Source organism: Felis catus, chromosome B4 (assembly GCF_018350175.1).
Source record: "Felis catus isolate Fca126 chromosome B4, F.catus_Fca126_mat1.0, whole genome shotgun sequence".
Taxonomy (NCBI): Eukaryota; Metazoa; Chordata; class Mammalia; order Carnivora; family Felidae; genus Felis; species Felis catus.
Window position 1 is genome coordinate 141,119,439 of NC_058374.1, and position 121,896 is coordinate 141,241,334.

At 59.1% G+C, this 121,896-nt stretch overlaps 1 protein-coding gene and 3 long non-coding RNA genes across 11 annotated transcripts; 1 reads left to right on the forward strand and 3 right to left on the reverse strand.

Moving 5' to 3' along the window:
* Positions 1 to 46,602: 46,602 nt before the first annotated feature.
* LOC123386784 lies at positions 46,603 to 50,419 on the reverse strand. Its single transcript, XR_006601216.1, has 3 exons — positions 48,973 to 50,419; positions 48,186 to 48,269; positions 46,603 to 47,908 (listed from the first exon to the last, which is right to left on the reverse strand). It is a non-coding gene; the product is annotated as an uncharacterized LOC123386784 (long non-coding RNA).
* Positions 50,420 to 58,680: 8,261 nt separating this feature from the next.
* On the reverse strand, positions 58,681 to 61,716 carry LOC123386785. The gene is made up of 3 exons (XR_006601217.1): positions 60,513 to 61,716; positions 60,336 to 60,423; positions 58,681 to 58,994 (listed from the first exon to the last, which is right to left on the reverse strand). It is a non-coding gene; the product is annotated as an uncharacterized LOC123386785 (long non-coding RNA).
* Positions 61,717 to 72,996: 11,280 nt separating this feature from the next.
* Positions 72,997 to 115,756, reverse strand: BRD1 (bromodomain containing 1). Of its 8 annotated transcripts, none has more exons than XM_023257641.2 (13): positions 115,609 to 115,755; positions 111,008 to 112,388; positions 98,121 to 98,277; positions 92,150 to 92,281; positions 91,789 to 91,917; positions 91,026 to 91,338; positions 89,071 to 89,274; positions 83,280 to 83,384; positions 76,816 to 76,951; positions 76,345 to 76,472; positions 75,799 to 75,908; positions 75,357 to 75,511; positions 72,997 to 74,182 (listed from the first exon to the last, which is right to left on the reverse strand). In XM_023257641.2, the coding sequence occupies exons 2-13, from the start codon at positions 112,372 to 112,374 to the stop codon at positions 73,999 to 74,001; spliced, it is 3,120 nt and encodes a 1,039-aa protein (XP_023113409.1). In that variant the 5' UTR covers positions 112,375 to 112,388; positions 115,609 to 115,755; the 3' UTR covers positions 72,997 to 73,998. The 8 variants fall into 8 exon arrangements, 7 of the variants coding, with proteins under 7 accessions (XP_023113409.1, XP_023113407.1, XP_023113408.1 ...); XM_023257639.2 differs by having other exon boundaries at positions 83,280 to 83,777; XM_023257640.2 differs by having other exon boundaries at positions 89,014 to 89,274.
* Positions 115,757 to 116,992: 1,236 nt separating this feature from the next.
* On the forward strand, positions 116,993 to 121,469 carry LOC123386786. Its single transcript, XR_006601218.1, has 2 exons — positions 116,993 to 119,855; positions 121,335 to 121,469. It is a non-coding gene; the product is annotated as an uncharacterized LOC123386786 (long non-coding RNA).
* Positions 121,470 to 121,896: the final 427 nt, after the last annotated feature.

Sequence of the window (121,896 nt, forward strand, 5' to 3'; positions counted from 1 at the left end):
TGCAGACTCCCCTCCGCCCACCGGCTGAGGGGGACCCTCCTCCCGGAGAAGGGGTGCCTCTCCCGCCACCCCCCTGGCCGCACTCCACCCCGGACCTGCAGCACACAAGCCACCGGGGCCTCCAGGAGAGCGGCCACGGGAGAGGGTGCTGGGCCTGCCTTTCCCATCCGGCCCCGCCTTCCCCAAGGTTGTCCGCCGACGTCCCTGCCTGTGAGCCCCGCACACGCGTTTGCTCTCCGCCACCCGCCCCCCCCAGCCACACGCAGCGGGCCGTCCCCTCCCCCACCCCCACGCTCTGCTCCCGCCGACGCAGCCTGGCAGCGCCCGCTCTCCACGGGCAGTGACGGCGCCCTTCAGCTCACAGTCAGACAGCGGCTCAGCCTCGGTCCGTGTTCGGGGACCTAAGGGCTGTGCCCCGCGCGCTGTCTTTATCAAGGGCCCGCTTCTCACAGGGACTCGAGAGCTGTCGTTTCAGAATGTCGGCACGGCGTCCCCGCATGTTTCAGCGGAGTCGCTCCTGGGCCGGTGCCCGCCGCAGCCCTCAGCAGGTGACACGGGGAGCAGGGCGGAGAGCAGACTCCCGCCACCCGCCACGGTCGTCCGACCTCGCCTCGGTCCAGCCCCCAGCAGCAGGCGTGGACTCCTGACCTGATACAGGCCGTTTATTTCATGTCCCGGTGCCTCGGTTTCCCCATCCGAAAGTAGGAGAGCGAAAGCTCTTACCGTCAGAGTTGTGAGAATTCGTGAGTTACTGCGCAGAAAGCACCTGTCGTCCCCACCCCTGCCCCACTCCCGTTCCTCCCAGTTTTCCAGGTTTCCCGCAAAGCCCCAGGCAAGGCCACCACGCCCCGCCCCCCGGGGGGAGATCCAGTGCCCAGTCTCCCCCCAAATGGCAGGGGCTCATCGGGCCCCCCCTTATGCATCCACAAACCGCGGTCTGCAGCACATTCTAGAACACTGAGGGGTCTCCGGGGGGCCCCCAGGCCAGTCGGGCGCAGCCAGGGGGCGGCGAGAGGCGCGTGCAGAGGCGCAGGGACCCCGCCCGGCCCGACCCCGCGCCCACGATGCCCGCCCGCGTCCCCGCGCTGCCGGCCCCGGGGCGCACGCACCGTGAGTGGTTCGTATGCGACATCCCGGGCATCGCGTGCGCCGCCGGCACGTGGGTGCTGGTGCCGGGCGCGGGGGACGGGCTGCTCCGAGCGCTGTCGCTCCCCGCCCGGGGCCCCGCCTACTTCCTGGCTCACGACGCGCTCTTCCAGCTGCTGGCGCTGGCGGCGCACGCGCGGACCGCGCTCACCGACGCGGGCGCCGTGCCGCTGGGCGCAGCGCGGGGCGGTCCCCGCTGTAGCCTCTGCGGCAGTGCCCGGCCCGCGCGCGCGCACCACTACACGGTGTGCGCACGCCGCACCCGCAAGGTGGACCTCCGCTGCCCCTGGGTCGACAACCGCGTGGGCGAAGACGACCGGAAGTACTTCGTGCTTCTCGCGCTCTACACCGCGCTGGGCTCGCTGCACCTGCCGGGCGGCTCGGAGGCCCCGCCCTGCGCCGCTACGCGCGCGGGGACGGGGACGCGCTCAGCTCGCCGACGCCGCGCGCCCCCGTGGTCTTCCTCCTCCCGGTGGCCCTGAAGGGCTTCGTCTTCGCCTCGGCGATGTTCGCCTCCCAGATGCGCGCCATCTGCACCGACCGCGCCAGAACCGAGCGGCTGCGAAGCGAGAGGCCGGGGACGGGCCGCACGTCTGCGTGGATGAACTTGAAGGCCGTCTTCGGCCACCGCCTCTCCCTGGCCTGGATCAGCCCCTTTGCGTCCCCGCAGCCTCGGGCGGCAAGTGGGCTCCCGCGCAAACTCGGCCACCATCCGCTCAGTCTCCGACAGGGGTTTGGGGGAGAGGCAGCGGCACTTTAAACAAGAAGCCACCTTGTCTCCGGTCCACGGACAAGACCAGCACGACCGAGATAATAAAGCCCCAGGTGCTCGTGTGAGCAGAAAGTGGGGCCTGGACCGCCAGGCTCCCCGGAAAGTTCCTAAGGCCAGACCTTTGCCCGGCAGGGAAGTGAAGTATGCTAGTGCTTTCCCGTGGAAAACAATTAAATCCACACCTACGAGTTGGTGTCACTGGGGTGCCTGCAGACTGCCCTGCCCTGCCCTGCCCTGCCCTGCCCTGTCCTGGCTGCTGTGGGGAGCCGCGTGTGCGTTATGCGATGCTGAAGCTTCCTTGGGCCCCTGACAAACTGTTTTCTATTACCTCTTGGATTTGGTCAGCCAATATTTTACTTAGGATTGTTGTGTTTAGGCTCGTCAATGAGATGCGCCTATAAGTTTTTATTCCTTTATTAGCCTCGTCTGTTTGTAACTTACTCTAGATCCCCTAGCCATATAAAACGAGTAGAGTATGGCCCCTTTCCGATCTCCTGATCGACACGGGCACGAACCGTTGCTTGAACGTTCGGTGGATCTCGCTAGTCAAACCATCGAGGTTTGGTTTCTTCTCTAACTTTTTATGTTGAGATAATAGTAGATTCACACGCAGTTGTAAGAAATAGCGAGAGAGTCCGTGTACCCTTCACGGGTTTCCCCCGTGGTAACATCTTGCATAACCACAGTGCAAGATCACAACCAGGAAACCCACATTGATACAACCCACTACCTTGATTCCGATTCCGTTCTCCAAGTTCTCCATGTATTCACAGGGGTGGGGGCGGGAGACGGGGGGGACTCTCTGTGATTTTGTCACGTGTGCAGGTCAGTGCAGACATCACCAGAGCCAACACACAGATACATCCAACTCCCTTCCTCCCCGCTTTTCGTCCCCTCAGCAATGACAGATCTGTTCTACATCTGCGATTTTGTCATTGCAAAAGCTCTTTGGAAGTGGGACCACACGATTGTATCAATATATCACCCTTGGAGATTGCCTGTTTGTTGCTGAGCAATATTCCGTGGCACCCACTTTTAGCTATTGTAGGTACTGAATCTTCCCGTACAAATTCTAGAATAAGTTTGTCTGTGTCTACAAAGAAAACCTTGTTGGGATTTAGGGAGGAATAGCATTAAACCTGTAGGTCAGTTTGGGGAACAGTTGACATCTCCCTCTGGAGCCTTTCCATCCATGAACATGGTATGTCTCTCCATTCATTTCAGTCTTTGTTTCCTTCAGGAGCATTTTGTAATTTTTAGCATGTAGATCCTGGACGCGTTTGATGGATTTATACCCAAGTATTTCATTTTCTTTGGGTCAGCTGTAAATGGCATTGTGCGTTTCATTTCGGTTTCCTCATGTTGGTGTCTAGTGTGTAGAAATAGAGCTGCTTTTTGTATGTTCGTGTCGTATCCTGCCACTTGCTGAGCTCATTTATCTGTTCTAGTTTGGTTTCTGTTTTGTTTCTGTAGATTTCTTGGGGTTTTCTGTATAGACAATCACATCATCTGAAAATAGTGGCAGCTTTATATTTTTATTTCCAATAAATACGTCTTTGATCTCTTTCTCTTGCCCTGTCGTATCATCAGGACGTTCAGTGCCACATCGGATAAGAGGGTGGAGGCTTTCTGCAGGGAGAGGTCTTTGCCCACCATTTCAGGTCTCACCCTCCCATGACTCTTTGATTTCTCCTTGCCTGAACTGACACATCTTTTTCTAGAAGCGTTTTCCTCTAGATTTTCAAATTTATCACCAGGCCTTCCTCCTAAAACCCTTTTATTATTTTGTAATTGCTAGTTGCCCTTTAGTAATTCCACTTAATTTCACTGTGTGTTTTATTTACACTTTGCTTTTCTGTGGCTTTGACAGCATCAGTCTACTGATTGGCTTTTCCGTAAATAGCTTTGAGCTTGTTCTTTCTTCATTGTTGGTCCAAGAGATGTTGTCAGGCTCCCTATTTCACTGAGCTCTGCCCTTTTCTTTATTAATTTCTTCTTGCTTGTTTCCTTGGTGGAAACAAGACAAAACAAGGCGGAGAGAGGGGGTAACTTGGTCAGCCGGGGGTTTCCTTTAGCTGGACCTGGTGACAGATTGTGTGTGCAGAGGGAGGGGGCAGCATGGGGGGCGGGAGAGGCTAGGACCCTCGCCGGAGCCATCAGAGAGCTTGGCGGAAGGTGACACAGTTCCTTCAGCCCTCTCGTGCTGCAGGAGGAAGGAGGCGCTGGGCTTTGGCCGAACAACATGTGATGCGATGACCCAGGAGGCAGCGGGCAGACCCAGCCAACGTCACTGAGCTTTCCCGACCCCCTCCCCGCGCAGGTGCCCACACCCAAGCAGAAAGCGACAGCAGTGCCGGACATCGCAGGACAGGACGGCAGCCACCCCCAAGGGAGAGGGCTTCTCCCAGCCCCCCGGGCCTGTCTGGGGGAGTGCCCGCCTCCACCAGGGGACCCAAACCCGGGGAAGGGGAGGTGACTGCCTGCCAGGAGCAGGTGGGGATTGGAGCTGCCAGCCTTCCAACCTTCCGTCCAAGGGCCCCAGGGCACAGGAAACATCATCTCTGACTTGTTTCTGCTGGCTCTCTGGGGAGCTCTCAGCTCTGCAGAAGGTGTTTATGAGCCTGAGACTAGACTCCCTGAATCCTCTGGGGAGCCCTAACACCTCGCTGCCCGGGTCGAGGCCCCAGGAGCTCTCCCGGTGTCCGCATGCCCCACTGGCCGCCCGTCTGGCTGGAATTAGTCCTGGCGGTGGCCGCTTGCCCGTCACCCGGCCCACGACCTTCATCTTAACAGCAACATCCATGTCCTCCTTGGAGAACTGTGGAGGACACAGGACAGAGGGGGGACTCGCCCCCCAAAGGCACGTCTGGCCCCCAGGTCCCGCCACGGACCCCCGCTGCCCCCCAGACGGCACCCTCACAGAGAGGCAGCAGCGTGTGGCTGATCCCGCAAACACGCCGGGCGGGGCCTCGCGGAGCGTCCCTCCCGTAGTCCTGCCGGCTCCGAAACGTAGCCGCTCAGGCCGAGCCCTGGGACATCACGGGGTCTCTCCTCTGCCCCCTTCATCCGCTCACTCCTCCAGAGAAGTGTTGCAGTGTCACCCTTTCCCACGGGCCCTGCCAGCCGGGTGGGGTCCACGCCCCGTCTCCGAGGCAGCCCCTGGGCACAGAGCCTGCAGCAGGCACGACTGAACCCAAGCCCTTCCCCGACGAGGCGACTGGCTGCCCGTCCTCCCTGGACCTCGTGCCCTGTCCCCCGCTTCCTTCAGGCCCCGGCTGAGATGTCCCCTCGCCCCCCGCCCAGGTCATCCCAGCCGCTGTCCATCAGCTTTAGCCTGCTTGCACCTTGTCTGCGGGGCCAACGAGCCTCAATTCATCAGACTCTTACTTGATTTTGTCCCCCCTCCCCCCGGAAGCAGAAGGAAAACTCCAGGGGACAGGAGTTCGCATCCATGGGAAAGGGGCTGCTGCTACAGCTGGTCAGTGCGGGGGACAGCCGGCCACTTTGTCACTCTGTCCCCTCCCAGGACAGCCTGGTCTGCCGTGACCCGGAGCCCGGCCTCCTCCCCCTCCACTGCTGCGTCCCCTCCACGGACCGCAGCACAGCGCCACTGGGACCTGCCTCTCTGCTTGGCAAACGCACACCGTGGCAGCTGATGACAGCCTGGCCGGGCTTGTGAGAGGCAGTCGCCCCCGCGATGGTGAGGCGTGTCACCCACCCCGCTGTCCTGCTTCTGGGTCCCCCGCCTGTGGGGAGGTTTGCTTCCCACTTGCCAGGATGCTCCTTCCCTGGGGACCCGGGAGCGCTTCCCCCTGAGGTGGGCGGCGGCCGGGCCTACTAAGGCCGAGAAGGCCCCGGCAGCTTCCCTGGGACGCCTGGCGGGCAGAAGGGGCTGGTGCAGGTCAGACAGCGGCTCCCTGATGATGGGCGGACACAGGCAAGGGGCGCCGGGGGCCCAGGGAGCCAGAGGGCCCAACGACGGGTCAGCAAAGTTGCCACATGCCCACCTCCCCTGCCCCCCAAAAGCTGTCCCCAGAGCCCAGCCCCCACCCGTGACCTGTCATCCCCCGCGTGGGGTCCCACGTGAGCAAAGACACCCGCAGTGAGGAGATGAGCCTGGTCTGGGGCCAGATTTTGCCACGTGAGACAGCCCGTCTCTGGGAGGATTTCCAGCCAACCCGCCCAGGGGGACCAGGAAAGGAGGCCGGGGCCTTACTGGTGGCGAGAACGTTCCTTCATTTCTCGCGGGACGCACAGTTGGAAAGTGCCCCAGCGGCTTCTTACCATCAACCCAGAAATCACTCTCCTCACATTTGCCCAAGAAAACAGAAAACGTGTCCACACAAAACCGGGCGGCAGATGCTCACAGCGCCCCCTTCTGATGCCCCGACGCGGGTGCACCAGATCAGCTACCGCAGGAGAAGGCCGGCAGCCCGTGGTCCCTCCACGCGGCGGCCCCCTCTCACCAGGGCAGGGGCGAGCCACGACCGCCGGCCCTGCGACCCCCCCCATCCCCCCGCGCGGACCACCGGCCCGGTGCCATCTGGGTGGAGACCCAGGAAAGACAGATGCCGGAGGCGCACGGACTCCCGGCATTGCTTTGTGATGATCCGAGTTTTGGCGCTTTGAGGAGAGGATCCTGAACGGCTCCCCTCTCCTCCTGCCTTCTGAATCCGCTCCCAGGAGGCAGTGGAGGCCAGACAGGTCTTCTCTGAGCAGCGGCCTTCAGACCAAGCCTGTGACCTTGCCCTTGTGAGGCCACGGAAGCCACAGAAGTGTCCGGAGGCTGGCGAGCCTGTGGTCGACAAGGGCCATGGCACCTTCTCTCATCCGTGTCTCGGGTCTCCACGTGTCCCCACGACGGGTCTGCCCTTTTCCTCTCCGCCACCCCGCACGACTTCGGGAGTCTCAAAGTGCCCAACAGCCCCAGGGTTTAAAAAAAGGAAAACTTAAAAAAAAAATTTTTTTTTTTAAAAGGAAAACTTTCCCCAAGTTATTCTCTTAAAGGGCCAATTTCCCTTACGCAGCACATTGTGAGAAAAATTTAAATGAGGTTTTTGAGTATAGATTCAAACTGGTTACAAGATAATTGCTAACTCTAATTTTATATGAGAATTAGCTCACAAATATATAATTCCAACCAGCATATGGTGTCACTTTTATGTCTGTACAATTTAGACTTTTACCCCCAACGTTATTTTAAATCTGTCTTGGGAGAATATTTAATATGAGTTTGGCAAATGACATTTCTGTGGACTCCTCTAGAGGTGACATTTGTCAAGCTGCCATTCGAGAGGTAATTTGTGTAATTTTCTGGGGTTCGTTATAGCAGATATCAGCAACCAATACGTCTTCCCTCAAAAAGGACATCAGTGGGTTCTCCAGAATCCACAGAAACCTTTCTCCTCTGCTTTAAACTGGGGTGTCTGCGCATGGGCAGCTGATCGGGGGAGCAAGGGACAGTCAGCTCTCTGAGACCCTGGGGGCCACGGGCATGAGGGCACTTCAGGGAGAGAGACAGAGAAGGAGACAGAGACAGAGAGACATGGAGAGAGACAGAGCAGCACGGTGGAAGCCGGGGGTGGGGGGGGGGGAGACAAACATGAAGGTTAATCTGGGTCCTCACTACTGAGGCCACCTGAATGGGATGGGGACACATTGAAGAGGGAAGGGTTCCCCCCCCCCACCGTCCCCACCCAGCTGGAAGCTCAATGAATCAGAGCAGGCAGGCCTCAGTGGAGGGCACCGTGTCCAGAACCTTGTAAAGGCAAGTACCTAACAGGCCAATGGAGGCAGCTGCCATCCCTGGGGAGCTCAGAGAAGGGCACAGTGGGGGCCTCCGGGCCGACCCAGAGGATACCCCTGAGTCCTGTGGGGGGAGCTGGTCGTGAGGATGTCCCTGGGGCCTGACGACCCACATGGACCCAGCAGTGAGCAGGAAAGGCCGGGGCTCACTTTCCAGAAAGTCCGTGAGCCACAAACACAGGGAGACCCAGACGCCTCCTGCCCGCCCCTGGCTCCAGGCATGCGGGAGAGTGACAAATGGTCATAACTCTTTGCAGCTGTCCCCAAAAAGAAGTGGGCCCCATAAGCCAGGATTGGCTCATGACTGCATGGCCGATGGAAGCACTGTGGTGAGTTCCCAGCCTGGGCCCCCAGCCTAGCCCAACCCCCAGCCAACTGACCACTGACCAGCGACACATGAGCACATCCCGCTGAGATCAGAAGAACCTCCCCACTGAGTCCAGCTAAAGGTTCTGGTGCAGTGCATCGTGGGCCAGATAAATGGCCGTTTAAGCCACTAAGCTCTGGGAATGACTCGTTACGCAGCAACAGCTAACTGATACAAGGTCTATGAGACTCAGGTTCATATCATCCTTTTTACTCAATAGATAAAAAGACTGTTTCGATTATAAATGAGATACAGAGAGTAACTATAAACAAACACTTGAATACCTACCACCCAGCCTTAAAAAAAAAAATGAATTTCTGAAGCACCCTGTATGGCCCTCCCCAGTCCTCTTCCACCCCGGGTGAAACGCCATCTTGAATTTTGTGTTTCCCGTCCCCTGGCTTTTTAAGTCATTTTTGCACACCTGCAAGGACCCCTGGGTGATATGCTGCTTGGATTGGCCACCAGCTCGGTGTAAACGGACCTCGTTGGCACACTGGGCCACACCGGGCCACACCGCTTTGCGCTGTCAACCTGAGGTCCCAGGGAGCACTCACGCTGATGCACGTGTCTGGGTCACTCACTTTCATGACTGTATGGCATCCCGCTGTCTTGGGTTATTTTCATTTTTTGCAAAATTTCAAAACATGCCATGAGGTAGATTCCTGCACAGGTCCCATGGGCCCCACCCCCAGTGTGGAAGCTTCTCTAGGGCTCCCACAGGTGCCGCAGGTGTCCAGGTGATGCACACGGACAGGCATGGAGGACCACCACCGTGCAACACGTGCACATTCTCTCCTTTTCCGTGTGGGCCGCGGTGGAAGATGCCAGAACTGCTTTCAGGGACACGCATCTCCAGCGTGGCTCATCCCACACAGGGGCTCGCGGAGCGACCACTCCAGACCAGCTTCCCAACATCCTCGCCGATACCTGACATTGTCAGGCCGTGCACAGGAGGGTGACACGTTGCTAATGCGTCTAGTTAGGGTTTTACTCGGCACTCGGAGGAACGCCGGCAGCTTCTCCCTTGGCCAGGCCTGTTCCTCTCACAGGTCCGAATCCTCCACTCATTCTTATCTTAATATGGTTTCATTTTTGTCTTATTTGTCTGTTTCTTATTGATTTTCAGAAGTTAGTTACACATTCTGAACACTGATCTTTTGGTATCGGAACGCACTGCGAATATCTTCTCTCAGCGGCTGGCCTCTGTGTTCCATCTATTTATGCGGTCTTTGATGAATCTTAATGGAGCAGAATTTGTCAATTTTTTCCTTTTTGTTTGTACTTCTGGGGGGTCGTGTAAGAAATTATTCCTTAGGGGGCGCCTGGGAGGCTCAGTCAGTTAAGCGCCCAATTTCTGATTTCGGCTCAGGTCATGATCTCATAGTTCATGGGATCGAGCCCCACGTTGGGCTCTGTGCTGACAGCGTAGAGTCTGCTTGGGATTCTCTCCCTCCCTCTCTCTCTCTCTCAAAATAAATAAATAAACATTTTTTTAATTATTTTTTAGTCCATGGTCATACTATGTTCTCTTATGTCGTCTTATGAAAACTTTATAAATGTTTAGACTACTACTAAGCCCTAATCCACCTGCAACTGATTTTTATGTGTGGAGTGAGGTAAGAATTCTTTTTCTTTCTCCTTCTAGATTTTAACCAATTTCTCCAGCTTCAACTATTGAACAACCTCTTCCTTACCCATTGATTTACGATGCCAGCTATATTAAAAATCGCACACAGCGGGGGCGCCTGGGTGGCTCAGTCAGTTAAGCGTCCGAATCCCTATGTCGGGCTCTGTGCTGCCAGCTCAGAGCCTAGAGGCTGTTTCAGATTCTGTCTCCCCCCTTCTCTCTCTCTGCCCCTCCCCCCTCTCAAAAATAAACATTTTTTTTTTTTAATTCACACACGGGAGTGGTGCCTGGATGGCTCAGTCAATTGAGCATCCGACCCTTGATATCGGCTCAGGTCATAATCCTGGGGTCATGGGATCGAGTCCCACATCAGGCTCCATGCTGATTGTGGAGCCTACCTGGGTCTCTCTCTCTCTCTCTCTCTCTCTCTCTCTCTCTCTCTCTCAAAAATAAATTTTTTTTAAATGTTATTAAAAAATCACACATAGGGGCAGCTGGATGACTCAGTCAGATAAGTGTCCAGGTCTTGATCTCAGGTTCATGAGTTCGAGCCCCACATTGGGCCCCATGCTGGACGTGAAGCCTACTTAAAAAAAAATCACAGGCACATTTCCATATAAACCCTTCCATCACACATTTCTTGCTGGGTTCTCTCCCCTCACCAGCACCTGCACTCTAGCCACCAGAGCCCAGTGTGTGCTCAGTGTACCCTCCCCCAGCATCCACTTCCCTGGGGCCGTGGCCTCTGAGGACTCCTTACTGCCCTGGTAGTTCGGTGACGAGTTGAAAAGATCTTGTAAATGTATGGTACCCAGCAATTTATAGCCGTTTTTGGCTGGATCATACTAGGCGCTTCATCTGCCACGCTGCCAGATACAGAAGTCCTGCTTCGTGCATTGCGGGAAGCCGCGCTCTCCCAGCCTGAGTGGCAGGGCCCGGGCTGTGGACGGATCGGTGACTGCAAGGCGGCCCGCCGACAGGGGAGCTTCTTGTACTCCCGCTTTTAGGTACTTTGGCCTTAAAACTACCTGGGGTGTTGTCTGTTGGGGAATGGCCCTCGACGGGCCCCCTGGGAAAAGAACCATTAGGAAAGAAAGTAAGGTTCCGCAAGAAATTGTGCGGCCTTACCTTTAGCCCTTGCCATCCCCCATGGAGACTCCTCTACTTACAGGAAGGATGGCCTCATGCATTTGCCAGCAAAGGCGGCCGACAAAGGAGAGACATAGAGATTTGAAAGCCCCTCTCCGGTAACTTAGGAGCGTATCTATGGACACAGGTCACTCTAACCCCTGGGCCCACTCGGCCCCCAGGAGGCATTCCAGATGATGATTGAACCTAGTCGGTTAAAGTACAGAATGGTTCATTGGTTCCTAGGTGCATTGTCTCTCTGAGAATGTATAAGGCGTGGGTTTCTAAGGCCCTCTTGGCCCCCTTCCTGGCACCTCGGACCCAGGCGAACACTTTTGTTCTTCAAAACTGTGAATGGTTCAGAGAAACAACTAAGAGGTCACGTCCCTGTAACTGTTCCACTTGAGGTGTTGAGAGATAAATGACCTTTCATGAAAACAGCAAAGCAAATACTTTATAGATTATAGATAAACATAGATACATAATAAAAATAATAAAAGAAATTAATCAATAAGCAAAGGGCAGGAGGGAACGTTATGAGAGAACAATCATGTTATTTCTTATTGGGTGACGACACAAAGGAACAATTTTAGAATTGGCAATGCCAGAAAACATAGATGCTGTATGCTACAGGGAAATCACTAGCAAATGTAATGCCACATTTGCTACGATAAATCGGCCAGATCAACACACTGCAGTTGTCTGCGTCCATTTTATTTTTGTTTTAGTTTTGTTTTATTTTCACTTTTTCGCCAATGCCATTCATCCTTCGGGAACCCTTGGACCTGCTGGAGCTGGACTCCGGCAGCGCATAAACCCCTCCACCATTCTGCTTGCTGTCCACAATTACGGAGACTTACTATCACCGTTATCGATTCATTCCATTGTGATGATTTCTGGCATTTCATTCTAAAACACAACCTGTCAAGCTCTTTCAGTGAAAGCAGACTCCTGGTCTTAGTCTGAAACTGCCTTTGCTTGTCCCTCATTCTTGAGTATTTTAGCTGGGTATAGAATTCCTGGTTGACAGTTTCTTCCCATCAGCACTTTGAGGATATCCCTCCCCCTCTGCAACCATGGATGTTGATGAGAAGTTGTTTTTAATCTAATTACCTTTTGATACTCTGCTTCTGGTAAAGTGTAATATTTTTATGTATTTATGTATTTGTGTGTGTGTGTGTGTGTGTGTGTGTGTGTGTGTGTTTTAATAATATCATTGGCAGGGCACCTGGGTAGCTCAGTCGGTTAAACATCCAACTTTGGCTCAGATCATCATCTTATGGTTCATGAGTTCAAGCCCCGCATCGGGCTCTGTGCTGATAGCTTGGAGCTTGGAGCCTGCTTTGACGCTGTGTCTCCCTTTCTGCCCCCTTCTCTCAAAAATAAACAAAACATTTTTAAAAATTAATTATATCATTGTCGACATTTCTGTGTGTGGGGCAAGAGAGGAGTTGAAAGGCAGTCAGGTAAGAGGTATATTTATATATGTGGGAATTAGAACCCATGAGGCTCATCCTGATGACCTGAGCCCTTAAAAATGAGATCGCCCTTTCACTGGGCAGCATTCTTTCCCCTCAAGAACCCACCTCTCTCCTGAAGGAGCTGCCACCTTGAGTCAGTTACTCGGTCTCACAAATGACCTGACAGTTTTCCACCCGGGCTTCCAATTAGAATCCTTGTGGAGATTTTTTTTAATGTTTATTTATGTTTGAGAGAGAAACAGAGCACAAGTGGGGGAGAGGCAGAGAGAGAGGGAGGCACAGAATCCGAAGCAGGCTTCAGGCTCCAAGCTGTCAGCACAGAGCCCGATGTGGGGCTCAAACCCACAAACCGTGAGATCATGACCTGAGCCAAAGTTGGACATTCAACTGACTGAGCCCCCCAGGCACCCTTAGATTTTTTTTTAGTAGTAGAGTATATATAACGTAAAATTTACCATTTCAAATGTACAATTCAGTGACATTAATTACATTCACAATGTTGTGCAACAGCACTAATTCCTAAACTTCTTCATGACCAAATGGAAGCTCCAGGCATCCCATAACCTCGATCCTACGCGCTAAGAATTTGACCAATCGAGGGACCCATGTCGGTGGAACCACACAGTATTGGTCCCGTGGTGTCTGTTTTATTCAGACATACGTATGCTTATATTGCTCTCGCGCTCCATCATTTCATTTCAACAGGATCAAGATGTGTATTTGTTCTCAACTATTTTGCTTAGTAGCAGATGTTTTCCTCAGTCCTGGAAACCCTACCTGGTACCTGTCCGAGCACAGCCTATGCACCACCCTCCCGCCCCCGTTCTGTCTTCGTAGATGTGGCTAGACTTTCTTATTCCGCCTCCCTTCCTGTGTCTCTTCTTTGCGAGGAAGTGACTTCCTCAGATCTACCCTTAGACTCACTCATTTTCTCACCTGCACGTTGACCATTCGCCTGTCCGCTTTCACGTTCAATGACTGTTTCTACCTCTACGACCTGTTTCCCATCATCTGTTCACAACCTACCTCCTCTGTGCGTAGCGTCCTAAGTTTGCCTTGTGGCTCCTGCATTATTTTTTCTCTTTAAATATGTTAAACATCCCTGCTTTAAGGGATCTCTTCGAATGTCCTGTCATCTCTCGCTTTGGGGGCACACGCTCCGGTTTCTGTCTTCAGCTCCTGGCCCGCCCTCAGGGCAACCCATCCCCGGAGGACTTTTCTCCACGGCAGCCTCTTGTGCCCTAATGTGTGAAAACGTCTCCCTCCCGGGACATGGGACTTGAACTAAATCTGGATAATATTTCTATTTTTACTTCTTAAACGGTCTTCCCGCAGGACAGGGGGTATACAGCCCCCCTCACACACGCGCGTGATTCGGGTAAGGGTTTCCGCGTTCTTTCCAGCGACAAACACTTACCGAGCGCCTGTTCCGTGCCAGGCCCCTCTTAGCCCACTCCCGAGCCACCTCAAGTCCGGCACTTGGCTCACTGCCTTGCCACTACCCCAGCCTGCCTGTGGGTTTTTTAGTCCCCTTTTCATAAGGAAGGGGCCTCCGAGACTCCCCTCAGGCCTGTCCCCTCGCCCCTCTGAGGTGCCCGTGGGCCTTACTCCCGAGTCTTCAGCTGCCCGCCCCCAGCGTGGGGCTCCTTCTTCATTCTGGATCATGCGGATTCCCGTCCCCTTCATCTCCTCTGTGCGTTTCTTGAACCATCAGTCTCTGGGCTTGCAGATGGGGTTGGGGAGGGGGCAGCTGAAGGGAGTGGGGGGAGGCGGGGGCGGAGCTCAGGTGGGGGGAGGGGAAGGGGCTTGTGGCCCAGCAGCATCTGAGCTGACACGGAAGCCCGGCCCTGAGGGAGGGACAGTCATACAGCAGGCGCAGGTGGGTTGAGACAGGAGTACGCCTGGGGCTGCCAGGACCTAGGAACCAACCTGAGTGGGGCAGGGAGGCTACACGTCCCCAGTCACGAGAGCTCGGGGACCTGCACACCCCACCCGGGGGCCGCTGCTCCCAGCCCCTGCCTCTCTCTGCCCCTGTTCCAGCGACCCTACCCCGCCCGGGGCTCCTGGCCCTGAGACACTGGCCAGGTCCCCCCTGACTGCTGCCCCACAGGGGGGAGGGGAGGGGCTCTCGGGCTCCAGCGGGGGGTGGGATGGTGCGTCCAGGGAGGAGGCCGAGGTCACCGCTGAATCGATGTGTTGCGGGAGGTCGACGAAACCTCTGCCAGCCCCTTGCTCACTTGCACCGTGGGGACCCCCACCCCGTCCGGGGGCCTGAGCCGCAGCCTGTCCTTCCCCATGAGCCACAGAAGGCAGGACCAGGGTGGAGGTGGGGATAGACTGTACCTGGACGTCTCCCAGGATCGCCGCGCCCCGCCACCCTGGGGGAGAGAGATCTGCCCCGGGGTTCTCCCCCGTGCCAGGAAGGGGGTGGCAGGGTGGGCTTGGTGGTCAGTGCCCCAGGCATCTCCCCAGGGGTACCTCTGAGGCCTCTGCCCAGCTGGGATGGGGACCCCCAAGCCCCCGCCAGGCCACCCGTGCCCCTCTGCCCACCACCCCACACCTGTCCAGCTCCTGTCCCTCCACGTGGAGGTGCCATAAGGTCAGAGCAGAGCCAGGACCCTCATCAGCATCCCCACCTGGGAACGGATGGGACTGGCCTCGCCCCAAGGCTCCTGGCCTGTGCGGGTGAGCACGTGGTGTCACCGGACACCCTCGGCTCCGAGGCCTCTCTCGCTGACCGTCTTCTCCCAGCCAGAGCGCGAGCCCCCGCCTTCTGCAGCCGTCTCCTTGCCTCCTCCGTGCACTGGGGAGACTCTTGTCTTTAGCAGGCCTTGGGGGTCGGTGGTGCTGGGTCACCTGCCTCGGTGGCAGGGCAAGTGGCTCTAGCTGCCGAAGGGAAGGACTCAGGAGGGGTGGGGACGCAGGCGGCTGCGGGAAAAGGAAGAGCAGGCCCACCCTCCCCCCACACACCCCCCTCCGGGCTTGGTCCCGGCCACTCCTCTGCAACACTGGGCTCAAACGAGCCTCCGCCTCCTCCCACCAAAAAAAGGAAAAAACACAGCTAAAAACCGGGAAAGTTTTCTAAACGAGCATCTGTCGGAAGCACAGGGCCAGCAAACTCAATTATAAGCATCTCCGGAAGCTGCGGAAAAATCAATCTCCTTTCATCGTGGACATAATGAATTCTCCATATTCCTGCCCAGAGAGGGTGGCTCCCGGAGCTGTCCGGAGCCTGGCAGCTTTCCCACTCCCCACAGGGTCCCAGAGGGTGCAGGTGCCCCGGGGCGGGGGGTGCTCTGTTCAGGGCCTGGCGGTTCTCCTGCTCCCGATAAGGTCCCAGGAGGGTGCAGGTGCCCCAGTCGGTGCTCCGTCCGGGGCCTGAGGGACACAGGCTGGAAGGCCAGGCGGTGCCACCACCTGAGGAGTCAGCAAAGCGCACGTCCACCAGGGACCGCGGTCCTCCTCGCTCAGAACCCACCCCCTCACCTGAGCGAGCCCCCAGGCGGTCCTGCCCATGGGCTGCGCTGGGGCCGCTTCGTTAAGGGGAGCACGTGGCTGGTCGGAGCACGGCTCACCCCTACCCTGGCGTGGCCGAGGGAGGAGGGCAGGCTTGAGTTCCACGGGTTGGTCCTTCCGCATAGACGTTCTTCCTGACCGGCCGATCAGTGGGGAAATGCGGACACGGACAGGATCGGGCAGATGATAAAGCTGTGCCCTGTCCCCACCCAGAAGGCTCTGCCCACTTGCTCGGGGACAAGGACGCACAGCAGGGGGCAAAGCCCTCCCTGGCCCACGGGGCTGGGGAGCTGCCCTGGGCCTCCCGGCCCGTCCCCCCTCACCGTGGACACTGGGAGGTGAGAGCCCCTGACCCTGGGGAAGGAGCAATGCTAGCAGCAGCATTCCTGAGCCCCCAGGACCCCCGCTGCCCCCGCGCGACTCCAGACGACCCAGGCCGGGTGTGTCACCACCTTGTGCAGCCGGAGCTCGGAGCTCAGCACCGTGCGCCCTTGCCAAGCCCCACGGCGACAGGGGACGGCCAAGGTCGTGGGGCTCCACTGGCTGGCCTGTGCCCACGGGGATGGGCCGGGCCGCCCACCGTCTGTGGGGTCTGGACTTGACCATCCACGGGCCTGCCCTCCCCCACCCTCCAGGATGACCCGGCCCCACCTGGCTGAGCCGGACGGCCAGAGCGGACCCTCGGTCGGGGTGGGTCCCCAAGCATCAGACCTGCGTGGTCAGTGGCCTGCTGACCAGGCGGGCACCTTTGAAGTCACACGGTGCACGAGGGACGGCCCAGGGGGCCTGGGAATTCGGCAAGAAGGTGACAGGTGGGTCCCTGTGCTCCTGGAGCTGGTGGCACACAGGGAGGACACTGCCCGGGGCTAGTGCCACAAAGGACTTCGCTGAGCAAAGGGACAAGGCCGTGGTGGGGGACGATTCCGGCAGCCTGGGGTCACTCAGGGCAGGCCTGGGGCCCGGCCGCCGCCAGGACGATCTTACCGGGACCCCTTAGTCACCACCGTCCCCTCTGGTCCCCCTGTGCCTCCCAGTGACTCCATCCCACCACCGCCCAGGCCCTGGGCCTCCAGGCCCCCTCAGACCGCCCTCCCGCCTGAGCCCCCAGCCAGGCCAGGAGCCGCTGGCAGGGCCCCATTGTTCTCTCTCAGACACGGGGGACTGTAGGAACTCAGCAGCAACAGGACGGAATCCGAGGCGGACTTCCGGAAGATGTTTCATTAGAGAACACAGTTAAAGGAGAAATTGATTTCTGGGCAGGAAATGATAACAAAAGAATTAGCCCACGTGGGTGGAAAGGAGCACGGTGAAAAGCCAGAAGGTTGGCTTTGAGATGCTAATGCGCGGGGAGTGCAGAGGGGAGGGGGGCCTGGAGGGGGGGGCCTGGAGGGGGGACCTGGAGGGGGGGGCCTGGAGGGGAGGCCGGGGGGGGGGCAGGAAGGGGGCCAGGAGGGGGGCCAGGAGTGGGGCCAGGAGGGGGGGCCAGGAAGGGGGCCAGGACGGGGGCTGGAGGGGAGGCCTGGAGGGGGGCCAGGAGAGGGGGCCAGGAGGGGGGACTGGGGGGGGGGCCTGGAGGGGAGGCCTGGAGGGGGGCCTTGGAGGGGGGCCAGGAGGGGAGGCCTGGAGGGGGGCCTTGGAGGGGGGCCAGGAGGGGAGGCCAGGAGGGGGGCCTTGGAGGGGAGGCCTGGAGGGGTGCCTGGAGGGGATACCTGGGGGGGACCTGCCCAGCAAGTCCCAGGCCTGGAAACCCTGTGCTCAGGCCCTGTGGCCCTGGGCCTTCGGCACCTTGCCGTCTTCCATCTGTGCTCAGCCATCCTGGGACCTGGGAGGGGCCACTCACCAGCTCTGCAGTCAGCAAGCCCACGCTCTCTGGGACCGCAGGCCACAGGTCAGGGGGGCGCACGGAGGCCTCACTGTGGGCAAAGCTGTCTGGGAATCAGGGGTCATGAGCGAAGTTCCACGGAGCAGGCGGCTTCCGTGTCTTGTGGTCAGCAGTCAAAAATCCCCGGTCCCCGGGGATCACAGCCATGCCCTGTCCCACCCTTTCCCCCTACCTGGCCATGGGACTGATGCCCATGGCGCCCTCAGGGACCATGGACATCCTGGCCCAGAGGAGCCCAGAGTCACCCAGACCACTGTTAAAAAAAAATTCAACCCAGTACATTTAAAGATCTATCTGATTTTATTAAATCATTCACCAACCAGCAGCACCCCATCCAGGAGGTGGAGGGGACCCCCCCTCACCCCGACCCAGGAAAGGAAGGGTTTTTAAAGGCAGGAAAAAGGCTTTGAAGAAGAAACGTCTTAGCAAGAACAGACCGGGAGCCACCTGCACGCGCCTACGGACCCGGAGCCAAGCAAACACACGTGCGGGCACACAGGTGCGTGCACGCACACACGCACGCACGCACGCGTCTCTGCCGCGCACCTGGAGGTCGATGAGGTTCCCTGGTTGGCGCACCTGACGGGACATCCAGGCAGCTGGTGCGCTGGCGGGGGGAGCGCATACCCTTCCACCTGGGGGAAGGACATCTGAGTTTTCTAGTTTTCCTGAAAGGACTGTTGACCTGAGGAATGTCACACGCCCTCCTCCCTCTGCCCAGCATCCTTCCTCCTGCTACGTCCACAAGGGCCCGGAGCCGCCGCCCAAATCCAGGACATCGTTGCAGGGCAGGTGCGCACCTCCACCTGCCCCCGCCCCCCCCCCCCCAGCTCAGGGGAGGTGCCGTCTGGTCACACCTGTGGCGCGTCCACGGAGCTGAAGATGAGAGCGAATCCTTCCGCCAGAGCCTGGCGCTGCGGGGTCGGGACACGGTGGGTGCTCCATAATTGGGCAACTCCATCCCGGTTTGTCCTTGTGTCCCCAAAACAACTAAGAGGGCCTCACTCTCCAAAGGGTCCCCGTTGGCCAATAAGTCATATGCTTATCCTGTCAATCAATAAGCGTTGTTGGGTCTGAGCGGCCACCCTGTGATCGCGGGAAAGGCTCTGTCCCCACACACCGTCGGGGGTGAGCGATGAGCGATGTGTGAGGGGTGATGCCCACTGAGGCAGCACCCAGGCAGTCGGCATCATGAGCCAGCGCGAGGGTGGCACCTTTGACGGAACAGCCACCTCCTGAGGGTTCGTCCCCCTTGGTTTCTTTTCTCTGTGGAACTTGCTTCCGTTTATCTCCAGAACGTTGGCAGTCTGTCCAAAAACACCTCTGCCTTGATTTCGAGCGACAGATTCCAACCTGCTGATTTGACGATGAGGACATTCGGGAGGGACGAAACGTTCAGGAAAGAGGGGCCCGGGCCACGTGGATGGCCGTGGCCTCGGGGCCCTCAAGGACCAGTGGCCCAAGAGAGTGAAAACCACAGAACATCGGAGCTCGTGGAAGAGAGCTCGCTCTCAGCTGAGACAGGTTAGGAGGAGGACCCTCAGTGAGACGGAGAAAGAAGAAACCAGGTTCAAGGGTCGCAGACGACACCCGCGCCCACACCCGGAAGGTTCCCAGAGCCGCGGCTCAGGGTGTCCCGCGGGGGCACGCACGTGCCTGCCCGGAGCAGGAGGGGTGCCGTCCCTGGGAACCTCACTCGACAATACAAATGAAATCCATCCATAAGCCCCTTAGCCCACTTTCTAAAATAAATAATCCGAAATATGGCGGGAAGGGACAACCCTTGGGCTCAAAGATATTTATTGCACTATTATTTATGAAATGAAAATGCAGAACAGCTTCGGTGTCTGCAATAAGGAAATAGGTACATTACTGTACACCCATCCGCTCGGCCACATACGTGCAATGTTGTCTGGTAGAATTCCATAGACATGCTAATGACAAAACGTTAAATTAAAAATAACAAAATGCCTTCAGGATACAATTAAATCTATGTATTAAAAAATGTTTCTAGAGGAAAATATCAGAAGTGTAACAGAAGTTATCTTTGGCCAGTGGATCTTCAGATGACTTTAATTTTATGTATTTTTCAAATGATTTTAAATACACCACACTTCACTTTCATAATGTAATGACATATTATACATTTTTTTTATTTTTTTAACTTTTCTTTATTTTTGAGACAGAGAGAGACAGAGCATGAACGGGGGAGGGTCAGAGAGAGAAGGAGACACAGAATCCGAAACAGGCTCCAGGGTCCGAGCCGTCAGCACAGAGCCCGACGTGGGGCTCGAACTCACGGACCACGAGATCATGACCTGAGCCGAAGTCGGACGCTCAACCGACTGAGCCTCCCAGGCGCCCCTATTATACATATTTTTAACTTAAGCAAAACAAATTTGTATTGATAAGCATTACAAGATCATAAGATTTCATCATTTAGGCATCGCCTCCTGCTCCCATCAGCTCCCAGGGCTCTGAGGGCGTGAGCCCTGCCTGGTCTGTCCCCAGGGTCCCATAAACACCAGGGAATGGATGAATGTTTCCTCCAGCACCTGTGGCGGCTGGGGTCTGTTAAATGACTAAATCCTATTAAAGCAAGAAAACTTCTGAACCGGAGTGGCCACTGGACGCAGAAGTTACATGAGTTTGTTATCTTGCTCACTGACTATCTCCCCACAAGGAGGGCAGGGACCCCATCTGGGTGTCCACTGCCGGGTCCCCAGGGCCTAGGCCCAAAGGGTGCCCTGATCCACGTTGAATGGACTAATCCATCATTGCTGTGGTCCAGGAAGGCGGGGGGCAGGGGATGGGCTCCTGGAGGAGGTGTCCGACCTTCCCCTGATAGGCACCACCAGGCGAGCGTTCCCCCGGGAGCTGCCCAGCCAGCCCTCGTCAGGGGCGACACCACCCTCCACACCCCACCTTACTTCCGGGGCCCAGGCCCCGAGGCCGAGCCTTCTCCAGGAGTGAGGTCACCTCCCCCAGCACTTGGACCCCAGTCCAGACCACGTGCATTCCCTTTTCTCCCTGGGGCTTTTGGGGAGAAGGACTTGCCCCACCACCTGCCACTGAATTGTGCTCAGCACCCTGAAAGAGGGGCGCCTGTCCCCAGAAGAACCCCTTTTACCCCTGAGGATGGACCATCTCAGCGGGAATGGGGGTCTGCCTGTCCTTGCCCTTGATCTGTGCTCACTCCTGCTGCCACCACCTCCTGAGGGCAGCCAGGAAGGGGCTGGGCAGACCCCATATCCACACGGTTCTCTGTCTGGGTTGGATGGACAGGCTGCCTTCACTCAGAGCCACATCCTTTCTGTTGATGAAGCCAGATGGTGAGACTGCCGTTCCTCCAATCAGGGGTGAGCTAGGCAGAGGTCAGCAACAGGAGCCCTCCTGAGAGTCAGCTGGGTGGCTCAGTCGGTTAAGCATCCAACTTTGGCTCAGGTCATGATCTGGCAGTTCATGGGTTCAAGTCCCGTGTCAGGCTCTGTGCTGACAGCTCAGAGCCTGGAGCCTGCTTCCGATTCTGTGTCTGCCTCTCTCTCTCTCTCTCTCTCTCTCTCTCTCTCTCTCTGCCCCCCACCCCCCGCTTGCTTTCTGTCTTTCAAAAATAAATATAAAGATTACAAATTTTTTGTACAAATAGACACAGCTGGTAAGGAACTTAGGACAACAGATCTCACTGATGTATCACCAGCACACCCCAGACCAAGACCGGGGCCATTTTCCTGGTTCCAAACCTATTATGTTAAAAATGCCATGCCAATGAATTTGAAAATTTACATACAACAGAAAATGTCCAAGGTAACTCACTAGAGCTGACATAAGAAGAAAAAGAAAATGTAAGTGGTCATATATATAGCTATAGCTATAGCTATAGCTATAGATATAGATATAGATATATAGATATATAGATATCTCCACAATTCAAAACTTTTCCTCGAAGAAATTTTTTGCAGGGGGCTTCACTAATGAATTCTGCTAAATATTTAGTGAAGAAATAATGTTGACCTCACACAAACTCCTCCAGAGAATAAAGAAAGAATAAAAGCTTCCCGACTCACTAACAGAGGAAGCATATCTTTAATACTTAAATATGACCCAGATATTATTTTAAATTGAAACTGCAGGTCATTTGTACTTAACTGGAAACTTGGAAACAAGATACAAGCAAGCCTGACCCCGCAACACGTAGGAGGACGGCATGGGCTCAGTCCGGGAGGCGGTTGGTTTCACGTGTGAGAATCGGTCAGTAATGTGCCACATTGCTACTGAGCCGGAGAGAGTTGACAGGGGACGTTTCCTGGAACAGCAAACACCCCTCCATCCCACCCCAGGACAGGTGTTGGTGTCAGGGGACCAGCCCAACACCCGGAGGAGAAGAGGTGGAACCCGGTGGGCATGGCTGATGGAAATTGTTAGAGAGACTAGGGAGCTGGGCAGGCAGGTTGTCCAAGTCTCCGGGGAGCCCGCCAAGGCCACCTGAGCCAAATAGCCCGAGTCCACACCTGTCCGGTCCCAGGGCGGCTATCAGGTAGCAAGCCTTGCTGGTTTGATGTGCAGGGACATGGCTCCCGTCACACGGGCTTCCCTCGGTCTGTGTCTTCTCACCTCTGGGCCCCCCAAGCCCCACTGCCCCATCAGTGTCATTCCCAGTGCAGACGGGGTGAGGCGACTGCCCACCAGAACAAAACCATAATTAGCCCAAACCCTACAGGGCCTCCAAGGTGCTTGGCCAAGTGGCCCAAACTACCCTCCAGAGCCGCCACGGCCTGTGCCCTGTGGCCCCAGACCACACAGGCCCTCTTGTCCTTTGGAATGCAGTCACGCTGTGCCCTTCATGACACCCACCCCTCCCTCCTGTCTTGTCCTGACTCCTCCTGGCCCAGCCCCTCTGTGCGCCCCCCCGCCACGTCCACTCCTCTGTGCCGGCCCTGCAGAGTCCCCAGGGGGGACTGTTCCCAGTCCCACCTGTTCCCAGGCCGACACCGCGTCTCGGTTTGGGCACACGCAGGGTCTCCGGGAAACATCTAAAGGAGCAGCGGAGGACAAGGACAGGGCGCGGGGCAGGGCTGACGGCAGGGGACAGGCGGCATGCTCTGCGGCCGTCCAAGAAAGCGGCATTAAATGACCAGGCCTCAGTAGTGACCTGGTGTGCCCGGCCCAGCTAAAGCAGCAATTGCAAATGACTGTGAGGCCTGCCGGCAAGCACCTGTGTGCTCCCCGAGTGCCGGGCGCTGCGAGGCGCTCTTTCCCTGACGAGGGAGGGTGGCGAACGCTGATCGCACAACAGTGACGGACGCTTCCCGAGGGCCTCCTGGACGGGCGCTCCTGCCGGCTGGGTCCGCACGCTGACTCACCGAGGAGGGACGCCACACCACCCTACCAAACGCTCCAGCGAAACAAAACACTGTTGAAAGAGTGCTTTCAGCGTGGCCGCTGGGGACCCAGACAGCGCGAACCGGCGTGTGTGGCTAACGGTCCCCCTCTGACGGCGCTCCGTCCTCCCTGAGGCCCACGCGGATTCCCCGGGCGGACACTTCGGTTCCCCGCAGCTCCGTGCTCCGCCCCGGGCCCGGCCAGCAGGAGAGTCTGGTCACCCCCACCCGGCTCTGCGCGTGAGGACCCCGTGGGGAGGCCCTTGGAGAAACGGCTGATGCCAGGCCTGGCGCAGGACACGGACACGACGTGCCTTTGGGGTCTTTACAGCAGAGAAGCCGTCGAAGGCAGCGGGGGTCACACCAAACCGACCCTGGCTGGGCACAGAGGAGAGAGAGTACGGCGTGCTGGCACGTAAAGGGTGTTCCATCTGTGAGCTCAAACAGCCCCGCTCCGGAGCGTTAGACTTCCCGCCATTATCTGAAAACGCAAGTAAAAGGAAGACTCAAAAGGAAGACGGGCCTGACTCTCCTGCACAAACGTGTCTTGACGTAACTGGGGAGCTGATGAGGACAGGTGTCTCCTGAGGGAAGAATCCGGCCCAGGAGAGTTGCAGCCAGAGCCCCCCGTGCACATCCCAATGCCCTCACAGTGCTGGACGCTAGGTGCTGGGTGCCAGGCTCTGGGCACTGGGTGCTGGGCGTTGGGAGCTGGATGCTGGGAGCTGCACGCTGGGAGCTGGGTGCTGGGCGCTGGGTGCTGAGATTTGGGTGCTAGGCGCTGGGAGCTGGGTGCTGAGTGAGGGTGGTGGGAGCTGGGCACTGGGTGCTGGGAATTGGGTGCTGGGTGCTGGGAGTTGGGTGCTGGGAGTTGGGAGCTGGGTGCTGGGAGTTGGGTTCTGGGTGCTGGGAGCTGTGTACTGGGTGCTGGAAGCTGGGTACTGGGTGCTGGGAGCTGGGTGCTAGGCACTGGGTGCTGGGTGCTGAGAGTTGGGTGCTGGGCGCTGAGAGCTGGGAGCTGGGTGCTGAGCGCTGGGTGCTGAGTTGGGTGCTGGGCGCTGGGGGTTGGGTGCTGGGAGTTGGGTGCTGGGAGCTGGGTGTTGAGAGTTGGGTGCTGGGCGCTGGAAGCTGGGCGCTGGGAGCTGGGTGCTGGGCGCTGGGTGCTGAGTTGGGTGCTGGGCACTGGGAGTTGGGTGCTGGGAATTGGGCATTGGGTGCTGGGAGCTAGGTGCTGAGAGTTGGGTGCTGGGCGCTGGGAGCTGGGCGCTGGGAGCTGGGTGCTGGGCGCTGGGTGCTGAGCTGGGTGCTGGGTGCTGGGCGCTGGGGGTTGGGTGCTGGGAGTTGGGTGCTGGATGCTGGGAGCTGGGTGTTGAGAGTTGGGTGCTGGGCGCTGGAAGCTGGGCGCTGGGAGCTGGGTGCTGGGCTCTGGGTGCTGAGTTGGGTGCTGGGCGCTGGGAGTTGGGTGCTGGGTGCTGGGAGCTGGGTGCTGGGTCCTGGGCACTGGGTGCCGGGCACTGGGAACTGGGCACTGGGCGCTGGGTGCTGAGAGTTGGGTGCTGGGAATCGGGCGCTGGGTGCTGGGCTCTGGGCGCTGGGCGTGAGGTAAAGGGGCGCCAGCAAAACCCGCCGTGTGGGGACGTCCGCAAGACAGGCGGCTCCGCCTGCTGAACGGCTGGCCTCCAGGAGAGCGAGGGCCTGGGGGACGGGCGGGGATCCCGGCCGCAAAGCCCACCTCCCGCCGCCCAGAGTCTGCTGCCCGTAAGGAGGTGCGGCCGGTCCAAAGTGTGGGAACGACGAGCTGGTCGTCAACGGGCTCTCGCCTCGCAGCCTCGCGCGGAATGCGCTCTGCGTGAAGCCGTCTGAGGTCTGCCGCCAAGCTCGGCGGCGAGGGGCACGGGGGCTTTGCCCAGGAGGGGCGGGGGCGCCGCTCTGTGCACTTGGGCCCCCGAGCCCCCGGTGAGTCGCCTCCCGGCTCAACCGAGCCACGGGCTCCGCCACGAGGGAGAGTCCGCGGCCCGGCCGGGTCCGGGGCAGAGGCGGCGCTGCGTGACCGCGACCGTGGACCGTGGACCGTGGACCGTGGCCCCCGGTCCACGCCGAGACGCCCCTTCCCTCGGAGGGCCTGGCTCTCCTCCGCCCCCCGGAGCCGCGAACGCCAGGGCCGGGGCCCTGGGACCAGGAGCGAAGTCTCTGGAGAGGCGAGCGTGTCAGGAACGTCTAAATTAAGGGCCGGAGGCTTGCCACAATATTTGATTACGCCTCGTTGTCGCATGAAATCCAATTCCCTCAGAGTCTAAGTCACCGGGAAAGGCGGCAGGGTCCACGTGAGACACTCACACGCCTCCGTCTGCCGCGCAGAATTTTCGATCGTGTGTGTTTACTTGGCCAAGGCTGGAGCGGCTTGCGGCACTTTGCCCGACAATCTGAAAGGTATCAGCCGTTTAAATGACACTCTCACCGTCAGCAAACAGATCTCCGCCTGCGCCGAACGGCGACCCCTTCCTGTCCCCGGCCGCCTGCCACTCGCTCTTGTCAGAAATAGGTGTCAGCCCTCGTTACGCTCCTGAGGATAAGTCCCACTTAGCGGGCCCTGCGGGGGCCCAGGATGCTGACCCCCGTTTGAGACTCAGACCCCGCCAGTCCCCCTGCCTCCTCCCTGCCGTGGCTCCGAGACGCTGCCCGGCTGCCGCTGCCGGGTCCCCGGGGCATCCGAGGAGACCGCGGAGGCAGAGACCTGGGCTTCGTGAACGGAATGGCCTGTGCTGGTGCCACGGAAGGGGTCAAGCACCCCGTCTGCGCTCCTCTGCCGGGACGGGACTCGCTCCCGAAGCACATGCTCCACGCACGACTCAGCTACGGAAGGGGGTCCTCGCCCGTCACAGAGGGCGACACGAGGGCCACGTGCCAGGGCCTGGGCGGGAAGGCCAGCATGAGCTGCTCTGACCTGGGCTGTAGGACACTCCCCCGGGTTCCCTGGAGATTCTTTCCAACGTGGACACCACCACCCACCACGGCCCAGGGGAGGACGGGAGGAAAACACTCCCCAGGTCCCACCTGCCAGCCAAGCGGCTGTTTGCTGGGGTCGGGGACAAGGACACCGAACGGGTCTCGGCCACACCCTCGCACGACGCTCGCGTGTCAGACCCAGGGCCCTAGAAACCGCCTTCGCGGACCTGCCGCCCCCCACACCTTGCTGTCCCCCTCAGGGGCCCCCGGGAGCCCGCTGCCCCGGTCAGATGACAGACCGGCTTCCGCAGGAGCTCCCAGGCAGCTCCGAGGAGGGGCGGGGGGTGCGAGTGAAGGTTCTGACAGAGCCTGCGGGGTCCTACCTGGCTGCCCCGTCGGCTCGCACACCTGGGCGCAGCCTGGCCCTCTGGGAAGGACAGGGCCCTGTGAAGAAGGAGGCGTGGCCCACCCGAAACCTGGCTGCCACGCAGACAGGTGCCCCTCGGTGTCTGCAGTGGTGCCCTGTGGGGGACAAGAGCCCTCTGGCCACGCGCTGGCCCGGCCGCCCGGCCTGGTTCACGGCGGCTTCCCAGCTGTGCCACGGTGGCTCCCCGAGGCCGTCTGACGGTCACACGGAAGACAGGGAGGGTTCTGAGGCCGAGGAAGCTCGGCCCCTCGCTCCGGTCAAAGCCGGGGCCGGGGTGGCCAGGGGCTGTCACTTCTGAGCCCCCAGCCCAGCTCTCAGCCCTGCTCTCCGTCCGCTGACAAGGCTCGGGCCCCAGGGGCCGAGGGGACGAGAACCCGGCCGGGCTGCCCTGGGGGTGCGCCGACTCTGGCTGCGTGCTCCGGAGGACACGCCTAGTCACCTGTCCAGAGCCTCTGCCCAGCTCTGCCGCGGTCTCCCCTCTCCCCACTCCTGAATGGCCTGAAAGGCTTCTCCACAGACCAGCCAGGAGCCCCTGCTGGGGCCCTGTCCGTGTCCTACTGGGCTCCGATCACAGTCGGCCCTCCGAGAAGGACCGTGGTCCCGCTCGGAGCCCACGAGGCATCCTGGACGAGTCCCGTGGCCCGAGGGACGGCCACTGTGCAGGCCAGCCTGGGTCAGGAGGCGCTCCCAGGGGGGCGGGAGGCTGCAGTAGCCCCTGAGGGCCACGTAGGGTGGAGGGTGAGACCCCCAGAGGGACAGATGCCTAACGTGGCCCCAACAGCGCCCCTCAACCACGTCCACGTGGGCCCCCCCTCCGGCAGCCCCCTGCCCGGACCCACCCTCGGCTCACGGCGCGAAGAACGGGAACTTTGGAATCAGGCGCACCCGGGTCCACGTCCTGACCGCCACTGCTCTCTGGGAAGTCGGGTAACGTGACTAAGCCACGGCCCCCTCGGGGTAAGATGGGGATAACTCCCCGAGGGCTGGTGGGGTTCCTGGCCCGGGCTCCCTCCGCCGCGGCCCTGGGGCGGCCTGAGAGCCACGCTGGCCACAGACGGCCCCCTGAGCCGATCTGATCACACTCAAGCGTGCTCTCGGGGGGGACACGGCAGGGGACACAGAGCCCACGACCGGCTGCTGGGACCAGGTAGCGGGAGATGGGCCACAAAGCCCCTTGGCCGGGTCCCTCCAAAACCGGACACGCCTCTGTGAGGGCCCTGCTCATGGCGCACAGAGGCTCCCGGGCCGGCTTCTCCGCATCCACCCGGTTAGCCGGCGTGACGAGAAGTCGCGCCTCGCCGTGCAGTGTCCACACCCCCTGCACACACACGGCTTCTCTTCAAGCTCGCGGTCGTCTCGTGAGACACAGCGGAGTCACCGTCACCGCCTCCTGACGAAGAAACCAAAGCTCAGAGCACGGAGGGGACACGTCGGGCCTTCCCCGAGACGTCTAGTCAGGGCAGCGAGGGACCCGGTGCCGGCCTCCTCAGGCCACGGCTGGTGCGTGCACGGACCGGACGGTCAGCCACCCGGGGACCGTTGCAAATGCTGTTCGCGTGCTCACCCGACGCTTTCCTCTGTGGTCCTCGTACACTTGGAGATGTCACTACAGCCGGAACCCGAGGACAGGTGTGGCCGCGAGCAGATGACCCTCGGGTCTGGACTGCTTGCCGTCTGCGGCCCGGCCCCCGCCCCCGCCCCTGCCACGGGTGGCCTTGCCCCGGGCGGACGTGGGGTCCTGCAGGGCCCTCCTGCCCACGACAGCGTGAGGAGCCGCGGGTCAGAGACCTTGTGTTAGGACGGGCTCTGTCTGCAGCCCCTCGCGACCTCAGGCGAGCCTCACCCCCCAAATCTAGTGTCCTCCTCTGCAAAGCGGGGACAGTGGAACAGGAAGAGGGTCACTGCTCGGCCAGAGAGAGTTTGCGCCTGAAGCAAAACCTGATACAATCTCAAACCTAAACGGATAAATTCACAATGACGGTCAGTGTCGACGCCACGCTCGCAGTAAGCGAAACCCAGTAAAGACAGAAGCATGCACGACACAAACACCTTGACCGGATAACCTTCCTAGAGCAGGACCCACACGCCCTCCGGCGAGGTGGAACATCCTGGGCCGTACGCCGAACCCCGACCCACTAGGACTGGGATCCCAAGTGGGTTCCGCGACCACAGCGAGCTCGGTAGCCCAAGGTGACCCAGAAAATCCTCCCGTCTCTGGAAACGTAAGTACCTCGCTCGTCGGTGATTCGTGGGCCAGAGCGAGCGCTCGGCGGACGGAGCCTGAGGGCCACCACAGCGCACCTGCCCAGGAGCCCAAGGCGCCGAGAACTGACGCCCCGGGAGCAGAAACCCCCAGTCAGGACCCCAGCCTTTTCCGCCAGGAAGTAGCAGAAAGACCAGCGCATTGAATTAAAATATCCCGTAGGAAAGAAAAATAAAAATCAGAGGGGAAATCGATAAAACCAAAAGCTGGCTCTTAATTTGGCAAAGATTCTCAGATGTGACATGAAAACCAAAACCCTTTTTCTCAGAGACCCTTAAGAAACCGACGAAGAGACTCCAGAAGCCCATTGTGCCTCCAGGACCCGGAGAGTCAGGCGGCCTCACCCGCTGCTCGGAGGATGCCGGGGTCGCCTGGCCGGTGGGGCCACGCCTCTGCGACCCGGGTTGCGGGGCAGCTGTGCCACCCTGGGCCGTCCTGCTCCCCCCGCCCCCGCCCGCCCTCCACCCCGGCCCCACCCGCACTCCGTCCTCACCCCCCACACCCCTCCCACGCACCCCCCACCGCACCCCCTGCGCGACCCTCACCCCCTAAATCCCCACCATGCAGCCGTACCCACCACGCCCCCCACGCCTCCCAAGCCCCCCACACCGCTCCCCCCGTGCCCCCCAGGCCCCCCACGGCTGCAGGCCAGGAGAGGTGAGCCAGCCCACAGATGCCACCCGGCTTCTCGAGGAAAAGGCTCGGTGGACCCACGGTGCTTGGTTTTCCCTGGCGGGTCAGTAGAACCCCGTCTCAAATTCCAGGTTTTATAAAATGATTTGTGTACGAAGGGAAAGATTCGGCATCCGGGGTGCAAAGAGGCGGGAGTGTGATGTCGACGTGAGGTCGCCGCATCGCGTGACCCCCTGTCCCCCGAGTGACCCAGCCCGTGCGCCCGCCCTGACCTACGGACTGCACCCCGAGCTCTGGGGCCTCTCGCGGCCGAGTCCCGGCCCCCTTCTCTCCCTGACGTAGTTTCGCGCCCTCCACCCCCGCGGCCGCGAGCCTGGGGGCCGTCGAGCCCCTGCTGGGTCTGCGTGTCTCCCGCTGGTCAGGCAGCCTCGCCCAGGACAGCGGAGGAGAGGAGTGAGCTCCCAGTGGGCAGGCCCCCTTCCCCCGATTCCTCCGGCGCCTGAGCTCCAGCCCCAGGGCCCAGGCTCAAGGAGGTGGCCCCCTGTCGTGGCCTCTAAAGAGCGGACGCAGGATTCAAATGGGAGATGGCTAATGTCCGGGGAAAAGACAAGAGCCCCGAATGAGGGTCTCTGCCCCGTATGTATTCAGATCAGAAGGCTGGCAAACGCGATGGGCGTGTGCAAAGACACAGAGAAAGTAGGAACGTTAACTTGTGGACGTGAGGGGGAAAGAAAGGGGGATTTTGAAGATGTACAGTGTTTGGGGTTTGGGTCAATATAACACAAAGTCCAGGCGCCGGGCAGATGGGTAGATGGTTGTTAACAGCGGCCAGGAGGCGCCCTGCCTGTTTATCTTTGGCAGCCCAGGGGATGAGACAGATGGGGGGATGGGGGGGGTAACAAGACACCTTTTCTTTTGTTAACCATCTCCTCTCCACTCCGGGCTGCTTTGCCTGCAGCTCAGGGGTCCCAGGTCCAATTCACCAATGTACCTGCCCTAGCCCTGTTCTCCTCTGAAAGCGGCTTCCTGCTATGGTACTAAATTTGGGGTGCTTTCGCCCTGACTCTCTAATCTCGTTATTCCTGTGTACTGGGCACCCTTTGTGCCGTTTCTATTTCAGGCCTTTGCGTCTCTCTGTTTTGGGGGGCTCAGCACCCCCTCCCTATTGCGGGGTGCCTTTGCACCTCCCTATTCCTGGCACCGTTGTGCCTCCGTATTCTCGGGGTGTCTTTGCACTGCCCTATTCTTGGAGTGCCAATCTGGTTTACCCCAACTCGGGTGTGAGCATTATATTGACTTTGTATTTCTTTGTGCCTTGTTAACCGGTTGGTGTAGGCCCCGGGGGATTCCTAAGCTTACCCCCCACAGCCCCCATCCCCAGGCGGGTCCTCAGGGGCATCGGCACCCAGGGAAGCCAAGGCCATGGGGCAGGGGGGGGCGGGGCTTGGAGACAGATGGGGCCCCGCAGCCGGGACGACGGTGGGGCTGGGGAGAGGAAGACCCCAGGGTCAGGGTCAGGAGGGCAGGACCCCTGGAGGACACCAAGTGGGTGGGATGCTGGTGCCCAGATGCACACGCTGACTCGGCCACATGCAGACACGGGCAGTACACACGTGCACATAAACTGACACGCAACACACGTGTGTGCACGCAACAGATCACACGCACACACACCCCCAGAGACAAACCAGGACGACGATACGCGCCTCACAAACACATGTCCACACGCGTGTGCGTGCACCTACACTTACACACACGCACACTCCATACGATGCACACGCACACACACAAGTCGGCAGCCTCGGGGACTTGGGGACTCCCTCCTGCTCATCCAGCCGTCACACGCCCCCGTGTTCACCGCTTCGGAAGCGCTAACGCGAGCCTGCTGTGCAGGGGGAGACGCGGCTGAGCAGCCTTAACCGGAGGCGAGGATCGTCCAACGCCCGAGGCCGAGGGCTGAGTCGCCCTCATTCACAGTTGTATTTACAGCCTGACTTCATCAGCGCTGGGCCACCAGCCCCCAGTGCGCAGCCGGCCCCAGGGACCACGGCCATCCCCCTCCCCATTGAGCCCGAGGGTCTGGGACCCACCAGATCGGCAATTTGATTAGAAGATGAAGTAATACTGCGATGATCGGGTACGTAACTTATTTAAATGGAACGAAATGGGACACGCTGTCTCTGGAACCCGGCGCTGTACCTGTACGAGCTTCTGTGGCACAAATCGAGATTTCAAGGTTGACAGATACTGCAAATGAAAACTCCCCGGAGGGTGTCGGTAAGGGTTCACTGGTTCCCTTCATTTGGTTTGAATTAATCGCGAGATAGGAAAAAATAGGTTCTATTTTTTTGAGGCCTTTTAAATAAAATCATTCTAAGAAGCATACATTTGCTTCCAGAGATGTAATTAAATTTCCGAACCGCGGTTTCCTCTCTCCCCCTCTGCTGTCACTGTGTGAGCGGAATCCGCTGATGTTCGAGCACCAGAAAAGGTTTTGCTCTCTTCTCAGCCCTGCAAGTCTACACCCGTGGGGCCAGAGCGGCCCCCGGGAGCCACCCTCACAGAGGGAGCAGGGAGCCCAGCTCCGCAACCCACAACCAGACCCCCCTTCTCCCCTTTCTTCCTCCTGGCGAACCGTTAAAGTATTTTGCCGCTAGCCAGACCTGCACTTTGATCTGTGCGGCCAGTCGCGATAGGTTGTCGTAACCGTTAGCTATCGCCACGTAACAAACGTTCCGAACTCGGTGGTTGGAAGTAACAAACGTGTATAATGGCCCACAGGTCCGTCGGTCAGCTGGGTGTTCTGGTCCCGTGTGTCTGCAGTCAGCTGTGTGGTGGGACGAGACAGCTCGGCCGACCGCGGCCAGGCTGTCCCCCGGGTCTGGGGCTCAGCTGGCTGGTGGCTGGTCTAGGATGACCTTGACGGGGACCCCTGTTGGCCCTCATCCTGCAGCAGCCCAGCCCAGCCTGTTCCATGAGACGTGCGTGAGGCCTCTTGAGGCCTGGCCTGGGGACTGGCACCCTGCCCCTCCACGACAATGGTGATTCCGGGTTACAGAGTGGGGGCGTGGACTCCATATCTCTCAGGGCAGCGGCAAAGTGATGGCACGAAGAAAGGGACTCTGGGAGGGCTTTCCCCGGGGTCCTCGGTGCAGCCGGTGCCCCACGGCGCATAGCTGCGGTGAGCTGCAGACCCCCGCCACCTGCCTGCGAGATCAAGACGGCCATCGCTGCCCCTCTCCCTGCCCACGTGCCTCTTCCTCCCCAGAACCTGTGTCGGACCTGATCCGCACCCCCCCCCCCCGCCTGCGAGGCCACTGGCACCTGCAGTGACACCTGTGGCTGGTCGAGCCTGCCCCACCGCTTGGGAAAGCTGGCTATTCAAAAGCATCTCAGGTAAACCTTGAGCGCGGGGAGGCCGCCTGCTGGGAAACAAAGACTGTGTCTTTACAAATGTCCTACTTGCCAAAAGCAAGGGCCCGTCATGCTTTCAGCACCTTGTGTCAGCACCTGTCCCCACGGAAGGCGCACGGCGCTCTAAGTCGGTGTTAGATGCGCGCACAGCGATACCCTCTGAGCCCCTGGCTGCAAGACTTCAGTAGTCTCAGAGTGAGTTCCTCCTTGCTGTCGGGGAATCAGAAATCCACACTTCAGTTAATTTCTGAACTCGCGCGCGGTCGGCAGGCCCCAGACGCTCTTTTATCAGCGCTTCCTCAGACGCCCCTCCCACGCCTCACCCTGAGCAAACCGCTCCTGCAGGCGTATTTCTCGTGGGTGCCTTTTGGGAGGGACACGCGCTACATTAATTCACAAAATTACCTCAGCTTCACAGTTGAGGGCTTTGCTGGTCAACGTCAGTGAACATACTTCCTGGGCGTCTATAACCTGTGGGCTTGGAAACGAGTGTGAGAAGGACACACTTCGCGGGAAACAGCATCGGGGGGGCACCCCTTCCGTCAGGGGCTTCCCAGGAGGGAGGAGGAGGTCTTCTTGTTTGAAGCACGAAGCTACTTGGAGAAGCTGCCGAGTAAGTTCTGGGAGGACGGCAGCGGGGGCCCGTCGTGTGCGGCGGGGAGGGTCGCCCATAACCCCTGACCTCACAGAGCCTCGATTCCAGCTTCCGGACCCCCTGGGGGGCGAAACCCCAGGGAACCGGCCTCAGGGGCCTCCGCTGCCAGCACCCCCGGGCCGGACACGAGGGCCCCAGGCCCCCTCCTCTCCCCGGGGGGAATCGCAGCATCTGGCACGGACCCCAGGCCACCCCCTTGTCCGGGGCCTGATCCTGTCCCCGCGGCCCGAGGAGGCAGGAAGCAAAGGGTGCACACCGGGAGGGGGGCGGCCGTCCCAACGGAGGGATCCGTGCGGCTGCGGTGGGAACAGGAGGAGGGGGTTCGCAGCCAGAAACTAAGCGCTCTGGTGGGCCAAGGGGGAGAGCGGGAAGGAGTGAAGCGGGAAGGGTCCCGGCCACACGGAGCTTCGGTTCTGTGAGATGGGAGAGGGATGGGGGGGCACACACCTGTGCGAATGTGCTTAGTCCCCCAAACTGTGCTCTGAGAAACGGGTAGGATGGTAAATTTTATGTTACGTCTATTTTACCACAATTAAAAACAAAATAAAGCCTTAAAAACCCCAATCTTTGTGGAAGGGGCAGCCCAACGGATACATTTTCCTAAGTCCCTTCTGGTGGTCACCCTCTTGGGTGAGGGCCGGGCAGGAAAACAGCCAATCACAAAATACAATGTAGCAATAAAACCCACTCGCATCACAAAGGGAGTAAATGGAGAGCGCGTAAAATTTTACGCCACTTTAGGGAGACAGTAAACCAGGCCGTGCGCTTTTCAGCTTCCTCCGCTGCCCCCCCTCCTGCCCACCCGTTCAGGACCCGAGCTCTGGGGCCCCAGGCCTTGCAGGTGACTCTGCCGACAGCCACGGGCGGGCGGAGCGGTGTGGGGAGTGGTTTCCAAACACATTTCGTGTCCCCCTGGAACCTCAGAACGTGACCTCGTTTGGCAGTTATAAAAAAGAGTTACAGCCTAGCTTGCCATTGTTCAGACACCAAAAAAGCCAGTGACGGTTGAGTGTTTTTACAAGGACTCTTTTTTTTTAATGTCTATTTATTTATTTTGAGAGAGAGAGAGAGAGAGAGAGAGAGAAGCCCAAGCAGCCTCCACGCTGTCAGCACAGAGCCCAACGTGGGCTCGATCCCACGAACCGTGAGATCATGACCTGAGCTGAAGTCGAGAGTCCGACACTTAACCACCTGAGCCACCCAGGTGCCTCTAAAGTGGAGTGTTTTGAAATTAAACAAAACTAGCAACATGTAGGTGACTCTACAGCTGCTGGAGGCGATTAAATATAGAAGCAAGGGAATGAGTATAAAACATGAGTGACTACTTTTCAAAATATCGGTGAGTATTTTATAAAATCAACATGTCGTGAGCAAAATTTGCACAGACAACGGCCAGCAGCGACCCTGGGCCAGGCGGGCTCAGCTCATCCCCCGGCTGCCCCCAGGCAGGACCATGGTCACCCTGTCGGGGACAGAGGCCCAGCAAGCCCGATGGGGTCTCCCTCTGGCGGCCGATGGAGGAAGACGCACCAGGACAGACGGCGACTGTGCTCTGGGCCAAGAGACCAAACAGCTCCGGACGGGCAAACACCCGTGCCCGTGTCCGCGAGCGGGCCACGGCTCCTAACGCCGTGGAAGGGACTCCAGCAGAGACCTTCACACCGATGTATTTCCTCCAGTGTCTGTCTCACATCCACACGTTTATGTTTTCGCTTATAACAGAGACCGTATGCGTGTCATTTTGGCCGTAAGTTTTCCACCTACACTGTGCTGTGATCGTTCGCGTCCCATGTCAGTAGAACTTCTGCCAACACACACATTTAATTCTGTGGAAAATGCCGTCTTACAGATGTTCCACGAGCTATACAAAAATGGCTCTTGGAACGTTCTCCTCTTTTTGGATGTCTACTTTGCTTCCAGATTTTGTTATCGTGACCCCCGCATCTCATGTGGAAAAGCACATTTCTGCACCCGCTGGTCATGGCCGGGATGGACAGCCAGGAGTGTGCTCCCCGTCCGATCCCGGGACCGGAAACGCGCACGCCTCGGGCTCTCGAGACGTGCGACATCCCACCGGGGTGATGACACCTGCTCCACACAGGCTTAAACAGCATCAGCCCTCTGCTTCAACATTGCATTGGAAGGGCAAATGTTTCCATTTTGTTCAGTGCTGTCACGGCCAAACTTCCCAACAGAGAAGGCGACTCAGAGCGCAGAGACTGTGGTGGTGAGCCTCCCATCCATGGGAGCATTCAACTGAGCTGGGAAGGAAGCTTCACAGAGGAGCTTGCTCTCTGCTTTGGGGAGGTGAACGCTTCTGCCCTTGGCGTCCATCAGTGTGTGCCCGAGGGAGCAGCTTAACCCCTCTGGGCCTCAGTTTCCCCATTGAGACAAGGGACGGGAGCAGATCAGGTCAGTGAGTGCAGCCAAGCAGCAGAGCGCCCTCCAGGGAGGCGGGATCGCACCACGAAGCGCCACCAGGCACGGCGGTCACGACCGTCGCGCTCCCCTGGTCAGGAGGCGCTGGAGACCAAGCGTCGTACTGGAAATCATTGGTTTCTTTTTTAAACAACAAACCGGGTGCAAAGTCCAGTTTTCAGTCGCGACCTTGCAGCTTCTGGGCTGGGGGTCTCAGGTGCCGCCGCTTCAGCTCGCAGGGAATGTGCGTCCCTGACCTGTCTGCTCAGATTCGCGGCCGGGATTTGGGTGCAGAGGAAACGGGCGTGTCAGTCGGGCCGTGCACCCCACGATAGCGTGACCCAGAGGAGGAGAAATGGGGAAGCTGGACCCCGTCAAGATTAAAATCTGCCGAGAAAACACCATCCGGCTGAGGACGAGTGTCTGGAATCCGGCCAGGGTTCTCAAGACGCCGCAGGGAGCAAACAGTGCAGCCAGGGAAAGGGCACAAGACCCGGGCCTCTCGCCGAGGACGCACAGGCGGCAGGGGGGCGTCACTAGTCTTGGGGGATGAGAACTGAAGCCGCCATGAGCTGTCACTTCACCCGGGTCAGGATGGCCAGCACGGAGAGCAGCGGCCACGGCAAGCGCTTGGCGAGGACGCAGCAACCGCGTCCCCCCAGCACGCCGGTGGGCGTGCGACACGGTGCGGCCGCTCTGACGTTTCCTCGTAGAACAGAACCTCCGTCCCCCCGGCGACCCCACCCCTGAGCGTCCATCGCAGAGAAAGGGAAACACGGTCTCCCGAAAGCAGACACCTGAGTGTTCACAGCGGCTTGGTCCATAAGGGCTGGAAACTGGAAACTGCCCAGACGTCCCCCCTCAGGCGACCGGGTAACTCACCGCGGCCCTCCGCCCCGTGGAGTCCCGCTGCCGCACGGAGCGAGCCGCCTGTGCCCACGGCCACCTGGACCACCTCCCGAGAAGCCCCTGATCCCGCGTGTGCGACACGGATGTGACCGGCATATGGAGTCACTGGACTGGCATATGTGACCCTCACTGGAGGTGAGGGCAGATGTGGCTGCGGGGTGGAGGGCAGGATGGGGGAGGGACGGGCTGGGCCTGGCGGCAGGTGGTTGCGGGGCAGGGGGCGGGGGGGGGGGACAGGCCCTCCCTGAGGGATGCGACGTCCCGTATCCACGGCAACATGCTCTGCAGGATGCTGCCTTCGGGGCCGCGGCAGGGCCCGCGGATCTCCGCGGCGGTTCCCACAGTGGCAGGGGTGAGCCCACAGGTATCCTCAAGTGCAGCTAAATTTCCAAAGTCCGCCTGAGCTCGGCCCTCGGCCGAAGCCTGGGCGCCGCCGACAGCCCGATCTCCTTGCTGGAGCTGTGACCTGTGTGTGTCGAGTTCTAGGCTTCACCTCCCTAGAGATCTGACACCGAGGGGGTTTTCCAGCGAGAAAAGTCCAGCTGCGGCAATAAATGTTCACACGCACAGTCGACAGGGAGGCGTCACGCTTCACATCCACAAACCGAGAAAGGGAAAGGGAAGGACACGCCAGGTGGGTCCGGGTCCCGGCCAGGTTCGCTGTTTCCACAGGGTCTCCTTCAGAAAGTTCTAGAGCCTGAGGGCCCGGCGTCCTCATGGTGGGAGGGGGCCCGGAGATCCCTCAGGGGTCTGGGCATTTCTCCGTGCGGCCGGACACCGTCTGTCATGGGTGACGCCTCCCTCGTGGACAAGGGCCACGGGAGGCCAGGGGGCAGGACCAGACCCCGGTCGTGCCCCGGGCAGCCCGCGACGGCCGCCAGAGAAGGGGACAGTGTCCCCCCGGGGGCCCCGGGGAGGCCGGCCAGAGGCTGTCGCTGCCCCCACACGGTCCGTGCGGCAGAGACCGACAGCGGTGGGCCCGCCCGTTGGCGGTGTTTTCGAGGATCCTGGCCTGGTGACCACAAGGTCGCGGCCGTCACCCCACCCAGCAGAGTGCCTGCAGCCACACACATCACGTGAGGCACAGACACCCCCGTCCGCTGGACCCCAAACAGCTCGAGGAAGAAAAGCTGTGCGTTTCCCCGGAATGGGACGCACCGTGCACGTTTTGAAGGACCAGAAGCAAAAGGCCCGGGCGGCGCGGCCAGTCCTCAGACTGTCACGTGGACGGAGGCACACGCCGTCACCGGGCAGCCGTGGGCGAGCGACGGCCGGGAAGCGGGGGGTGAGCAGCGTTCTCCAGGGGCGACGTGGGCGAGGCCGTGTCCCGGTGGAAAGCGACACAGCCAAGATCTCCCCCAGCCTGTGGCCGCCAGGGGAGCGCACGGAGGAGCGGCCGGGCCAGGTCGCCGGGCCCGCACAGCCGGAGGGACGGACGGGGTGGAGGGCAGGGGCGCGGACACCGGCCGGGCCGCGCTGTCCCCCGGGGCTCCACGGGGACGGAGGAGGCGGGCTCCAGCCGAAACCTGCGGCAACCTCAGGCTTTGCCTGGCGAGCCCCCCGGGGAAGCCGCCCTCCCCACGCTGGGCCGGGTGCCCGTCCATTTCCGCACCAGGGGCTGCTGCCCGGGGCTCAGGCACCACGTCCAGGGGCCTCTGTGGGGGCCTCGCTGAGCCACCCTCTCCCCTGACTCAGTCACTCGCAGCCACTCTGCCTGGCCCAGCCTCCAGCTCAGAAAGAGACAGAAGCCTCTTTTCGCGGTCCTCGGCCATGGGACAACTCCCACGTCCTCCCTGGGGGTCGCCGGCCCCCGCGCCGGCCTCGGACCCAGCCACCCGCACACACGGGAACGCGATGTGCACCATCGGGGACCGCTTCCAGAGATCCCGGCCCGAGAACGCTGCTTCCAGCAGGAAACGGGAAGAGGGAAAACCAGCTCCCGTTGTCCCGCTGGTCCTGAGACTCGCCCCGAGCCAGAGATGACAGGCCAAGGCGACCGCGGAGGCGGGAGGGGAGGGACGTCTGGCTCGGCCAGCCGCTCCCTCCGCCCAGGGAATTTGCACCGCACCCGTGGGCCAGACCCGTCATTCCGCCGCGGCTTTCTGCCCGCCCCCGGCCCTCCTCGGCCAGACACGGGTGATTCCCTCGGGGTGACAGAATGGCAGCCCCACCCACAGGCTCTTCACGGACCCCACTCCTGAACGCGGATTGCGTCAGCGCGGGCGCAGAAAACAGGTGGAGTTCAGAAGCTGTTGATTCACGCTGTGTCTGGATTTGCTGGAGAGCACGTCACATGCACTCTGGTGCCAAACGGCCTTGAAAAAAGGGGACACACAAAACCTACAGGGCGCCGCCCTCTTCCTCCGGATCCACGGGTATGAGTCCGGGCTCTCCACGGGGACAGAGATGTGGAGACCGAGGCAGACACGTACGGCGTTCGTGGCAAGGAGCGGACTCACGTGCCCACGGAGCCCAGCGAGCCCCCGGACCTGGGGTCAGCAGGCTGGAGCCCCGGGGGCCCCTGGTCCTCCCAAGCCCAGAGCAGAGCCGGCTCCAGAGACTCAGCTTTTCCTCCTGCTCCCGCCTCCCGGGGACGGGCCGAGACCCGCCCACGTCAGCGGGCGCCCGAGCCGCCAGCCGCTTCGGCCCCGGAAAAGCGTCGCGCCTGATACGCGCCTGACGGGCACAGGCTCTCGTGATTCCGACGAGGGCATCCGGCAGGTGTCTTCTCAAACAGGATAAAGCGAGTCGAGGTGAACTACTGACGGACTCGTGGTCAAGGATAAAATCTGAGCTTTGGAGCAAAAGCTAGAAGTTTGGAAAGCTCGCCTCTGCCGCCGTGAGCCTCACAGCTTCTCGGTGCCGTAAGCCCTTTGCGACAAAACGGGTGGGCGCAGACGAATGTGGGTCTTCCGCACCTTTCATGAGCCGCGTCAACATGGGGGAGATCCGCGCGGCTCGGCGGGGCAGTGTCTCCTCGGTACCCGTGCCCGACGCCCCAGGGTCACGCACCGGTGAGGGACCCGTCCGGATGCGAAACACGCACCGTGGGGCTCAGTTGCAACGCGCTGTGGCTTCAGCTCCTGCGTCCCAACTGACCTTTAAGAAACCATCGGTCTGGGGGCGCCTGGGGGGCTCAGTCGGCTGAGCGTCCGACTTTGGCCCGGGTCACGGTCTCGCGGTTCGTGGGTTCGGGCCCCACGTCGGGCTCTGTGCTGACAGCGCGGAGCCTGGAGCCCGCTTGGGATTCTGTGTCTCCTTCTCTCTCCCCCTCCCCTGCTTGTGCTCTGTCTTTCTCTCTCAAAATAAACACTTAGAAAAATTAAAGAAAAAAAAAAAGAAAGAAACCATCGGTTATCAAGTCTTGATGTAGTGCTCGAGAAGGTTCTCTGTGGTTAGAAAGGCTCTTTCGATGGCCGTGTTTTCCTACCACCCCTGTTGAGCGAGGCCAGGGTTTCTTCATGTGCTTCAATCAAAAACACCCACCCTGAGGGTCTGACTGCAGGAGACTCCTGGGCAAGACAGGGGTTAGCAGACCGGTAAACCAACAGCACTCTTCTCGATTATTTCTTTCAGAAAACACGGTTCTTTTCCCAAAAATATGCTGCTCGTATTGCAAACTATTGGGTTTACAAAACGCTCCTCCCGCGTGGACACGAGGCCAGGGCTGGGGTCCCCCGTACGCGTCTCCACGGCCGGAGCCAGACGCTCTCTAGTACCGAATGCCCGTGCTGGCAAGAGTGATGGCATCATTTTCGTGCTAGAAACTTCCGTGGAAGCCACAAACCATCGCTTCCCAGAGTGCCTCGAGGTTCTTGACCTCAGCGGGGGGCGTCGAGGGAGGACGGACATTTGCTGGAGGTGCCCACACCCTTTGTCGAATTAAAGATGTTTCCTCTCTGCTCATCATGCAAATTGGTTCTCATCAGGGACGGAATTTAAAATCGTCCTGAATGATTCATGAACCTCTGTTTCTGTGTTTTCATTCAGTGTGTTACACCAATGTTATCAATTGATTTACAAGCATTAAATGTTATAATAGCCTGCTAGATTTGATGTATTAATATTTTTTTTTTTAGGATTTTGCTTCTGTGCTTTCAATGAGATTGGACCCTACATTTTTTTTTTTCCCATTTGTGCCGTTTATTTTCTGATCTGGGTATCAGCCAGATAGATATTTTTAAAAATAGGTTACCTAGATTTTTAAAATAGTTCATGCCTGTTGTAAAAATTCAAGGCAATACAAACTAAAAGGAAAGCGTGAACACTCAGAATCTCGCCATGCGAAAGTTCCTATCTGCTAACACCGGGCGAGCAGCTCCCGCTGGAGTCGGAGAACAACGAGTTTTGTAAAAGTAACATCACATAAATGTGTGTTAACTCCCACCAAGAAGTTTACATTTCCCTTGAGATGAGCTATTCCTTCACCAAGTCTCCTTTATTTTTTTATTCATTTGTTTTGAGAGAGAGAGAGAGAGAGAAAGAGAATCCCAAGCAGGCTCCACACTGTCAGCACAGAACCTGACGCGGGGCTCGATCTCAGGACTGGGACATCACCACCTGAGCCAAAACCAAGAGTCGGACACATCACCGACTGAGCCCCCCAGGGGCCCCAACAAGGCTCCTGTAAAATCCGTCCAAACTGAGGTAGGGAGTCGAAATTACAAAAACATGTTGAAAGTCCGGAGGACTTTGGAATTCCCCATTTTCAACTCTACGCGGCTATATATTTACCCTTGACGCTGAGTCTGAGGACAGTCCGTGCCTCTCCCCTCCCCGCCCGCGTCTCACCAAGAACACCGCCGCTCACGTGGCTCGGGTTTTCGCCATCAGCGCCCGCTCCACCGAGACCTCCCCAAGGTGGCCACGTTTTGCTGTCGTGCTGACTTGATGTTCGTCATTCCGGGCTCTTCCAGTGTTTTAATTCAACCAACGTTTTCCTTCCGTTATGTTTTCTTTACTGTGGTAAAACAGACACAGGGCAGAATTTACCGCCGTAACCAGTAAGTGTGCGGTTCGCGGGCACCAAGCCCATTCATGTGGTTGTGCAGCCATCACCCCATGCGTCCCAGAACTTTTCCATTTCCCTATAGTGACACCCAGTGAACTCTCACCCCCGTCTGCCTCCCCAGCCCCTGGCGCCCCCATTCTGCCTTCTGTCTGTGGATCTGACTCCACCAGGGACCTCACGTGAAAGGGGTCCACACGGGATTCGTCCTCGTGTGCTGGCTTCCTCCACGGAGCAGTGTCCTCAAGGCTCATCCGTGGGGCAGTATCTGTCCGGGTCCCCGCATTCAGTCTTTTGGGCATATACCCACCCACACACCCTGGGTCACGTGGTGATTCTGTGTTTAGTGTTTTGGGGAACCGCGTGCTGTTCTCCACTGAGACCCCACCGGCAGCGCACGAGGGTTCCCGCATCTCACGCCCTCACCGGCACTCGTTACATCCTGGGGCGACCGTCGGAGCGGGAGTGACGCTGTGTCGCTCGTGGCTTTGATCTGCTTTCCCGTAAGGATTACGTCTTCTTTGCAGAAATCGCCATTCACATATTTTCCCCTTTTCAAATCAGCTCGTTTGGTTGTTTTTGGACTTGTAGGAGTTCTTTATATATTCTGGATATTAAGCCCTCATCAGATACGCGATTTGCAAATGTCCTCTCACATTCCATGGGTTGCCCGCTCGCTCTGTTGACAGTTGTGCATGTCCTCTGACGCACAAAGAACATTATTTACGTCTCGACAAAGCCCGGCGTGCGTATTTTCCACTTTCATTGCCTGTGCTTTTGGTGTCATAACCAAGAAATCGTCGCCAGCCCAACGTCGTGAAGCTTTTCCCCAGGTTTTCTCCTCCGCGTTTTATGGCTTAAGCTCTAATGTTTAGGTCTGGGTCCACTGTGAGGGCATCTTCAGGTGCAGCGTCGGGTGAGAGTCCGACTTCCCTGCTCTGCACACGGACCCTCCTGTTTCCCCGGCACCGTCTGGTGGAGACCGTCCTTTCCCCATCGAACGGTCTTGGCGAAGATTACGTGGCCACATACTTGTGGGTGTGTTTCTGGGACTTTGATTCTGGTCCATCAGTCCACACCCTGCCTTCACGCCAGCACCGCGGTTTGATGACCTGTGTGTGTGTGCGTGTGTATGTATGTGTGTGCGTGTTTTCTATGTGTGTGCACATGTGCGTGTGCGTGTTTTCTATGCGTTGTGTGCACATTGTGTTTTCTATGTGTTCACGTGTATCTGTGTGTGCATGTGTGTGTGCGTGTGTGCGTGTTTTCTATGTGTGTGTGCGTGCTTTCTGTGTGTGTGTGTGCATGTGTGTGTGCATGTTTTCTGTGTGTGTGTGTGTGTGTGTGTGTGTGCATGTGTGTGTACGGTAAGTTTTGAAATCAGGAAAAGTGAGCCCTCCAACTTTGTTTTTTTTTTTCAAGATTGCTTCTTTAGGATGGAATTTTCCATTTCTGCAGAAGGAAAGTGTCACCGGGATCTCCATAGGGATCTCTTTGAACCTGTAGATCGCTTCGGGCAGTTCTGACACCCTAACGATAGTAAGCCTTCCAATCCACGGGCACAGGTGCCTTTCCGTCTATTTGGGTCGCTAACTCCCTCTGCCACGCCGGTAGCTTTCACGTCCAAGCCCTCCACCTCCTTGGTTAAGTTAATTCCCAAGTCTTTACTCTTTCTGATGCGAGTGTCAGTGCAATTGCTGATTTGCTGTTGGATGGTTCGTTATCGGTGTAGACAGAGCCAGCTGATTTTTGTGTGTTCATTTTATCTCCTGTGACTTTGCTGACTTTATTTATTAATTCGAATCAGGCTTTTTTGCGGAATCTTTAGGGTTTTCTACATAAAAGGTCATGTCACCTGCAAACAGAGATGACCTTACTTCTTCGTTGACAGCTGCTCTGGCTAAAACCCCCAGTACCATGTTGAATGGAAGCAGTGGACGCGGCCGTCCTTGCCACGCTGCTGGTCTTGGGGGAAAGTTCTCGGCCCCTCACCGCCGACTGCGATGTTAGCGGTGGGTTTTTGCGTATCTGGCCTTCGTTACGTTGAGAGAGTTTCCTTCTGTTTTTAGCGTGTTGACTGTTTTTATCATGAAAGTGTGTTGAACTTTGGGAAATGCTTTTACTGTATCAGTTGAGACGATTGTGTGCTTAAGGTTTCCTTCATCCCGTTAATCTGTGTGACGTTGGATCGTCAGAGGTGGATCTCTCCCTGCGTCCCAGGAGCAACTCCCACGTGGTCGTGGTGCGGGATCCTTTAAATGAGCTGTTGACTTCGGTGCTTTGTTGAACCTCCCGTTACATTTTATTTATTTTATTTTGTTTTGTTTTGTTTTGTTTTGTTTTATGTGTTCATTTATTTTGAGAGACAGAGACAGAGCATGAGCGGAGGAGGGGCAGAGAGAGAGGGAGAGAGAATCCCAAGCAGTCTCCGTGCTGTCAGTGCAGAGCCCAATGCGGGGCTCGAACTCAGGAACTGTGAGATCATGACCTGAGCGGAGATCAGACGCTTAACTGACTGAGCCACCCAGGTGCCCCAAGCTTTCCCTTACATTTTTAAATACATTTGTCTGTTTAGTTTAGTTACATTCATATTCAGAAATACCAAATACATATTTCTGGATTCCTTTCGTATGTCTTGTGTATCTCTGTGCCTCCGGAAGATATAGATAGTTCCAGTCTGCCCAGGTGTCAGGACAGCACAGACGAGGGTCCGTCCGGGCTGAGTGTCCCCAGGGTCCAGGGCAGGAGCTGGAGGGAGACCCTCACAGCAGCTCCGACCCCAGTGGGCTTCTCCACCCCCCCACACACACCCCTGCACCTGCCTCCCCCTCCTCCCTCCACCTGAACGAGACACGGAAACAGGGCTCTCCCCTCACACCCCCAGGACCCTCCTGTCTACCTTCCGGCTGGGTCCGTGCACGTGGTCCCCTGGAGCCGGTCCTGGCCTCTCTGTCAGCGGGAGCCCCCAGCTGCCACCTGCCCCAGAGTTAACTGCCGGGGTCTGGGATGGGAGACCCGGGGAGTTGGGAGACGTTCCTCCGGACCCCACACCCTAGAGACCCCCCAGGAGACGTCAGATCTGGCTGGAATGGAGGTGACCGGACGGGGACACCACCCCCTGCCGTGCTATGCCCCAGGGGGCAGAGGGAGGGAAGGGGGAGCCTCGGCATCCGAGGTGAGGACAGAGTGGGGGGCGGCCTCACGCCGGGTGCAGGCGGGTGAGGTGGTGCGCCTGCCACGGGTGTGCCTTCAGGAGGTGCTGCCGTCTCCACGGGGGGCGGGGGGGTCACAGCTCTCAGCGGGAAGCCGCAACCCACAAGGAAGGTCTGCTTCTGGAAGGAGCTTGCACATCCCCCCCCAAATGACGCTGTGCTGTCCTTGACATTGGGCGTAACCCATGCTGACCTCGATCCCCCATAGCGGGGCGGGGGGAGGTGGGGGGCATCCTCGTCTTTATCCACAGGTGACAAACGGAAGGGAGACGCCCCCGTGAGGTTCGCTGGCATCTCGCACCCCTGCTCTGCTCTGCTGACCCCGGAGCGGCCGCCCCAGCGACCATCCTCAAGCGCTCGGCTTGGGGCCCAGGTGGGCATCTGCCCATTTTCTGTGCATCCGAAGCTATGTTTGCGTTTGAAAGACCCGGCCTCGTTCCTGAGGAAGGTCAGATGAGGTGTCCCGTGGGGACGAGGGGAGACCAGACCTGTGACAAACATGAACAGACGCTGACGTGGAGGGAGGGGCGGCCATGGCGGGGTCCGGGGAGGGCACGGACAGGTGAGGGTTAGGGCGGAGCCGGGCCCACGGCAGGCCTGGTTCCCGTCTGGGATGCAGTTTTCCTTCCCCCGGGGAAACTGAGGTCTGGCCGTCCACCCCTGAGCCCCACCGCAGAGAGATTCACTGTCTTGTAGGACTCGACCCCTGCCCGCCCTCGGCTGGTGACCTCATCGCACAGAATAAATCCGGGTGATTTGCTGAGGGAGCCCAGTGTCTGTGCCGGGGACCCAGAGAAGGAGGTGTCCAGCCCTGAGGGCCTCTCGGGAGAGCAGGGCGGACAGAGGCCCCAGCCCCGCATTCTGGCTCCCAGAGCGGGAGGGGCGCTGTCTGAGTCCCCGACCAGCGCCGGGTCCGTCAGCCAAGCACTCGGGGAGAGGGGGTTGCTGCCCGCAGGAAAAAGGGGTTCTTCTGCAAGGACAGAGGTGGAGACGACGGGGCTCCTGCACAGACCCGGGTTCTCAGGGGCCGGAGGGGCCGGAAGGGGTGTAGCAACTGCGGGGGCTGTCCCTGCCCACCGCCACCAACCCCCAGCCAACCCCCCGGGCTCCTGGCTCCTTCTCACCCAGGCTGGGCACCCGCGAGGCTCGAGCCAGCCCTAACAGAGCACCAGCCGGGGGAGCGGAAGAAGAAGCAGGGCGCCCTTGAGCACGGGACGGTGGCCCCGGGGGCAAGGGGAGGAGGAAGCTAAGAGTGCTGGGCTTCAGTTCAATGGAAGAAAGCCTTTTCCGGGACGCAGAATTGCTCAGAAACGGACCAGTGTTGGCGCGAAGGGGTGAGCGCCCCGAGCGGGCAGATGCAGCCCCGTCGGATCACAGAGGAGTGTGGGTTCCTGCCTGTAGAACCACACAGACCTCGCGGCGCCCTGCTGGGCGGCCTCGGGGCCCTGTCCGGCCACCGCGTCCTCAGCCCAAAGTCACGCTATGTCCTGAGCAGGTCCTGCCGCCTGGGGGCTGAGTTCCGGCCGCCGTGGCGAGAGCAGCGAGCAGCTGCGTGTCCTGCCGGCCCAGCCGCTTATTCATATCCCTTCCCAGACGGAAATACAAGGAAACGTGTTAGCAATTTTGACTTTATTTCATACAACACAGGATGAGGCTGAATGGGAACCGGTTTCCGAACGAGTGTGGATCACAGACCTGAAAACGCGAGAGTTCACGTCCAGCTGCAAATACCATTCAGAGGAAATCTCTTGTTTTGCAAAACGAAGCTGCATGTTGACAAATTCCTTTGCCTGAGATTCTGGAGGGGGGTCTAAAGCCCCCAGAGTCCGTGTTCTGCCTGCAAGGAGGAGGTCGCAGCCACCAGGGACAGCCCCGCCCCCCCCCAGGCTGCTGAGGCCCGCAGAACGTGGAGGTCCCGGGGCCCCCACAGCCGGGCAAGCCGCGCCTCCGCCGCTCCCCCCACGCCACCAGCTCAGCCCCCAGCCCCCCTGCCCGGGTCGCCTTTGGCAGGGGGGTGCGGGGGGACCTGCCTGCCGGTGGGTTGCCCGTCGTCAGGTCGCCCACCTGTTGCCTCCCCCACCCTCCTCGCAGACCCCTCGCCTGGTGCCCTGCTCCTGCTCCTCTGCCTCCTCCTTCCTAGTGGTCCCCTCACACGCGGCCTCCTAGGAGCCTTCCCTGGCAGTCCTGGGCACCGCCACACCCGGTCGCACCCGTTCACCCGCCAGCCCCAACCAGGCATGCTTCCCGTCCGGGGATTGCTGCTATACGTGTCTGCCTCTCCCTCCGCACACACAGGACAGGGGCCAGCAGAGCCCCAAGAGGACGCTAACCTGGGAAGGCTTCCCGGAGGTGCAGGTCTCAACATGGAAGTGTAAAGATGACACTCACAGTCTGAACTCGGGCTCACACGAGTCAGGGGGGTCATGACTCGGTGGCCTGCTGGGCCTGTGGGCACACGGGTGGGCCGTCCTCCCCACTGGACAGAAGATACTCTGAGGCTCAGTGGGCAATGGGGGCAGTCAGCGGCCAGAACGGATGAGGCGCTGACGCCTGAGAAGAGGAGGGGCTCCCTGCGTCCTGCCTTTCAGCCGACTAAATCAGAGCCCGGGAGCCCCAGGATCTCCCCACTTACACCCTAGCGAACAGCTGACCCGGCTGCTGTGTCAGCGGTCCTGTCCTCAGAACACGTCAGTGTATGCCCCTAAGTGGAATCGTTTTGAGCATCCCTGTGGAGATCAGGGCTCAGTCAACACTTTCCTGACTACTGAGACAGGAGCACCTTCTCACCAGGAGACCAGACCTCACAGGAGGATACCCAGCATCGAGGCTTCAGCTACAGCTTCCTAGCAGGTGCGGGCTGGAGCTCATCTGCCATCTCTGAGTTGTCCAAAGACAGGAAAATTCAGTTTCCCCACATTCTAAAGATCAAGGGAACATGAGTTTCCAGTGGGGGACAGGGGGAGGCAGGGCAGGGGGTGGCAGGGCTGGGGGGGCAAGGCCAGGGCGTCAGCGCGGGGGAGACAGGGCCGGAGGGCCCAGCTCCCTTCTCCCCACCCGCACCCCAGGGCCTGCAACCACCCTCCCGCCCCCAAACACACTAGACAGGCCTCCACAGCCCTGGCTTCTGTCCTCCAAGTCAAGATGTCCACCCCTCCCCACCCCCTCCATCAGAGCCAGGCAGGCCTGAATCCCCACCTTGGCCACCTCCAATCCCAGAGGCATCACTGTGGTCGGACACCTGCGGGTCACATCTCTCCTCACTCAGTCCCGGAAGAGTCACTGGGTAAAACACCACCATGGGAGTGTCATACAGGAGAAAACCACCCAGACAGGGGCCCAAATCCCCCTCTTGCCCCAGTGGCCCTTAGTAATGTGGCATGGATGGATGGATGGGGGGGGGCGGAGTGGATGGATGGATGGTCAGATGGATGGATTGGTGGGTGGCTGGGTGGATGGATGGATGGATGCACAGATGGGCAAATGGGCGGATGAATGGATGAGTGGATGGATGGATGGATGGATGGATGGATGGACAAATGGATGGATGGATGGATGCACAGATGGGCAAATGGGAGGATGAATGGAAGAGTGGATGGATGGATGGATGGATGGACAGATGGATGGATGAATTGGTGGATGGATGGATGGTCGGTCAGATGGATGGATGGATAGATGGTTGGATGAATGGTTGGGTGGCTGGCTGGGTGGATGGATGGATGGATGCACAGATGGGCAAATGGGTGGATGAATGGATGAGTGGATGGATGGATGATGGATGGATGGGTGAATCAAAGAGACAACATTTCACACCAAGGTCTCCTAGGGAATCAGTCACCCTCTTAGTTTTAGGGAACAAGGCCAAAGGAGTTTAGTCCTAACATGTGGCCAGAACTGGACACAGGCAGGCCTGTGCCATGGCCAGGGAAGGGCAGGTGGCAGAAGAACTTGGCAGGGATTCAGAAAACTTGGATCCTCCTCCTACCTTGGCCAATTCTTCATGACATCCCTTGGCCCCATCTGGCACCAGTTTCCCTGGTTCATGGGCTGGACTGAACCCATCCATCCAGTCATAGCACCCTCGAAGGAGATGTCCCCTGGCTGAGAGGCAAGTGGGCGTAGATCGCCTGAAGCCCAGACGCCCCTACAGCAGTGGAAATGCAGACACCTGGATCCTTCTCCAAACAGCCCTGCGTGGCCTGGTGTGGGTCTGATTTTGTCTTAGGCTCTGGGGTAGGAGGTCAGCATCCCTGCCAAGAGAAAAGAGAACATTCAGTTCATGCATATGCATAACCTCATCGCCAGGCTAATGAAAAGTCCATACACATGTGCACGAGTCAGAGAGACGTGCACCAAGTCTCAGCTTGTGCCCTTCTGTCTTTAAAATTATGGTTAGTAATTAGCAGAGAATTTTGACTTAAAAGAAACAAGAGTCATAAGACATTTAATGGTTTCCAAACTAATTACAAATATGGCCATAAGTGGAAAAGCAACTCCATAAAAATGATAAGTTGGCTCGGGCCCCAGAAAGACCATGTGGCATGGACATGGCCTTCATCTTTGGGACCCAAAAGCTGAATGTCTTCAGATTCGTGCCCTCCTGCCCCCGCCTCCCAGTGGGGTGGATGCAGGAGCTCTTACTGTGGTTAACGGTTTTAGTCTGTCATGCTATTTAACTGCTTTATTGTGATATAATTCACGTCCCGTACAACTCGCCCATCTAAAGTGCACGATCCTAGTGCATCCACTGAGCTGTGCACCCGTCACCACAACCGATTGGAGGTGGACATTTTTATCACCCCAAGAAGAAGAAAGAAATCCTGCTCCCTTCGCCCTCACCCCAGCCCTCCACCTGCCCCCAGCCCCGGGCAACCACAAATTCACGCCCCATATCCACAGATCTGTCCGTTCTCGCAATTTCCTGTCCGCTGAGCCACACGCCGCATGGCCCTTTGTGACCGACATCTGTCACTCACGTTTGCAAGGTTCACCAGGCTGTCCTGTGGGTCAGTGCTCCAACCCTTTTTATGGCCGAATAATATTCTATTGTTTGGATACATCACGTCTCTTACACCTGGCAGACATCTGATTTTTCGGCTTTTTTGGCTAGGGTGAATCACACCGCTACAAACGTTAATGTGCAAGATTTTGTGTGAGGACATGTTGTCATTTGTCTCCGTAAATACCTAGCAGTGGAATTACCGTGTCATCCGATCAGCCTACGTTTAACCAGCGGAACTGCTAGACTTTTTTCCAAAGTGGGTTCCCCACATGCCATTCTGACCAGCAAGGGGGGAGGCTTCCGATGGCCTCACAGCCTTGGCCAGCACTTTTTATCACCTGTCCTTCAGACGGCAGTCATCCTGGTGGGTATGAAACGGTACCTCTTTGTGCTTTTTTTTTTTAAGATTTTATTTATTTTTTTTTAATTTTTTTTTTATGTATATTTTGGGGACAGACAGAAACAGAGCATGAGCAGGGGAGGGGCAGAGCGAGACAGAGACACAGAATCTGAAGCAGGCTCCAGGCTCTGAACCGTCAGCACAGAGCCCGATGTGGGGCTCAAACCCACAGACCACAAGATCATGACCTGAGCCAAAGTCTGATGCTTAACTGACTGAGCCACCCAGGCGCTCACTTCTTTGTGCTTTTGATGTGCGTGTCCCTGATGGCTAATGACGTCGAGTGTCTTTTCCTGCACTTGTTGGCCGTTTACGTATCTTCTTCGATGGAGAAATGTCTGTTCAGAAGCTGTGCTCATTTTTAAATTCATTTACCTTTTTACTACTGAGTTGTAATTGCACGTTCTATAATTTATATATCCTAGATACAAATTGTTATCAGATGTATGATTGGCAAATATTTTTTCTCATTCTCTGGGCTATTTTTTCTTGATAGTTCCTTTGATGCACAAAAGTTTTTACTTTTGACGAAATCTAACTTACCTATTTTTTCCTTTGCTGCTTATGCTTTTGGTGTCATGTTTAAGAAACCATTCACCTAACCCAAGGTCACAAAGATTTACACCTATGTTTCCTTCTAAAAGTTTTATAGTTTGGGGACACCCAGCTGGCTCAATAGGGGGAGCATGTGACTCTTGATCTCGGGGTCACGAGTTCGAGCCCCACTTTGGGTGTAGAGATAACTTCCAAATAAAATTTTTAGGTAAAACAAAAGTTTTATAGTTTTGGCTCTTACAATTGGGTCCCCGATTCATTTTGACTCACTTTTTGTATTTGGTGTGAGGTTGGGATCCGAACTTATTCCTTTGAATGTGGAGCTCAAAGGTGAGGTTTCGGTCCTGGGTCTCTTTACTCTCTCCCCCGGACCAGCCGTCCGTCCTGTGTCAGCACCAGACTGTCTTCACCTTTGCAGCTTCCATAGTAAGTTCTGAGACCAGGAAGTGCGAGTCATCCAACTTTGTTCTTCTTTTTCAAGATTGTTTTAGCTATTTAGGGCCCCTTATGTGACCATACAAAGTTTGGGATGCATTTTTCTATGCACACAAAGAGGTCAGCTTAGATTTCCATCACGTTGGATCTGTAGATCACTGCGGGAAGTATTACCACATTTAACAGTATTAAATCTCCGGGCCCATACACATGACTGTCTTTCCATTTATTTAAGATCCAATTTAGGTTGTGTGGATATTTACTTAGATAATTTGGATTATTATTTAGATCTATCTTTAGACTTATTTAGATTCAATTCCTTTCAACAATGTTTTATAGTTTTCAGAGTGTAAGTGTGCACGTCTGTGGTTAAACTTATTCCCGATTCCTTACTTATTCGTTTTGATGCTCTTGTGGATGGACTGTTGTCCTTATTTTAGTTGGCTCATTGCGACTAAACGGAAAAAACGATTTATTTTGCATGCTGATCTTGTAACTGGCAACTTGCTGAACTATTTATTAGCTCCACCAGGGTTCAGGGGATCCCTTGGGTTTCACATACACAGGACCACGTCATCCGCAAACGGAGACAGTCTTACCTCTTCCTTTCCAACACGGATGCCTTGTGTTTCCTTTCCTCACCTAACCCCCCAGGGACCCTCCAGTGCACAGTGGACGTTCTGTCACTCCTGATCTTAGGGGGAGAGCGGTCAGTCTCCAAGCTTTCAGTGCCCTGCACATTTTTCACAGATGCCCTTGGTCGGGTTGAAGGACTTCCCTTTGGTTCCTTGTTTGTTAAGTGCATTTATCACGAAGGGGTTTGAATTTTGTCAACTGTTCTTTCCGCGTCCACAGACACGATCATGTGTTTTTTTGTCCCTTATTCTACTGATGGTGCAGATTACATTAATGGATTTTCAGATTGTTTTGTTGTCTGTCTGTCCGTTTGTGGTCTTGGCCGGGTTGCTTGGGACGTCCACTTTGGTGTCGCACCCAGAGGCTCAGCCTCGGGCTTGGGCAGTCACCCTTGTGAGGATTAGCAGGGCTCCCCTGACCCCTCTGCTCCGCTGCCCGCCTCGCCTCCAGTGCCATTGCCTGCCAGGCTCCGCTCATCAGCAGCCGGCTGCTCCACTGTGCTGGGCGGGAATTGCCCGGGAATAACCCCAGCACACTCAGGCAGGGCTGGGTTTTGAGGACTCGGAGGACTGTTCTGACCCAGGGGGTCTCGGAGGTGTCTCCTGCTTGGGTCCCGGCCAGGGCGCTCGTTGGCCCGGTGCTTAGCGAGTTGCTGTGGGCCAAGAAGGGCAACTTGGGCTTGAACTTCCTCACTCTGTTTCAAATGAAGTCAGTTCCTCTGGAGACATTTTGGTGCGCTCTCTTCCTGCTGACGGCCTCTCCCGGGTCTGCGTTTCTGAGCCGCTCCTCCGGACACCGGGCGGGACGGTAGCCTCTGGTCTTCACGGTCAGTTCTCCCGGCGTGGACTCTGTCCTATGAAGCAGCTGGGGCAAGAGTGGTCACGGCCCAGGCTGGCCAGCCCACCACAGGGGGTACAGCCTCCATATGATGAAGGGACAGGAGGACGTGCGGGGGGAGGGGGGACACCCTCCACTGGAGTTGGGAGGGCGAGGGCGCTGGCGGGCGGCCCCCGCTGACACACCCTGACCTGTGGCTGGGAGCTGAAAGCGAGCGCCCCCCCCCCCCGGGCCACATCTGCCCAGAGCAGAACTTCATCACACTGGTCGGTGGCCGCGAGGAAGGGAGAGGATCTCGACAAGTTTCAGTGAGTTTTCTTGAGCACATGTTTCCTCATTTGCTGCATATCCTTCAGACGATTTCCGGAGACTGTAAACGGGCCTTTCTTTGTTTTTATAACTTTGGCAAACTTCGCTTGTTTGCTGGCGGGCACGCTGCGACCCTTGCACTGACAGCCCAGAAGGGGGATTCTTCTCTCATTTCCTAAAACTCCCCTCTCTAGCCCAGACCACCCACCCAGCTGTACATGCGGTGGCCTCCGGGGGGCCCACCGCTGTCCCCGGGAGTGAGCCCGTGACAGCCCCTGACGTAACCCTCTGCCCAAGCTCCCTGTCCTTGGGGCTCCTCCGTCCGCCAACTGACCGCCTCCTCGGCCCTCAGGCCCGTCCCCAGCCTCTCCTGTCCACCCTTCCCTGCATCCCCCCTGCCCCATGCCAGACCCTCACCACCTCTCCCCTGCCCTGTGGTCACTTCTGTCCAGACCCTACCACCTCCTCCCCTGCCCTATGGTCACCTCTGCCCAGACCCTCACCACCTCTCCCCTGCCCTGTGGTCACTTCTGTCCAGACTCTCTCCTCCTCTCCTCTGCCCTGCGGTCACTTCTGTCCAGACCCTACCACCTCCCCCCTGCCCTATGGTCACCTCTGCCCAGACCCTCACCACCTCTCCCCTGCCCTGTGGTCACTTCTGTCCAGACTCTCTCCTCCTCTCCCCTGCCCTGCGGTCACCTCTGCCCAGACCCTCACCACCTCTCCCCTGCCCTGTGGTCACTTCTGTCCAGACTCTCTCCTCCTCTCCCCTGCCCTGCGGTCACCTCTGCCCAGACGCTCACCACCTCCTCCCCAGCCCTATGGTCACCTCTGCCCAGACCCTCACCACCTCTCCCCTGCCCTGTGGTCACTTCTGTCCAGACTCTCTCCTCCTCTCCCCTGCCCTGCGGTCACCTCTGCCCAGACGCTCACCACCTCCTCCCCTGCCCTGTGGTCATCTCTGCCCAGACCCTCTCCACCTCTCCCCTGCCCTGCGGTCGCTTCTGTCCAGACCCTCTCCACCTCCCCCCCCTGCCCTGCAGTCACCTCTGTCCAGACCCTCTCCACCTCCCTCCGCCCTGTGGGTCACCTCTGCCCAGACCCTCTCCACCTCCCCCCTGCCCTGAGGTCACCTCTCTCCAACAACCTAACCGTATGCACTCATCGAGGCCACGCTCCCACCCCAGCTGCTCCAAGAGGCCCAGGCAGAGGTGGGGATGCCTGTGCTGATGCCCATGCTGTCCCACGTTGGCCTCTGACCTCTAGGAATGGACCGATCCCATCAAATGGCATTTAGCACGTCGTACCTCTGCCCCCTTCTCAGAGCCCCTGGAATCTGTGGGTCTGGATGAACAAGTCAGGACCGCTTTCACACCGGAGGGTCAATGGAGGAGTCCCCATGCCGGCAAGAGGGTAGAGGGTGCCCAGAAAATGCCTCGTCCACCTCCAGGTTCGAGTTCCTGGAAACGCTGGGTGCGTGCCACATGCCCCTGAAGAGCGGAGCCCTGAGGACGAGCCTCCCGGCTCCGTCAGCCAGGACGGCCGGGACCGGGGCTTTCGGCTCCCCTCAGTAGGTGAGGCGGTAATTCTCATGCCGTAAAATAACACGCTTGTTACCCTGAATGAACACCAAAGCAGCATGCTGGGCTTGTTACCCTGAATGAACACCAAAGCAGCATGCTGGGCGGCAAAAAAAAAGGTGAGAAAGGAATCACACGGTGTGATCCCACTTATGCAAATTTGTGTATCACACAAACAACGCTGTATCCTCGAGGGTCACCCCACGGAGGACGAGCAGCGTGGGAGGGACTCACCACTCCAGAAGGTGTTCCCACGAGGAGGCAGAGACGGGCCTCTGACGCCCGACTCCCTGCAGAGAAGCGGCAAACCCGCTCACAGGCATGGCGGGCGTGTGAGTTTCTTTCACATTATTTTCTCTAGTCTTCTGTATAACTGAAATATTTCATTAGCCTTTTTAAGTAAATACAAGATTAGGAGCGCCTGGTGGCTCAATCGGTTGAGCATCTGACTTCAGCTCAGATCATGATCTCACAGTTCACAAGTTCAAACGCCCCCTCGGGCTCTGTGCTGACAGCTCAGAGCCTGGAGCCTGCTTCGGATTCTGTGTCTCCCTCTCTCTCTGCCCCTCCCCTGCTCATGCTCTGTCTCTATCATTCTCAAAAATGAAAAGTTTTAAACATTAAAAAAGCATATTGAAAAATAAAAGAAGGAAAAAAATGTAAGATTATTAGTGATAAATTCACACTATGGTGTAAATGACTGCCATCTTTTCCTTTCTACTAGAAGCATTTTGGTTGCAGGGAGAGAGAACACATGAAGCATCCAGAACCCCTGGAAGCATCGGGATCTGTGCTCACCCCCCTCCCCAGGGCTCACCCCCCCTCCCCAGGGCTCACCCCTCCCTCCCCAGGGCTCACACCCCCTCCCCAGGGCTCATCCCCCCTCCTCAGGGCTCATCTCCCCTCCTCAGGGCTCACCCCCCTCCCCAGGGCTCACCCCTCCCTCCCCAGGGCTCACATCCCCTCCCCAGAGGTCACACCCCCTCCCCAGGGTTCACTTCCCCCTCCCCAGGGCTCACCCCTCCCTCCCCAGGGCTCATTTCCCCCTCCCCAGGGCTCACCACCCCCTCCTCAGGGCTCATCCCCCCTCCTCAGGGCTCACCCCCCTCCCCAGGTCTCACTTCCGCTTCCCCAGGGCTCATCCTCCTCCCCAGGGCTCACCCCTGCCTTCCCAGGGCTCACTTCCCCCTCCCCAGGGCTCACCCCCACTCCTCAGGGCTCACATCCCCTCCCCAGGGCTCACCCCTCTCCCCAGGGCTCACACCCCCTCCCCAGGGTTCACTTCCCCCTCCCCAGGGCTCACCCCTCCCTCCCCAGGGCTCACTTCCCCTTCCCCAGGGCTCACCACCCCCTCCTCAGGGCTCATCCCCCCTCCTCAGGGCTCACCCCCCTCCCCAGGTCTCACTTCCGCTTCCCCAGGGCTCATCCCCCTCCCCAGGGCTCACCCCTGCCTTCCCAGGGCTCACTTCCCCCTCCCCAGGGCTCACCCCCACTCCTCAGGGCTCACATCCCCTCCCCAGGGCTCACCCCTCTCCCCAGGGCTCACATCCCCTCCCCAGGGCTCACTTCCCCCTCCCCAGGGCTCACCCCTCCCTCCCCAGGGCTCACTTCCCCCTCCCCAGGGCTCATCCTCCTCTCCAGGGCTCACCCCCCTCCCCAGGGCTCACTTCACCCTCCCCAGGGCTCACCCCTGCCTTCCCAGGGCTCACTTCACCCTCCCCAGGGCTCACCCCTCCCTCCCCAGGGCTCACTTCCCCCTCCCCAGGGCTCACACTCCCTCCCCAGGGCTCACTTCCCCCTCCCCAGGGCTCACCCCTCCCTCCCCAGGGCTCACTTCCCCCTCCCCAGGGCTCACACTCCCTCCCCAGGGCTCACTTCCCCCTCCCCAGGGCTCACTCCCCCCTCCCCAGGGCTCACCCCTCCCTCCCCAGGGCTCACCCCTCCCTCCCCAGGGCTCACTTCCCCCTCCCCAGGGCTCATCCTCCTCCCCAGGGCTCACCCTTCCCTCCCCAGGGCTCACATCCCCTCCCCAGGGCTCACCCCTCTCCCCAGGGCTCACTCCCCCCTCCCCAGGGCTCATCCTCCTCCCCAGGGCTCATCCCTCCCTCCCCAGGGCTCACTTCCCCCTCCCCAGGGCTCACCACCCCCAGGACTCACTGTAGTATTTCGCAGACAGGCCAGACTCCCCTCAACCAAGCTGACGTCAGCGGGCACGTGGGCCCCCACCCCACCTCTGAGGGCACCCCGCCGCAGTGGGGAGACACGAGTGGCCTGGGCTGCTATGTGGATGGCAGGGGTCCTCCGGGGTCCGAAGGGAGAAAGCCTTCACTGCGAACGGCCACTTACTAAAGACCCGCAGGCTCCCGGCTCCACGCAGGGGGAACCAGACCAGGTCCAGCCCCCTGGGAGCTTCGAGGCCACAGACGAGGGGGCAACCCCGACGGGCTCCGCGCAGGGAGACCAGTGAGCGGAGCCGGGGTGAACTCTGAGAGGCAGCCGGCGTGGGAAGCAGCTGGCCCCGCAAAGAGCCTGAGGAACCGTCCTGGGGGCGGGAGGCCCCCGGCAGGAGCAAACACGTGAAGGAGACCAGTGGGGCCCACCTGAAGGACAGCAGCAAGGGGACAGAGAGGTGGCGGGCAGGATCAAGGGCGGCCTCGGGGGCTCGGACGTCAGGGCCACAGGGTCAGGGCGCTGGCCGCGAAGTCTCGTTGGGTCCAAGCGGAGGGGAGGGCTGGCGCGGCCCCTTGGGCGGCCTGTGGAGGTGGCCTGCAGGGACGGGGCAGACGCAGGGAGGTGCCGCGTGTGCGGGAGAGGGGTGGCCCCGGCTGGGGCAGGGGGGAGGCGGAGGAGACAGGCAGGAGCCGTGTCTGGACGTTGCAGACGGGGACGCGTGGGGGTCGGCCAAGAAGACCCCGGGTGTCCGGCCTGAGCAGCTGGACAGGTGGGGCAGGTCGCAGGAGGAAGAGAGCCCCCGACACAGCCCAAAGCAAGGTCGGCTGAGGCACGGAGCCCTGGGGGGGGGGGGAACGGGGAAGGCGGGGGCAAGAGGAGGCGGGTTTGTGTGCGTGGACACGCTCGTGAACACGCTCGCCTTACCTGCTGTGCACCGTGACTACGACCAGGCTCGGGCTGCAGGAGGCTGCCCGGGGTCTGAGCCTGCAGAGGGCACACGCGCCCTGCCCGGAGGGCAGCTCAGGCCCCGGAGGGGAGCGCTGTCCGGTGGAGAGGAGGGGACAGGGGGCCCGCCCTCACCCTGGAGGGGCCCGTGCAAAGCTGGGCCAGAGACCGCCGTGGCCCCCGGGGGGGGGCTCCCAGGTCAGAGGTCAGGTCCTGCCCTTTGCCGGGTGCTCCCCCCCGCAGAGCCGGGACGCAGCCAGGGGGCCCCTAACTCCCAGCAGGCCCTGGACACACCCAAAGTCACACCTCGGCGAGGGATTCCTGTTGGAGGCCTCCCTGATGAGCTCGGCCAATTTCCCCTGGTCTCCGGGCGCGTGAGCAGGGGTGTGTGACTGGTGCTGGGAGCGGCACAGAGGGTTGAGGACACAGGGTCACGGCGCGGCCAAGACGCCTTCCCTGTCCCTCGTCCCTCGTTCACACGCTCGGATTCCTCCATTAACCTGCCGGGGCTCGCGAGCCCCTCCCAGACCCCGGCCGCACAGAATCCTGACAGCCGAAGGGGCCAGGGTCGGCGGGGGAGGTCCCCAGGTGGGGCAGCTGCGCAGAACGGGAGCCTCTCTAGCAAACAGCCCCACCAGCAATGAGTCACCTTCCTGTGTATCCTGAGGAAGCAGGACAAACTGGGGGGCAGGTGTGCGGCATGGGATGGGGACGGAGCAGGGACGGGGCTGGGGGTGGAGGCGGGACCAGAGAGCCTGAGGTTTACCAGTGTGGGGGGGAGAGGACCAGAGGGGGTGGCGGGGGGACCGGAGCGGGGGACCAGAGAGGTGGAGGGGGGACCAGAAGGGGTGGAGAGGGGAACCCGGGCTGGGGTGGTGGGGGGATTGCAGCCTCCGGGGTCCCCGTGACCCCACCAGGAATTCCTGGATCGCTCCTGACTCCCGGGCTCGCTCCTCAGCCACGGTCCCCGGACAGAGCTTCTCGGGGGGCCACCGTGTGGGCGTGTCCACAGCACCTGGGAGGCACGGGGACCCCCCATGCTCGTAGCTGTGTTCACTGCACACATTCTGTGTCCCAGGCCTTGTGCCGGGGGTCCAGAGGGGGCTTCACCGCGCAGCCTCGCCCGAGGCCGCAGTCTGGGGGGAACAAAGGACACGAATCAGCCACCCAAATAGTGACGCCCTCCCCTGATGTGGGCCCCAAGGGCTGGCTTCCTGGGGTGAATGACAATGAGAAGGATCCCGTCCGGTCAGCTCCCCCTCTGGGGATGGGTGCGGGGCAGAGAGGCCGTGAGTGCCCCCAGCCCTGCATCACCCCTCCTCAGGCCCCCCACTCCAGGCTCTGCAGAGACGGGGTCCTCACCCTCCCAGCCTCACACCCTCCGCAGAAGGAGTTTCCCTGATACCGTGATTGACCAGGCCGACCCACCCCCTGCGCCCCCCAACCTGGGTCAAGCCCTGTCGCTGGCTGGGGGGTGTCCCCTGGGTCTGCAGCACCCTACTCGCCCTGGGGGCCTAGCACAGAACACCCCCAATGTGGGTGTGAAAAGCCCACGGGGTCCGTGAGACTCAAAAGAGGCAGGAAGAGCCGGGGGCGCCCCCACACCCCCACCTGCACCCCCAGGCCAGAGTCCAAGACCCCCCAGGTTTGCTGCCCTGTCCTTCCCCAGTCAATAATCAGCATCATTTCAAAGTCCAAGGCCACGTTTCAATTCTGCCCAAGTTATCATTTAGCCTTTTCCTGTTAAACATCTTACACTCCCCACCCCGAACTTGGGATTCGCGGAATCACTTGGTGGGAGGTTTGGGCAAAGCAGCCGAGCAGGGCCGGCGAAGAGCACTCCTGCCACCTGCTGGCCGTGTGGAAGCCGCTGCCGGGCCAGGGGCGCAGCAGACCCTGCAGACCCGGGGGAGGTGGGGCCGTCCCCAGGGCGGGGGCGGGGGGCGGGGGGGCGGCAGGCTCCAAGAACCCACACCCAGCTTCTCAGATGCCGCAGTAAACGCCCACTGCTCGCGACACTCCCCGGGGGCCTGGGGGACCCCAGCCGGCTGCCCACCCCACCCTGGGCCTCTTCCCACGACGCCTGAGTCTGGGGGGCACCGAGCCAATCGGGGAGAGCAGGCCGTCGGGACAGGGTGTGTGAGACAAAGCCCCGGGGAGCCTGGGGGGCGTCGGGCAAAGGGGCCGGAAGGAGAGGGTCTTGGAGCCGCGGCACCTCTGTCCCCGAAGCGGGCCCTGAATGCCTACGGGGGGGGGGGGGGGGGCAGTCTGTGGGCCCCCGAGAGGCCGGGCCGACCCCTGAGGGCCCAACGCGTGAGGAGGGGATCACGTGATCCCCGCTCGGAGCCACCACGGGAGCGACACAGGGGGGCCCCCAGCAGTGGGGGGTCTGCCCAGAGCCCAGCCCAGGCACCCGCTCCGGGCCGGAGAGCTGCCCCCCAGCCCCGGAAAACCCAGTCCCTCCCCACAGAACTCACCCTGACTCTCTTCTCTTCTCTGGTTCGTGTTTAGATCAGCTGCTTCACATAAATTCAAGATTCTGAACATCTTCGATATATTTTCGTACTTTTAAGCAAAACGTATTTTTATTAACAAATATCAGTGCATGTCCACAGAGCAATTAAAGAGCTTCTTTAAATAGGCTTTAAACAGACCTGAGCAACTTCGCAACTTTTCCCACAAAGCACACATCGGACGATAAGCAGCCCAACCGCGTTTGTGACGGTGACATTTTCAGGGCTCAGGGAGGCCCGCGCAGGGAGGCCCTGTCCTGTCCACACAGCACCCAGTGGGCACATAAGACGTCCGCAGGTGCAGAAAGCAACACAACACCAGTGACCTTGGAGAGCCTGTCCCCGCGGAGTCCGGGGCTGCCCTGGCGCCCTGGCTGCAGCTGGGGCCACAGGGCCTGCCTGGGGGAGGACATCTGGGAGTGGACAGTTGTCTCGGGGTGGTGGCTTCTGAAGGCCACAAAGACCACACACAGAGCAGGATCCCGTTGTCCCCGAGGGAGGGAGCCCCTGATGCTCCCCAGCTGGCTGCAAACTTCCCGGAGAGCCAGAGGCTCCTCTCCGTTTTGGAGGGCACCGCCCCCCACAGTCCCCGGATGTCCCTCACCGCGCCCTGAGGGATCCGAGGAGGCCCCCGCCCCCACCAGCCCCTGCTGACCAGCGAGCACACACTCAGTGCCTCCTGCCTCCCTGCAGGCCCCGCACTCCAACAGGGTAACTTGGAAAGTAATAGTGTATTTGAAGGTGGCGACTTACGTTCCCACAGACGAGGAGGACTGGAACATCCTTATTCACCTGTGATCACTGCACGGGGACGGAGAGATTGAAATAGCTATTTGTCTACAAAGCTGGAAGTGGACCACTAACTAGGATTTGATGTATAATCGAGGTAGACACACTGTTTTTAGAATCTCTTCAAAGTGTTTTCTCGGAGACAGCAGCGGGCGGGCTGTAGGGTGGGTGTCCCCGTAGTCCCAGGGCCACCTGCTAAGTCTGCACCTGCTGAGTGTTGAGGCCTGACAGGTGTGAACTTACAGAGGAGCAAATTTCACCACATCCTCGGAGATCAAGATAAGCAAATTAAGTGAAGATCTGGGAGGAGCCGAGAGCTGGGGTCTTATTAGACTTTCTAAACCGTGAACGTTGCGCGTTTTGGCATTTGGCCTGACCCGACAGGCAGCATTTGTTTCCGAAGGGTGACGTTGATGTCAGGTGGCGATCGGAGCTGCAGGAGGGAAGGGTCCAAAGTGCCGATGCCCCCGGGAGCCAAGCCGGATGTGGCCCCATCTCACACTCCAGGCTGTGTGTGCCCCCCCCCCCCCCCCCCCGTGTGCTGGGGACAAGCAGACAGACCCTGTGGCCGACTTGGCAGGACTCCCGGAAGAACAGACAGGATTCAAACACCCTCAGCTTGCTCCAAAGCTCACCTGGGTGCGTTTCCCACTGAGAACAAGAATCAAGACCAAAGCCTCAGATGAAACTACAGCCTCTGAGCCTGAAAGGGCTCCTGCTGGGGTGAGGAGGGGTGGGGAGGGGGTGAATATGGGGTGGGGGTGGGTGGGGAGGGGTGGGGAGGGGTAGGAAGGGAGGGGGAGGGGTTGAATATGGGATGGGGGTGGATGGGGAGGGGTGGGGAGGGGTGAGGAGGGGTGGGAAGGGGTGGGGAGGGGTTGAATATGGGATGGGGTGGATGGGGAGGGGTGGGGAGGGGGTGAATATGGGATGGGGGTGGATGGGGAGGGGTGGGGAGGGGAGGGGCAGCATGGGAATGGGGTGAAGCCGGTGTGGGGAGGGGTGGGGGGGGTGGGGAGGGGCCTCCACCTGAGCCCAGGAGGAGCTAGCACTGAACTGTGCGGGTGGGCACGGGGGCGGCTGGGCCTGGAACGAGGTTCGAACCGCCAGCTGTCTGGATTCCGGGGGGCAGACGGCTGGATCCTCAGAAGACGAGCAGGATGGACAGCGATGTGACGGGACACAACTGAGAGCCGGCAGCCAGCAAGCCTGGTGGCCCCAACGGGAGGAGACCAAGTTCGGTGCTGTGGGACCTTCCAGTGTCGGGATGCGGGTCAGAGAACGGACCATCTCGGGGTCCCTGGCTCCCCCAAGAAAGGTTGTCTTTCTGATTATCCGGGCTTGTGTATTGGCGTCCATGCCTCAGGAGGGCAGCCGCGGGCCAGTGTCCCCCACAGCCGGACACTGAGACCCAGGTCGGAGCCGCGGCAGCCACAAAATGAGCAGACGGCCTCGTGGCCACGTTGTGCGTCCTAGAGACGAATTCTTTAGGTCTCATATGGCTACAAAGTCTTTATTTCGCCTGCAATTTTGAGAAATATTTTGACAGGATAGAGTCCTAGGTTGGCAGCATTTGTCTTGCCGCATTTTAACAATGTGGCGCCACTGTCCTCTGGCTTGCGTTGTTTCTGAAGACAAATCGCCTGTCGTTTTTACCTGCATCCCTCTGCCCGCCTCTGGGATTTTCTCTTTAGCATTTGTTTTAAGCAGTGCACCTTGACATGTGCTTTTCTTCATGTGCTTGGAGTTTATTGAGATTTTTAAATGTGTGGTTTTGTAGTTTTCATCAAATTGGGGAAACTCTCCACCATTATTTCTCTAAAAAATTGAAAATACCAAGTGCTGGCAAGGACGCGAAGCTGCTAGAAGTCTCTCCCATCCTTGGCAGGAACGTAAAATGAGGCAGCCAGTTTGGAAAACAGATTGGCGGTTTTTCATGAAGTCGAACATACACTTGCCATATCAGCCACCAGTTCCTGGGTGTTGACCCAAGAGAAATGAACACACACACCCTCCATGTGATCTGTACGTGCACATGGCAAGTGCCAGAAACAACCCAAAGCCACTGAGAAAATAATCCCAGGTGTCCATACGGTGGAATCCAGCAGAATGAACTTCCGAGGCAAACAGGAAAGTGGATGCGTCTCCGAGGCGTCGTGCTGAAAGAGAGAAGCCAGACTCAAAAGGCAACGCGCTGTATAAATCCCTTTATGCTGCGTTCTGACACCGGTCAATAAACGTCTAAACCTTGCCCCTCACCCAGATTTGGCTCCTCCTTCCAAAAACTCTTTGCCTGGACTGCCCTGCAGAACTGACCTCATTCCTCTGGGGTGGCGTCACCCCTCCTTCAGCACCCATTGGCTGCACAGAGTCCCCCGCCAGGCTCAGGGACGGCGAGCCCACCATCAAAGAGCTCACAGCCTAGAGCAGCAGCGGACATACGGATGACAAGTCGCTGTGGACCCCAGACGAGAGGCCCCTCACTCGAGGGAGAGGGAGAGGGTGTCCACAGCCTTCCTGGAGGTGGTGACTCTGCACTGAGCCTTCAAACACAAGTGGGAAAGCGTCTAGTCTCTCAGCATCAGGGATGACGCTCCCTGTGGGTTTTTTGTCCGAGTTGGGGAGGATTGCTCCTATTCCTGTTTTGCTGAGAGCTGTTGTCATAAGTCGGTGTTGGATTCTGTCAAATATTTTTTCTGCATCTACAAGTATGATCGTGTGGTCTTTCTTCTCTAGCCTGACGATGTGATGCCGTACATTTATTGATTATCGAATGTTGATCTAGCCTCGCATGCCTATGAGTTGGGTTTGATTTGCTCATATTTTGTTAATCGTTTTGCATCTATGTTGGTAAGAAATATCGGTCTGAGTTTTCTTTTCTTGTAATGACTTTGTCTTGGTAGTAGGGTAACGTGACCTCATAGAACGTGTTATAAAGTGTTGTCTCTGCTTCTATTTTCTGGAACAGATTGTAGAAAACTGATAACGTTTCTTCCTTAAATGTTTGCTAGAATCTACCAGTGAAGTCATCTGGAGCTGGTGCTCTCTGTTTTGGAAACTTATAGGTTATTGATTTAATTTCTTTAATAGATATAAGCCTATTCAGATCGTCTATCTCTCCTGTGTGCCTTTTTGTAGATCCCATCCTTCAAGGGATTAGTTTATTTCATCAAAGCTCTCGAACTTGTGGCATAGAGTTCTTCATTACCATTTCTTTATTATCCTTTTAATGTCTATGGGATCTGTAGTGATGAACCATCTTTCTGATCTTAGTAACTTGTGTATTCTCTCTCTCTTTTTCTTAGTTGGCCTGCCTAAAGGCTTATCGATTCTATTAATCTTTTCCGAGAACCAACTTTGAGTTTCACTAATCTTCTCTTTATTTTTCTATTTCTAATTTAATTAACTTCTCTGTTTTGTTTTTTTTTTAAGATTTTATTTTTAAGTAGTCTCTACACCCAACACAGGGCTCAAACTCACAACCCTGAGATCAAGAGTCACATGCTCCACCGACTGAGCCAGCCAGGAGCCCCTCTGCTCTGTTTTTTATTGTTTGTTTTCTTCTACTTACTTTGGATTTAATTTGCTCTCCTTTTTCTGGGTTCCTGAGGTGAAAGCTTAATTATTGATTTTAGATCTTCTTTCTTATCTAACATGTGCTTTCTTCTAGAAAAGTCCCTCTAAATACTGCTTTTGCTGTATCCTACCAATTCTGATAACTTGTATTTCCATTGTCATTTAAATTTTTAAATTTCTCTTGAGACTTTTCCTTGACCTATGTGTTGTTTATTCCCCGACTATTTGGGGACTTTCCAGCTATCTTTCTCTTACTGATTTCTAGTTTAATTTCATTGTGGTCTAAGAACAAGCTTTGTGTGATTTCTAGGCTTTTGTGAAAGTGTTAAGAATGTTGGTCAATCTTGGTGAATGTTCCATGGGACCTTGAGACAAATGTGTGTTCTGCTGTTGTTGGATGAAGTTGTCTACAGATGTCAACTATATCCAGTTGATTGATGGTGTTGTTGAGTTCCACCATACCCTTACAACTTTCTGCTCGCTGGTTCCGTCCACTTCTGGTAGAGGCTGTGGCCATCTCCAACTCTAACAGCAGACTGGTCCATTTCTCCTCGCAGTGTTGTCAGGGTTTGCTTTATATATTTTGACCCTCTGTTGTTAGGTGCATACATGTCTACATTTGCTGACAGGTAGGGCAGTCAAGGAGGGGAAGGCATTATAGAGAGAGACACCAGGCCCAGAAAGTGAGGCAGGGCAGGGAGAAGGAGCTGGGCAGGGAGCGAGGTGAGGTTCAGGCCAGTTTGGCAAACCTAGCAAGGGGTGCCATGGCCTTTCTATCCCCAGGAGGCATATGGAGCTGTGCAGGGGGCTCAAACCACTGGGTGGTAAGCCTTGCCTGAAGGAGCCTGGCAGACAAGCACCAGATCCTCACATCCTGGTGTCTATGCCTTTGTGTGGCTCCCTCCCCTTGAGTGTGGGTGGGACCCGTGACTTGCTTCTAACCAAGAAAATATGGTAAGAGTGATGGGGGTACACGGATTTGTGCACGTGGTCACATTATGTTGGACTGCAACCCCATCTTCCTGGGTTGCTCTCTCCTCAGCTGAGGGAGGCAGCCTCACTGGGAGCACCACATGCTGGGACCAAGGAGCAGTCTCTGGCCAACAGCTGGCAAGAAACCACAGCCACCGTCCTACAACAGAGAGGAACTGAACGGGGCCAGCATCTTGAGTGAGCACGGAGCCCGTCCTCCCAGCCAAGCTCCCAATAAGATGGCAGCCGTGCGAGTCCTGTGCGGGGGACCCAGCCTGTGTGCCCGGCCGCCCACCCGCAGACACCCCGAGACGGTAAGCGAGCGTTGCCCGAGCTGCTGCCTCTGTGGCTGTTTGGTTTCACAGCAAAGGACAGTGAGCACCACCACTCATGCAGCTGGTGTCTAGGTCCAGGGCTCCAATGGCCTTTGAGAAACCTCAGTGGAGTCGAGGACAGCCTGGCCAATGCCACGGGGCACCTCGACGTTACTCGACACTCACAGCACCAAGAGTCATCGCGGACTGTGGCTGGGCTGGCTTCTGAGACCTTACGGGAAGGAAGTGGGAGAGATAACGGGTCCGGGCCATCCCCGTGAGTGGAATGACGCACGTGGAGTCAGCAGGGTTGGTGGAGGTCCCACGAGGCCGCGGCGCCTGGCCCCCCGTCCCCAGCCACCCGCGGCCCCACCTCCCAGCTCCCAGGACCACGTCCTGGGACAGTCACTGTAAGCATGACAGCAAACGCCACCCCCGACATGACTTAACGAAGGCATAGCGACCACGAGATGGAGAAGTGCGCCGTGTGGGGGTGCCGGGCTCTGGCGGCCAAGGCGTCAGCGTCGCTCCACGTTCGCAACACGAAGGCGTCACGATGCACATCGTTTGGGGAATTACGATCGCTTTCAAACGCCTTCAAGCGTATTCTCCACCCACGTCTCTGCGTTGGCTCTGGCCCCACTGCTGACCAGCTCCAGTTAAATCTGCCTTTTCTCATCAGAAGAAAAGATCGTGCGTTTTGTTTTCAGTTGATTGTGGGAATCTATCAGGAGGACTTCCGGGGCAACCCGATTTCTCACACTGCCTGGAGTCGAGAACGGGGGCCCCACCGGGCCTGCCCTTGCACCAGCCGGGCACACACCTGTCTCCAGGCTGGGGGAGCCATGTGTGTGCGCAGGAGAGTGGGGGAGGGCCCATCACCGCCTCTAACCCCGCCCCCTGCTCTGCCTCCCGGCCCGTCCCCTCTCCGAGTCAACCCGAGGACCCCCTACCCCGCCGCCCGCCAGCAGCACACGGCACCCCCAGGCGGCAGGGCGGCTCGCAGAACCTCGCCGTCCTCCGCGAGTCCCACCCTTCCACACACCCGTCACACACCCGCGGCCCGGCAGCCCCCAGGCGCCCCCGAGCCCCTGCCCTCCGGAGCCATCTCCGTGGCCACGAGGCCCCCACGGAACTCAGATGGTGTCACCCTGCTCAGGCCCCGGCAGGTGACTTCCCGGCCTCACCCCACCAGCCCCTCTCCCTCTCCACCTGCCCCACGGCCCCCTCGCTGAGTGCTCCGAACACAGTCCCGCCTGGGGTCTCTGCACCTGCCTGCCTTCTCCCCAAGACTGGCCACGTGACCTGCAGGTGCAAAATGAAAAGGTCCCTGGCTCAAAAGTTATTAAGAATTTCAAGATGCCTACCCTCACAGCCCCACCTGGCTGGTTCCTCCCGCCCTCACGTGGTTCCTCTGCTGCATTGTCCGAGCCCCTCTGCCTCGGGACCCTGTGGGGGAGGACGGTGTCCACTGCTGTGGCCGGCCTGGTGCCCCACCCACCTATCTGGGGGCCTGACGGCCTTCTCCGAGGGGCTCCTGCCACCCAGCCTCCCTCTGTCCTCCTCAGGCTGGTCCACTTGCCTCAGGCTGTCCGCCCAGGAGCAGCCCTGGCCTGCACGTGCTGTAAGACGCCTCCTCCAGGCAGCCTGCCCTGCACGCTGGCAACTCCTTCGTTGCTCAGCTCTTCTCTGGGAGGGGACAGAGGACGCTCACCCTTTGTCCCCATCTGCTGTCCTGACGCAGAGCCTGGCACACAGTAGGTCACAGGAAACACCTGTGGACCTGCACGGATGCGTGAAAGGAGTGAGCGAGGGAGTCTCGGGATATAGGAGACTTGAGAAGGAGCCAGAGGTGTTGGTCAAAAGGAGAAGACAGAGACAGAGCCACCCGGGCGGGAGCCAGGCCAGGGGCCAGACTATGAAGGATGTGGGCCTTACACAAAGCCCAGGACAGACAGGCATGGAGGGTGGGCAGGGTCGGGAGGGAGCTGGGACTGGTGGCCAGCAGGGACAGTGTCGCTCAGCCCCCCAGGAGAAGGAGAGACAAAGCCTGGGACCTGGCCGGCAGGTCTGGGGAACAGTGACTGGTGTCCCTGGTGCCCCCAAGCCAGACGTGGGCTCCCTCCCGGGTGACCAGTGTCCCCCCCCCCCACCCCCAGCCCTCGTCCCGCCCATCCACACGGCTCGGCTGCGGCCAGTCCCGGCCCGTCTTCCCCTGCCGGCCCCTCCCGACCGTGAGCTCGCTTGTCGCACACACAAGGGGAGGTCCCTGACAGGAGAGGCCCGCTCAGGACGAGGGCACACAGATTGACCCTCGGGGGGCACGACCTGCGGGCGTTGGCCACCAAGAGGTCAAGACGTGGGGGGATGTGGCAGCGGAAGACTGGCCAAAGCGATAGGACAAGAAAAAAATAAAAGAAGTACAGATTTGGAAGAAAAGACGGACCCGTCATTACACAGAGGAAGTGGCAGGTCCACACGGAAAAGCAACGGGACCAATTAACTGTCAGAACAAAGAGCTTGGGGGCTTCTAAACCCAACACCGACCTGAGAAACGAACCCGTGCTTCTCTACGTCTGGAAAATGTCACTGAGAGGATGTGGGGAGCGACCGACACGGGCCCGAGGGCTCTCGGGGGCCGCGCTGAGCTCGGCTTAGAAGGCAGGGGTCAGCACACGCGCGGCCGTGGGAGCCCTCGGGCTCGGGCTCGGGCTCGGCCCCCGCGGGCTGGGCCTGGAGGCTCGCTTCCTACAAAGAGAATACGGCTAAGTGACGTGACGTCACTCCCACAGTGAGCTCACTGGATACCGAGGTCCCCCCACACCCCTGAGCACGTAACCTCACCCCGCCGGCCCCCCATTTCTCATTTGGAACACGGGGGTGATAACACCAGGGCCGCAACGGTTAAGGCCTTAGAGGAAATGAAATGACCCGTGTGGCGGGCTCCCGCCCTGGCCACCGCCCCCAGCCCCTCCCCCACAGCTCAGGCCGGCCTCGTCCGAAAGCAGGCGGAGGCGGGCGGCCTCTGGCACCGGGCTCAGGCAGCGAGGGGCTGAGTCCCCATCGCCGGCGCCCGCCACCGTTCTGGCTCGTACCCCAGCCCTCTTGAGCCCCAGGGCCCCCAGACAGCCCAGCCCGCTGCCAGGGCCCGCACGAGACTCTTCCAGGCGCCCTGCCCAGCGGCCTCGCCGGGCGGGCAGGCCGTGGCGGGGCTGGTCAGCAGTCTGTCGATGGCCTCCTGCCTGCTTCCCAAGCCCGGCTCCCCTCTGCGGCTCCTAACCTGCACCGCCCCGATGCCCCGGAGCAGCGGGGGTGGGCAGTGGGGCCAGGCGGGAGGGGGTGTCCGGGGCAAAGACGCTGAAGGGACCACCCTTGGAGGCAGCGGGAAGCCCGTGGGCGGCCGGGGGCCCCTGGCTTGTGTCTGAGCGGGGCACGGGGTGTGCGGCTGTGTGGGGGCAGGGGCCAGGGGTGGGACCGCGACGGGGGGCAGTAGATGTACCCAAAGGGCCGGGTGGGAGCATCTTCAGAAGCAGAATCCGTAGGTCCTGGGGACGGTACAGCCCAGAGGGCTGAGGGGGCCCCAGGAGACCAAGGTTGAGCATTTTCTTGGATGTTTGGGGCCATGTTAAATACTTTTCTGTGGAATGAGTCCATAGTTGCCCCTTTTTTTTCTATCCTTTGAACACGATTTGTAAACTTCTATACGTTAAGGAAAGCCCTTTTCCAGTGGTTTGAATTACAAACACTCTTTCTAATTGTCTTTTGACATTGTAAAAGATTTTTGGAGGGCCATGCATGCACAAATTTTTTGATTTTACCTTGCTAAATATATTACTATTTTCTTTTACAGTTTCTGGAGGTGCGGTCATATTTTAGAAGATCGTCCCCCCTCCACGGTTACAGACACTTCATGATTTTCTTCTGGAATTTTAATGATTTCATTTTGACCCATTTGAAGTTTACCTGCTGTAAAGAAAAATAATTGCGGCCTTAAAGGGGTATACATGTACGTTTCTATCACAAAAAGAAAAAAAAAGTCTCAGGACCGGTAGGAAAGCTCTGCGTGCCTCCCGAAGACCCAGGCTCTGCCATTCTCCATGGCCCAAAACAGCGGCTCCAGCGCCATCCACCACGTCCACATTCCAGCCAGTAGAAAAGAAAAACCAGTAGGGAGGAGTACTCCTCCTCCTGCAGAGGGCATTTCTCTGAGGTGACGGTGACACTTCCTCCACTTCCTCGGCCTCACCTGCTACAAGGGAGCCTAGGGGGATCTAGGCATTATTCCAAAAAGCTTCACTAGAGAGAGAATGAGGGGGGCGGGGCGGGAGGATCAGTTGGGATCTGGGCCACAAGCATTGCTATGGTGTTGTGGGAAGGAGAGCCTGCTCCCACCGAGGGGGAGACCCCAGAAAGGACGGACCGGGGGGTGGGGGGTTCCCAGAGAGGGCACGACCAGGGGGAGGGGAGACACAGGGATCCCCGTCTGCCATGGGGAGCTGGGGAAGGGGCCCGACCAGGGCAGAGGGGACGCGGGAGCCCTAAGCCACACGGTGAGCATCGCCCACACCACCGCGACACGAGGGGCTGGGCCGTGGTTCTGCTGCTTCGCGCTCGGGGCAGAGCCTCACCACCCGGCGAGGAGAAGCTGAGTGGGTCCAGGCGTGACTCCAGATGCCCCCGTGTGCAGCCAGCGTCCACTGAGACCGCAGGACCCTGCACCGGGTTAACAGGAGAGCAGGCCAGCAGGGCTCCCAGGGGAGGTTGGTGCCTGCATTTACCCACCCCGGGCTGCCCAGGCCCCTGCCTTCCAGGGCTCCCAACGCGTCTGCTGGGCCCTTGCACACCAACACACCAAGTCGCCCCGGGGGACTCCCCTGCCCGCTCACCCAGAGGTCCTCCAGCTCGGGCCAGGCCCCCAGCAGCAGCTCCCAGCAACCCACCCCCAACCGCCCCTGCCCAGGCGGGGCCTGTCTCCACCGGCCAAGGGTGCAGGGCGGACCCGGGACCCTGGGGCCAGGGAGAGGGCCCGACAGGGGCTTGGATGCCTGGACACCAACCCCCTTGACCCTGAGTCAAAGGAGACCCCGACACGGGTGTCCTTGCCTTAATCACCCTGCAAGAGATAGAAACCCAAGAAATGCCTCAAATCAGCTTGAAAAGTGGGTCAGAGATAAAACACACACACACACACACACACACACACACACACACCCTTGTGGAAAAGAGCAAGAACCCATGGAAAGTGCCACTGCCCCCCACCCCCGGGGACGCCTGCAGAGGGACCAAGGAGCCTGACACCCGCACACGGGTGAGCACGATCTCACTGCACCTGCTTTTGCGTTTGTATCAGTTCACTTTGGGATTCATGTTTGAAATAGTAACAAGGTAACGAGCCGCTGAAGAGCGGACACCGCGATCCCATTTTTATGAACTCCTGGAGGGGGAGAAGGAACAGACACATCGTACCCGTGTTGTAAAACAGCTCAAGAAAGGAAAAGAGAAAAAAAAAAAAAGCCTCAAGAGCCCAGGGCCCCTTGGTGCTTCACCCAAGCAGGCAGTGGGGTCCCAGAGGTCCCCAACGGTGCCCTCTGCCCTGAGCAGCTGGTCACCGCCAGCCCTACCCGGCCCCAGGTTTGGGCCAAGGCACAGCCGCACCCCGCTACGGGCCCTCCGGGAGGCTTCCAAGGAGACGCCCCAAAAGGTCAAAAGAGCCCAGGCAGGAGAGCGCTGCCTGCTGGGGGTCCCAGGTGTGGAGGACCAACCACCCGTGACCTGGGACTGAGGAGGCTCCCAGGATGTGGTGCTGATGCCCAAGTCCTGGGCAAGCAGGGCAGATGGTCCCCCTTCCGGTGGGTGCAGAGCGGGCCGCTCCCAGGAGGTGGCCCGGCAGAGCCCCAAGGAGATGGCAGGTGCCAGCTCCAGCAGGGGGCAGGCAGGAGGAGCCTCCTAACCTCCCTCAGCCCCGTCCCTGACCCCTGCCCTGAGCGTGGCCCAGGGAAGGGCCCCGGGGGCCAGGCTGGTTTCTAATGAAACCTTCAGAGCAGCACCCGGGGTGGGGGTGGGGATGGGGGTGGGGTGGGGGTGTCTGGGGCACGGCCTCACGGGGTAACCATCTGCCCTCCTCCCTGACACCCCTGCAGCCTGTCCCAGGTGACCGGCCAGGCGCCAGGAGGCAAGAGTCCCTCCAGGTGATGCCACTAACAAAAAGCTCCCTCTGCTCAGACTCAGGGACCTTCAGCATGACTGGGACCAGGAACAGGACCGGAACCAGGACTGGAATCAGGACCAGAACCGGAACCGAGACCAGAACCAGGACCAAGATCAGGACTGGAACAAGGACCGGAACCGGGACCGGAACCAGGACCAGGACCGGGACCGGGACCAGCGGGCCGGGGGGGGGTGGTGGGGGGAGGTAGTACAGAGCAGTCACTCCAGGCCACCAGCCACCATCACCAGCAACCTCGCAGAGCCGCTGCTCCGGGCTCAGGTGGGAGTACTGGGGCAAACCCCAGCTCCTAACTCGACGGCAGACCCGGCCCTTCCCTGACCGCAGCCTGGGCCTTGTCCACAGCGACACCCCCCCCCCCCCTGCCCCCGACAGGCTCTCCACAAGGGCCGGTGGTCCTGGGGGAGCCGCTGCTGGTAGAAAGCGTCTGTCAGACACAGGACAAGACGATCAAAGGAAGACATTTTATTTTTTCAAGTTTCTATGGAGATGTTACAAACAATGGAGACTGAAGGGGGGCGGGGCGGGGGGAAGACATTTAAAAATTTTAAACTACCAGTTTAAAATAAAAATATGATTAGATAAAATAATAAATAATGCCATCCATGACAATTTTAAGATGAAGGCATGTCACGTGCCTCAATGAGGTGGCCGGGGACAGGCTGCTGGGACCCTGACCCTCACCTGGCCTCCGGGCTGCAAGCCCGCCCCGGCATCCCAGCGATGGAGGAATGAAATGGCCACACCGTCCAAATCTTGACTTTATTTTTTAATATAAAAACCGCATTTTTGGAAACCCACCCTACCTTTTCCCCTAACATAATGCTTTACCTCTTAAAAATAAAAATAAAGTACTAATTCTATATACATCACATGTACCATACAAAAATGTATCCAAAGTTTCTATTGCTACCAAAGTGTTCTAAATTAAAACAAGTTACAGAAAGCCCCTCATTGTAAACAAAAGATTACAAGTTACAAAATCAAAGAACACACAGCCAGAGTCATTTACACAACAACCAACACATCCTGCTCCCAAAGCAAGTCGAATCTGTATGTGCTGTATAAAAATGCATATCAATATACTTTTGCAAATTTATTTTTCATTATAAAGCAAATGAATACACTTTCTACAATAAATAACCCGCTGGAGGCACACCCGTGGAAAGCTGGGGCAGACGGGCGGAGGCGGCGGACGAGGACGGTGAGGACGGCGACACGGGGGAGGGGCGGGGGGGGGTAAGCGCCTGCCCCAGCCCCCACGGGGGGGGCGGAGTGTTTTTGGTGATTTGCAAGTGATGTACACAGCATAAATCTATTCTCCACCTCTTTCCACAAAGTACCATTCAAAATAATGTCATTTTCTTTCTTAAAATACACATTTGTCATTGTAAATTTACATCCCGTCTTATTAAATAGTGGTACTCCGTGTAAAGAGTATGATTTACAAAATTATTAAACATTCAAAAGTCTTTAAAAAAAAGCTACAGATCAAAGAAAGTGACGCGGGTGCAGCCTCCGGCGTGACCCGTGCCGGGCACGGGAGGAGCTCAGCAGACGCGCCCGCGCCATTCACAGAGCGCCCAGACGGGGACGGTTTCACAGAGAACTTGGAAATAAAACCTGCCCTCCCCGGGGAGGGAGAATTAAAGAACCAGGCCTAGAGATCAGAATAAGTTAAGTCTGGAACAATATACACGCATATACAGCTTATCCACACTATGGACAAGGCCACGGGAAGGCGGGCAGGTCAGTCGATGTCGCTGAGGTCGCTGGTGGGCTCCCCGTGCACACGGCTCAGGTGGCTCATCGCGCGGTCGAAGGCGACCCTCACGGCCTTCCTGATGCTGGAGTTTCTCCCCTCCATCATTTTCAGTTTGTCTATGGTCTCGTCCATGCCGAGGGGGACCATTTTGGACTTGGGGAGCCATTGCCTTTTGAAAAGAGAAAAGCCGGAGTGGTCGGAGCCGTCCGCACAGCTACTCGGACGCACATGACACGATGCCCTGGCGGCTCCGAGCCCCCAGTGGGGAAGAGCAGCCGACGTCAGGCGCTCAGCGGCCAAGGGAGGGAAGAGAGTCTCGCGCCCTGGAACCCACGCCCCCCCCCCCACCCCCGCCCAGGGAGCGGCCCCATCGGCCAGCCCTCATGGGCCGCAGGACAGGGGCACGGCCCAACCCTCCTGCCAACCCCGGGAGAGTCCGGGGGACTCGGGGAAGGCGTGAAAATCAAGTCGTCCCCATCAAGTCGTCCCCACCTCTCATCCACAACACTCCCCACAGGGCCACTGGATCCTGGAGGCTGGCGGGAGACAGGTGCCACCCAGCAGCCTTCCACGCCTTCCCTGAGTGGCCACCGAGGGTCACGCGCAGGAACGCTGACGCACACACACGCTGCAGGTGCATGAACGGAGTGAGGGTGGGCAGGGGGCCTGGCCGCGGGGCAGCCGACGGGCCTCGGACCAGACAAGGCAGGCACAGGCCTCCACGGGGTCTGATCGGGAGCGCGGCACGGGGCAGGGAGACACGGGGCGCGGAGCGCTGGTGGCCGCGCGTGGCCGCACACACCCGACCCAGCCGTACTCGCCAGCGCCGGGGGTGCCCGGGGCGCTGGGAGGGCCCGCGCCCCACAGCCGGGCCCCCACGGCCACCCACACCGGGTAGCCCTGCTTCGGGCACAGCAGGGGCCGCGGTCCTGGGGGCAGAGAGCCTAGGCCGGGGTCACCAGGGGCCCCTCATCAGCACAGCAAGCTTTCAGACCAAGAAATGGGGACACGGGCCACGCGCACCTCGTGAGCACTCGGGGGGCAGCACCGGAACCCAGGACCGTCGGGGTCTGAAGCAGGGAGGGCCTCCAGGCAGGGCGCTGGGGTCCGGAGCCCACACCCCAGAGCAGCGTGGGGACCCACACACACAAGAGGCGAAGACACCGGGCCGGGCCGGCGGCAGAACCCCACGGGCCCGGCTATTCACACACGGCTCCGTGAGAGGCTCACAGGCGGAGGGGGACGGGCCCCCCGTGGCCTCCGCACGGATGCCCTCGGCCCACGCACGCCACACGCGCCCCACGGCCTCTGAGCCAGCTCGGCACCCGGGCACCCGCACTCACCAGCTTCTCTTGTTGTCAAAAAAGAGAACGAGGAACAGCCTCTCATCAGCCTTGGTCTGCATGTGCTCGCCGACCTTCAGCACGTCCAGCGGTGGGGCCGGGATGGTGACCCCGTTGTGGTGGCCAGGCACGCGCGGCATCTTGGGGTCGATGATCTGCCAAGGGAGGACACGTGTGGGTCACGTCTGAGAGCCCCCCACCGTGCCCCCGGAGCTCTCTCCCCCGGCTCCGACTTGAGGTGGGTTCTGAAGCAGCTCTCCCAACACCAACGCCCTGTGCGGGCGGCTCTCGGCGGGCGCTCACGGGACACCTGTCCCACAAGGGCAGCGGGACAGCCCCGGACCCGGGACAAAGGCCACACCGCTCGGTGCCCTGGCTCCCCAGAGGGCGGCCCCACGGACCCCCACGCCCAAACCCCACGCCCCGCAACCCCGAGGCTCACCAGGGCCGGATACGAGGGGTAGCCGCTGCACTTGGCCCACACGACTTTCAGAGGCTCGAGAACAGAGGCCGCGGCGTCGGAGGAAATCCACATGCTCTTCTGACCGACCTCTGGGCAGAGAGAACGGGCGCCGTGAGGGACCAGCCGGCCCAACCACGGCCCGGGGCTGCCTCCTGCAGTGAGAGCTCCCCCCCACTGACAAGCCAGCACCAGCCCGTCCTTGGTGCTCCTCTAGGTGCTGGAATTGGGGGAGCCACCCCCCCCCATGGTCCCACATCCGGCTGCAAATGACAGACGAGCCTCACGTCGGGTGCGGGTGGCCTGCACAGAGGAATGGAGCATTCCACACAAAAAATGACAAACAGCAGGATAAAACTTTTACTGTCCCCGTGACCGCTGTCCCCGTCGGGGGCGGGGGAAGGGGAGACTCGCACAGACACCCCAGGATGGAGGCCCAGGGAGTGGGGAGCTGGAGCCCTCCCGGCAGAACGGCCCACACCACGGCCACCTCGCGGAGATGTGGACACGGAGGGCAGGCGGGCTCACCTGCGGCGATCCTGGCCGCCTTGGCGTAGTTCCCATTCTCGATGCAGGAGATCAGCTCGCTGCGGTCCTCCAGCGTGTGTCTGCGCACCAGAGCGGGCTTGCCCCGGCCGCACTTGGGTGCGCTAAAGCTTTGGGAAGAAGAGTGGAGCAGGGTCACAAAGCTTTGCCCCTTCCCCTCCCTCCGGCGGTGGCCCCAGAGCCGGGCCCTGCAGAAGCCGGGCCGAGGGCCCCACGGCGACCCACACGGGGCCCCGGTTACAAAGAGGTGTCCACGGGGCAGACGGGCAGGGCCGCGCTTGCTACCCTTCTGATAAGGGAAGACTTCGGGAGGAAAAGACAGAATAAACGTAACCACAGACTGAAAATCTATTAATTTCCTCTGTGGTTACACTTCCTATTTCTGGTGAAGAGGCACAGGGCAGTCCCCCAAGGACGGGGCGGGTGGGAGCGGGCCCCCCAAGCCGTGCCCACCTGGAGTCACAGAGAGGGCTGCTGCTGGACGAGATGCTGGACTCCGAGGCGCAGCGTCGTCGGGGCGCAGCTCTCCTCCCCGGGGCGCCCCCCAGCTCCTGCTCACTCCGTGCGCCCCCAAAGCCATTGGTGAGACCTGCAACACAGGCACGCGGGCCCCTGAGCTCAGCACCCCGGGGCCCACGACGCGCCACAGCTCTCCCCGTCTGCGGGCCCACGGCGGTTCTTCCCTGACCCCCCAGCCCCGCGGCGCCGACGACACGGGAGACACACGAGTGCTTCGCAACACATCTCCCTCGGCGCTCAGAGCACCCTGGTCTGAGGGTGGTGCTCTTCCCAGGAAACAAAACGTCCGACAGGCCCCACAAAGCTAAGAGCGTGCGGTGACTCCTCCCCAGACCCGCAGACTCGCCTGACCAGCCCCCGCCGCGGGGGGACCGGCCCCTCCCGGAGCAGTGACGCCACCACCAAGAGCGGGTTCATTCGCGGGCGCATCGCCAGGAACACAGGAACCTCAAACACCCGAGACCCTCCGGAGCAGAAATCGCGCTCTCTTTAGCCGGGGCCGCCCTCGTCCCAAAGCACCGCAGCTACCAGCACGCGGTGGGGGGCGCGACCTGGGGCCGAGGCCACACGTCCGGGCTTCCTTCCCACAGCCCACGGGAGCGAACAGAACCCGTCGACTCACGATCTGGGAAGTGTCTGAAACTCAAGGCACGTCTCAGAGTCCAACCACTTCCTCCAAAAAAGCCCCTCCAAAAAAGCTCTCAAACGTGACCCACGCGTCTGTCCACGCGTCCACGCGTCTGTCCACGCGCCGGGACGGGACGGGGTGGTGACGGGGAGCCGGGCCGCCCCCTCCGGGTCCCACAACCAGACAGTCGTGCACGTTTCTTTCCCCAAAAAGAATCCCGTTCCCACACTTAAAAAAATTTAAACCCAGTTCTTCAGAAGTTGAGGCCAGATTACGGGATTTTCTCATCTGCCTTACGTGCTTCTCTGTGTTTTCTCAGTGACAAAACCACATGTTAAACGAGGGCAACGAACAAACTCTGACGGCGGCTAAGAAATAAAAACGCAAGCGGTAGCTGAGCGCGGCTGCTCACAGACTGAAGCCACGTCTTCCTGAAGTAAATTCATCAGACGTCTCGCTCCACTTGTCAGACTCAACAGCACCCGCTTTAAAGAAAACTTACTGTTTTTCACTTTTAAATCTAATTCACATTTTTCTAGCAGAAACTGTGGTCGGCTGGGGGTGCTACACTCACTTGTGGAATTTGGACATTCGTGGGCCCGTAAAATACAGCAGTTGAGCAGAGGGCCCAGGGCCGAGAGTCGGTTCCAGCCACACTCGCCAGCAGGCCGGGGGACCAGAAAGAGGTAGAGCGACCCCCAGGGTCCCCCAAGGCCAAGAGGTCTCAGGAGACGCAGAAGGCGGCAGGTCCCCAAGAGCAGAGAGACCCCAACTCAGAGGCAGGCAAGTCAGAGACAGCCCGCCCAAGCCAGACACACCGACAGGAGGAGGGAGCCCAGGGTGCAGGATCCAGGTCCGAGAGAAGGGGCAGCAGTCCGGAAGGCGCGTGTCCAGCGCCCAGAACCAGTGAGGCTATGAGGACGCAGCCTGCGCCCTCAGGGGAAGCCCAAGGACGTCACCCGACTGGCCGGTGCGGACACACCCTGTGGCAACCAGAAGGCACAGCCACAAGGCCACACCTCTCGCAGCATCAACTTGGAGCTGAGGCCTAGTGATTCTCGATGGCCTCACTCCGCGCCTAAACCCCCTCAGCCTTCTAGGGGCAGCTTCGCTTAGGCCGGCAAAGCTGAGCCTTTCCGAGCAGAGCTGGCGGGGGGGTGGGGGGTGGGGGGTGGTGGGGAGCGGGGCCCGGAGGAGAACAGGGGCACCAGGAAGAGTCCTGCAGGGGGCCTCTTCCTGTCCTGCCGTGATCGCTCGGAAAAGCGAGAGGACGAGCAGGCGGCACCCAGAGCGCACCTGGCAAAGGTCCGACTGAGGCCGGGAGCCCGAGCAGCGGCAGCCACGGCCAAGGACGCCCGGCACCCGCGGAACCAAACCACAGAACCTGGCACCTGCACGGCATGCCTGGCGAGAACCAGCTGAAGCCACTCTCCCCACGCGCCGCTAAGGGGGAGAGATGAAAACACGGCTCAGTGCTCGGTCTGAGAAACCAGAGAACGACCACGTCTCCCTCGACCTCCCTCAGGATTTAGGAGGACACGCACATCCACGGTGACTAGTCACTACACGCGGTTCTTCCCGGTGCCCAGGAAACGTCACCGAACACCCACTAAATGGCAGGCACCACAGACAGGCCCAAAGCAGCAGGCCTCACGGTGGCCGGGGCGCCCCGACGCCTCCCTGCCCCCTCACTGGCCTCGACAGGCCGACAGGCTCCCTGTGAAGACTCCTCCCGCTGGCTGCGGCCCAGGGAGCCCACCGGCCCCGCCCTGGAGACCCTGCAAGGACTTGCAATGACATCAGGTTCTGGGGGTCAGCACAGAGACGGGCCCACGGATCATTTGCAAACAGCAGGCATCCATACGGCGCCTGAGCCCCAGCCTAAAACCTGCTCTTAACAAAACTATTTCAACAAGAAGTCATTTTTTCAACGGCTTAAGTCAAACTGGTACACTACAAAAACCAAACTGAAAGGCAGGTGGCCATCTGGAGGAGGCCAGTGCCCGCGTAGCACCCGGGCCTCATGAGGACCTCTTAGGAGGCAAAAGACACACTGACCTTCCCTCTCTGCCCCACAGGCACCACACCCCGAGCCAAGGGGGCCCGGCCCAGCCACTCCCCACCCAGTCGAGGCCTTCCCAGGGGACACCTGGGCTGGGCCGCGTGGGGAGGGGGGGCCCCAGGGGCCTCCTGAGACAGCCGACCAGCAGTGCCAGAAGCAAAGCCCTACAGAAAGCTTCCTGAGGCCGCGAGCTCTGCTGTGAAAGGCTCACATCAGCCAGGTGGCAAGAAGCCGCTGGCGGCTCCCCCGGCGAGTGGCAGCCGAGACCCACGCCTGCCACAGCCTCGCTGCTCCGTAAGGAACCTTCCGGCTGGCACCCGGTGAGAGGCCGAGCGAGCAGGGTGGGCCGCACTCGCTGCTGTCCACCACGGGCCACGCAGCGTAGACACCAGTGATCTCCCCGCCACCACCCAGGCTCCACCTGGCTCCCCAAACAGGACGGTCGGGGATGCGACGCAGGACCGGCCTCAGAGGCCGGGTGGGCACGGTGACCGCACTGGGCCTCCTCAAGCGCTGGGGCCATCCGTTAACCTATTTCTACATCTTTATTTTCACTACTGGCGACAGAACCGCATTTCTGTGCATTTGTCAACCTTTCCGCGAAAACACGGCAGATAAGATGCCAACCACCCTGCTTTTGCCTAAGACCAACTCCTCGAAGACACAGCCGTGGCAGGGGAAGCTCCCACAGGACACCTCCAGGCCCCACGGGCAGGACTCCCGCTCGCTGCAGCAGCAGCGGGCACGGTGACCAGAGACCGAGCCGCCCGGCTCGCTCAGTTCTCCCTGAGGGCCGACCAGCCGGCAGGAAGGGAAAGAGAGAGCGAGGGGAGGGGGGAGGCCAGGTAGAAACCCAGAAAAGAAAGATGCTAACGAGTGAAGGAGGCTTCACACATCCTCCAGCTGGGCCGCGTGCCTCGCGCAGGGTCCCTTCCTGCGCCCGTGCCCGGCCCGAGACCCCCGGTCCTTTCGGGCCGGTACTGTGCCTGTCGAAGGCGGGATCAGAATCTCTGTCCGTGTAAGTCATCGGCAGGTGCCGCAGACGAAGTACCCTGCTCCGCGGCCGCCCTTGGCATCGTTCACACCTACCCACGGGGCCGGGACGGGCAGGGAGGCGTCCCTGCCAGCTGCAGCCAGCTCCAGGAGGGGCACCGGGCGGCTCCTCCCGGGGCGTCTGGCTCGGACTTACAGGAGGGGGTGGGCAGGGTGGGGCACATCTCCTCCACGTGTTGGTGTTTGGGCTTTTGTTTGGAAAAAGGCTGAACGGATGCTTCCAGCTCCTCCACAAGAGTTAAGTGACACACAAGGGCGCAGCGATCTTTCTGCGTTCCAAAATGACCGCTTGGCAGAACTCCGTCCGAGGTGAACAAGAGAAAGTAATTAGGATCCAAAGAGTGAGCTACCCAGCGTGTTAGTAGTTAGAGCGAGAACCTGGAAAACAGCGAAAAAGCCATTTAGTCTGACCGGGGGCGCCGCCCTGAGCAGCCGAGGAGGAACGCGACTCCCTCTCGGTCTCTCTGCGTCTCTGTCTCTGCGTCTCTCTCCTGGACTGTCTGTCTCTCCTGGTCTCCGTCTCTCTCCCTCTGTCTCTGTGTCTGTTTCTTTGACTGTTTTTTGTCTCTGTGTCTCTCCCTGTCTCCTCGTCTGTCTCTTCTTGTCTCTGTCTCTCTCCTTGTCCCTCAGTCTCTCTCTCTCCTTGACTCTGTCCCTCTCTCTGTCCCTCCCACGCACACACACACCACGTGCACGCAGCAGGAGTCTCAGGAGCAGAGACCAGAAGCGGGAAAGTGCCGGCCCGGAAGCCCGGTCTGGGGATCACAGAAGCGTCAGGGAAGGAGGAAGCGGGGACGGAGCGCAGGCCCCAGGCGACGTGGCACTGGAAGAGCGGAGTCGGGGGCCCTAACCCCGCCCGCGGTGCCGCCCACGGCTCGAGAGCAGGGAGCCCCCGGGGGGCCGAGTGTCTCCAGACGAAGGGGTCTGTGTCCACTCTAACTCGGGAATCTTGCGGCGTGCTGTGGGACGCCAGAAGAACCCTACAAGGCAGAGCGCACGGATGAGTCTCTGGAAAAATCACAAGGTTCAGAACAGTTCGAGTCCTCAGACGGCGGAGAGCGCCGCTCGGAGCGAGCGACCCGGGGCGCGCAGAGAGCACGGAGGCGGAGGTGAGGTGGAGCCAGAAATGGGAGCCGGATGCGCAGCGTCAGGCCCGCGTGCGGAGCAGGTCCTGGTGCTACTAAGACTCCCGGGCCGCACGGGAGGGCGACAGGGCTCATCCCGTATCTACTGCCAGTCTGGAACAAGAAAGCAAACACCCCCGTGTCAGTCAGGCTCCGGACCGCGGCCGGCTCGCGGACGCTCCTGCGGGAGCCGCGGCAGCGCCAGAAACCCGCGGGGCCCTGCTCAGAGGCCGGCCGGCGGAAGGAGGGGCGCTCCGCGCCGGTGCCCGCGAAGCCCCCCCCCCCCCCCCCCCCCCCCCCCCCCCCCCGGCAGCGCGGCCGCAGCGGGACCCGCCCCGGCACACGAGGGCGGCCGCGGGGGGCCCCCGCGGACCACTCCCCCCGACGGCGCGCCCGATCCGGCAGCTCAGCCGCGGGCCCGGCGCGCTCCCGGCTCGCCTCCTCGCGCCACGACCGGACCCCGGTGACCCCCGCACCGCACCGCACGCGGGAGACGAGCTCCGTCCGCCGTCCACGAAACCCCCGCGCGGCCGCACGTTGCTCAGAAACAAAACAGGCTTTGAGAAATTATTTTCAAAGGACCGGCTTGGTATCCACCCATCCAAATACAAGCACGTGAACACAGAATTTCTATAAAATTAGCTAAAGATGCAATCAAGACAGAATTTATAAACCATCACTCGGGCAACAAAAAGAATTCAACCGCGCACCGCGGAGTAGGAAGCGCGACCCCTCGCCCGCACCGGAAACCACGCTGACGCTAGGGCGGCCAAAGGCGCTCCCGCGTCTCGATGTGACGGGTGGACCAGCACGCACCCCAGGCCTCGGTCCGCGGCGAGAGCCCAGAGGACAGGCACGTCCAGTCCCATCTCCGGGAAGAGGCGTCAGAGGCACAGCCAGCGTCCTTGCACGACGCAAGGGTGACAGCGGTCTAGCGGAACTGGCGGGGACACGGAGGCTGTGCCAGAACAAAGGCCGCCTCCCTCAAACCCAGCACAGGGGAGACCCCGAGAGGGCCACTACCGCAGCACGTGAGTGGGAACCTCCCGGTGAATTCGACAGATTGAAGTTACAAAAGCTCAGCAGCGACGCGACCTCGCGTCATTTCCGCAGACAGCGGTCCTCTCCCTACACGCGCCCACAGAGCCACAGAACAGTGAGAAACGTCACCACGTGCTTTGAGCAACCGCCCAAAGGGGCGCCTGGAGCCCACGGGCAGGCCCCTCGCAGCCCCGGGCGCGCGCCACCGGCACCCCCCGCGCACGTCCCTCCGGCGGGCTCCATAAGCCAGACGCCGCCGCGCACGCGCCATCGGGTTCCCGGGGTGCACGGGGCGTGCAACGCGACCACGCCGGGCCGCCCCCGCCCCCGGCCAGCCCGTGACGGTGCCACCCTGGAGGACGCTGCGGCGTCTGGCTCCTCGTCTGGGGATAAAGAGGCCCCTGGACGGTCGGCTGAGAACGAGGGCCCCAGCTGTTCCGCGACACCCTGGGGGAGAGAAGGCGGCGCCGTGGCGCTCCGTGGCATTTACCTGTGTCCAGGCGCTTTCCCGGGGACCCCTCCTCCACCTCGGAGTCGCCGCAGGTGCTCCGCGACCTTTTTCTTGGCTGCAGAAGAGTCTCCAACCTCGGAAGGACTACAGACAAAAAGGTTTTGGTCCCTAGCTGAGGAGAAGTTGGCTGGGTTTCAGTGTTCTTGGCAGACTTTGGGGGGCTTACACTTTTCGATTTGCAGAAGAGAACAGAAGTGCGTCTGTTTACATCGCTTGATGGCTCCGCCACCGCGGAGGCCGCCGCCGCCGGCGCATCGCCACTACTGGCGAGGGTGGGCTCTGGAGGGTGTCCGATTACCAGTGCGCTCTGAGTGCAAGTGCTATGTGATTCATTATCAAATGTGACTCTTTTGAATAGTTTACTCTGCTCTGGGTTCAGTTCTACTGGTTTGAGGGTTGGTGGTTCTGAATTAGTCTCCGAGTTTGAAGGAAGAGGTAATGCATCTGATGGTTCAAGTTTAGGGGGAGATTTATCTCCTGAAAAAATTATAAATAAAGTGATTTTTGAAAACTGATAATTATAAAATCTATTATAAAACTTACTACAAATGTGAAGTCCACCAAAACACTAATTCAATTAGGAAACAAAGCATCACACATACTGTCTGCAAGCAGTGAAGGGCCCGTCGGGTCACACTGTGTGCGCTTCCCTAACACCAAAGACTGAGGTGGCCTGGCGCCCCGGGTCCGGGTGCGCAGGTGTAGAAAGTTCCTCTCTGAAAACTGTGAACGACTCCTTCACATATGTCGACAGTAACACATCATTCGAGTTCATGACAATTTCTGCGACCAACGATTCACTTACCTTGAGGAAGAAAAACAGTTCACTCAACTAGGGAGTCTAACGCGGCATTCCCACACAGTCCTGACCTGGGTCACGCGGTCAGCAAACAGGAGGACACGAGCGTGTCCGTGTGATTTCTGACCAGGGTGTCCTAAGTCGATGATAAACCCATCTGATGAGTGGCGAGTGGCTGTGAACGGCTCAGGGAAGCAGGAAAACCCCCACTCAGCTCTCCAGATCCTTCACCCTCTATGCCACGTTCTGCAATGTTCTACTCTAGGCAGTTTTTCTAGAATCTGACTTTGAAACTAAAAAGTCTTTGGAAGAGGACTATTTTAGCCTCATTTAAAAGGCTTCTTGACGCTACTGACATAAAAACAAGAAGCCTGAAAAGCCCAGGGAACACGACTTCGTCACCTGGCCCTGGGAGGTCGGTCTGCTGGCCACCAGGGCCCGGAGAGGAGGCCCTCCGGCGGCGGCGAGGCAGGCTGGCCAGCAAGGGCACAGCCTCTAGGACCAGCCGCTGCCTGGGGCTACAAGACACGTGACCTACAGCCAAGAATAACAATTCATACGACCTAAGTGGATATATTATCACCAGGTATAGTTTTTATTTCATTGAACCTGCAAACTGCCCCAAGGCCACTTGAAAAAATACAAGTCAGTACATCCAATCCAGTCATCCTGAAAACGGGAAGCTACTAAGTTCCGCTTCCGTCTCAAAGCAAACGTTTTGAGAATCCTCCCTTAACAATGTGACAGGTGCCTCAGCTCTGCGGGGCCACTCGAAGCTTGCCGGGCACGTCACAGGTGACCCAAACACCACGGGAGCATGTCCTCAGCAGAAAGCCGTATAAAGGGCCCGTGGCCGCACCGCTGCCCAGCAAACCGCGAGGCACGCTGGCATGGAGTGAGAGCCTTCCTGCTCATCACTTCGAAGTCACCAACAGGTTTAGGCAAACAGCATTTACAAACCCCCCACCCGCAGGGGGCGCTGAGCAAACGGGACCCGCAGGGCACAAAGAGCTGCTCCCAGAAAGCTGCTTCCACAACCGGGGGCCGGGGGCCGGGGGGGGGGGGGGACGACTCTCGCGAGGAGCCTCGGCCACCCCTTCCCCGCGCACTGCCTCGGCTCACCCGCCACCTCCCGTCCCCGCCTCCAGCCTCTCCTGGGCCCCGCACACCAGGCCCCGTCCTGACCCTGCACCAGAGCGCCTGCCCCCTCCCTGCGGCCGACGGCCTCGGCGACACCAGGCGGTGACCGCTAGAGGCCGAGGGAGCGTCATCCCTCGCCAGGCTCTCCGGGCCCCTCTTCACGAGCCATCTCCACGCTACCAGTTGGGACTCCCATCCTGGCTCAGGCCCCCGGCCTGCCTGCTCCTGCCTGGGGAGCACCGCCCCAAGTGCCCACGTCCCTGCCAGGCACACAGGGGCCCTGGACCGCCGAGGTCACCCACACCTTCTCCAGCCTCTCATGCTAGGCCCATACTCGGCGTTCTCCTGCCCTTGCGTCCCTCGCCAGGAGCAAAGGTCGAGGCCTCATCAGAAGGGCCTCCCTACCCCTCCTTCTACCCAAAGGCAGCCTGGGGCACAGCCATGACCACTCTGCTTGTCCATCGTCCCTGCTCTGCGGTCGGCCTGGGCAGCTCACTGGAAGCACCTCTGGGGTATGAACGGGGCAGGCGGAGGGGGCCAGGGCTCAAGGGCTACTCAGATGACCAGGTACAAACACCGCCACCTCCAGCTGCGAGACCCAGGCGGGTCGCTGAGCCCCTGAGCCTCACTTTCCTCATCTGTACGGTGAGACAGAAGCCAGCACCGGTGCCTGGTGAACCCCACGGCACCCCATCAGCCAACACCCTGCGCTGCCCGGCCCTTCAGAGGCGGCATCCCAGTCAGGACCCTGAGCAGAAACCATACTGGAGTTCGTAACAAATACGAACGTGGGGCACCTGGGGGGGTGCTCAGTCAGGTAAGCGTCCGACTCTTGATTTCAGTTCAGGCCATGAGCTCCCGGTTCGTGAACTGGAGCCCTGTGTCAGGCTCTGTGCTGAGATTCTCTCTCTCTCGTGCTCTCTCTCAAAATGAATAAACAAACTTTTGAAAAAATAAATACGAACGTTCTCGTGAAAGCTCACGGGCTGCTAAGAATTGTGTCATCTTACTGCATCTGAGAAACGCTCAATTACGTTCTAGAATGAACTCTATCCACCTCTCCGTTTGTAAACCTAAGCAACCACTCATTCACAACACAACGGCTCCCCGTTCAGGACGCCTACTTGAAACTAGCTGCTCCGGAAAAATCAGCAAAAACGCAGTTACGTCTGCAAGACCAGCTGTTCCCCGGCAACACCGACCAAACGCGTCTGCGTCGAAGCTACGGGAAGCTCGGGAAGACTCCAGTGTGAAGCATCGGCCGCTTCCGACCCACAACCGTGCGCCGTCTGACCAGCACCCCTGCCTCGGGCTTCCTCCGCTCGCGATCCCAGAGGGAGAAAGCGAAAGACACAACACCGCAGACCAAGGGAGACCTCTCGTAAACGTGACGGGGCCCTCGCACGCTCCAGTGTCACTCGTGTAGGGAAAGCAGGGCCCGGCAAGGCGCAACCCCGCGGCCGAGCGGAACCCCGGCTGCGCCTTCAGGGAGAGAGAAAGGCACGGCCTTGACCCGTGAGGACAGAGCTCAAAGTACGGCCTAGATCCCAGTGACGGGACACGAGAGCCCCAGTCGGCGGCTCGGTGACAGCGCCCTGAGCCCTGCCAGCCCACAGCTCGTCCTCCCAAAGCCGCTGTCTTCACTGCTCTGCACCCAGCCAGTCACCTGGAACCAGACTCCGGGTAGAAGCGGGCCAAGCGCCCCGAGCAGCTCACGAGCCGGTGCGGCGGTGACGGGGCCCACCCAGCTGCGCCATCGGCACGGAGAGCCGAGGCCGGGGCCCTGGCCCCAAAACGGGGGGGTGGGAGGAAGGGCTACCGGCAGGGCGACGCCCCCCGCCCAGTTACGACAGAGACCGCGTCCTGAGGTGTGCGGATGGCACCGACGTCCCGCACCTGGTCTCTCGGAAGACGCTTGCTTCTGGCCTCACGGGAAGGATGGCGAGCTGCCCTCTACCCCCGCTCACGGTGTCTGCCCTGCCCGTCTTCTCCAACTTCCGCGGGAGGACCCCCCCACCCCATCCAGAGGCCCCGCTGCTTCCTCGGGGCCTCCCTGAAGGCGACCTCGTCCTCCCCAGCACCCGTCCCCCCAGCCACGAGGGAGACACCCTTTCTGCGTGTTTACGCACTTTTAACAAGAGACCTGATGCTCCACACAGATTCCAGGCCGTCTTTTGTTAGACCTCACCGCCGTCTTCCTTCAGAATGACCCCGGCACCACAGAGCAGCAAACGTGGGCTGCAGTGGGGGGCACCCGCCCGGTGGGGACCCTGAGCCGTGCACCGAGACGGCCGGACGACTGGGGAAGACACCGCGTCCAGACCAGCCCTCCGATGACCGTGAATGACCGGTCGACAAGCCTTCCCCCAACTCACTCTTTTCAGGGCAAGTAACGTGCAAAGAGTGGTTTTTCCACGAAGAGCAAAAGAGCAGCTCAGCCAGAGCGCCTGCTCGGGCAGCGGGAGGGGGCTGGACAGAAGGGAGGAAGACACACACCCCACTCCAGGCCTAATGACTGGGGCTGCCCTGACCCCCAAGGGCAATGTGGGTGCCAAAGGGGTGGGGGGTGGGGGGGGAGCAAAGCCCCTGCGAGCAAGTGCTCAGACCTGTCCTTCCTTCCCCGGCGAAGAACGCGGCCCCTCCTCTCGTCCCCCACAAGGGAAGACCGAGAGCCTGCATCTGTCACTCGGGGGGCCCAGGCCAAGGCCCTGTGAGCGGAAACAAACCAGGCCTGGCGTGAGGGGAAGCTGCGTAAGTCTCAGCTGTGCGCACAAGCGGCCACTTCCAGGAGAAAGAGGAGCTCGAGGGCTGGAGCCGCCCCGCGGGGCAGCGCCACAGGGGGACCCTGTCAGGTTCAGGGGGACAGAAGGTCATCACCAACGGCCCCCTCCTGGGACTGGCTGCACGGCAGGGCCGCCCCCGCCGACAGACGCCCACGGCCCGCGTAAGCGCTTTTCCAACGAGCCAACTAGAACAACTTTGTGCGCCTGTCCCGCCGCTCTTGCGGTCCGAGTTTGGACACGCCGAGAGAAAGCTCGGACTCTGAGCCGAACCGCCAGCAGCGCGGTGTGAGAGTCTCACTGCGCCTTCCCTTCCGGGACACCGAACGGGGCGGACTCTAAGATCAGGAGAGCGCAGAACAGCGAGGAGCTGCTTCTACCAGGTTCCACCAGGTTCCAGGTGCTCAAACCACGGACAGCGCGTGTCCCGAGCACAAGGCCCGCCACCTACAGCCACCTGCGCGGAGGTTCACGTCAGCACCGGGGGGATGCGCTTCTTCCCAACTACTTCCTATCCACGGACCCGTCCCCAGTGTCCAGCTCCTCTCCCGGACGTACGCCCCAGTTAAGGTCGCCAGCTGTCACCGCTGTGTGTGTGACACGTCGGAGGCCCACCAGGCAGCTCCAGGTCAGCTCCCCGCTCCCTGGCGACGGCGTGTGCGTCACCTTCCACCCTTTGGACGTCAGAGGGGAGGATTCACGTGACAGTGGCATCACGGCCCTCTCGGGAGCTGCTACGACCAACAAAAACAGCCATCACTCTTGTCACAGAAGCCACGTCTACCCTACAACCATTCTGGGAGGCGTACGAGGCCTAAACCACTGTTTTTAAATAGTTTTTCAGCAACGAGTTGGAAAAAGAGGGCTTATTCTGGGTCTTCAACTTTGTGACCACCTAAAGGCCGAGATGCAGCACGGTGGCACCGACCGTGACAGGAAACCAGCCCGGTGGGGACCCCGAGCAGGGAGGGACGGACACTGAGCGTGTGCTTACCTTCCTCCCCCGTCTCCTGCCCCAGCTGAGCACTTTCCTCTTCAAAGCTTCCAATACCTGATTCCGCGGGCGGGGGCTGGCTGTGCTGCTGGCTCAGCTTGTTCCGAAGGACCGCGATCTCCTTTTTCAGGAGCTTGGCCCGCTTGCTCCGAGACCCGCTGGACTTCATGGCGCACGTGAGGTCCAGCTTGTCCAGCAGCTCCCTTAGCTGCTCCTCTAGGACCATGTGGGCCCTGTTGGCTGGGTTCAGCAACCTGTCCACTGAAGTCGAAGGACACCCCGTCAGTCACCGGCTACCGGTGCCCCCCGAGACCACCTCGCCGGCACAGGCCCTGCCCGCGGGAGCCCCGCAAGCCCCTCCACGCTCACTCCAAACCCGCGACGGGCACTGCCACAGGGAGACCAGCTTTCCCCCCGTGGCTGTCCGGACTCCCCTGGAGGGAAGCTCGTACGCCTGTGGCTGGCTGGCCAGGCACACAGGGACACGGTGCGCAGAAGGAGGGCTGGCGCCTCTCCCGGCGCGCGCCCGAACCACGCTCTCTGGTGAAGACCGGTGGAAGAGGCCCACCAGGGCCGCCCCCGAGGGAGGCGGGCTCTGCTGACCCCAAGCCCGGGGCCACCCGTGCAGACGCTGTTTGGCCACCACAGCTCCCGTCTGAGCTCACCTCTGGACCCAGACCGCCGTGTGGCTCTACTAAAACTGGGCCACGCCATACGCTGGTAGTTTTCCATTTCGGGCACGTTTACTACAAAAATCCCTAGGGTTCTTGGTTTCCACAAAACGACAAAACTTATGAAGCACAAAATTACCTTAGATCAGTGAAAGGTGGCCAAGAAAGAAACCACTCTTTAGATCTAAGATAAAACGGGGAGCGAGAGGGAGACAGAAGCCACGGCACAACCACCAGGAGCAAGCGGCACCTTCCTCCACAAACAAGCGTTTGCTAAAATATCTGTGCTTTTCACGAAGTAACGTGACACCGGTACCGTGAAATAAATACGTAAGGAAGCCTGAAGCACAACAGGCCGGCTTGCGGCCCTGCTGTCTCCAGCACCACTTCACAAATGACAGAGCCTCAAAACCATTCACGTAACCAAAAATCACGTCCTCTGAAGCCCTAAAGATAATGGCCTGGCCTGTGGGCGTCGGCACGGCGTGAAATCGGCCGCTGCCCGAGCAGACTGGATGTGACGTGCATCCCGCTAGCTCGGCCATCTCCCGGCACGAACGCTGAGGAGACACGTTAGGACTTCTCAGCCGTGAACTTACCCCCAGTGAAAACCTGACTGTCAGACTTTTGCTGAGGAAACACCAATCACCCACTCGCCCGTCTCCTCAGAGACCCGATCCGCGGCAGCCCGCGAGCCCCTTCTTATTCCCGGGAGGTGGCCTAGCGGCTGCAGCGTGGTGGCCAGGGAAGGCACAGGGACCAGCCCCCGTCCCCAAGGACGGGAACAAGTGAACAGAGAGACCACCGTGCCGCACCCGGGGCACACGCCGCGCTCGGAAGCCCGCACGGCCGGAGTCCAGCGGGCTCGGCACACGGCCACTCCTGAGGCCTTTCCTCAGCCACAGGCATCCTCGGAAGCAGGCCGGGGCCCGCCCAGGGTGCAAACCCCAGCTGACCCGCTTCTCGGCCTGTAGCAGGCAGACCTCGGCTGTCCCCACTGCCCACACGGGTCCCTCTAGGCTCCTGAAACGTGCCCGCTCGGAACAGAAGTGTGCTAGGCGTGCAAAATACACAGCACGCGGTAAAGAAAAAGTAAACGCCCGTGAAAAACACGCTCGGCAATTTTTACGTGGACCGTGTGCCCAAAGCACGGTACTTCAGGAGCGCTGGGTTAAAAACACGTCGAGGAGGTCCATTCCTTCCCCTCCTCACAAGGCTACTAGCAAACGTGCAGTACGCGTGCGGCCCGCGCGCTAGCCCCGCCGGGCCTCGCGGACACAGCCTGCGGGGAAGGACACTCTCCCGCCTGCGCCTGCGCCCGCGCCCGGGGCTGGTGCTTACCGTCTTCCCAGGAGAAAGGCCGCCGAGGGGCCGCAGCGGGCCGCTCAGGCAGGTGCATCCCCGAGGCCTCCTCGAAGCCGATGCTGTCGGCCTGGCGCCTGGCCTGCCTCAGAACAACACCGCCCTGATCGCGCAGCCTCACGGCGGCTCTATAAAACACCGTGTCCTTGGCATTGTACTTCATGCAGTTATCTACAATGAGATTAAAATCCTCCTCAAACTCAGTGAGGTGTCTATACCCTTGAGCTTCTAACCGTTTCCTCATTGTGGCAAAGTCCATGGGATGTTTAATGTGATCCAAATAATCTGGTACCTAATTTCAGGGAGGAAAAATAATCGTTTACAAACAAAGAAGGACGCTTATTCATCCTACATAAGCAACACACCCGCCACATAACACACGAGACACCCGCACGCACACGCGCAAGGCCCGGAGGACTCTCGCACCCCCGGGGGCGGCGCCGACACGCGCCACATATACACCCCACGTCCCGCCAGGGGCCCCGCTCACTCAAGCTCCTTAAACCCAACACACGGCAACCGGTGCGCTCATCTGGGCGGACAGCCGCCAACCGACCGCTGCTCGGCTGCTCGCTGAGAGGCAACTTTCACCTCTCGTTTTCACTATCTTAACGAGACAGAACTTAAAGACCGCGTCCAGTAGAAACCGACGCCTAGCAGCTAAGCAGGCTTACGCGCTACCTAGGGAACGGGTACCGGAGAAGCCGCGGGGCGACCCCGACGCCAGCGCGTGAACACCCACCTCCTTCAGGCTCACCGGCTGGGCGAATATCCGAGCCGGGTCCTTCTCCTGCAGCTGGTCCAGCACGGAGCGCAGCAGCACCGTGAGCGGCGTCAGCCGCAGCTCCAGGGCCATCTGCTCCACCTTCACCTGCGAACACGGCCCTGGGTCACGCGGTCGCGCTCCCCGCACCGCCCACCCGGAAGGCCGCGCCCCCACCCCCCACCGCGGCCTCTCCCCAGGCGCACCCCCCACGCGGTGCCCCCGCCCCTGGCCCCCTCCAGGCCGGGGCCGACGTCCCCCCTCGTCCCGCCGCCCGGAAGCCCTCACGCTGCCCGGGGGGGGGGGGGGGGGGGCCCCTCCGAGGGGCGCCGGGCCTCACCTGCTCCCGCTTGAGCTTCTCCCGCTTGCGCAGGAGCTCGATCAGCAGCCGCGCGCGCTCCAGGTCGTGCCGCAGCCGCTGCCAGTACTTCAGCTTCTCTTTGGCAGCTTGAATCTCCTCGTCATTTTCTCTCTGAGGAAATTAATTGGAAGTCGGCCTCAGACCCTCCCAGGGGGAGCCACGGACCGCGCCGGCCCCGCGAGCCGGCCGGGGCGCCCACCCAGCGCAGACTCGCCCCGCGGAGCGCCACGGGGTCTCCGCGTGCCAAAGGGGCGTTTGCCGGCCCCGCTGGGCCAGGGGGAGCCCCCGCGCACGCGCGGACACAGGCATCCCGACCCCGGCACTGGAGCAGGGGTCATGGGAAACCGGGAGTGGCCGGGGCAGCCCGGGGAGCAAAGCCCACGGCCGAGACTGCTGCAGGGGAGTGGGGGGGCGCCCTGCCCAACGCCCGCGTCACGCACCCACGCCCAACGGCTCTGAAACCGGCGGCCCGTGGTCGCCACTCGGTGCTTCCTTGGAGGGGCACACGTGCCACCGACCTCAGACGACCCTGCCTACTCCGGCGTCTTCAAAGACAGAAACGCCACCTCCAAAACGCAAAGAGGCGGAAGGCGGCGGACAGCACACCGACGGCAGCCCTGCCCGGCGCACCTCCGACCGCAGTGCCAGGAAGAAAACGCTCGGGCTACGACACCAGACAGGGCCACCAGTGAGCAGGCCCGTGGCAGCCGAGGACGTCCCCGTGACGGCCAGAGAGGACTTCCCCGCACGGGGGGCGGGGGGACACTCCACCTCCAGAAAGTTACAACCAAGGCCCCCCCGTGCTCCCATCCAAGTGTCCCTCACTGCCTGGCCCGGCGTCGCGCCCTCCTCCAGGCTCCCACGCAGCCCACCCTTCCCTCCCTGTCCCTCGAGGTCTGCCCAGGCCGAGGGGCCACCGTCTGCTCCTGCGGCGGCCTCCTGTCCTCACCTACAGACCCCACCTTCCACCGCGGCACACGGCTAGCACCACCACGTGCCAGGAGCTGAGACCCCTCTCGGTCTGCGCCTCAGCTGAAGGCACCCCTCTGCCCGATCACAGCTCTCGGGCAGGCCCGGCGCAGACGGCGGAGGAGAGGTGGTCGGGGTGTGGCGAGGGCACCCCTCCACCTGCCCCCGAACCTCAGCTCCACTTAGACACTCCCATCTGTCCCCTTGCGGGCTTCCAACAGCTGCCTGGGGCCTCCAGGCCACAGCAGCCCAGGGCGCCTACTGCAACCGCATACGTGTGACCTGGGCTGAAAGTAAGTCCCCACCTCGGCTGGCATCACCTCACCATTCCTGCAGACGGATGCACACCCACGGCCTCGGGCAGGGTGCTCACCATCAGATTCCAGAGCGTGTTCCACACTCATCAAACCCCCTTCTCGCTCTCTCTGGACCACTCTGCCCCTGGAGTCCCCCCCACCCAGACAGAGCTAAAGCAGCACACCCACCAGGCAGGGCTCCATCCCTTGGATGCCCCTCCCTCCTTGTCCGAGCGCAGAGCACCTGCCTCTGAGGCCACAAGCACGGGGCTGTGACACGATGGCCCAACCACAGGGCCTGTGGGCAGACGACCACCAACCAGGCTACGAAGACTCTCCCCACTAGCAAGGGGACAAGAAGGCTGAGCCGGAGCCTCCCCTCCAGGCGCTCTCTGGCCCTAGGGGGAGGCTGCCTCACCATCCATCCGCCAGATGCGAATCACAGAACCTCTTTTAATGTTATTGGAGTCTCACGCGGGGGTGCGTGGCTGGCTCAGTCAGAAGGGCGTGCGACTCTTGATCTCGGGGTCGTGGGTTCAAGCCCCACGTTGGGTGTAGAGATTATAAAGAAGCTTTAAATAAAGGTGTCAGGCATGGAACAGGGCACTTAGCTAACTCGGTTGGTAGAAAGAGAGTCTCTTCTTGAGGATGTGGGTTCCACCAAACCCTACGTCGGGCCTGGAGCCTACTTTAAGAAAAAAAAAATTGTAAAAATCTCAGGCATTAAGTTAACATTAACAGCAGCTGTATAAACAGCTAGTCAGTAAATTAAAAAGTAGATTTAGAAAACCAAATCCCCCCCAAAAGCATCTGAAAATCACTTTGTCCATTAGTCTGAATGAACAGTCTGAAAACATCAACCGAAAGGGTGTTCAGCCTGGTGACCCTACGCAGCAGGAGAGAGCTGGTGGGTGCCACCTGCCGTGTCCCTGCTGCACTCATGCCCCGCACGGGGGACGACAGGGCCACCGCGGAGGGCCGCTCTCCTCACACGACAGCCTGCAGCACAGGACCTGACCCCAATGCGCACGGCTTCACCTACATAAAAGGGCCTGAGTTTCTGGACTCTGCTCTTCAGCAATCTTTGTTTCCTACATAAAAACCTATCCCGGAAGACTCCAGAAAGCAGGAGAAAGGCCAAGTGGTTTCTGGTACCGAAACGCTACCAGGAAAGAGAATGCTAGAAGATCACGTTAGCCACCTTCCACCTGACAAATGGCAGGACGCCTGGGGGGAGGGGGGGAGCAGGCCAGCCCCAAGGGGTGAGGGCCCCAGCACATCTACCCGAGTCCCAGGGTGCTACCAAGGACGTAAGACCCCAAAGAGGCAGGGCTCCCTGCCCCTAAGGCAGGGTGCACAGAGGAACCCAGGTCTCAGTGCTGAGCCTCACGCCTGCAGCAGCAGGGTGGGTGGCGAGAAGCCGTGCCCCCGGCACAGGAGAGGGACTGTGCTGTCCTAAAGCCGGCAGAGAGGAACCAGAGACGCACCTGTGACAGCTGGAGGCACTGCTGGCTCCAGGGCCTGAGAACAAGACAGACAGGAGCCTCGCCCTCCCCCTGCCCACTGACCCTCACCCAAACCAGGATCTCAGGACGGTGAGAACAGGCTCTGGAGGGGGTCGCCATGAAGGTCCCCAGGAAGGTGCCCACAGGGACCCTGCGCTCAAGGCCAGCCCAGAAGAGCCCGGCCGGATCCTCGAAGACTTCCGTGCACAGCAGCACCGGGAGGCCAACCTGATGCCCCTCGTCTGCCTGGACGTGAGCGACCTCACCCTCAAACCAGCTCGTCCCGTCCACCCATCTGTCCCCCACCAGGTCAGCCACGGGAGGGAAGGGCTGCCCCTGACCTCCTCCACAGCCCAGCTCAGAGCGGGCATCCGGAAATACAAAATTAAACCCTAACATCAAGTATTTCTGAATTTTCAAAACCACGTGAACATCACACCAAGCCCCACATGTTCCGCGCGGAACATTACTGTTCCAGACCCTGCAGAGAAGTCAGCCCCTACAGGGTGACGCAGGAAAGCACCGTCTGGGAGCAGAGGGAGGCAAACGGGGGTGCCTGTGCAAGCCACATGGCGGGGGGGGGGGGTTCCGACAACCGTGCCACTAACCCACCCCCGCAGGAATCCACCCCGCAGGCCAAGCCAGATGCGCTCCAGGGGGTCAACGCTGGAGTCATACAGACTCAAATCTACACGGTTCCTCGTGCCAAGGACACGAACACTCCCACATCTCATCTTCCTGTCCCTACACACTGATTTCATACGTGGTAGCCCCAGGCCGGTCGCTTCCACTGGCTCACCCGTCCCATGGGCACAAAGCCCCGAAGGGGAACACCAACTCCATTCCCAAAGGGAGGAGGGACACACAGCATGTGATCGAAGCAGCCGTCGCTAACAAAGACCCCCAGTGTGACGTAAGGTTAACCGGGGATTCTGACCCCCAGACCCAAGCGTGTGTGGGATGCACACGGTCCCCAGGGTGGGCAGCACGCTTAAGACACAAGGGATGTATCCACAGCAGTCCGCGACCCCAGTGCACCTCGGGACATTCACACAGCCAGGCCTCACGTGCACATGCGCCCAGCGTAGCCAAGACTTCAGATTAAGTGGGCCCCCTTCAGTGTACTGGAATGCTCGACCCAGCACCTCTGCCCCAGCCATGCGGGACCATCCATGGACGTGACTCGGATGGCAATGCAGGCACCAGCCACTGGCCCAGACCACCACACCCCCAGGAGGGCATCGGGCCCAAGAAGCACACCCTTCCTTCCCCCAGATGGAAGAGGGTCAAGAGCAACCCCACAGAGGCCCAAAATCTTCGATTTAGCTGTGGTTTTCAAAAGTATAAAAAAGATGTTAAGATCCATAAGTTTTTTTTAACCGAGCACTTAAACATGTTCGTGTTTCACCTTTTTGTGTCACCATAGGATCAGAAAAAGTCCAGATGATGGGCTCCCTAGGGCTGGCCCCATCCCCCAGGCCAGGGGCAGGGAAGTGGAGAGGGACACGCTCACCCGGGTCTCCAGCCGTGACCAGAAGGAGGAACGGCAGAGACGGGAGGGCCTCTCCCCGGAGGGGAGAGGGCGAACGAGTTGTCCGCGTGCTCCACGGCCGCACGCTCTCCAGGCCGCGGCTCTACCGCACTGGGAGGGACGGGTTCGCACCTGCTACAGCCGAGCAGCCTCCGGGAAGCTGTGGCCCAAGCCCAGAGCACAGCAGAGGGGCTGACTCCAGCCCGGAGAACCCCACCGACCGGGACCCCTGTGGATCCGGTGTCCAACCGCATCTGTGTCCCCTCCGACACACTCAGCCACCTGGCAACCCAGGATCGAGAGAGACAGAGAGAGAGAGAGCGTGCAGACAGCCTCCGAGGTGACGGCAGCACGGCAGCCGCAGCCATCCGACGTGAATGTGCTGGAAGGACAGTCCCCGCACGTGCCCAGAGGGGCAGACAGGCAACGAGGGGGGCCCGCTCTCTGCTGCGTCCTCCGCGCTTCGCAGCCCGAGGCCAATCGCGGACACAGCTCTCCCCCCTACAGAGCTGCCCGCTCCCCTCAACATCAAGTGCGCCAACCCAAAATTTTGGGCGATGCGCCGAAAAGCCATTTTTGTATTCAATTTATTTTTGTGACATCTCACAGAGCCAATTTCTTACTTTCTAAATTCATTCTTTCAGAACTGCTTTACACTATCAGATGGTTCTACAAACCAAATTTACTAAAATTCAACGGCCTGATTCATTTTGCTTTTAAAAAGCAACTCCTGGGGCGCCTGGGTGGCACAGTCGGTTAAGCGTCCGACTTCAGCCAGGTCACGATCTCGCGGTCCAGGAGTTCGAGCCCCGCGTCAGGCTCTGGGCTGATGGCTCAGAGCCTGGAGCCTGTTTCCGATTCTGTGTCTCCCTCTCTCTCTGCCCCTCCCCCGTTCATGCTCTGTCTCTCTCTGTCCCAAAAATAAACAAACGTTGGAAAAAAAAAAAAAAAAAAAGCAACTCCTGGAGCGCCCGGGTGGCCCAGTCCGACTCTTGGTTTCAGTTCAGGTCATGATCTCCCGGTTTCCTGAGCTGGGGGCCCGCATCGCACTCTATGCTGACAGCACGGAGTCTGCTTGGGATTCTTTCTCTCTCCCTCTCTCTGTCCCTCCCCTGCTCGCACTGTCTCACTCCAAAAAATAAATTAAGAAGCTTAAGAAAAAAAAGCAAACCCCGTTTCTTCTCACTCACCCAGCTTTCCTCTCCTTCCCCGCCCACTGCGGTCACCGCGAAACGGCCTTCAGAGCAAAGCCCTGAAAACAAACCACTCCTTGCACATATCCAAACCCAAACTCCCAGCCCAGCACACAGGCATGCGTCCGAGGGGCCCAGGCCTCACCTCCTGTGGCTCCCACCCGACGTGGCCAGCACGGTAATGACTTCCCTGGGCGTCCCCAACATGTCCAGAAACATGAGGTGACACAGAGAGTCGTTCGCACAAGCCGCAGCTTAGACAGCCCAGGGCACACACGGGTCCTCCTGCACTGCTAGAAGCGGCCCGGACCGGGGCTCACGGACGGGGAGTCTGGGGCCTGGGGCCTGACGGGCTGGCAACACACGCAGCCTCCAGCAGGCGCTGCTCCCGGGAGTCGCAGGGACCGCTCAGCGCGTCAGGAGGGGAGGCGACGCTGAGGGCAGAGGACCACGTACCTGCTGCGTGCTCCTCTGGGACTGCAGGCTGGACTGGAGTCGCCGCAGCAGGGGGGCGCCGTTCCTCGACAGCCTTTTGAGCAGCCAGTAGCTGTGGGCTCTCTCCACAAACTGCTTCTTCCGCTGAATGGCCACCTGATTCGCAATCCTATTTAATCTAAAACATGGAAAAACTCAGAGTTTAGCTTCAAAGGAGTGCATGAACGTTTCATCGTAGAAACTAGAAACGACGGGGTCGCTCTTCACAGACCGCCGTCCACACCTTCGCGGCCACTCTCAGCCACGCACACTGCTATCTCATGCCGTCCCCAGTCTGCTGGGCACAGCCCGACCTGCAGCCGCCCACAGCCTCCACCCGCTGCTAACTCACTCGAGGGCCTACCAGACCAGACACGGAAATACGCCGAGCAAACCTCTCAGGTCCTTACGCACTATGTAGGCCACACGTGCCGACCGCATCCGGCGACCGATTAAAACTGCTGCGAAGGGTGGGGGTGAGGGGGGCACGGGTGTCCCCTCCAGTCACCTCAAGAGGGAAAGAGAGGGGACAGCTGGGGCCAGGGCTGACGGTGGCATCTGCAAGACTGTCGGGAGACAGGACCCTTGCAGGGGCCATAAAATGCAAAGGGTGTGTGAAAACACTTGCGTGGAGGGAGTGCTCACTTCAAAACCCCTCAAAGGCCAGCCAAAGCGTTTCCACAGCCCTGTTATCCTTCCTGCTGAATCAAAGCAATGATTCATCAATTTGACTCACAAGGACACCGAAAGAGAATATCAATTCGGTCATAAACTAAACACTTAATGAAAATACAAATGAAACAAGATGTTCCTCATTGAACACCAAACATCAAAATGTCAGGACGAAAACGAGAAAGTTTAAGGCTACGTTTTTTAGAGAATGCAAATCTAAGTTTTACAAAATAATCAACGACAAAAAGTCAGAACACCCCCAGCTCTGCTGTGTCCAGACCCACAATGGTCTTTCCCTTAAAAACAATGGCTCTACGGGGCACCCGGGGGCTCAGTCGGCTAAGGGTCCTGCTCCTGGTTTCAGCTCAGGTCATGATCTCACAGTCTGTGGGTTCAAGCCCCACGTCGGGCTCTGTGCCGACAGCATGCAGCCTGCTTGGGATTCTCTCTCTCCTCTCTGCCCCTCCCCCACTCTTTCTCTCAAAATAAATAAACTTTAAAATTAAAAAAAACAATAGTTCCAGCTCCTTTCCAAGACCGTTCCAAATCACGCTGTCGGTCGGCCTCTGTGCCGAGGTGGCCAAGGCCACGCCTCCCGCACGGCTGCCCTCCTCCTGGCGTCAGTAAGACCCACACGCCATGCGGAGAACGAGTACCGTGTCGACCGCAAAGCGCGGCTCCAGTGTCTGTCCCACACAGGGACCCGATACCAAGGAACCGGCTTAGGGGACCGGTATCAGGTCCCTGCGTGGGACCCTGTGTCAGACACAGGCCAGGGGCTTTGCCAGAGGGGACCTGTCAAATCCCAGAGGAAGACACCGAGAGCTTTCTGGGAGCAGATGCAGAACCCGAGCTCGGGTCTGTCCACGGCCTGACCGTGACTACGGGGCCACGGGTCTGCACATTCAAGGACGCTGGGTCTCACAGCCTCAGCAAGAGGCCGGGAGGAGGACACCTGTCGGCAGCAGCCCAGAGCATCTCGGACGTTGCCGAGGGCGCCAGCAGAAGCCCCTGGGGGGCACCTGGATTCTGCTCAAGGCCCTACCCGCAGCGCTCCTCATCCGCAGGTGGGGTTGCGCAGTCCCGGGCACCCCGTGGGTGCTGTCTTTGGCGGGGTCTTTGTCTGTTTCACCATCCTTAGCTGAGGCATGCTCCGATGCAGTGAGGTGCACGGACCGTACGGACACAGTTCAGAGGATCTGTACATGCGCAGACAGGTGTTCCGACACAAGCACACGCTCCGTTATTTCAACGGTCAAACGAGGCAACGTAAGTATTTCTTGACAGAAAGAAATGCTGTTTAACAATAGCTTATAAAGATTCTGAACCTCACGAAACAAGCCACCAGACTCAGGATTTCTGAGCCACAATCAGCTCACAGACCTGAGCAACAAGGCTTTGATGAAAACCTATCACGAGGCGTCCCAGGGTATCTGCCGAAGGACCGCAATCTGAGCGGGTTCTGCTTCACGAGCTCCGAGTCCCAAAGACGCGGGGCAGGCGTGGGGCACCGAGGCCGCGGCACAGGCACCCAGCACGTGCCTCCCAGGACGCAGCAGGGCCAGCCCTGAGCAGAACCCCCCTCGGCCCTGCACCCGGCGAGCCCCCGGCCCGGCGACCGGCGCGCAGCAAGTGGAGGGCGGAGGGACGCGCTAAACCACACGAGAAACGCTCCCCACGCAAGCCTGCAAGGGACGGGGCCCCCCTCCCTCAACAGTGGAACTCCAAAGGAAGGAGACCACAGGGGCCTTTACGAGAGGAGAGACAGAAAGAACTCATGGGATTCTGAAAGCACAGCACAGCCTGGGGCTCAGAAAGAGGGTAAGAAGTTGAGTACCACACGGGGGAAGACAGAGGTAGACCTGGGGACAGGAAGGGGTTGCGGGAAGGGCTGGGGGCTGGTCTGTCTTCTCCAGCACATGGTGGTAACAAGGGTGTCTACCCTGTAATTATGCACCTGTTTTATGCTTCTTTCTTGTTTTGTTTTTTACTCTGAATATTGTTTTAAGAAATATAGTATTTGGCAAGGGTGCATCAAAAGGATCAAAAGTTTGATCTTCTCAAGCCTTTCTGAACGGATCTCATACACGATGTGCCTCCAGATGAAAGATAACCAGGCTTCTGGAAAAACTGAGGGAGGACCCAACGAAGGGCAGATGACTAAACATCAGCTTAAAGTGAGCACCTTGGGGGTGCCTGGGTGGCTCATTCAGTTGAGCATCGACTTCAGCTCAGATCGTGATCTCGCGGTCCGTGAGTTCGACCCCCACGTCGGGCTCTGTGCTGACGGCTCAGAGCCTGGAGCCTGCTTCGGATTCTGTGTCCCCCCCCCCCCCTGCCCCACCCTTGCTTGTGCTCTGCCTCTCTCTGTCTCTCAAAAATAAATAAATGTAATAAAAAAAAATTTGTTTTAAATAAATAAAGTGAGCACCTCGCTACGATAAAACTGCTCTTACACCATCTACCTACGTATGTGACCAGAAAGCAGACTCCCGTCCACGGTAGCGGGAAGCAGGAACAGAACGAAGGGAGAGCGTGTCTCATCGGAGCAGGAAGGACATCCATCCACGAAACACCCAGTCACCTCGGCCCATTTCCTCAGAGCTGCGCCCAGCACATACCGCTCACGGAAGAATCCCGCTGAAGCGCGTGCCGGCAGACGCGATGCCACCCGATCAGGAAGAAACCTCCACCCTCGAGGCCCAGCGACAACCACAGGACAGCAGTCACCCTTGGCGGGAAGACACCGACGCACAAGGCCCGACGACCCAGGTTCCACTCAACTCACTTTCAGAAATGATGAGCCTCGTAACCTGTGCCTACGTTGAATATTCCAGGTGACACGTTTCTGCTATTCGCTCTTAGGGTGAAAACGCTGGATTTCAACTCAAAAACGTGGACGGCACTACAATGCTTTTCAGAACTATTTTGGTGGGTGATACGCCTCAGAAAGGAGAAAGGCTGACTCATAAGGCGCGAAGCATCCGGCTGGGGGATGTGCCCGGCGTCCCGGCCAGCACAGGAGGGCCTGGGCACGGCATGAGGGCGCACAGGGCAGGCGAGCCGGGACCCGGTTAAAGTGCCAATCGTGGCAACGGATGTGGGAGAAGCACCCGCAGGAAAACACGGCTCCCCAAAACAGAGCGGAAGCACGCAGACGACCTCAGCACGATCACAGTACTGATTTTAGGAGCGGAATTGACAGTTTCACATTTTCCTCCCGCCCCCAAAAGAAAAGGAAAGCAGACAGTTTTTCAGAAGAGCTCGGCCACTGGAGGACCAGGCAACGCAGCCCCTGCCGACAGCCGGGCGAGGGACGCGGACGTCCCGGCACAGGGACGCAGGGCAAGGCAGAGGCCTGGCTCACAGGCGAACACACTCACGAAACAGAAACGACGCAGCAAACCGGGTCCGTTTGGGTATAAAATGACACCGCCCACCACGAGCAAGGGGGTCTGTCCCAGGAAGCCAAGTGTGCTCTTGAGATTACAAGTTCTATCAGGACTCACACAGCGACAGACTCGAGGGCAGAACGTGACGATCTCAACAGGTGCGGAAAAGCAGCAGGTCAACCTCCACCCACGACCCAAGACTCACAGTGAGGGGCCCGCCGGCAGGGCTGGGAGAGGCTCCTCCCCAGACCCGGAGCGACAGGCACGCAGGGAGATGCTTCCCAAGATGGAAACCAAGACCAAGAAGCCCACCCTACCGGCTCCCGCGAAAACAGCGGGCACGAGAGGCAAACGGAGGACCGGAAGTGCAAGCCTTCCCGAGGGAAGGAAAGTATAAAACGTCACTGAGCGGCATCGAGGAAGACTTCCGCGGAGACGCTCAACGATCAGCAGTGCTGGCAAGAGAAGGACGAGGCATAAGAGATACGCAGATCGCCTCCAAACCGGTCTGCACCCTCCGTGGAATTCCCAAATCCCGAGGGGCTCCGTCAGGAAACCTGACAAGATGCCTCCAAAACGTGCACGAAGGAACCACAGGTGACCAAGAGCCACACTCGCGTCTGAAGAGCCTGCCCTGGAGCCGCAGGTGGCCGAGGGAGCAGAGCCGCCCGCCCACCGGAGGAAACTGGCCCGGGGCTGGAAGAGCTCACGGACCTCTCGGGAAAGGAGAAATTACTCAACGGCGAGCGAAAACTCAGCTCTCCACGCTGACGAATCAAGCCACACACATACCTCGTAAGAAACGCACCCCCAAGTGACTGAAGATGTGGACTGAGACACAGATCCAACAAGTGGCCCAGGCCTCGACGGACGTGCAGGGACACGTCGGGGAACTGGCAGCCCTGGGCGCTGACCCCCTGCAGGGAGGCCAAGCACAGCCAAGACACAGGCAACAAATCAGGAGACTGGTCGGCGCTGGGGCCAGAGGAGACAGGAGGGACATGGACAGGGAAGCGTGTGGAAGCTTTTAGAAGAAAACCCTGAGGTCTCCAGGGAAATGAAGGGTTATTTAAACAAGATATGACGGCACAAACCAAAAAATAAAGCAAATACACACCGATGGAAAATAAAAGTCAAACCCTTGTAAAGTGCCAGGACCGAGGCAAGCATGTCCACTCCAACCCCATCAAATCAACTCCGGGCTGGCGGACCTGGTCTGCACCGAAGTCAGATAAAGACCGGAAAAACCAACGGGTGGCGAAGCCTGCTCACACCATCATCTTCTCAGACGCTGTCCACAAAAATAATCTAATAAACCACAACATATTATACTAATCCAAAAGAGTTAAAAAAAAAACAAAAAACAAAAAACAAAAAACAAAAACAAAAACCTGGACCTATACAAACAGCAAAAACACAGCTAATTGGAAAAAACACACTACCGGGGCACCTGGGGGCTCAGTCGGACTCTTTTTTGGCTCAGGTCATGATCTCACAGTCCACAGATGTGAGCCCCACATCGGGCTCTGTGCCGGCAGCAAGGAACCTGCTTGGGATTCTCTCTCTCCCGCTCTGTCTCTCTCAAAAAATAAACTTAAAAAAAAAACCACACGACATTTTTTATGAGAACACCATGAACTCCCCCAAGACATTAAAGCAGCCCTGGTGAGGCAGCGAGGCAGGCCTGCTCGTGTCTACGGGAGACCAGTGGCATGGAGTCCAGGCTTCAGCAGGGACGTGGCCATCCCGAGAAGTTAGGCCTGGACCCGCACGTGGGGAGGGTGCTGAATAACAAGTGGGCCGGCCCTACACAGATCAGGGTTCAGCAGGGATATGGTGTCCTTGTCAGGCAGGACGGCCAGAGGTCCGAGGACGGGACGTGAGCGCTGGAAGCCGTCAGAAATGGCCCCGGTGACCAGCCGGGAAGGACTTGTACTTGGGGGAAGACCCAAAACCAGACCCCATCGCCCCCAACATTAGGCTGCAGGAGGGCTACGGAGGGTTCCCTGCTGGAGGACGTCCAGGGGTGGGGAGGGAGTCCTCAGACCAGACCCAGGACGAGACGGTAAAAGTAACAAAGTTCAGTTCATCAAGACACCAGCACGTCACGGTCGTGTTCTTAAGAATTCTCACCTGTTCTCTACACGGACGTGTCAATGGATGAAACGAGATGACCGGAGTCTGTCTCCAAACGATGGGAAGGAAGAGACAGGCAAGGGTGGCCGCGAGTACGGTGACTGCTGGGGGCAGGCTCTCCCTGCTCTGCAGATTTCCAAATTTGAAAAGACTTTTCACAGACAAGGGCACCTGGGTGGCTCAGTCGGTTTAGCATCCGACTCTGGCTCAGGTCATGATCTCAGGGTTCAAGGTTCGAGACCCACACCAGGCTCTGTGCTGACGACTCAGAGCCTGTCTTGGATCCCCTGTCCCCTCTCTCTCTGCCCCTCCCCTGCTCACACTCTCTCCCTCAAAAATCAGTAAACGTTTTTTTAAAAAAACTTTTTACAGACCTAAATAAGAATGAGAAGTCAAGGGAAAGAGAAGTGGAGATCCGCGATGAGCACAGCGTAGCCGCCTCGCCACGCAGGCCTCCACGGCCACACGCACGCGCACAACCCCCGCCGTCCCCGCAGGCTGCAGCCGAGAGGGACACACCAGCTCGCACCAGTCCCCAAAAACGCCTGGCTCTGAAGCCAGCCAAGAGAACTCCCACACCAGCAGCGTGGTCGTCCGTGATGCCACCCACCCACCTCCAGACCCAGGGTGACACCAAAATATGAGATGCACGACAGCACTGTGTTCAAAGTCAGCGTGCAAACCGGTAGCACGCCACATATGCACAAGCACACAAAGACCAGAATACGGACCGGAGGAAGTCACCCCGATTCACAGTAAGTGGCTGCCGTGAGGGGTGGAAGTGGAAGGGCCCAAAGGGACTTGGAAGTGTTCCTTTAACGTCATTTCTTTTTTTCTCAATGCTACATTTGATAAGCACGCGTGTTAGTCTCCACTTTTCTTTTAATTATTTTTAATGTTTATTTCTGAGAGAGAGAGAAGAGAGACAGAGCATGAGCAGGGGAGGGGCAGAGAGGGAGGGAGACACGGAATCCGAGACAGGCTCCAGGCTCTGAGCCGTCAGCACAGAGACTGACGTGGGGCTCGAACTCATGAACCGCCGGATCATGACCTAAGCCGAAGTCATACGCTTAACCGACTGAGCCACCCAGGTGCCCCTCTCATTTGCTTTTAAAACTTTTTATATAAAAACTGTGGGAAACAAAAAAAATGCAGCTAAAAAGCTACTTTCCCTCCACGTGGCAGTCACTGAAAGACGGTGCTCGTGACGCCCTGGGGCCATCCCTGAAGAGTGGATTTTAGATCCCACCCTCCCAAAGAACACGGTCTTGAGTCCTTACAAGGGACACAACTCACTTTCGCAACAGCTCAGAGGTCAAATGGAGGTCAAGGTGGCAAGAGTGAAATCCAACCCCTGTGACCTGAGAAGGCCAGAAGTTGCCTTGGGAGGGAAGTGGTTCTGCACCATGTGGCTCCCAGGAGAAGCTCCTGCACGGTTCGACACAGGTCAAGAGCCTTCTCAGGACCCCTTCGCAAAGCCCAGAAATGGCTGGGGCGCACGTGTCACCCAAGGTCACGGTGAGGTGGCCGTCTGCAGCTAACTAACCAAGAGCCGAGTTCCCCAAGGTCAGGCTGCCAGTGACAGCCAGCTGGGCCACCCACCAGATGCTCCCCTCCCACCCATCCAGGTCCTGCTGGACAGACCTCTGAAATCACAAGGTCAGGAGAGGGGAAGGAGCCCACTGATGAGAAACTGGAGGGCTGAGGTGGTCGTCTCCGGGCCTCCTGGGGAACAGGACCAACGGGCGGGACCCTGGGCCAGTGTGAAGAGGTACCGGGCAGCTGGCGCCACTTCCAAGGGCCTCCCAGACCTCAGGCCGCGAGCCGGGAGAACACAAAAGCAGAAATTGTCCCGTGGAGGCTCCAGCAACACCTTGGTCACTGAGAAGCAGGGGATGTCACTACCTCCGGGGGGAGTGGGGGCACACGGCACCTCCATGGACACCAGACAAACCCAGAACAATGCTCACTGGCTCTGCGAAGGCAGAAGGGCTGTCTTCTCCAAAAATGGCCACTCAGAACCTTCGAGTAGCTCCGGAAGCATCCAGATCACAGCCGGCCAGCCTGACCGGGACGGGGCCTGAATGGAGGGCAGGGAGGCTACAGCGAGCCTCACCATGTGCTCGCCCGGAAGCCGGCCCTGTCCCGGCACACACGTGCAGACACGCGGGCCACCTCTGTGTACAGGGTGAACCCTGGGATTTGAGTGTCTCTCTCCTTCTTATTTTTGCAGCATTTTATAAATTTAGAGCTATTTCCAAATAAAAAACTGAAATGATGACCCCCCAACCCGATCCGGTCTCCACGTGTGCCTGTGGAGAGCGCGCCATTGTGAGGCCCCATCAGCAGTCCTGACACCATCCGTCCACCTGCTGCGGTGAACGGGTCCGGACTCGGCGTGTGCACCATTCACATTTTGCACTTTATCAGCCTAGGTAACGCCCAGGCTGGGGCAGTGGTGACAATGGGTGGCATTCGTCCACGGCTAGTATTAAAGAAAACTTCTAATAAGTTTCAACCCTGTTTCTGCCCAAAGTGAACAAATACAAGGCATGTGAACGGAAAGGACCAAAGTCGCTACTCCGGCTGGTTCTTCCCACGGACTGAGCGCCCGCTCTGCAGGCCCGGGACGCTTCGGGAGAGACCCAGGCCCAGAGAGACGGCGAGGACGCACGCGCAGAGCACAGCAGCTCCCTGCAGAGACCACCACCGAGCAAGGCACCCAGGACGAGGGCCAGAGAGGCAGGGGCCGCCCAGGGCACAGGCCGAGGTATCCAGACGCTCGGGTGACCGTGGACCGCGGCCCGCAGCGCTGCTCTCGCGAGCACAAGGTGCTGGAACACCTGCCCACACGCCGCGAAACACCGAGTACTCACCAGAACTCTTCCCACCCGCCCCGGCAACATGGTCAGAACCAGTCTGCACAGCAGCCGCAATCCTGCCTCCCGGGAAGAGCACCCTCCGCAGGCCGCGGCGCCCGGAGCCGGGGGGAAGCCGCACCCCGGGGCGGACGTACTCACGGGATGAGACGCCCAGCGCCTCCATCCGAATTCGCATCCAAGGAAAGCGGGGAAGTCCACTTCGTGAAGTCACGGCGGGTGGGAACGAGAATATTCGAAGAGCGCGTGGGAAGCCCACCACCGCGGCGCTTTCTCAGCGTGCCAGCTTCCGAGCGGCGGGGGGCAAAGACGACCGCCCTGCTTTTCCACGTAGCGTTCAATTCACAAACCAAACGCTTCGCTTTCCGGTCTGGTTTTTGGTGCTTCTTTCCAGAGCAGCTGCTGCTTTAGACCCATGCAGGCCCTTCCCCCGAGGACCCCGACGCCCCCGATGCCGGCAGGCACCTGCCTCCGGCACCACGTCCAGGAGGCAAACCCAGGGGCCCGTGCAGCTGTGGGGTGGCCAGAGCAGGGCCTCCACCTGCCCGGAAGGGCCGAGCCACCCCCTCCCTCACTTCCCCAATCCACAGCCCAACAGAACTTTTCTAAATTACAGTCACGCTAAGGGCCAGAAACGTGGGGGAAAAAAAGACACACAAAACTCAAGTCCGGACTTTCCACAGTTCTATTCAGCAAACATAAAATTCCTCGGTCGAATGGCTACTAAGCATTCACTCTCCCATTTCTGTCCTCACCCGGTCGGTGTCTGAGAGCGCAGCACCCTCCAGGAAATTGGGCTGTGGACCCGATCCTCCCTCCACCCTTCTCATTGACTCAGGTAACTCACTACGTGCGCACGTGCGCACGTGCCCCGAGCAACGCACACGTAAATGACCCAAGTGGCCGAGAGGACCAGGCTAACGTCCGGACCAACACAGCACATCAGCCTCTGCTCATTAGAGGCCTCTCTCCTCCACACATAAAGAGCGACTCCCACCAAAGGGCAACAAGAGAGAATTACCAGCTCTGGAGCTTTGGGGCAACTGAGCGAGTCCCTGACCGCCCCCGCCTGCACCCTCGCCTCACAAGCCTCAACCGGTCCCTCCCTCCCCCAGGAAGCAGCGAGGAACGGAGGAGGAACCAGAAAAGGATCTAATCAGAAAAGCGGCTACTCAAGAGCTAGAACAGCACAGCCAAGACGCTGACCGTTCTTGGAAGGGAAGGCAAAAAGGGAGGGGAGTGGGATTTCCCGCACGCCCCCAGGAACGGGGGCCACCAGACCAGCCACACGGTGGGCCACGGCAGGATCAGCGTAGCGGCTGGCGAGCCTGGGCCACCCGAGCACCTGCCCTGACCACCCACAGGGTGGTCCAACAGCAGCTTACCAACCGGCTAAGGGTGACCAGAAGACCTTCCAAGGATGGTGCTGTGGCCCAAAACATCAAGGTCGCCCAGCAGGTCTGGGCGAGCCACACGGCAAGGCCACGAATCTCTCCCCAGCCACATCTTTTATCTCCAAACCGAAACCAATTTTATTCCTAAATTAAGAAAAGAAAGAAACAAACAGGGGCCAGACTACACTTTCAGTACGTGGTTTATTAACTACATCACCCGCTTTCAAAGATTCAGATCCAAAGCCGGCGTTTTGTCCGTCGGGCTGGTCACCCGGGACCTGCGAGCACCCGCATTTTCCAACTGGAAATGCTTTCTCCTGCAAGTGGCCCAGCAGCCCCACAGGCCAGCCCCTCTTCAGCACCGCTCATCAGGAACGGGCAACCACAAGGCGCTGGGCACAGCCAAGGGAGACCAGACACTTCTGGATTCTCGATTTGTTAGGTCACGTGGCTTCCCTTTCATTTACTTGCATTACAGCAAACGCTAAGACCCAGGGCTCTTCCACAGAAGCTCTGGATGCAAATCTCACACTCTCTGCCCCACAGGTAGAAACGCAAGTGAAATGGTTTTTTAAAAGTCCAGCTGACTGATCTGCAAAGACACACCTTGGTTTCAACAATGGTTTCCTCTGGATAAGAAGGACGAGCAGTTTTGGTCACTTCTGTCTGAATTTACTGATTCTACGAGAAGTATGTGCTGCTCTATAAAACTTCACTTGGGGTAAAAAAAAAAAAAAAAAAAAAACGCACCTCTCTAACTCTTAACACAAAGTAAGTGCCCAGAGTCTCGGGATCGAACGGCACTCCAACGTAAGGTCCCACTGCACCTCACAACCGAACCGGTGAGCTCGACGAAACTCACGACCCGTTAAAACCACATTACGATGTCCAATCGCAACGTGCTGGTGTTCCCACCGCAGATACACAGAAGCACGACACAAAAAGCTATCCTTCAATATGCTGAACATTCTACTTCTCAACAACTGAAACACCCGCGAGTCTGTCATACGCTCAATTTGTGAGATGCGCAGGTTCGATTCCCACGCGACTCACTCACCAACGATTCGCAGTCCGGCAACAACAGGTACCCCACGAGCTGCTCTCGGGCGGACTTCATCACCTCAACGCTTCGCTTCCTTCACCAAAGGGTTTTAAAGCCCTCGTGTCCTATTATCAAGCGTGCTGCAGCCTCAAAGCTCAAGGAGTGTCTGAGCGAGGGGTCTGCTGTCCCACCCTCAGGCTCTGGCATAAGACCAAACCACTTACCTCACATTCCAAACGAAGTAAGAGGGAGTCGGCAGCAGGAGGAGCAAGGAGGAAACAAGGGCAGGGACAAAAGTGGGCACAGCTGGGTGGGGACTGGCCTCTGTGACACGTGTAAGAGCAAGGCCAAGGGCCTGACCCCACTACCACGAACCCCCCACTACCGCAGACCCCGCCCCCTACCCCCCCCCCCCCCCCCCCCACCGCTGCGATCCTCAACCACTGCAGACTGCTCTGTTGGAGAGCCCTACACAGACCGGGCAACATCCACACCACGAAGGAATCGGTCAGGAAACCCAGAAAGGCTGTCACAACAGGAAGGAGACCAGCGCCTCCCTCCGTGAAGCTCCCGTCAGCCCCACTCCGATCTCCGCGCCTGTCTGTCTTACCCTCCTTCACTTTACGACAGATTCATTTTAAACGCCAGAAGGTTCTAGGGGGCTTTGGGTGGCTCCGCTGGTTGAGCATCCTGAGTCTTCGTTTCGGCTCAGGTCACGAACTCATGGTCCGTGAGACCGAGCCCCGTGTCAGGCTCTGCTCAGACAGTGTGGGGTCTGCTTAGGATTCTCATTCTCTCTCATTCTCTCGGTCTCTCTCTCTCCCTCAAAATAACTAAACATTAAAAAACAATAATAAAGGGTGCCTGGGTGGCTCAGTCGGTGAAGCGTCCAACTTTGGCTCAGGTCATGATCTCGCGGTTCCTGAGTTCGAGCCCCACGTCGGGCTCTGCGCTGATGGCTCAGAGCCTGGAGCCTGCTTTGGATTCTGTGTCTCCCTCCCTGTCTGCCCCTCCCCTGCTCGTGCTCTGTGTCTCTCTCAAAAATAAAAACAGAGGTTAAGAAATACGTAATAACAAAGCCAAATAAAGCGCCGCAAGGTTCCCAAGCTCAGTGGGGAAGCGGAGCGAGGACCGGCATCTTATCGCGTCAAAGGCGGTGACCGCACCCGCAGTGCTCGGGGCCCCCCGACCCTAATTACTGCAGTCAGCGTGGCCCTGGGCTCCCCGAGCTCCGCGTGGCAGGGACCAGCGGAGAGCCACGTAAGCAGAAGGCGCGCGGTCCTCTGACACAGCCGCGCCGCGCCCCGGCCCCCCCTCCGGGCTCCTCCTCTATCCCACGCTGGCACGCACTTACCTCTGAGGGGGGATATACGGGGCGCACACGGGCGGCAGGACCGCACAGGGCTCACTCAGCGTCTTCTTCGCCTTTTTTGCCTTCTTCCTGACCTTGGACGTGGACCTGACCGTCTTGACGGAGCTCTCTTTTCGACAGACACCGTTTTTCATTTCCACCTCCCCGTAAATGTTCAGAGGCCGCCGCGTACAGCCCGGGGGCGTGTGGGCGTCACAGTAAGCGGTCTTCCTGACAGAGAAGGTGGCGGCGCCGCCCGCGAGTTCCTTCACGGGCTCCATCTTCATGTAGAGGCCGGCCCTCTGGGCGCACGTCACGTGGAACGCCGTGTAGCAGTTTGCCTTGTGGCACTGGATGCAGGCGCCCACGCCCTTCTGCTTGCAGAGGTAGCACGTCAGTTTCCACCGGGCCGGGGGGATGTTCCTCACGCCGTCGATGGGCTCGATGAACACCGTGTTGGCGAAGCCGACCTCCGGGATCCACAGGGCGCACACCACGTGGCCCCAGCGGTCGTCGTCCGTCTTTTTGAAGGCACCTCCCTTGTTCGGGCAGAGCACGCAGTCGGCGGGCCGGGCCCGGGACTGCAGGCAGTGTCGGCAGAGCCACTGGCCCTCGGGGATGTAGGGCACCCCGTAGCACTCCTGGTGCACGGCCAGGTTGCACATGTCGCAGAAGAGGATCACGTTGCTGTTCTGGCACTCGCCGTCCATGCAGATGCAGCACACGGCGTCTTCATCGATCAGGGACTGCTGCTCCCCCTGCTTCTGGTTCTCGCAGTAGGACTCCTTCTCGAAGCGGTCCATCAAGAACTCGAACACGCTCTGCGACACGGCCGACACGCAGTCGCCCTTGCGCTTCTCGTTGACGATCTCCAGCCAGGCGTAATCCTCCTCGTCCATGTCGTACTCCACCTCGTTGTCCAGCTCCTCGGCCGACTTCTCGATGAACTTGTAGTACACCGGGGGCCTCCTGGGGGCGGACGGCGGGCTGTACTCCACGATCCGCACCTTGGGCTCAGGAAGCGCGCTGGCCGAAGCCAGCGTGCCGTGGGCGCTGGGGAGGGCTTCGTTTTTCTTTTTGACTCGGTTGTTTTTGTGGCGCTTAGTTCTTAAGCACACCGGTGGCCTCTCGCTGTTTTCTTTATTGCTGTTGCATTCGCTCATCTCTTGAGCCGTGAGGTCATCTTCCAGTATGATCTCCAGGGGATCAAAAATACTGATCCGATGGAGGCGCCCCTCGATCTCTATCTCAACCATCCTCTGGGCCTGCGCGTAGGTCAGGGTCTCTCGCGTGGGGGAGTGCTTAGTACTGCACGGGGAGGAAGGGTGTCTCGCTGCAGCGCCGCGATGACATCGTCCTTTCCTCCTCATTTGGTACTGACTCCCTAAAACAGAGGGAAAGGCCAAGTTAGCTCCGTGCAGAAGACACGGGACGAGAAAACCACCAGACGCGCCGGGGGCAGAGCTAACCGACCAACCCAAGCTAAATCAAAACGAAACTCCCAGCTAACACCTCTCTGAGGAGTCCCGGATCACTCGTCCCCGGGACTCGCGATCGTGTCCAACAACCTTCCCCACCAGGTCCCTCCCGGACCAGAGGAGAGGACAAGGAGTGAGGAGGGGCCTCTGAGAGGGACAAGAGCCTCTGGGCCGCCCTGTGATTCCCACAGCTCGCCGAGCACCTTCCTGGACCCAGCTGACAGGTCACCACGATGACTGCAACATCCCTCACGAGCAGGGAGCCCCAGCCCTGAGCCCAGAGAAGCCCACACACGGGGCTGGACCCCAGCAGGCGCCAAAGTCAGGACAGCAAGGCAAGCGTGCTCGGCGGCTCCTTCACCCCTGACCAACACTCCCCTTCGCAGGGTCTTCCCCTGCAGCCCAGTGCAACAGCCCTGCTGGGTGCCGGGAGCCTAGGCGGTGAGAGCACAGAGCACAGCCGTCCGTCCTCTCCACGACGCGCCCTCCACACCCACGTGGAGATACGAGGCGACTCGAGCACACCGGGACCAGAGAGAGGAGCCCCGTACTGGTCTGGGGGGCCGTCCTCACCCGGGGAGGCCCCCGCCCAGCTTCCAGAGTGACCACCACAGAAACCCCCGCAGCCCAGCCAGCCTGCCCCGCCCCCACAAGGCCACTCCTCAGCTGCCGCCCCGACGGTGGCACCGGGCTGTGCCCTCCTCGTCCTCCGGCACACCCAGACGAGACGTGCCATATACCACAGGGGGCATCTCTGCCCTCGCGCCACACTGAGGGCCGCCCCTGAGAACCACACGCTGCCCGGGGAACCCCCACCCCGGGGTGGCCAGCAGGGGCTCAGGTGCCTGAAATCTTGGCCACGGAGCTCTAGGAGAACTTGCTCTTCTCAGAGCTCCGCCCTCCGGCTCAGTAACCGACTCTATTTTCAGTCTCCCTCACGTGAAGACTCCGGGGTCTGGACCACCACCCGCCAAGCCAACTGTCACCTTGGGAAATGATGCCGAGGACCGAGGACTCCTCCCTCCAAACAACTACACTGTACTGACAGGAAGCAAAATGACTTTAAGCGACTGGCTTACAAATGAACATTCCACAGTGGAGCCCCAGGCCCACTGCTACACACGCCAAGACTGGGAAAGCCGGCAAGGGGGCGCCCCCAGGACCTGACTGCCTCAAGGCAGCCTAGCTGATCTTCCGGAAAAGTCCTCAAGGAGCGCTTGGTAAGCCCCCAAAAGGCAATCCCAGCAAACCCTAAATGCGCTTTTTAAGACAGACCCTTCCGATCTTTGTCAAATACAAACCCACGTTTTACGTTGAAATTTAACAAGAATTCCCTGCAAGGACAAGCCCGGAAGACACTCTGGCCGGCCAAAACCCAACTCACCTGCACGGCAGGGGTCTCCAGGCGCCCACTCAACCCCGGGCCCCCCAGAAATGGGCCACAAAGTCACCGACCAGCCAGTCCTGCACCAGCAGTGCCCTCGGAAGGGGGCTGGGTGCAGCCCCCGGGGTGTCAGCACCACAGCCTACACGGAGGGGACCCTAATGCCCCCGGGGACGGACGACTTTGCACGTCATTACTGAGATGGGGTCATGAGGTCCAAGTGACAACCGGCTACTCACCGGATTAAAAGCAAACTCGTAATTTTCTCCTCGCCGCCAAAGTACCAGGTAGCTCTGAGTGTAACCAGCCTCCACAACCCACGCTCTCCCGATGGGCCCCTCAACCACTCTGCACGCGAACTTCACCTAACAACGGCCACGGCGGCTCCAGCGTCTGAAGATGGAACCGTGACGGGGAAGGAGGGCAGTCAGTGGCACAGAGTGACCGACTGCTCACGGCTCCTGGCTTCCCGACACCCTCTGTCACTGCCATGTGGCTCCAAGCACACTTGGCGCTTCTGCAGAGGGACAAGCAGTCCCACCAGGAGGTGGTCAGCGAGGACAAGAAGCCTTTCCAGCCGTAATTCAGTGAAATACACCCAGAAAAGCCGCGTGGGCCACCAGAGAGGAGGCCCGCACGCTAAGGAGCAGCAAACGTCTTCAAATCAGTTCATTTCCTGCCTGGCTGGGAACAAGTCACTTCAACGGTCCCGGCCCTGCTCCCGCTAAAGCAGGAACAGGATCATAGCCGGCTCCTGCTGGTGTGAACACTGCCCGACTTCCCAAGAGGCGCTCGGGGCAGCGCCTGGCGGAGCAGGTAAGGGCATACACCACCCTAATTCCCCGAGCCCACCCAGGCAGGGGTGAAACTTCGGGGTGACGAAAACGTTCGGGATGGGCGTGGCAGTTTCCTGGGCGGACGTAGTTGTGTCAAAACTCAAGTGTGCCCTAACAGGGGCTGTGTCTTCTCCGAATCACACCTCGGTGAGCTCACTTCTCCTACGACGAGGGTCCAAGGGAGCCGAGCAGGGCTCAGTTCCCCACAGTCAGAGGGACGAAGGGACGACGGGCTGTCCCTGCAGCCGGGTCCGGGGCCACCCACCTCCCAACGGCCAGACCCGCGCCGCTTCCCCGGCTTCTCTGCTGGGAAACGTTTAAAGTCCGGCCCTGTTACAGGGAGTTTCCTGTCTTGGCAAAACAAACCGACTGTATCTGTTACATAATGCGACCCGCTCGGGCACAATGACTCCCGGCCGCGTTAAAACGCCGACTCTGGGGCAGAGGGGCCGCCGCGCCCGACCCACGGCCCACACGCGGGGCCGGCCGCCGGGTCCCGATCCGCCGCCCGCCATCGCGGCGGCCGGCACAGGGCGGCCTCCCGGACACCGGGGCCCCGGCACCCCGGCCCCAACCGCCCGGCCTCCCCGGCACCCCGGCCTCCTCAACAGCCCGACCTCAACACCCGGACTCTCGGGCCTCCCCGCCCGGCGTCCCCGACACCCCGGCCTCCCCGATCTCCCCGCCCCGGCCTCCTCGCCACCTCGGCTCCCTCCTCCCCCCCCACCCCGCCCGGCCCGGCCTCCAGGCCGCCCTCAGGCCGCCCACCCGCCCGCCCGCCCGCCCGCCCGCGGACAATGCGCCGCCCGCCGCGGCCGCCAAACATGGCGTCGGCACAGGCACCCGAGAGGCCGGCGGGCGAGGCGGCGGCGGCGGCGGCGGCGGCCCCGGCCCCCGCCCACTCACCTTCGGGGCCGCGGCCGCGGGAGCCCGGCGGCGGGCGCGGGGGGCCGGCGCGGCCAAGGCGGCGCTAATGGCGCCCGCGGCTCCTCCGCCAACGGCCGCGCAGGCCCGGCCCGCCGCCGCTCTGGGCGCGGGCTCCTGTCGGCGGCGCCCGGCCCGGCTCGGCTCGGCGGCCGCGGGCTCGCGGGCTCTCGGGGTCTCGCGGGCGGGCGGGCGGCGGGCGGTGCGGGGCCCGGCGGGGAGGCCCGGCGCGGGGAGGGGGGGCTCGGCCGGCGGCGACGGCGGCGGCGGCGGCGGCGGCGGGGCGCGGGGCGCGGGGCGCGGGCGCGGGGAGGGTCGGACGCCCGGGCCGGCTCGCTCGCTCGCTCGCTCCCCAGCGAAGCAAACAATGCGGCGAGCGCTCCGCCCGGCGCGCTGCGTGCGAGACGCGCCCCGCCCGCCGCCGCCATGACGCGCGCCGCCGGGGGAGGGGCGGGCTGAGGGGCGCCGGCCGGGGAGGGGGGGAGGGAGGGGCGGCCGGGCGGAGGGGGCGCGGGGACCCTGGGCTGGGGCCTGAGGGGTGACCGGACGGAGGGGCGCGGGGACCCTGGGCTGGGGGCCTGAGGGGACCCTGAACTGGGGCCTGAGGGGCGCGGGGACCCTGGGCTGGGGCCTGAGGGGCGAACGGACGGAGGGGCACGGGGACCCTGGGCTGGGGCCTGAGGGGTGAGCGGACGGAGGGGCGCGGGGACCCTGGGCTGGGGGCCTGAGGGGACCCTGGGCTGGGGGCCTGAGGGGCAACCGGACGGAGGGGCGCGGGGACCCTGGGCTGGGCCCTGAGGGGACCCTGAACTGGGGCCTGAGGGGTGACCGGACAGAGGGCATGGGGACCCTGGGCTGGGAGCCTGAGGGGACCCTGAGCTGGGGCCTGAGGGGTGAGCGGACGGAGGGGCGCGGGGACCCTGGGCTGGGGGCCTGAGGGGACCCTGGGCTGGGGCCTGAGGGGACCCTGAACTGGGGCCTGAGGGGACTCTGGGCTGGGGTCTGAGGGATGAGTGGACGGAGGGGCACGGGGACCCTGGGCTGGGGCCTGAGGGACTCTGGGCTGGGGTCTGAGGGTGCGGGGACCCTGGGCTGGGGGCCTGAGGAGACCCTGGGCTGGGGCCTGAGGGTGCGGGGACCCTGGGCTGGGGCCTGAGGGGTGATCGGATGGAGGGGCACGGGGACCCTCGGCTGGGGCCTGAGGGGACCCTGAACTGAGGCCTGAGGGGCGCGGGGACCCTGGGCTGGGGGCCTGAGGGGACTCTGGGCTGGGGTCTGAGGGGTGAGCGGACAGAGGGGCGCGGGGACCCTGGGCTGGGGCCTGAGGGGACCCTGAACTGGGGCCTGAGGGGTGCCGGGACCCTGGGCTGGGGCCTGCGGGGACCCTGGGCTGGGGCCTGAGGGGTGAGCGGACGGAGGGGCGCGGGGACGCTGGGCTGGGAGAGGATTTTTGAGGTGGAGGTGACTGAGGGGCACTGTCTGGGCAGAGGTGAGCTTGAGGTGTCCAGGGAGAAGCCTAGGCAGTCAGCACAGTGACCATGAAGGAGTGCTGGGGAGCTGGGGGAAAGGACCTGGCAGGGGCCCCCCAGCTTGTGGCTGCAGGGGAGGCCCTCCAGGAGGAGAGGGACACCCCCCCCCAGGGCAGAGGCTGGGTCCTTGTAAGCTGATACGGTCTTCTCCTCATCTGGGCAGACAGGGCAGGGTCCATCAGAGGCCTTAACAAGAGTGGGCGGGCTGGCCCTGACCACCCACGTGTCCTCTTGCTGACTGCTGCTCGAGCTTCACTGCACCCAGCCTGTAGGTTGAGAGGCCACGGCTTGGAGAGTCGCTTAGGGTTGCAGCCAAGGTTCCCCCCTTGAAGCCGGTGCCCCCTCCAGACACACCCTTGGGTGGAGAAGGGGCTGGCCTGCCAGGGGGGCCGCAACCACATGTGCACCCAGGCACCACGAACACCTCCTCTGCTCTACAGATGTCTGCTTACCGCAATCCAAACTCACCAGGGCATCCAGTAGTGGAGGACAAGCGAGCTGGGCCTGCATCCCCTGTCCTCAACCTGGGGTGACCCAGATGCAAACGGACAGGCTGGAGTATCTTACAACACAGAGCAAAAGTAAGAGGCTCACGAAGAAGACGACGAGAACCTCACAGAACAGGACACGGAGAACGATCACAGGAAACTTCTCAAATGACAAGTAATACCCAGGACACGTGGAGAAAAAACACCCACAGAGGCATGTCAGAGTGACATTCTGGAATTCAAAGGGTAAAGAGAGTAGCTCAAAAACCTGCAGAGAAGAAGGATCTTCTTTAATCAGACTGAATCTGATTGTCAACTGGCAAGGGAGCACAATTGTCAAAATTGTAAGAGAATTGAACCTAGAACTCCTAGTAGTGAAACTCATTTGTGAAACCGCAAAATAAAGGTGTCTTCACAGTCTAAACATCCAAGTTCACCATACACAAAGTCTATTAAAAAAAAATGCTGGAAGATAGATTCTAGCAAAACAAAAAGCGTATCCAAGAGGAAGACATGGATGCCAGCAAAGAAACCAGTTGGAATGGTTGAAAGAAAACCATATAACAGCTGGAGAGAAAATCCCAGATGAGCCCAACATGACATATGGCAAGGGGAGGTCAGAGCAGGAAGGAAAAAGCACGCTAAAGTTCTTGTATTGTTAGAAGACTTCAGAGTTGGTGGGGAATTGAAATGAAGACTGACAGTATCAACAAAAATCAGAAAAGAGAAGATAAATGCATGATCACAAAGGAAGATAATATGAGATGACAAGAAGAAATTCAAGCATTCATGTAATCACAAACATGACTACATTAAATTCATGTATTAAAAGATAGAGACTCTCGAAATGGCATATATCGTTAAATACTGTCTACAGAAAAATATATCTGAGAAAGTCACACAGATTGAAAATAAAAGGATAGAAAGTATGTATCATACAACTCTTGTTCCTCAAAAGACCGTAAGAGAATGGACAAAAACAAAAACTAGAAGATATTTGCAACGTATATACCTTGCAAATTATTCAGTGTCCAGAATATATGAAGAATACTTTCAAATCCATTAGAGAAAAACAAGCCAGAGGTGCCTGGCTGGCCCAGTCAGTGGAGTGTATGACTCTTGATCTCAGGGTTGTGAGTTCAAGCCCCACGTTGGGTGAGGAGCCTACTTGAAATAAAATTTTAAAAAATTAATTTTTTTTTTTAAAGAAAAAGACAAGCCAATCGAATGACGGGGAAAACCCATAATCAGGGTCCTTGCAGAGAAGAATGTGGAAGGGCCAATAACCTCACCAGTAATTTCAAAAATGCAAACTAAAACCACCAAATGAGCACAAATGTTAAACTAAACCCAGTGACGGCAGGAAGGCAGATCAACTGAAATATGCATACCCTGCTGGCTGGAATGTCAGGTGGTACCATTACCTTAGTGAAAAATAAGGCATTACCCAGTAAAGTTGGACATGTGTATCAGTTATCTATTGCTGCATAATAAAGCACCTGCAAAACTTCATAGCTCAAAACAACAATAGTCGTTCCCTTTACACACAGATCTCCTAGGGTACTAGGGTATCCCTACTGGGGACTGGAGGGCCCATGTCCAAGATGGTGCATGCATGGCCAGTAGGCTGGTTCAGGCTATGGGCTGAGCCGGATGGTGGCCAAGTTCCAAGAGCAAGAATTCTAAGAGAACTAGTAAGGACCTGTTATCACTCTTCATACCATAGCCCCAGAAGTCACATAGCATCACTTCTGGCCAAGCCTGTCCGGATTCAAGAGATGAGACACCTCTGCTACCTGTGGATAGAAGTGTCAAAGTCCTATTTTAAGAGGAAGGAATACACGTGCAAATGTGCACACCAATTCCCAGCTCGAGGGTTAAGCTGATATATTCCTAGGTACCTCCGTGCCTGAAAGTATGCCAAAGAAACCTGCACTTGTTCATAGGGAGATGTGCATCAAAGTTCAAAACAGTATTGTTTTTAGTAGCAAAAATACTGGGAGGGAAAATACCTTAAATGTCCCTGGACAATAAGACAAAGTGATGTATGTCCATATAATGGAATAGCACACGATGGCTTCAATGAATGAACTGTACCACTTGGAGCCAAGTGGCTGAATCTCAGACACGATGCCGAGTGGGAGTAACTCAGGACTATAATATAGAGTGTGATTCCATTTACAATTAACAGAGTGAGCTAGCAAATATGTGGGTAAGTATGTACCCACAAACCCCGTACCTTTTTTTATACCTATTAACAAACCTTAGCGTTCACACTGGTAGCTCCACTTCCAATCCAACAGATTTCATTCCATCCTCTCTTTCTATCGAACTCTTTCAACAATGAAAAACCTATGCATTCACTTCATAGCTGTCTCCACTGTGTGTTGAGGCTGTACCAGCCGGAAAGTTGGCCCAAGACACACCAACCACCACCCCCACCCCGCCTCTGTTAGATGCACCTCCGAAAGATCTACAGCTGAAAGCCTGAGCCCCACAAAAGCAAGGAGAGGGCATTGGTGTTATTTTGTCATGTTCTGTTTTCTGGCAGAAGTCAGATAATACCCTTTTTCTTTGTGCTTGATCTATCTCTAGTAGATTGTGCTTCTGTAAACAAACACAACATACTCAGAACGTCTCACTTCAGAACTCAGGAAAAATAGTTCCTACTGACTCTTTTAACAAAATTTAGTTATTTGCATCGTTTCAATAGAAATCAGTCCTTTTTACCAAGATATAGTTAAACAAACTGCCACCAAGGCTTTATGCGGGTGTCTCATTGGAGAATACATTCAGTATGACCCACCCACCTTAGGCACAAGGTTGTAGCATCTGTGTTGGGTCAATGCCCACAGAATCCTCTGCCCCGCACTGCTCAGGTGCCTGTCCTATGGTGTACCATGTCTTAGTCGTACAAGTGGTAAGGAAAATGGGAGCTATGACAGACACCGTGGTCTTTGAGAAGGTACGAACTTCCCTATTTGCACAGGTATTGCAGGCAAATCAGAGGGAGATTAGTTTGGTTCCATTTCCTAACCTAGGAATAGAAGGGCAAATGAGAGAAAAATCTCAGGCATAATAGAGGCTCAACCTCACATTCCTAATGATGACATCTCCAAACGGAAGTTGATTTTCTGGCCTTGATCTTTGGGTAGCACCATATGACTTAGATGTGCCAGCCCAAAAAGGAGGCTCATACACGTTAATTACCACATCTTACAGCGCCTGTGTAGGTGAATCAAGGCCAAACACAGGAAGACCAGCTTTGTGTGGTCAAGAATAACCCTCGTAGAGAATTTATCATCACAAGTAGGGACTAATAAAACTTTTCCAAAACTTAAGAATGGGTAAGAAGGACGGTGGTGGGTCCCTTGGTGGGAGGCTGAATGTCGTCTGGCAGAACTGCCAAGGGAAATTTGTTCTTATTCTCTAGAATGTGCACCTGTTTAACTTACTATTTACTATTGATGATGATTTTTTTTTTTTTTTTTTACAACTCATCGAGGGTAGACTTTACCTTGTAGAAAACACACAGCTCGGTAAAATGATCCTTGTCTGAGAACAATGCAAATAAATTTTGCTCAGTAGTAAGTGATAGAAATTATTTCTGTCTGGTGAAAATGATTACAACTAGAAGAGGTTGCAGTTTTACGGCCCTACAGAGTATTAACCAGTTTTTAATCTAAATTAGCAGGTTTACTCAAGCAAGCTTGTCTTCAGCCTCTATCAATACTTCCTTCCGTCTTCAGTATTTGAAACTAGCCTTATCATCGCGCTGGGTTCCTCATTAATGATTTAAATAAATCTTTGACGCATTCTCACTTTAGAGCTGTGGAGTCATATTTTTAACTTTTTGAAACTAATGCTTTGATGGCTCCTATATCTAGCTTCCCCTCAGTATCCCCCTACAATGTCTAATAGGCATCTCAAACTCAAGACGCCTGATACTCAGCTCCTGGCCTTCATCCCCAAACTTCTCCTCTGTTGCCTCCCCCATCTCTCATGGGTTGAATTGGGTCACCCAAAAGATACGGTGACATCCTAACCCCAGTAGCTGTGAATTGGGCCTTGTGGCAACGGGCTCTTTACAGATGATCAAGGGGGGGTGAGGTCACTGGGGTGGGTCCTTATCCAATGACTGGTGTCAAAATGGGAAGAGGGAAGTTTGGACACAGGCCATGAGAAGGCCATGTAGACAGAGGCAGAAACTGGATAGATGGAGCTGTAAGCCCAAGGAACGCCAAGACTCACAG

Bases quoted from the DNA above. Each gene is read 5' to 3' on its own strand.
- BRD1 (XM_023257637.2), bottom strand. From the start codon at position 112,374: ATGAGGAGGAAAGGACGATGTCATCGCGGCGCTGCAGCGAGACACCCT. The intron at 91,918-92,149 runs GTGAGGCCCGGC...CCGTGTTCGCAG, and splicing joins AGAAGCTCAAGCGGGAGCAG to GTGAAGGTGGAGCAGATGGC. The intron at 75,909-76,344 runs GTGAGCCCGCCT...CTCTCTGCCCAG, and splicing joins GGCGGCCAGGATCGCCGCAG to AGGTCGGTCAGAAGAGCATG.